The following is a 130,867-nucleotide window of genomic DNA, read 5'->3' on the forward strand; positions in this document are numbered from 1 at the left end:
GCTAAACCTGATCCTCATTCTCCTGCAGTTTACCCAATGCTTAGAAGTTCTGCATCTGAAACTAAATGGTCAGTTCATTTAGCCTTTTATAAGCCCTGTATTTCACACACACTGCAAGAGGAAAGGATTGCACACCAGTGGGGTCAAACTTCCATTAGTTCATTGTGAAGGACAATCAAAACGCATGCAAACATGTACAGTTCATTTCTCAAGAAGTCATTCCACTCCTTTCATGAATTCCAGGAACTCTGAAATATAAAAAGTTTGTATTTAGCATTTGTGCTTGATTAATGAATGATTGGAAACATTTTATTCAGTAACTATTTCAGCTATTTTTATATATATGATCGGCAGTGTATCCGTGATGATTTGAGCAGTGTGTTACCATCGTAATCTATCTTCCCATCATTATTTTTGTCCCCATCTTTCATAAGTTCTTCCACTTCTTCTTCACTTGTGGTCTCTCCAGTAGATTTGAGCATGGCCTGAAGTTCTTCTATGTCGATATATCCATCTCTGTTTCTGTTAACAAGTTTGTTTTAACTGTCATTTAAATAAGTCGCCCTTATGCTATTCTGCCATGAGTTGTTTTGGAACAGTGCGTCTCTCAGTGAACTTGGAGGACAAGTGTTTTTCCACCTTTAATAGTTTAGTCATCTGCCAGAAGCATGTATAAACACAAGATCAGAAGATATGTTCAATGTAAACATAATGTAAAATTCAGTGTAAAAAGTTTGAGCAGAGGGCTAGGTAATACTCCACAGTAGTTTAGCTCTGAGGATTACTGTACTCAGTATAGTTAATGCTGCAGGATGTTTTATTTCAGCACTCACTTGTCAAACATTCTGAAGATGTTGGAAAGCTCTTCCTCAGACTTTGCCTTACTGTCATCCTTCATGCATCTTACCATCATCACCAAGAACTCATTGAAGTCCACTGTACCGCTGCCTGAGGATCAGCCACAAACGAGTTACATAGCTGTTATATATCAGTAGTGTTATTGGGCAAGAATGGAGTTTTAAAATGTAAAGCACTGGTTATGACTTTCAGGTTTATTAATGTTTAATGTTATACTACAACAGCATGTTTGTCATAACCAGGCTGATGAAGTCTATACCGTCCTCGTCGACTTCGTCGATCATCTCCTGTAGTTCTTCTGGTGTGGGGTTCTGACCCAGCATTCTCATCACCTTCCCTAGCTCTTTGGTACTGATGCAACCATCTTCAGCGTCCTGCACAAACACTTCAAATGCAGCTTTAAACTCTGGAACACACAAGATGCCTGAGGTCACTGTTAGAGTTGACAGAGACAAACATTAAATGGTGTACAATGCCTTATTCTCAGATTGCTTTCATTCAAATCTAAATTGTATTACTTTCTAAAGGGACAGCAAAAAATTGTTCCTGTGATTAAATGAATATTAATACACAAAACCTAAAATAAAACGGGCATAGCAATATAGAATGACGCTTCACCCTTGTAGAGGTTTATATTTGCCGTGCATCAGTGTTTAGCTAATGTAGTCATACAGAGTAATATGTTGCATTTGCGAGATCAAGTCAGAAACAGTTATCTAGACATGGGCAGAGGCAATGAATAAATAAATAATTGCCCTGAAATATATTATTCATTTACTAATGAATTCTAATACAGAGTAAAATGAACACTTCAGTAGGATCTGCTCTAAGTCAGCAACCTGCTGATCTATTCTGTGTGCCATGTAAGGAGTTTATATTTATAAATGTGATGCATGGAGCCTGAGTAATGCTGATAGGTTGTTCCAGTTTTCCTTTGGGGAAACTTGGTGAACTTATGATCTGTTGATAAGTCTTGATTCAAATACAGTTATAACAAGCTGTTCTATCTACACATATAAACACTCATATATGAAGAAATTAAAAATGTTCTGGGTTTACCACTTTTTTGTTCATCAGTCAGCTGCTCCACCTGCAGACAAGTATAAAAAATTCAGGAACACGCTTGGCTATTTTTTAGCACATTCACTGCTATCTGAACATATAACTGCAATGTACATAGGTAAATAACAGCATTTTTATAATGTCTTTTTCACTGTGTACATTAGCCACATGTCTCATGAAACAGTTTAGTTTAGTAATGGTTAGCTGACTGATTTCTCTAACTGCTAAATTGGATATGCCACAGAGACTATATTTCTGCAGCTCTTTGTGATACTCTAGAAATTAAAACCTTATACACTCTTTATGTTCTGGGCCTTACCGCTGCCTTGTAGATATCATCCATTGTAGGTCTCTGGGTGTGGAATGGGGTTCACTAACTCGCTGTCTTACTGAGAGATTTGGGAATTCTAGTTATAGCCCATGGTTTTATAGTCCTGGTCCTCCCTCCCAAGACATTAATATGAATAATTCATGAACAGCTGGTTTGGATCAAATATGTGCCCTACAGTAGTGGCTCTTCCCTCTGTGTTCCAGTAGAATAAGATATTTAGATTAACTGTTAAGAAAATACACCAACAAGATAAACCTCATAGATCAGCATTTATTTAGAGCATACTTTAAGAAAGAGGATTTATTGGTGTGACTTCTAAGGCACATAATATTCAGATTTCACCATTATGAAAAATGGCACAGATTTGCAAGATCTTTTGCATTTTTACTTGCCTCTGTTTTTTTTTTTTTTATATACGGTCACTCAGACACAGTCAGATGACAGGCACACTCAGACAGCAGACAGTCAGACGACAGACAGCGTATTGGACAGCATATGTTATTAGTATATAAACAAAAAAAAGGGCATTTTTAGATTTACAGGATATATTGGAGGTGTACAGTTTAATGTTTACAACATTTGGCAGACACTCTTATACAAAGCAACTTAAATATTTATCAGGATGACAGAACATGTGCTCGTCTGAGAATCACAGCCCTGGTCTTGACAGTACATGTGCTCTGGTCTTGCTGTTACTAGTGCCATGCTCTACTTGCTCTAAGGTAAGCTACAACAGTAATGATCTCACCTCCTTATCCATATGCGGCCCAATATAAACATTTTAAATAAACTGAATGCTTGCAGTCTTAACCTGCTGTTGTCTAACTGTATTTAACTGTATTTAACATAACCTTTAATGCTGCTAGGCCCCCAAATTAATTTGGTTTATTGATTTTCAGGTAATTCCAAAGAACACAATTCTCACAAATCCGACTGAATGCGGGACTGCCACATTTATTAGCACTGCTGTTTTCTGTATCTTATGTATTATAATGAGATCAGGTTGTTTTGACACTACTAGTTTATCTGTCTGCGCGTGGAGAGCTGCGTGTGGGATTGCTCGGGGTTCCTCTACCTAGCATGTCCCCCACCACCCCACTGGGAAAGTTTCTTTTTGGTCTGTTCTAATATTTCCTTTTCTCTCCTTTGTGTTTTAAGCACATGAGCCTGCTCTTCTCTGACGGCTTTAGTTCTTTCCATTGTCCTCAGCTGTCTGGTAGCACTGGTAACACACTGGCTCAGTAACCCTGAGAGAGGCTGTTCCAAATCCCATTTTTGGGTTGTTCGAATTTCTCTTTGGAGGAGTCTCTTCAGTAGTATTTCAGGTTCGGGTCATACCAGTGCCTAGCTGGGCTTGGTGTTGGTTCTGTTTATTTTAGCTTAGTTTATCAAGTTCTCTAGCTGCTCTTCTCTTAAGTTCTGTTATGACTTGCACGGTTTGTTCTGGTCCTCTGGTTTGTTTTGGTGTAGTAGTAATAGAACTGTAATAATGCTGTAAAGTTTGGCACAGTTGTTTTAAGCTTTTTTTCTCAAGACTCCTGTAAAGGTAAATCAGTGTGCATAGTCTTGGCTGTCATCTGTCTGTGCATGAGTCCAAACCACTAGTGCAGTTCTATGAAACGGGTCCGGCATTACCAACATAAGAATAGGCTTCTGTTTTTTACCACCATGCTTAAATGGGTACTTCGCAGGGCTCATGACATACTGGGGCTTTTCACTAATCTTTCAATATTCTTGTCTTTTCTTTAACATTTGTTTGGACACTGTGTACTCTGTGAGAACTGCTGTTTAAGCTCTTTAGCGTATATCTGTGAATGTATGGTGGAAAATGCTACTTTTGGAGAAGCACATAGGGATGTTATTTAACACAGTTAGGAGAAGTACACAGGGTTGTCAGGAATTGGATCCTAATACAATTTCACTGTTAAATTATAACCAAAATCTCAAGTTCACGTCCAGCTTCATTGTTAAGTATTAGTAGACAGAGAGAAGAAAATATTTTAGTACACAGTACCTCAGTACTTGAAAAGAGAAAAGGTGCAACTAAAAACTGTAATCTCATTTTAATAAAAGACTAGACCACTCTGAGGGACAAAAAAAACTCAATATTCAAACTAAGACATCTGGATTGAAATGTCTAATTATTTAATGTTTTCAGCAAGTAGCTTGGTCCTGTGCGTCATGCTGTCTGGAGCAGGCTGTTCTCTCCTCAGTATTACAATCATTGAAGTTTTTCCTGTCTTCACATCTGCAGCTTTCTGACAAACCAGGACTCCCCCCTCTGTCTCCTGCATATGTTTCACACATATTTTAGGGTGTCTTATATTCTGCAGGCATTGACCACATACCCCTCCCTGCTTTTCATAACAAGCCTTGTTGCAATCTCTCTTTGTGCAGGTGAGCAAAAGATTTGGTTCTAAGTTGATAAATATCTGCCATCTTTAGAGTGTTTCTTAGGTACTCCTGCTGTTACTTACACATTTATCAGTATAACAGCAGGTGTTCCTGGATAGAATTACCAGCACGTTGACCTGCTCTACCAGATGATCTGCAAGCACTTTCTGTTTGTGATGGAGAGTTCAGTGGAGCTTTTTACCACTGTTTTACCACTGGCTTTTTGCCCCAGAGATCAGGGGGCCCTGCTTGCCACAAGTGGTTGGCTTAAAAAATGAAAGAAACTGACTAAATACATTCATTCTTTTTTATTCTTCGACCTCATAGAGATACCGTAACATGCTAGCTAGCAGTATGCAACCACGAAATGCTCGTATTCTAATGGCACCAAAAAAAAAAGAAAATTAAGGAAAAGAAAGCAGGATGTTTAGTTCTGACTGCAGTAAGAAGATAAGCTATGGATCAGATGTCCCTAATAACATGATCAGTGTGTTTTTTACATTGACCTCATACACCAGGTATTTCACAAAAACATGAAACAAGCCTCATTTCTATAATTTTCCCACATAAAGGTTTTTTTTTTGGTTTTTTTTGCAGATTACAAATTATTCAGGTCACTGAAAGGCTAACAAATCAGTTTATTTGTATTGCAAAAATCTTATTTGTTTGTGCACTGTATTTATTCTCATAGGTACCATAGAATATCATAACACCCTAAAGCTAATAACACTTGTCTAAGCATGTGATTTAACTGGTGATCTGGTCTTTTTTATTAAAAAGTGCCCCAAGCCCCAAAATATTTAATTTTTAATTTTTTCACTCAATACTTTTCCAGGGAGTACTTATTTATACAAGTATTATACAAGTATTTATACAAATCAAAGGACCAAGACATTCAGTGTTTCAAAATGTATCTGTGGTTACAGAAAAGGGTGAAATGCTTTGGAAATTATAATAATAATAATAATAATTATAATAATAATAATTACAGCTAATATACACAGATACAATTATCCAAGCATGTAAGATACAATTTAGACAGATGAATCATGCTCTTTTGGTGTGCATATTGTGATTGGAAATCATTATAAGGACTGCACATCATAGCATGCTTATAAAGCACATCACTTGTGGAGGAAAATCTTTGATATTCAGAGGTAACTTTGTTCTATATTTTGCAGCGAAAATAATATTAGAGGCTAGACTCAATTTGATGACTGTGATATAGTGTATAATAAAATCACTTTACTCATTTGACTCAAAACTAATTTCTGTTTAAAAATTTCCTGCTCGTAAGCAGTGACCTGCAGTCGATTCCTGGCTTGGCTTTTGTCTGTGTGAAGTTTGCATGTTCTCCATGTGCCTGTATGGGTTCCTCTGAGTTCTCTGGTTTTGCGCAACATTGTACCTTTTGGCACTGGATAACATAAAACACACAAAAAACCTTTTGTGTAATTATAGTACTTAGTAAAGACCACACATACATAAATTTTAACCAAGAGAAATTGTTCTTTACAAAGATATTAAATTCAGTATATTTATTTAATTCACATTTGGACCAAAATGTAAGTTTTGTATTATTGTAGGTTAATTTTCTTTTGATTGCATTTGTTAGTGCGCTTGGTTTCAGGTCCTAGTCTGTCCTCCTACATGGCTCCAGAATGCTTTTTACTCCTCTCACACCACTATAGTCTTACTACTGCATATTCTCCTGCTTTGATTCTGGGAGCAGACATGTATAATTATTACAGTATGGAAATGGAAATGTGATATTAATATTTTTACCATTTTCTCAAACAACATTACTATGCAATGTGCATATTTGGTTATAAACATATTTTCATATACTTGAATGGAATTACTTTCATGCTTTTATAAATGGTTACATATATATTTAAAAAAATAAAATAAATTATATATATATATATATATATATATATATATATATATATATATATATATATATATATATAGTAATAAAAAAGTTATAATTATAAATAATATATCATATTTGAAAGATCAGTGGAAGTACTCCTTGTCTACCATAATTGAGACACATTATGAATAAGAAAGTCATGTGTGAACATAAGCGTATGTAAAGCGTGTGTTTTGGCTGGCTGGTGAGGGCTATTGCAAAGTTAAAGCATCTTACTGCTTCTACAGTACCAGTTTCAATATCGAAAAGAAAGAATGAAAACCTCCGTGCCATACTAACACGTAACTAACAGTTATCCTCCCTGTTAAAGGCACGCTAGTGTTATCCCAGTCTCAGCCACTAGGGGATAGTAGTGAGCTAAAATGTACTATATTGAAATAGGAAAAGAATGTGTGTCTAGAGCTAGACATGTGTGCTGTATTCTGCTCGTACCCAAGCCTAGAGCTGCTAACTTTGATTTTGTATGCAGTGTCAGTAGTTTCCCATTTTCTCCTGATGCTGTGGTTGTAAATATGCACCCTGTGTTGTTTACCAGAAATACCGATTTGTACATAGGGTACACTGATAACTCGAAGGCCAGTATTGATATAGGCTCATTATTCTAAGTTTAGTTATTGGTGTGTGTAAATCAGTACTTTTCATTTTATGGAAGTGTGTTTGAGCGTCAACCTGAGGGATTACACACGGGGAAACAATTCATCTTTTATATCATCCATCACATCATTACAGATTAATTCCTGCCATCGTCCCTCCAACCATTATCATGTGGACTGATCTAACTTTGAAAGAATAAACCAGGGATGCTGATCCTGTTGGAACCATCCTTGGATCTGTTTGGATGTGCAAAGACTGTGAACTTATTTCTGAACAGAGTGTTCATGCACTCTTGATAGAGAGTTATTTTATTATGTTAGAGAGAGTCCTGAGAGTTATTTATTATGTTTGTTTTTGTTGCATCCTGAGAATATATACTTGTATACAAGGGTCTGAAACTTTCATTGGCTGAAAGTTGTTACATCTGTTTGGGGTGTAATAGGATAGCTAAGTGCCAGTATTTGTATATATATTTAGCATGTGATAGTGTGGGCAAAATTCCAGCACCATTCCATACTGGTGCCCGAACAGGGTCTTAACTTTTGGTCTTATCTTTTCTTCTGTTGTTTAAATCTGTGACATCTTGGATGAAAACATTCATCCTAAAAGAGAAAATTAAGATAATGCAGCTGTGGAAGCCTCTGCCACCGTCTCCGCACGCAGATGATTTCCGGGTAAGAATGCGGACAGTGGAAAAGCAAATAACATCACTAGAAGAGATGTACAATGTGGAGAAGTGTGAAGACAGGATCAAACATCAAAATCATGCCAGTAAAAAGACTGATCAAGAGGAGACGTGAGTGAGCGTCAAAACTGCTAGAACAACTGATAACATTACTAACCCTCACACTCCTGATAAAGTTGCTAACCCTCACACTCCTGGGCAGCCTTGTGCTTCTTCCACAAACACACAATCACCTATAAAGATTAAATTCCCATCTAAGCACCTCTTTCACACACCTGAAACCACCCATGAAGATTAAATCCCATGTTTTGAGGGTGAGAGATAAAGGAGATCCCATCACACATGTAGAAAGGTTGTAGAGTTTTTACCTGTCCAACAGCTTCCCAAATCGGAAATACTGGCAACTTTGACATCAGTATTAGCAGGAACAGCAAAGCATTGGCAGCTGGCTGAGAGAGTAGCTGTTAACAGTTTAAATGATCACAGTATAACTCAACACAGTTTAAATCAACACAGTATAACTCAACACAGTTTACATCAACACAGTTTAAGTCAACACAGTATAAATCAACACAGTTTAAGTCAACACAGTTTAAATCAACAGTTTAAGTCAACACAGTTTAAATCAACACAGTTTAAATCAACACAGTATAACTCAACACAGTTTACATCAACACAGTTTAAGTCAACACAGTATAAATCAACACAGTTTAAGTCAACACAGTTTAAATCAACAGTTTAAGTCAACACAGTTTAAATCAACACAGTTTAAATCAACACAGTTTAAGTCAACACAGTATAAATCAACGTTCTTGTTTTTTAGTGAGAACATTATGAAGCTGAGGCTGGGAGAAGGAAACATGAACAGAAACAAGGTGTGAAAGAAACATCAGAGACCTTGTGCATCAGTACAGAGTCTGGAGGAAGAGGAAGCCAGAGGGATACTCCGAGAGAAAATGTAACGATTCTGCTGGCCCGAGTGCCAAAGGGCGTGGAGCAGGACTCACAGACGCCCTCGATAAAGTGATACATTTACTAACATAACATACGAATAATGGTGGCACTCACACACGACATTAACGACAGACATAATGCACACATTTAACTAAACACAGACTACGATAACGTTTAACAATGACGACATACGTGTGTTGACATACAGCAGCAAACTAACAATATCCAACACAATACACACACTAACAGAGGTTTAAATAGACAAAGAAACACAAGACGTTAAACCCTGTGCATGTGCGTGCAATTATGAAGGGCATGGTTACACATGGGGTGAAACCCCCTGCACGCGGAAGGCCATACTACGTGACTTGTCGGGGGGAGAACATCCCATGACAGAAACTGCACAATCCATGTCTGTCTAGCCTACTGCACAGAACTGTAAAGGCTGTGGAAGAGCTGTGCAGAGTTTCAGTACTCAGAGAACAAAGATTTCTCTTAAGCGCAATCCTGCTGGGCACAGGGCTAACAGTGATGGAGGAAAGAGAAAGCTGCCTTCAAGTAAACTTCAAGGCCAGTATGCCTCTGTGACAACCGGGCAACTCGTGCCCATATCTGTGCCCTTCTTGGTTCGGTCATGACACTACCATGTCATGACTGATACATCCTACACACTCACTCATTACAGAGTCTTGGTGGTGGATCGAGAAATCTCCTAGAAACTACGCAGGGGTTGTATGTGCATGCTGACCAATGGTCAAATTGCAATGAGTTTCTGGAAGAGCAGAATGGCATTGCACCCTCCATGGAAAACAAATATCTGACTCTGACCTGGCTTTTCCCTGGATTGTAGGTTTGGACTTCAGAGAATTAAGTGATTGACAATTTTTGCAAATTGACACAACTGATTCACACTGGGCGAGTCAAGAATTCCTGATACAGTTGACTGTCCTTTCACAATGTGTATTGCCTAACCCATTCCTTCAGTGTCAGAGGAAACAGAGGAGCAGATTGTGTGCATAAGTGAGATGGAACTCTGATATTATCCAGCAGATCACTACTGATGATATACCTATCGGTAAGAAGGCCTACATTATTCCTGTGACAGAATGTAACGAGACAAACCATCGATAAAATGTTGACCTCTCCATGGTCATCAATGGTTGTGACCTTTGCATTTCTGTGTCTCCCTTTTGGACTCAAAAACTCTGCAGCCACATTTCAGCAACTGATGCAAAACGTGTTAAGAGACATAAAAGGAAAACTTTGTTTTGTCTACATATGTGATGTTGTAGAGTACTTCCACATTCAGGAGCAGCAGACAATGAATCTTGAGGAACTGTTCCAGTGTCTTGAATGAGCAGGTCCAACATTAAAGGCTTAAATACAATCCCATGCAACAAACAAAGTTTTTTTGGCCATGTTATCTCAGATTCTGGAATAAGGACTGATCCTGGAAGGGTGTGAGCTATTGGTGAGTTCTCGATGCCAAAGAATGTGAAACAAGTGCAGAGATTGCTCGGCATAGCAAGCCAGTACCACCATTCTATCCCTAATGTCTCTAGAACAGCAGCACCAGTACCTGTCCTGAGCCGGAAAGACATGAGCTGGAACTCAACACCAGCGTGCCAAAAGGGTTTTAAGATATAAGGAAAGCGGTCCTTTCTTCTCCTGTTCTTAAACCACCAAACCTCCAGGACTCACAATAAAACAGAAATTCCCTTTTAATATAATAATATATACATTTACATTTAATCTATGTCACGTGTGATTAGTAGTAGTTGAGCAACATTAGCTGAGGAAATGAGGAAAAACGGTAGTTAACTAACAGCCCATCTATCCTGATTCCTCAGACACACCAAATAGACTTTATCTGAGTTCAATCACACACTTTATAATACATATATGTTTGTAATGGAGAGGTCAAACTATTTTGCTTGTCTGTTTATAAATGTGTGCTGTCCGACTATAGATTTGATTAAAAAAAGTAACTTGCAAGTATTTTTTTAAAAGCATCAATAATTGTGGTTTCCTTAAGTTGCCAAAGGAGCTAATATGCTTGTGAACAAAACTCAGCTAAACTTTTTAAACATCTTATATGTTTGTTATAACATATAAACATATAATATTATATTGCACCTCCTCAAAACAAATATTACTGTAGCCTATAATAAGCATGGAAACTAAAAGGCTAATTCAGGGTTCTAACTTTTTGATGGCTAAATGCATGACTGGTACAGGCACTGCTGCCACTGACTGATGGATGCATGTCAGTTCAGGAAGACGAGAGTATGTCCACCTGGGATTCAGATGGCATCTCAGTTCTCTGCTGTACTCACTGAGGCTTTGAATCCAATTTAAAAAAAACATTTACTTCCATACATGAAGGATTTAAATATGTTCACTGAAAACACGTTGGATGAGTGAAAAGAGAAACAAAGAATTTAAATACAAGGATGTTTCCCAAAGACCTGAACTGACCTACTGACATTTAAGCACAAAACCGATTCAGAGTCTTTGTGATAGCGGTGAGTCTTGGTAATAGTGATGAGTCTGGGTAATGGTGACGTCTCATTGGAGCCACTAGGGTTAACTTTAGCCCAATATGCATGTCTTCTTGTCAAATTTTTTTTCTTTAAATTTCTGTAGTTGTACATAAGCAAATAATGGAAAATAAATCAAGAAAAATATCGTTTCTTCTAAATATATGGAAACAACGCATCGTGACCTCATTTATGTAGTGTCACCATATTAGCCAGCACGTTTTCATTAAGGTATAAATGGTATATATTTCCATTTAAGGCCAGTCATGAAGATTTATGTTGTAGATAGGTATCCAGCAGTAGACTATTTTGAACTTATTTTACAAGTAACCATTTTTAAAAAGATATTATTCCATTAATAATCAGTGATAGTTGATGTCTGATGTGAGTGTATCGTCTTTATGGAAGCTAATGTGAAACTCTGTACTTATCAGCCGTTGTTTTATGTCAGTAGTGGGAGAAGAGTTTATTCAGATAGTGACGTCCCATTTCCTATTCTATCCTACCGAAGACCGCAGGGATATTCCACCCGTACGATGAGCATGATACGGCATTATAAGAAAACGGCTTTGTTAGGCAGAGCTGTGAACATCTGCGTATTTACGCGCTTGCTGTAGCCTGGGACGCCGCACCGATCAGCCCGCTGCAGCAGGTAAGTGGCTGTTTTAGCTGAGGGAACCACACAGAGACCAGTCTTGCCGTTGCCGGATTAACGACGCTTGGCGTAGCCTGGCTTTTCACCAACATGCCGTGTAGATTCGTCCTTTGACAGCACTGTGACTTTAGGCCTGGGATTAGAGCAAATAGCCTCTATAGCTGTAGCACTGGGCGTTTCGCTATGGAAGCCCGTACTCTACAGTATCCTATCAGAGCCAAGCGAACAAACACGGCGCTCCTCATCTCTCGCTGTGATTTCATCTCTTTCTATGCCCTCGGTTAGCATTTTCTGAATCATTATTCAAAATATACGAACACACCTAACTGTGGTCGCTATAATAAACCAGCATCGTTATTTTGTGCAATAAGGTAAAGCGTCCATAAATCTCTTATGTCGAAAAGCCAAAGCCTATTTTCAGCTGTTATTACTGGGGGAAAACAAATCTTAGTGTTAATTGGGAGAGTCGTTAGGGCTGGTCGCGGTTACCTTTATGTGAGGTAGATTAACATCTGTGATGGACAGATGCTGAGGCACGATATCCTCGCCAACGTGACGCGGCCGGAGCTCGGCCGGACCCTATAATGGCAGATTTACGCGTCTGTTCTGGACACGCTGCGTGAAGGTTTCGTTTCCTTTCACCTGTTATACTGTTCATTCGTTTTCTGAAAGCGTTGGATGAGGCTCCTGGATATGCTCCCCAGAAATCTCAGGTGGTGTCGGCGATCGTTGATTTGTGTATCAACGGATTGGCTATAGTCGAAAATGACCACGTAATCCTGTCGTTATTGGAACAATTTAGAGACAAGTTATGCGAGGGAAGCTTTTGCGTCCTTTGAAAAAAGGAGCCTGGTAACTAGAGTTATAAAACTAGTGTGGCTATTATCACCATGATCTATGATGAGCGGTCAGTGGAGCGTCACCATCCTCTGCCAAAGGTAAAAGACTAGCCGGGGGAAGTAAGAATGTTGGTTCATGCTTACATGCCTAACCCAAAGCTTCGTGGTAATAAGCGCCATCAGTCTGCTGGATGGGACACTTGTAATACACTCCAAAACACTTCAGTTTATTCAGAGGTTTATTTTTAAGAGTCATATAAAGAATAAAGAATTTCCAAATGGTTCCCAGTGTGGAACGTATGCAGTGCAATTTAGAGTTTTCTGAATCATGAGGGCGTGATAATTATCATAGCCTGGAACCAGAGGAAAGCGACACAAGGGCAGTGCATGATGTCCCCATGATGTCTTCATGATGTTCCACACGTCCCCATTATTTCCCCAGCCTTGGCCTTGACAACCACTTATAAGTAGTGCACATTCCTGGTGGTAATGTTGTTTAGTCCAGAACAAATAAACAAAATAAAATAGAAAAGTGATGAATATATACAGTGATTAATTTTTAGTGCACAGAGAAGAGGACACTTTATTCAGACACATACAAGCCATAGTTATTTTAGTTATTAGAAAAGTTAGGTCTGACATTTAGGCAGGCGAACACGTCTTACTAAAGTTTCTGCAAATTAATGCAAGCTCTTTTAGGTTAAAATCACATGAACTACACCACAGATAGAAAAGGAAATCAGACGATCTAGTTTAATCTTTCTGTAATTTCTGTTTCCACACTACCATGCTACCATGCCATGTTAACTTTGCTATTTAATATTTTATTTTTAATTTGATGTTTCTCCCAGAACCTCAATTGTTGTACATTATATTGACATTTCTTCATGAAAATATGGTAGATAATATTCTGACACTGAATATGCTACTGATAGTGAAGCTGTCTAAAAATGGGTGTTTCCATATATTTTAGTTAGAAATCCACTATATTTAAGTTAGAAATCAGTAACACAGTAAGATTCATTTCTCTGCTTAAATGTGAATGGATTTGCTGAGAGCTTTGGGAAAGTTCCTGCTATTCTTTGCTTGTCCTTTCAATCATTCACTGTATTTTCAGTGATCATGTTTAAATAACTTATGCAAGGCCCAACCCAGTGTGCAGCAGTGCAATTCTATTAGATTAACGTCCTCACCGGGCACCAGTACCCTGAGTACAGCAGAGAAATCAGACCCCAAAATGGACAGATTCATGATTTCTTCCACTCAGGGATGCATTTACCACCTTGAACTGATTTTCTTGAGATATTCATACCAGAAGTTGGATGCCTCATAGAAACAGAACTTGCCCTGGACGTAAGTGATGTCCTGTGGCGAGCCTTGTGAGAGTCCACTGCTAATATCAGAGGACATACAGAAGCAAAAATATTTAAATATGAAAACAGATGTCAATGTTTTTCCAGATGATAAGATTACTTTCTCCACAATCTCTTAGGATAAATATCCAACCGCAACGAACTGCTACCTTTTCAGCACCTTTCCCCCCTTTTTTCTTCACCTTCCCATCTTTATTTTTCCAAACGTGTCATTATGTAAGACTGTGAGAATTGTACTGGGGGCAGAGATGAAAGGAGCTGTTTATAGAGATGTTCAGTAAACCTTGAGTCCTTCAAGGCACAGGAAGGCCACACTGCTGAACATGACAGCATTAGTGTCTTTTTTAACATTAAAAAAATGTGTAGAAGTGTTTCAAAGTGTGATAGAATGTCTCCTACTTTCTAATCATCAAACTCAGGGAAGACACCTCTATGTTTTCATGCTTTTACACACAGTGCTATCAGTGCTTGTTCAGTCTAAACGCTCCTTTATTGTTCATTTGCCCATTATAAAAGAGATCTGTCCTTCTTAGGCCTGAGATCGGGATTGTATGAACTACAAAAAGGGAGTAAAAGATGAAAAAACAGATATCTGAATGCCTGTGAAATCAGTGTTTTGACTGAGAGATGTGTGAACCTTAACATTCCTCAGCACCCTTATGATTGTCTGGCTTTGTGATTTCAAATCAGGCTAATCTTTTTTTTTGCAGGCTGCCACAGTTTGTTGAGGGTCTGTTCTCGCATAATTCATTGTGTATTTAGCCTATATGCTGTTGTCACATGTTTAGTACCTTCCTAGTTCCTCTGTTGCTATTACTGTCTTTATATTTAACTTGGTTTGATTTTTAATTCAGTTGGAGCCTATTTAGTTTAATTTGCTTTGGCCATAGAATTAAACTGTTTTGATTGTTTAATTCCAGTCTAGCTTGTATTAGAGCATTATAGAGCTCTTCTAATTTGGGTTTTTAAGATCTCTGAATTGTGTCTTTATCTGAATCTGCCAAATATGCAGTTGAATTGAAAACAGTGTATCCCCCAAATTATGGAAAGGATTCATATGAGAATATGTGGACATTGCAATATTGAAACATGTGAAATGTATCTGCATGTTGGTACACCAATTAATTACTGGATGCTCATTCGAGTCTAACAGCAGGAATACCAAACAATACTCAGTCGAGTCTAACAGCAGGAATACCAAACAACACTCAGTTGAGTCTAACAGCGGGAATACCAAACAATTCTCAGTCAAGTCTAACAGTGGCAGTACCAGACAATGGACAGGTTAAACCTTGAGTCCTACCTCATCCCTGACTGCCATCCACAGGTTTTTAGACTTATCCAAGCTGCTCTGTGTTAGCTAACACAAAATCCCACAAACACACAAGCAGAAACACACAGATAATGTGTTTCCACACACCTGATGTTCAAATAAAGGCATGGAGGCACATCTGGCAGGGTCAGCATTTCCTCATCCTCTGCCCATTTCATTTTTATGTCTGGGGTTTTGTGATTCCCCAGAATGTTGTCACCCACAATTTTAATTCCCTTGGGAGGAGACATTGATGATTTTGATGAATAAACATTTAGGATATTTTCATGTTTGGTTAAATCCTCAATAACAAAAATCTACAACACATTTCAATGCCTAGCTGTTACTTTGAATTTTAATGAAGAGATTTTTGTTCAAAGTAATGAATATCAGCACACTGAAATTAAACCGCATAACTATGTCAGGTGTTATGACATCTGACATCTGTGATTATGCATCTCTGTACTATGACATCTGTGTTTGAACTAAAAAATTAAATTTTCATAGCTTTCCTGTCATAACGGCATTTACAAAAGTGCTTTGTAATTTACTCATAGAATATATCCAAGCACAGTATAGTAGGTTACAATTAAACATACCAATGAACTAGAATACTGTAGAGTACAGGGATGAATGCTGATACCTAGAAGTGCAAAATACATAAGGTCTATCTTAAGCAATGATAAGTGCTATAAATAATAAGTGCTAGAATTTGTTAAAAAACATAAATAATGCCCTACAGAGCACCTTATAGTTTCAGTCATGTTACAGAGATAGGTGAGTGTAGGACTCTTGCCTGAGGACTCTTATTGGTGTAGCACAGAGCATTTACCCAGAGGAGGGTTTGAACCACAGTCCCCCACAGGGGAGACAACAGTTTTCTAATGTGGCTGTGATTTCCAGTCTTTAAACATTTTAAATAATATTAATTCTTTTTTCTCGCTTTGCTTGCTTATTGAATTTTTTGTTATAATTTTAAAAGGCTATGAAATCTTGAAGTGTTCCTGGTAAATCATGCACAGGATGGAGTGTATTTGTGGTCTACTTGGAAATGACATCATGTAGGACTACATCTTATTCAGGGTCAAAAATATCGCTTTCCTTTCTTGCACCCTCTGGGGGAGGCTTCACTGATGTCATGCTTCTCAGTGAGTGACCCCTTGCATGCAGGAGCCGATGTGGAGAAGGGTCATTGTGTTTGCACACATTTCCTCCATACCCTCCAAATATAAATTAGTGTGCAGAGCCTGTACACTCCAGGGACGTTTTGTTTGTCTTATTAAGCAAGGTTTTGAAAGGGCTTTACGGGGACCAGTGGAGATGGCTGTTCTTACAGGAAAATGGGAAACAAGAACCTAAATGTTATAACAAATGTAGTGACGTGTAATCTACATGTTCTCGTATTCTCATAGAGCGATGCCACAGGATCGTTATTATCATGTTGAGGTTCAAATTTTGTGATATTTTGAGCCTACATTTCTCAAAACCTCACAAAAAAAGTAAAGAAAACCACATTCTTGAATTCCAAATAGTGGATTTTACTTTGTTGTGCTTTTTGTTCAGGTCTGAATGAACAGGGGTCATGTCACATAGATGGCTGGTGTTAATCCCAGCCCGAGCCCCTAAGAGCCCTCCAGCACCTGCAGGCATCTCCCAGGGTTATATAGTCCAGAGATTATTGCTTACAGCTGTGTGGTATCCAGAAGAGAGGCAGGAGGAAGACACTACTCACCCTCTCTTTTATTGGTTTATTCCTCTCTCTCACTTTTTCTCATAACACCCTCACATTACCTTTCTGTGAGTGCATTTAAGTTGTATGTAAGAGGCATTATATGCTTTCCTTTTCCTTTGCGAACTGGGTCTGCTGCCCAGTCCAATTACAGTGACTTCATTCAGAACCGCATCGTTCACATAAGGGAAGACATATTTTCACTAGAATGGTGTCTTAGTGTCGTCTGTTACAAGTGACTTTTGAAGATACTGTTATGGGGTAGGGAGGCAAATCTCTTATGGTGCCACCTTGTTCTATATTTTGGAATTTTCTGTTATTGTTTTGGCAGGTGTACAGTGAGCAAAACATTGTAGGCCCTGCTGACCCCCCCTTTACACACACATCTACATTTCGGTCTCACTGGCACACCTGGTGCTATGACTGCTACATTAGTTGTCACCCTCATCTTGCTCATATATATATATATATATATATATATATATATAGCCATTATATATAAGATCATGAATGTAATGTGTGTGTGTGTGTGTGTGTGTGTGTAGGAGACTGCACAGGTTTATTCAGGCATTTATTAAGAGTAATTTACTTATAAGCAAGTGGGTACGCATGCATGTGCTTGTCGCTGATTAATGGCTGCTGGAACAGTGTAAACACACACACACACACACACAACAAACATGCATTTTGCACCTTTTAAAAGTCATTTAACTGATTTTCCCCTTTATTTCTTTCTCTTACATTTCATATCATACATCGCAATTTCCAGTCTCTGCTGAAAAATGCCGTTCTTAAGAGCTTACATACAGGTTGAAAGTAATAAGTATGCAATATTCTGATATAACAGGCTTTCTATCCATTATGATGGTTATTACAGTTCCAAATTATTGTGATATTTGCCTCACAGACACAAAGTTAAATGCTATCCATTACCTGGTGGCCCTTCACTTTTGCCTGTGATATAATGCAGCAGTGTTCACAGAAAGAATCAAAGGTTGTCAAATTTGATTGATGTTCAAGGAGCATATGGCTTTATAGTTTTGCCTGGAGACTCTCACATGAGCTTCGGGAATGTGCACTGGTTTATTAAAATGCCAGATGGCAAAGTCTTGTGTGATGTGTGACAACTTGACACTTGTCCCTAGTGTGGTAGTAGTGTAATATAGGTCAGAGGGGTGCCTTAGCCTGTTCCACTGGGAGAGAGGGAGGGGTATATCATCACCTCGGACTGTTCCACTGGGAGAGAGGGAGGGAGACATACGGTTATGCTAAATCAACAAAAGGGTACAAGTTGTTCAGGAAAATGAAGATTATTCAATTATGTGGGAAGTGATCCTTGGAGCAGAAAGCTTTGTAGTAAGCTGGAAGTCACCAGAGCAGAGTGAAATATACACCCATAGGGCTTTACACACATAGACACACAGCTGGTTTTATTACTGTAAAACAATAAGAGGCTGTATAACCATTACATATGCAGTTAGACCAGATATCTCAAAGGGAAAAAAGCAAACCCTGGAGAGCGTTTTTTTTTTTTTTTCATTCATGTGTTTGTAGGATCTGGTACAGCTGGCACTGTAACCTACCTTATGATGCGTTCCTGTGTGTGTGGTGATGTGGACTCTCCAAGGCCTAATTCTATGCAATGATTTCAGAGAGTTGGAATCAACATCTGGTGTCCAGGCTTGTAGTCTGCAACTCAACACATTACAGGGCTCAACCCACAACAGCCTGAGGTGATCGCGGGCACCTGGAAGGACCCAAGGTTGGTCTGTACTCCACCACACTTTTGCTGACTCACCTGTAGGTTTGTTTACAGTTTATGGCACCAAACCCTCCTCGTTCACTTTGCTGGCCTGAATCATTTGGGGTTTTAGTGGATATCTTTTTAATGGCACATTGCAATAAAGGGCAAATCAATGCAAATTTTGATTCTGAACAGTGGGAATTTTAAATATGCCCAAACACCCTTCAGAAAGCATCTCCTCTTAAGATCTGTTTTATTTCAGAGTGGTAAAGGTGGCAAAAAGGGCCATCCCAGTCTGCAGTACATGTGGTCAAATTACCAGACTTTTCATTTTGCTTTCAGGAATCATGTGTGCACTCTCAGTGTATAAAGACATGAACATCAGCAAATGTGCACAGTGACTGTGCACGTGGGCTTTGCCTCCTATTCTCTCTTTATCAGATCTGTGCCCACATGGTCGCTGCTTCCTGTGCTTTGCACTGCATACAGCACTCATCATCTGTCTGGTCGATTAGACCAACAATTATTTCCTCCTACTTCTTTCTCATATAGTAAATGTATTGAATACATTTATCAGTTTTTTTCCCTGCAGTGTGGGAATGATATTGCAGTTATGGCTGCCATCCGAGTATGGGAGGAAATCAGTCTGAGATCAGAACTGGGTCCTAGATGTCTCCCCTAACCTTCCAAATAAGGAACCTGGAATCCTCAGGTCCTTCTTCACATACTTCAACTTCCAAACAGCCTTGAATATGGAGATGTTTCCACAGGAATGCATGAACTGAAATCCTAGGGGATAGTGGAGTGTCTAATCCTAGGGGCTATCAAAATGTCTAATCCTAGGGGCTAGCAGAGTGTCTAATCCTAGGAGCTAATGCAGTGTCTAATCCTAGGGGCTAGTGGAGTGTCTAATCCTAGGAGCTAATGCAGTGTCTAATCCTAGGGGCTAGCGGAGTGTCTAATCCTAGGGGCTAGCGGAGTGTCTAATCCTAGGGGCTAGCGGAGTGTCTAATCCTAGGGGCTAGAGGAGTGTCTAATCCTATGGGCTAGCGGAGTGTCTAATTCTAGGGGCTAGCGGAGTGTCTAATCCTAGGGGCTAGAGGAGTGTCTAATCCTAGGGGCTAGAGGAGTGCCTAATCCTAGGGGCTAGCGGAGTGTCTAATCCTAGGGGCTTGCGGAGTGTCTAATCCTAGGGGCTAGAGGACTGTCTAATCCTAGGGGCTAGAGGAGTGTCTAATCCTAGGGGCTAGAGGAGTGTCTAATCCTAGGGGCTAGCTGAGTGTCTGCAACCAAATGGGGACTCAACCACAGACCTGCACATCAACATCTGGCTGTATTAGTCCCTTATCTTGCACCATCAAGGCTGCTGCTTGTCCTGTTGTTTGCCCTCTTTTTTTCCGGTATGGGTTTGGCAAATTCCTTCTTTCATTCTTAATACAAGGACCTGCATGTGCTTGTGCTATACTCCCCTAAATTCACTGTTTAAAACTGTTCATAAAGAATTTAAAACTTTAAATGTTTAGTAGGTTTTAAATAAATTCTTACAGTGCCAATATCAAACAATCTGCTAAATATTCACAATCTGATATATCTCTTATACCTTTATGTTTTATGCCACGTTCTGCTTCTTGTTAAACTAGCTTCATAGATTTCACTCACTTTTAACCCTGAGTTGTATCAATTTCACTGATTCTACAGCATCTTTGTTTAAAAAAGTACCAACACAACTATAGCCTATAAGAATTTGTAGTGTGACAGTTTTAGTAATCAGAACATGGATTAATGAACTCATGATACAAGATCATGGCTTTTGCTTATATTTGGATATTGACACAAGCTTTTTTGTTTTGTCTTTGCACTCCAGCGCAGTTACTAAGGGCTTTGCTCTCATTTTAGGGCATTGGGAACCATGCACCAACCACAGACAGCCCTCTTTATACCCACTACCCAGTGTTCAGTACCCCCTGTTACATTAAGGATGTAGGTCCTTTGCACTCGCACTGGTTATAATCCCTAAGGGTTAGGATAATCCCTAACCCTAATCCTTAATGATGCTCCACCATACGTTCAATAAAGCTACATTCAGTTCCTGCTTGTTTTCCACTGGTCTGGACTTCAGTAAGAAAGGCATGCTCAATCACTGACTTTGGCCTACTATGCCACACTATCTTAGGCAGTTGTGCTTGGGTCCACTGATCTCAGTGCAGTCCATTGTGGTATTCAGGCATTTGGATGGATCTGAGTAGAGATGCTCCTGTTCTTCTTTAATCCTGCTACTGCCTTCTGCTTCATGTCATGGTTTAGCGTAAATCAGTCTCTAACAGACCTGCAACTGTACCACCATGTTTCACACTTGATGTGGTGTGCTTTTCAGTTTTGGTTTCGGAGCGTCGGTTGGTCCCCTTTTGCCATTTACTGGATTTAGCAGATGCCATGGACCCTACGTTCTGTTAGTCGATCCCTGGTTATCTGCAATCAGACACCGTCATAAATTATCCTTGATCATTAAATAAACATCTGCTAACTACGCCCTGTGCAGGTCAAATATAAGTTTTGAGGAGGAGCTGCTTGGACATTGAGGAGTGGAGGTTGGCGAGCACACCACAGTGTGGAGGTTGGCGAGCACACCACAGTGTGGAGGTTGGGGAACACCAGTGTGGAGGTTGGCAAACACACCACAGTGTGGAGGTTGGGGAACACCAGTGTGGAGGTTGGCGAGCACACCACAGTGTGGAGGTTGGGGAACACCAGTGTGGAGGTTGGCGAGCACACCACAGTGTGGAGGTTGGGGAACACCAGTGTGGAGGTTGGCGAGCACACCACAGTGTGGAGGTTGGGGAACACCAGTGTGGAGGTTGGCGAGCACACCACAGTGTGGAGGTTGGGGAACACCAGTGTGGAGGTTGGCAAACACACCACAGTGTGGAGGTTGGCAAACACCAGTGTGGAGGTTGGCAAACACACCACAGTGTGGAGGTTGGGGAACACCAGTGTGGAAGTTGGCAAACACACCACAGTGTGGAGGTTGGGGAACACCAGTGTGGAAGTTGGCAAACACACCACAGTGTGGAGGTTGGCGAACCCTGCAGCGTGAAGGTTGGGGAACACCACACCATGAAGGTTGGGGAACACCATAGCATGAATTGATGACTTGATAGTTATCTATCTTACCTAGTACTTGTGTCCTACACATGTGAAATAACTATTATAATATTATAACATTATATCATTATATCATTATAACATACCATTCTAATACTATATCATTATGACATTATACAATTCTAAGATTATATCATTATGACATTATACCATTCTAACATTATACAATTCTAAGATTATATCATTATGACATTATACCATTATACCATTATATCATTAGAACATTATAGCATTATATCATTAGAACATTAAATCGGGGTTAGACTCTTTGGCTGGTTAACAAGGACAAAATGCCAGAACACTGATTATTCAGACAGGGTTCACCTGATGAGTACACAGACCCTCAAATTACTGCTCACAGCATATTCACAATATTGTCTTTATTTAATTTTGAATAAAACCATTTTGCATTTTGTGGCACACAGACACCAGTTATCCTTTGATAATAATCATCTGTCCATTCTATAGCCAGCACATAAACTATAAACCATTGTCCACGTCTCCAAAGGGATTTAGCTTGCCATGCACGTGGTAACATAGATTACCTAGTAACCTTGTAGGACTGAGCTCACTCACCACAACCTGCTTTACGATGTCAAGATAAGAGGGCCAGACAAAACACATGCCTTTTTTAAGTATAATGTGTAAAATGAGACTCTTGTTTGGGGCATTGGGGAGATCTTTCTCCTGACACCAGGCACATAAGCAAAGTTCACTTACTGGCCAGCACATACCAGGGAACAACTGTCAGGACAGGGTCGAGCTTTCCAGAGAGGCAGTTATTGGAGTCTGGCTTATCGTGACTCTAAAAGCTTCTTTTACCCTGTACATTCACCATTAGTCAAGGGGAAACCTTATCGAGATTTTGACACAAGACTGTTCAGGTTATTACCTATTAGTTTATATCACAAAGTTGATCTTCGGTAGTAACTAATGGCAAAAGCTGTCTAAAGTATTTTTCACAGTTCTGATCTCTTGAGCACAATGCATCAGTCATTTCTGCAGTGTTCACATTCAACACACAAACTGATCACAGAAATGTGTGTGTGAGTATATGTATTGTAACTGCATGTATACTGTATGGGTGTGTTCGAGAGGCAACTCACTCTGGAGTGTTTGTGTGTGTGTGTGTGTGTGTGTGTGTGTGTGTGTGTGTGTGCGCATACTGTATGTGTATAAATACTATATGAGTGTGTTCAGCATACTGTGGTGTTGAAAGTTTCTGTACATTCAAGTGGAGGCCACAGGTGGAGGGTGGGGTTGCTGTATTTGAATACACTCGGGGTGTGTGTGTGGGTGTGTGTGTGTGTGTGTGTGTGTGTGTGTGTGTGTGTGTGTGTGTGTGTGTACATGCGTGTGTCCATGCGTGTGCGCATGTGTTTGCGCATGTGTTTGGGGGTGTGCTTATTCAAGGCACACATGAATTTTTATGTGACAGGTGAGTTATGGTCACTAAGCAGTGTGTGTGTATTTGTATGTGTGTCAGCATAGAGAATTAAAATGTGCAGTCCAAAGTCAAATGTTAATTCTCTACTGCTGGCAAAGTCTGGGCTGGCAAAGTCAGTCATGTGATCTGAATCCAGCATTACTTCGCCCATGGCTAGTTTGTCACTGGGATATCTGACTGATGGCAATCAGCTGGAAGGCTTTTACCCTTCAGTAACTCAACATCATCTGGCAACTGCTCTGGATGTGGTGTGCTGTAGTGTAAACATGGGAGCTATGGTGTGGGTTTATACTGGTTTTTTTGGGGGTTTTTTTTTTGTTTTTTTTGGGGGGGGGTTGTTTCTTTCCAGGTTAGGATTACCAAGACCAATAAATAAAGGATTATTTTAAACAATCTTATTACATTTTTTGCAATAGCTTTTCAGATTTAGCTAAATCCATTCATTTATGTAAGTGAGAGAGAAAAGAGAAATGGACAAAAGAAAAATGAACAAGGTTATTGAAAGAATGTCAATATATTCTGTTTAATACAAACTGTCAAGAATACCAGGACACAGGTAGGTTAGGATCCAAATGCGAAAGGCTTTAATGGGTTCATAATATAGATACAACCAGGAGATCACGATGTAGAGAGTCAGTCAAATCCAGGGGCAGAACCAGTCCAGAGTCCAGAGTGAACTGAAGGGCTGGGAGAGAGGCGTAGCCTGGGGAGGAAACAGAGGTCGGCAGCCAGAAAAATCAGCAGGAGAAGAGAACGCTTGGTATGCATACTAGTATGGCAGTGCTTCGCTAAGAGGTCTGGGAGAACAGGAGTCTTTAAAAGGGAACAGATGGAGATAAATAGGTGTCACACATTAGTACTCAGGAGAAGGTGATGTAGGTCTGGGTGTGGCAAAACTAGTGGGCTGGGCTGAAATCATAACAACAAATACAGAGCACACTGCCAATATCTCTCTAAAATAACCTAATCTAGAATCTAACTGCAACAAGTAGTATTAATGCCTTTGATTGCATGTGCATGCATGCAGAAAACTTTCCAGGCAGCTTACCTCTAACACAGTCTAAAATTTATTCATGCATTCATTTATTTATATATATATATTCTCCTAAGGTGCTGATTTAGACTTCCACTCCCTCTCTTCCTCTCTTCTCATTGCCATATTGATTTGTGATAGGAGGCAGTGCCCATAGCCAATATTTCAGCATTTCCTGCTGTTCTGAGTTTTGTTTCTGTGCGTGTTTGTATGTGATTCAAGAGCATTTTTGCACTAAAATATATCTTACTTATTTATTTGACTTTAGCTTAGAGGAGGATTCAATAAGCATGTTCTCAGTGTAGGAAGTGGGGGGTAAACACACAGACTCACAGTTTGGGGGGTAAACACACATAGACTCACAGTTTGGGGGGTAAATACACACAGACTCACAGTTTGGGGGTTAAACACACAGACTCATGGTATGGGGGTAAATACACACAGACTCACAGTTTGGGGGTAAATACACACAGACTCATGGTTTGGGGTAAACACATACAGACTAATGGTTTGGGGGGTAAACACACACAGACTCATGGTATGGGGTAAATACACACAGACTCATGGTTTGGGGGTAAACACACACAGACTAATGGTTTGGGGGTAAACACACACAGACTCATGGTATGGGGGTAGATACACACAGACTCATGGTATGGGGTAAACACAAACAGACTCACGGTATCGGGGTAAACGCACACAGACTCACAGTTTTGGGGTAAATACACACAGACTAATGGTATGGGGTAAATACACAAAGACTCATGGTTTGGGGGGTAAATACACACAGACTCACGGTATGGGATAAATACACAGACTCACGGTATGGGGGGGTAAATACACACAGACTCACGGTTTGGGGGTAAACACACAAAGACTCACGGTATGGGGTAAACACACACAGACTCACGGTATGGGGGGTAAACACACAGACACAGTTTGGGGGTAAACACACACAGACTCACAGTTTGGGGGGTAAATACACACAGACTCACAGTTTGGGGGGTAAATACACACAGACTCACGGTATGGGGGGTAAATGGCTTCCATTATCACCATGATCACTACTCACCATTATCAATACTCACAATTGTCACCACTAACCATTATCAACATTATCACCACTCAACATTATCACCATTATCAACATTATCACCACTCAACATTATCAACATTATCACCACTCAACATTATCAACATCATCACCACTCAACATTATCACCATTATCAACATTATCACCACTCATCATTATTACCATTATCAACATTATCATCACTCAGCATTATCAACATTATCACCACTCAACATTATCACCATTATCAACATTATCACCACTCAATATTATCACCATTATCACCACTCAACATTATCAAGATTATGAACATTATCACCACTCAACATTATCAACATTATCAACATTATGAACATTATCACCACTCAACATTATCAACATTATCAACATTATCACCACTCAACATTATCAACATTATCACCACTCAACATTATCACCATTATCAACATTATCACCACTCAATATTATCACCATTATCACCACTCAATATTATCAACATCATCACCACTCAACATTATCACCATTATCACCATTATCACCACTCAACATTATCACCATTATCACCATTATCACCACTCAACATTATCAACATTATCAACATTATCAACATTCAACATTATCAACATTATCACCACTCAACATTATCAACATTATCAACATTATCACCATTATCACCACTCAACATTATCACCATTATCAACATTATCACCATTATCAACATTATCACCATTATCACCATTATCAACATTATCATCATTATCACCATTATTACCACTCAACATTATTATCATTATCACCATTATTACCACTCAACATTATCACCATTATCACCATTATCACTGCTCACCATTATCACCTACAGTCCAGTCTACTTGTCCTAGCTGTCATTGCAGTGGTAAGGACAAACACACTTGTGGTCTGTTTGAAAGAAGGAAACATTGCATCAGAATGAAAGTTCTGAAAGTTCATGTGTTACACATAAGAGCAATGAAAACAGAAATGAACAGAATTTTAATATTTTTAAAATGTCTGTTTATTCCTTTCAAATATAGCATGGTCTTCTCTATACCAAAGGGTTTAATCCATACTCCAACACTTATTTAAAGACATAACATGGCTTTAAAGACGTTAACTGCAATGACCATAGAGATCAAAAGATCAAGCTTTTAGGTGAATTGTGAAAGACCTCTCAATGTTGACAGGTGGCATCCATTTTATGAGCTGGATGTGCATGTGTTTAGTGTTTTGAGAATATTTCACAGAATTGTCCTTTCAAGACTAGACCAGACTTCTTTCCTGTGGTCAGCATTAGTCATGTCATGTGGGTTTTGTCATTCCAGAGAAATGAATCAGACATTTGACAAAATTCAACAGCATCATTACAATCAACCTCTTAGCTGTACTACTCAGGGGCGAATGTTGCAATAGCTAACAAAAGTCTATTATTACTATATTTATGTGCAGTAAATTTGCATAAATGATCTTTTTAGAACATATAGATGGCAGTATATGTGATAGAACTGTCACTGAATGTTCAAAGTCTCTATTCATGTTTCTGACTCATGCTTGCCTTTAAGGGCTATAGAGAACATTGAATTACATTTGTATTTTTTTAAATTTAACTTCACCTGTATTTTAGAATATGTTATATGCATTAATTGAGTCATTACACGTATCATGATGAGGCAATACTCAGACCTTTCCTTTAAACTGTCTCCAGCATTTATCTTAAAAAGTGCTTAGTAGAAACATCATTATGTAGCTAAGTAACAATGTATTCTCTGTATGTCTGATTAATCAGGCTGAAGTGTCTTCTTCAAGTGTTGCTGTTAGCTCATGTGGGCCATGCAGTGTAAATTCTTAACAAGTATGTCTGCTGGATCACTGTGTGCCTTCATATATTACCAACACTGTGACACTTTGATGTTACATGGCTAGATGACCTGCAGTATTCTAGCAAAGATTATTTTTGCTGAATACATGACTGGAACAAGGGAGATTGATCTGAAGTACAAAATGTACAAAATAATTTAATACATTAATATTACTATAACATAATATAAATATAATATTACTATATAATATTAATATTTATTAGAAAATTTTCATATTACAGTCTCTTGCAATATCAGTATTTATGGAGTTATTTTCCTAGTAGAAGGGATCATATGTAAATGATATAGTGAAACTTATTTTAAGAACTGCAGATCCATAATGAATGAATTGCAGATGAATAATCATAATCTTGCCTTCTCTTTAGAGAACTCCCTGACCCTCCATCCCAGACTGCAACAGACTTTTGTGGATGAGCAGCTGTTGTTCTCAGATCTTGTCACAAACGTGCCTCAGTCATGCAGGTTTTATCCTCTTGCACAGCTAGTTCAGATATCCAGGCTCCCTGCTGGTGGGTCTTCCTGTGTGTGCCTTCAGACCCCTGCATAAAATCCAGAACGCAGCAGCACGGCTGGTCTTCAACACTCCTAATTTTCCCATGTCACTCCAGTACTTCGTTCACTTTACTGGCTTCTTATTGCTTCTTATACTAGATTTGAAACTGATGCTTGCCTACCAGGCCAAAAATGCCTACCAGGCCAAAATGCCTACAAAGTCAAAAACCGACCCTAACCCTGCTACTTGATGGCACTAGTCAAAACCTTGATCCCTTCATGCAGTGGTCAAAATATTGAGCGCTTCATGCTTCAAGTGTCACACAGCTTGTCTCTCTATTCTTAAAGGGTCATGGAAGACAAAAATGAACATTCTTTTCCATTTGGCACTCAGTTTAATTAAAGTGGGGTTAGTTGTTCTTCCTCTCATTCCATGTTTAAAGTGCCGGTCAAGGTGTCGTACAAAGGCCGTGTGCATCCAGCTTATGCCCTACTGGATTCAGGCGCTGCTGGGAACGTCATGGATTGGGGTTTTGCAAAGAGGCTAGGTATCAAGGCCATCGCTCTGCCCTCCTTGCTAAGCATACAGGCCCTGGACAGGGATCCGGTAGGCCCAGGTTACATCACCCATGTGACTCTTGGGGTCCGCCTGGTCACCAGGGAGGGACATTCTGAGCACATCAGTTTTTTCCTCCTGCCCTGCCTGTCTCACTCTCTCAGCCTAGGTTTGCCATGGCTGCATGCGCACAATCCACAGATGATGTGGGCAAAAAACTGGATCCTGCAGTGGGCAACTGTCCTGTTATTGGAGGTGTTTTCCAAACAAGGCAGTACCCCTCCAGGCAACATCAATCGAAAGTCCTGACAAATAGGTTCCTATTCTATTGGAGTACAAGGACCTGGAGCAGGTCTTCAGGCTCAGCCAAGCCACACGGCTTCCGCCACATCGAGATTGGGACTGCGCTGTAACACTCAAGGAGGGAGCAGTGCCCTCCTGGTGCAGAATCTACCCCCTCTCTCAGGAGTAGGAAAGGGCCATGGGACAGTACATCAAGAAGGCACTGCAACAAGGGTATGTCTGACCCGATACCTCTCCGGCCTCAGCTGGAGTCTTCTTCATAAAGAAGAGGGACGGGGGCCTGAGACCGTGTGTGGACTACTGAGGGCTCAACAAGCTGCTGGTGCCATACCCATATCCCCTTCCCCTGGTACCAGCAGCACTTAAACAACTGTGAGGAGTCAGGTGTTTTACAAAACTGAATTTACACAACGCATACAACTTAATCCGGATCAAGGAGGGAGATGAATGGAAAAGAGTCTTCAGCACCTCCGCGGGCCACTATGAATATTTGGTTATGCCGTAGATTCTGGCGGCAGCCCCATCGGTATTTCAGGCCTACATTAACGAGGTTCTGAGGGAGTTCTTAGGAAGATCCGTCGTCGCCTATATCGACGACATTTTGATCTATTCCCCCTCCTGGAACCAACATGTGCACGACGTGCAGGACATACTACAGACCTTACTACAGAACCGTTTGTACTGTAAGGCCGAGAAATGCGAATTCCACTGCAAAGGGGTGGACTTCCTGGGATACGCTATCCAAGAGGGGCAAGTGAGTATGCAAGCAAGCAAGGTGGAGGCAGTGAAGGCTTGGCCAAGGCCACTCAGATGCAAAGCACTACAGCGATTTCTAGGTTTCACTAACTTTGATCAGAGATTCATCAAATCCTTCAGTTCACTGGCCTTTCACCGACCAGCTCCGAGGACCTGTGCGAAAGATCAAGTGGACTCAGGAGGCAGAAAAGGCCTTCGAGGAGCTCAAGAACGCCTTCACCACCACGCTCGTCTTGCAACAACCGGACCTGGAGAGGCCTTTCCTGGTGGAGGTGGATGCCTCCGACGTAGGAGTGGGTGCGGTACTGTTGCAACACACGGGAGAGAGAGGTGGCCTGTGGCCTATCGCATACTTCTCCCGGAAGCTGAGCCCGGCCGAGAGGAACTACGGGGTTGGGGACTGGAAGCTCCTGGCCATAAAGCTTGCTTTTGAGGAGTGGTGGCACTGGCTTGAGGGAGCGAGACACCCATTCACCATGTATACTGACCACAAGAACCTGGAGTACCTCCAGACCACCAAATGATTAAACGCCAGACAGGCCAGGTGGTCGACCTTTTTCTACCGGTTTCAGTTCAGTCACCTACAGACCTGGGGAGAAGAACACCCGATTGGACGCACTCTCTCGGCAACACAAGGCAGAAGCCCGGTCAACGAGCTCAGAGCCTGTTCTGTCGCCCACCTGCTTTTTGGCGTCTCTAGAATGGGAGCTAGATAGACAGATCAAGGTGGCTAACCCACATCCACAATATCCCACCAATCGCCTATATGTCCCCCCGACACATTGAGGAACACTCATCACATGGGCACATACATTCTTGGGGACGGGTCACCCAGGCTCAACCCGTACCACGCAACTGATAGGAGCACGTTACTGGTGGCCTGCTAAGCCCAAAGAGGTGGTGAGGTTCGTGGTTTCATGCCCTGACTGCACACACAGCAAAATGCCCCGGGTACCTCCGGTGGGGAAACTCTTACCCCTGCCTACGCCCCACCGACCATGGTCACATCTGGCAGTGGATTTTGTAACCGACTTACCAGTCTCTGAGGGCAACACCGTGATCCTGAGTGTTGTAGATTGGTTCTCAAAGATGGTTCAATTCATCGTTTTGGTAGCCCTGCCCACCGTGTTAGAGATGGCCGAATTACTGTTCCGCCAGATCTTCAGACAATTCGGTCTACCCGTGGACATCGATTTGGACCGAAGTCCCCAGTTTACATCACGGGTTTGGAGGGAATTACTGGCTGAACATCATGGTTAGTCTGATGTCTGGTTAGCACCCTCAGGCTAATGGGCAGCTAGAATGAGTTAACCAGGAGCTGAGTAAGTTCCTGCGCTTCTATTGTTACCACCACCCAGAGACCTGGAGTGCGTATCTCCCATGGGCAGAGTATGTGCAAAATTCCATGCGACACACGGGAACTGGTCTCATCTGCTTTGAATGCATTCTAGGCTACCAACCACCTCCCTACCCCTGGAACACCCCTACATCAGACCAGCTGGCTGTGGATAGATGGTGCCGGGAAAGCGAACGGACCTGAGAGGAGACACAACAGAACCTTCGTAGGGCGATCGTTGCCTATAAGAGGAAGGCAGACTGAAGAAGGGGAGAGACCCCACAGTATGAGATTGAGCAGAAGGTGTGGGTCTCTACCAAGGACGGCCGTGCTGGCACTACAGGCAAGCTCGAGGCGCGGTATGAGGGTCCCTACTCCATTACTGGCCGAGTCAATGAGGTAACCTACAGGTTAGGCCTAACTGGGAGTAGTCAGGCTTCCTGGGCCTTCCACATTTCCTTGCTGAATCCTGTGAGGGAGGTTCCCCTCGCCGAGGAGGGAGGTTCCTCGGGAACCCCGGAGACGGAGGAAGGCCTGGTGTACCGGGTGCGTACTCTGCTGGACTCCTGTAGGAGGGGTAGGGGTCTACAGTACCTGGTGGACTGGGAGGGGTATGGCCCCGAGGAGCGCTGTTGGGTCCCAGCTTCCCAAATTTTGGACCCTGACCTCATCGCCTCGTTCCATAGGCTGCACCTGCTGAGGCCTGCCCCAAGTCGGTGGGGTCGGCCGTGGGCCAGGGGCCGGTTGGGGTCTTTGGGGGGGAGGGGGGGTTCTGTCACGGTAGACCGGTCCCCTATGGGGGGGGGGACACACTTGCCTTCCCCGCTCGCAATCACCTGTCTTCTAACAGGGAACACCTGCGCTACTCTGGTGCAGAATCTACGCTACTCTGTTCCTGGAGAACCACCAGATTTATAATAATATGGAAAATAAAGGACCTTTTGGTGAAACTTCGCCTCTCGCTTCCTCCCTGGTGCCTTCATCACAGTATTGCATTGTGTCTTTCATTATAGGTTTTAGCACGGACACTTGGTTCTAGCAGTGTCTCGGTTAAGAGTATTTTTGACCTATTTGTGCTACCTAAGGATTCTTTAAATAAACAAACTCTAACTCTGCTTTAAATAAACAAATAACCCTAACCCTAACACTTTTGGAGAATCTCTGGAGAATCTGGGAAATTCTATAAATGTAAATGAAATTTATATTTTATAAATTCAATCAAATATTACAACTACGAATCTTAATTTATATTTTTACAACTTCTATATCTTTACAACTTCCAAAACTCATAATCAGAGCTCCTGGGTTTTGACACAAATATTTCATAACTGTGCCATTTTGAGAGGTGTAATCCAAGTTGACTCATCTATAGAAATTAGCCTAATATGTTTAATTAACCTAATCTGCCTAATTAACCTAATCTACCATTAGCAACAAATTAATTTACAAGTTACATCAGTGTTGCTGCATGCTGTCAAAACTATTTGCACAAAACAATTTGTAAATGTGAGGTGTGAACTTAATGTGTAATTAATGATTCATAAATGTTATATGAAAAGTATACATATATGTTACAAGTTAAACTGCAAATTTATGAAGTTGGTTATGGATATTATGATTTCAGAATTGCATGCCTGATTCTTATTGACAGCAAATTAACTGTTGCTATCTTAACCCTCTCCATTCTCAAAGGTTAATAGTGTAAAATAATGCAATATAATAACATAATGCAAAATAATAAAATTATATAATGCAAAATAATAAGCAGAGTTTGTTACCAGATTGTGTTGTGTGTTCTGCAGATTTCTTTTTCAAGGTTTACTAAATTAGAATGACAACAAATGAGAAGGTAATCTTCTCCACCCTGGACATTTTATTTCAATCTTCATACTTGAGTCTCAAGTACTCAAGTTTTCCTTTTCTTGTTTTCTACAGTGTGTAAGAAGGTTAGATTTTCATGATTGATTTGCTGTTATGATTGCACCAGTTCCCTGTTCATAAAAGGGGGCTCATTGGCTGGGAGTGTTTCATACCATGTCTACCTTTTGCTGAATGGATATCCTCTTAATGGGAATTTGTTCCATTTCATCTCTGGACATGAAAAGAGTCAAGATCTTAGGATCCTTTGTTATGATCTTAGGATCCTTTGTTACGTTGACTTGTGGGATGTTACCACTAAGATCTCTGACCCCTAAATACCTTTGCTCCCTTGCTCCCATGTCCACTGGATATTGGCTCTTAATCTCCCCTGTTGTTTTGGGTGCATGCTGTCCTGTTTTAATACCCTGTTCATTTATCCAGCAGTTCAAGAGTTAATTCCAAGCAGCAGCTGTAAAAGAGGAAGGAGGAGGGGCAAGAGAGGGGGCTCGTCCACAGCTGCCGTAGTGCCCCCCCCGCTCCGTTACTCGCTGTCTCTAGCTTGCCTGCGGAACAATGGCAGACGCTGCAGACAGGCACTTCACTTGGACGCGTTTCATCTTTCACCAAGACTGCTTCTGCCACCACATGGGCTTCTAGGGATACTAATCAGCAAGACGCGCTCACGTACGGCCATGCTCACACGTAGAGTCTCGTGCAGTGCTGTGAGGGTGCACAGAGAGCACACACGCTGAGCTGCTTATGCATCGATGCTGCACACAGCACTGTCTCTGGATTACAGACCTCTCCACTTGTGCGCGCTTTCTGAATGCGTGTTTATCCCTAAAGCCCTGTGACTCGTGCCTCGTGCCAGTGGAAAGACATGAGAGATTATTACAGTGGCCAAAATACAGGACGCACAGACAAACATCTTTATTGGCAACAGATTTTGTGGCTGTGGACAGGACTGTGAGAAGGTATGATGGCGTGTACTGTTTTTTGTTCAGAGATAGAAATCTTAATAATCTTAAATGTACAAAAAGGCACTGTGCACAGAATGCTTTCTCTGCATAGAATGTAAATGTGTTTAATTGATTTAGGATGTTTTGCAAATTTTTGAAAATGCAACCCCCTGGATCCTCCCCATTTCTCAGTGTAATGTTATAAAGTTGCAAAATTTCATGCAGTACTTTCGTCTTTGCAGTTTGGAAAGGCCCCCAGTAACAGCCTAATCACAAAGAAAGCATCAGTTTTCTTGAGCGAGTACATTTGAGGGAGTGGTTAGATGGCAACGTTTTTTGTAAGGTCTTGCAATTTTGCAGAGTCTGGTACTGGATTGTGATCTCGGTCCCATTTCTGAGATCCATTTCCTCACCAAGCTCTGAGCATTAGAATCTGTTTGGTCACAAAGCTCTGAACACTTGAACCCATTTCCTCACAGAGTTCTGAACACTACAACCTGTTCCTCACAGAGCTCTGAACACTAGAACCTGTTTGATCACAGATCTCTGAACACTAGAAGCTGTTCCTCACAGAGCTCTGAGCACTAGAACCTGTTTGGTCACAGAGCTCTGAACACTAGAACCTGTTCCTCACAGAGCTCTGAACACTAGAACCTGTTCCTCACAAAGCTCTGAACACTAATGTGGCAGTTGGCTTCAGGCTCACACTGAGCTCCCAGCCCGAGGCACTGATGGCAGGTGACATGGGAGTTGTGGAATGCACACCATGTGATAAGGGTGTGGTGGGAGAGGTTGTCAGTTCAACATGACTGTGGTTTTGATTAATGTCTTTTTAACATCCAAAAACATTCCAGACATAACACGTAAAAGTTCATCATGATCTGCTATCTTTTGAATAAAGGTATGAAGAGTAATGGTCACCTTCATTTTTTTTCCTTTTATTTGAGATAGATTCATATATATTCCTGACTTGCTTTTTGGAATAAGATACAGGGACCTGAGATCTCACAACTATTCAGCTGGTAAATTTGCTTCCAGATGTCCAGGGTCACAAAGATGCATTATTCTCTTACATTAAACTTAATCACTGACTCACATTCAAGACTTAACCCCAGTGTTGGCTGAGCCTGGTACATAACCTCTAATGTTACGAGCGTCTCTTCGGTCACTTCTGTGTGTTTTATGTTGTGATTGGTGCATGCAGTGTTAAATTCCTGCCACCCCTGACATTGCATATTGGGGTAAAACATTGAAAAAGTTCTTTAGAGCACTTGACAAAGTCACTATAGCAAAATTACATTAAAAACTAAATTAATTAAAAAACTAAACATTTTACTTAACACTCTCCTAAATTTAAAGTTTAGTTAATCTGTCAATTTATAATTATAAAGCATAACATGGTAGGTGTTATAAGACTTCATGGTGTCTCAAAATATTAGCCCCTTTGCAAATATTTATTTTACCCAAATGGTTGCTAGGTAACTAGAGGTAAAAGGAAAACATGTTAGAAGTAGAAAGATTTTGCTTTTACATAACATTTCCAAATGCTTTAGCAGTTTTGCAGTCACTCCAAAATTTGTAACGGGTAGTGTTGAAATATCCTCTCCAGTGACATGACATGGTGCTCTTGAGAAGTCCTTAATGTCTACAGATGTGTTCACACTCAGATTCATGCCACTGTTTTTCATGTTAAGTTAATGTTATCAGCATAAAACAATTGTCAATGGGAAATCATTCACAGTTCTGTAGTCACTGACATATTTAGCTTATTTCACAATGGCTCAAACATGATTTTATCCACTAGATCATGTCAAGGATGATTAAAAACTCAGAACAGGATTGCAGCTGTCACCAGACACAGTAAGAGCCGTAATCATATCAGAATGCTCAGCTGGTTTTGGAATGCAGTGTTGTTGTACACATTTAATAAAGCAATTTTTGTCAAAATTTGACCCATTTTTAATCACATTACAAGGGTTTTAAGGAAGGAATTCTTCTTATTAATTATTTATGCAAGGAAGTCAGGAATACTGATTATCATTCATCTTACTGACTATACTGACTGTCATAAAACATAAAACGTATTCTCTGACTACACTTAAATGACCCAGTGGTCTATAGCAGTAGAAGTTGTTATTCAAAATAAGTTCTTCACATGACCAGATGCTAACCCTAAACCCTAACCCTAACCCTAAACCCTTACCCTATAGTAAATATACCACTTATCCACCTGGAGTATAGTTATCCCTACTAAGGGACCAGGGTCATATTCACACCAGAGCACTAGTGCTTTGTTTATTGTAAGATGCATCAATCACAATAAAACATATCGCATGAAATTCTGAGGCGACCCTACAGAGATCCTTCCACTTCCTCTAATGGAAATAAATATCACATGTAAGAAGGGGGGTGGGTTCCACCTTCGTGTATGAACACAGCTATTCCTGGAACCTGCTGAATTGATTTCTGTTGAACTTGAGTAGTGGTGGTCCATCAGTTGACATGAACAATGCATTAGTTTGCTTATAATTGCTTTATTAATGTGATGCATTAGAACTCAGGAGAGTTCATAAGGCCATTGCTACATGTGTGTGTCTGTTGTTAAACTATAAAGTGCATCAAATTTTACACTCTGCACTCTATGTTTGGTCCTGCTGAGGTTTGTCTGTGGTCAGTGCTAACCTGGATGTTGGATGACATGCAGGGGTGGAGTCATGGCTGGGTGGAGTATGGGCCTTGTGACAGGCCTTGAAAAACCCTGGGGTAGAATACTGTTTGATTACACTGAAAAGAATTACCCCATAACATCCTGATATCAAAATGACTAAAACCATATACATTCATTAACCCAGTCTTAATACACACTTAATACACACAGACACACTCCTAGGTATTGGAAATCTTCCTTTGTGGTTTTGGTCTGTGTTTACATGACGGATTAATTTATTTCCTGCAGCTGTGTCAGTGGTGTAGTCATACTGTGGGTGTCCAGTTCTACCATCCCTCTAGTGTTCTAGTGCATTCAGAGGCCACGGAAGTGCACTGAACTCACTATCATGGTCATGGAACTAGTGTGATATGACTTTGATGTGCTTTGTGATACACTGACATGTTGGCCAATAACCATTATAGCATGTACGCACAGTAGTCATAAAGGCCTGCATATGGTGAGAACTTCCCTAGACTTCACGCATCAAAGAGGTGTTTCTGTCTTCTCCATCTGCAGAACAGCTGCTTATAGGATGTTTTTGGTTTTTTTGCACCATTCTGTGTAAACTCTAGAGACTGTGTAAACCCTAGAGACTGTGTAAACTCTAGAAACTGTATAAACCCTAGAGACAGTGTACATTTTAGAGACTGATGTGTGTGAATTTCCCTAGAGATCAGCAGTTTCTGCCACTGATAACCCTATGAACTGTCACGAATGGTCACCCTCCTGGCATCCCTGTTTCCATGGTTTCCCTGTCATGTCTGAATTCCTTTGGTTCCTGGTTGTTCCGTTCCATGGTTTCGTTTTCTCCGCCCCTCGTTTGGTTTTCCACACCTGTCCTTCATTTCTAGTCTTGTTCAGTTCATGTATTTAAACCCTTTCTTGATCCCTGTGCGTTTGCTGTTCATTGCATGTGAATGTGAATTAGTTATTGTCTTGTATCTGTTATAACCTGTTTCCCATGTTTGCTTCCATGTGTTTAGTTCTAGCCGCTGTTTGTGTAGTTACTCGTGTATCCTAGCCCTTGTCTGGATTAATCATGTATTCTCGAACGCTCCTTATTGGCTCTTTGACCCTGGACTACTCTGACTACGACTCTGGATTTGCCCTTAATAAATCTTGCTCTTTCTGCGCTAGCGTCCGCCTCCTTACCGATCAACATTACAACGAACAAAGTCACATATGTCATTTTTCCCCATTTGTAAAATGTAACTACAGCTTTGGCCCAATAAATATAGTAAATATTTTCACAGTTTAGCAAAAGTCAGTATTTAGTGTGACCTCCCTTGGCACTAAGCATATCTTTTGGGGAGACTGTCCTGAAGTTTTCTGAAGTTGTCTTCTTTCCATTCAGGCTCCATGCAGGTTTAAGAGAGCCAGGATCAAGAAGCTGTTTCTGATTTTATTGTTTTATAGCATTGCTAAAACAACAAATGTGATGGTGGTATAAGACCTTTGCATAGTACTACAGTGTGTGTGTGTGTGTTTATATATATATATATATATATATATATATATATATATATATATATATATATATATATATATATATATATATATAAAGTACAGAGTTTCCGGAGACACATGTTTTGGACAGAGGTCCAAAGCAAAGCAGGAGGTGAAACCAGTTTATTAGTGCAGTCAAGTGCCATGATCATAGCATTGCTGATGAAGGACCTCTGACTTGTTCATATGGAACCGGTGTGCAATGTGCATTATGATCTTAAGTTTATTTTGACTGACTAGATTCAGTCTTGTATTCCTTCCTTTAGATTCTGCTGTGCTGCTCCTAATTCAAACATAGAATTATTATTAGTGATGATTTCCAGAGATATTGGAGAACAGGCCATAATCTAATGGACTTGCAGTTGTATGCTACCAATAATAAAGTTATAATGCTAGATGTTTTACCTGTGAATTTTACCACTGCCCACTACTCCCTTCAGTTAACAACCTTATTCTTTGGCATTCAAGAACATTCCTAATGCATTAACACAGTGTCTTCCAGAGGGCCAACACCTACATGTCTTATTCAGTCTTATTCAGTACATATCCAAACCCATCTCTACCCTGTAATCCAGCCACCCGTGTTAAACACCTCATTAAACCCCACAGCAGTTTGGTTATCTGCTCTGGGCATAGTATCCAATGTGTAAGCAGAGTCATCAGTGCCACTGGCCCATATCAAAGTGTCAATTGTTTGAATTGTGTGATTTTAACTATAATTGATGTTTCTGTTCTCTTGCCCCCCCCCGTCTCTCTCTCTCTCTCTCTCTCTCTCTCTCTCTCTCTCTCTCTCTCTTTCTCTCTCTCTCTCTCTCACTCTGTGTGTGTGTGTGTGTGTGTGTGTGTGTGTGTGTGTGTGTGTGTGTGTTTTAGACACATTCTGCAGGAGGCTGAAGGTGAAGATTAGCATTCCTTAGTCTGGACCTTTTTGTGCTGTGGTGAGTTGGATGCTCAGGCAGGTCAAGTTTACTTCTAAAGCATTAGCAATTAAACTGGCTCAGCAATCAGTAGATACAGATACCTGGACAATTGTGATAATAAATGTATTTTTATTGTAATCAATACAAACTGCTATCTGAGCACAAAGTCAGATAAGTACTGCATTTTAATATAGCATTTTAAATATCAGGTCATTCTAACCTCTTGAGATTTTGCTATTCTGATCTTTGTGATCTTTTTTGCTCTTTCTGATATGAATTATGTATTTTGTGTATTGTTATTCTGTGTGCTCTTATTCTGTGTATTCTGTGTTTGTGTTTGTCTGGTCAGCCAAAGATCTTATAGGCTTCTCATTTAGGTGTACAACAGAATGTCTTTTAAACATCCAGTAAATGTCTAAAACCAATATTACCATTTACTAGTTGATTCAAGAAGGAGAAGTTTTTACGTTGTTGTTCAGTCCATCACATTATCACCTAATAATAAGAGTTTTCATATGCTCTGTGATCTTTTCACAAGCAAATGAGAGCAATGAATTGCAAGGATATTACAACTTACATGGCTTGTTGATGTCGATGACACACCCACACAGTTTTTGGTCCTGTTTTAGGACACACATCAATCTGGGTCTCACTTCCTCCATGGTCGAGGTGACATACGTTTGTCTAATGATTTGTAGAAATAAGATACTAGTTTGTCATGAAATTTGAAGGGAAATTATAACAGGAACATCCTTCAAAAATGCTCCGAATAATTCACATTTCCAACTGAATTAAACTTTTTGTACTCTATTTTAACTTGCATTATAATCCATTTGAAAGGCGATGTAATTTTATAAATTTTAATGGAATTTCAATAATGAAGATGCCAGTATCAAAAAATAAATAAATAAAAATTCTGCAGCCAATCTGCATTTTGCCAAAATAAGAAATGTGTTTGGTGCAGAGTGACAAGTCAAATTTGTTTCATATAGTGTAACAAGTCAAATTGTTAGATTGATTTAGCATTGATTTAACATTGGTTATTATTAATCATAACCAAATTCCTTTTATAATATAATAGGCTCTGCATTATAACCAGTTGAATCATAAGTACTGTAAATATAAACAGATTGATGCAATAGTTGATTTAACTGTTAATAAACACAATTAGAGGTTGAGTGGCAAACAGTCTGTGTTTGTGCCTGAAGATGCAGACACCATTGTGTGAGATCTAAATGAAAATGAGAATCAGGCATTTGACTCATTGAAGCAGATTTTTAAAACATTACATTTAATTAAACTGAATTAAAATGGTAAATTTAATTGAACTTCCTAACACTGTCTAGAAAATTTATTTCAATGCTGTTCCAACAAAGGAGTTTATCACTAGATAACTGCTTGACCACCTGACATAAATATTACATTAGATGACAAACATTATTTGTTACACTTTGTCTTTAATTAGTCTAACACAGGTTAGCAGTACCAGATGCATTTATGTATTCATTATTAATTTATGTATTCATTATTAATTTATTTGGCATATAATATTGTACCACAAATCCCTCCAACTAACTATTGGATGCTTAAAATTTGTAAACACAATGTGTGAAGAAGTTATAGAATAACAGAAGTTAGAGAAACTGAAGTTATGTAGTAACAGAAGTTATAGAGTAACTGAAGTTACAGAGTAACAGAATTTATAGAGTAACTGAAGTTATAGACTAACTGAAGTTAATGTAAAAGAAGCTACAAAGTAATTGAAGTTAAAAGTTACAGAATTCAGTATAAAAGAAATTAGAAAGTAACTGAAGTTACAGAGTAACTGAAGTTATAGTCACTGATGTTACAGAGTAACCGAAGTTTCAAGTAACAGAATATATAAAGTAACTGAAGTTACCGAGTAACAGAGGCTACAGAATAAAAGAAGTTAGAATAGCTGAAGTTATAGAGTAACAGAAGGTACAGAGTAACTGAAGATACAGAGTAACAGAAGTTACAAGTATATGAAATTACAGAGTAACAGAATTTACATGTAACAGAAGTTATACAATAGCAAAACCTATAGAGTAACTGATGTTATAGATTAACTGTAGTAAGAGAGTAAAAAATGTTAGAATAAGTGAAGTTATAGAGTAACAGAAGTTAGAGTACCTGAAGTTGTGGAGTAAAGAAACTTGTAGAGGAACTGAAGTCAGAGTAACAGAAGTTACATACTAATTGAAATTATAGAGTAACTGGAGTTAATGTAAAAGAAGCTACAAAGTAACAAGTTACAGTGACAGAAGTTATAGAGTAACTGATGTTATAGAGTAACAGAAATAATAGAGTAACAAACAGAGTAACTGAAGTTACAGAGTAACTGAAGCTATAGCATAACAGAAGATAGAATAACTGAAGTTAAAGAGAAACAGAAGTTACAGAGTAACTGAAGTTTCAAGAAACAAAATTTATACAGTAACAGAAGTTACAGAGTAAATGAAGATACAGTGTAACTGAAGTGACAAGTATCTGAAATTTTAGAGTAACAGAAGTTACAGAGTAACTGAAGGTACAAGTAAGATAAGTTATAGAGTAACTGAAGTGACAGAATAACAGAGGTTACAGAGTAACTGAAGTTATAGTAGCTGAAGTTATAGAGTAACAGAAGTTAGAGTAACAACTTACAGAGTAACTGACGTTAAAAAGTAAAAGAATTTACAGAGTAACTGAGGTTAGGGTAACAGAAGTTACAAAGTAACTGAAGATACAAGTAACAAAAAATTTAGAGTAACACAACTTATAGAGTAACTGACATTATAGAGTAACTGAAGTAATAGAGTAACAGACGTTGGAGTAACTGAAGTAAGAGTAGCTGAATTTGTGCAGTAACAGACGTTAGGGTAACTGAAATTATAGAGTAACTGAAGTTACAGAATGATAGAGGTTACAGAGTAACTGAAGATACATAGCAATAGACATTACAGGTATCTGAAGTTACAGAGTAACTGAAATTAGAGTAACTGAAGTTATAGATTAACAGAAGTTACAAAGTAAATGAAGTTACAAAGTAACTGGTTATTGAGTAACAAGTTACAGAGTAGTAGAAGTTACAGAGTAACAAGATAGACTAACTGAAGTTAGATTAAAACAAGTTACAGAGTAAATGAAGTTAGAGTAACTAAAGTTGCAGAATAACAGGGTACAGAGTAACCTGTTATGATACACAGTAACAGAATACACAGTAACAGAAGTTAAAAGTATCTGAAGTTGTAGAGTAACAGAAGTTACAGAGTATCTGAAGGTTCAGAGTAATAGAACTTATAGAGTAACTGAAGTTATAGAGTAACTGAATTTAATGTAATAAAAGTAACTGAAGTTACAGAGTAACTGACATTAAAGAGTAAAAGAACTAATAGAGTAACAGACGTTAGAGTAACTGAAGTTACAGAGTAACAGAAGTTATCAAGTAACTGAAGTTACAGAGTAACAGAGGTTACAGAGTAACTGAATTTAGATTAGCTGAAATTATAGAGTAACAGAAGTTACAGAGTAACTGAAGATAGAGTAACTGAAGTAACAATAACTGAACTTAAAAGTAACAGAATTTATAGAGTAACAGAACATGTAGAGTAAATGAAGTTATAGATTAACTGACGTTATAGAGTAACTGAAGTCATAGAGTAACAGAAGTTAGAGTAAAGGAAGTTATAGAATAACAGAAGTTACAAAGTAACAAGTTAGATTAACAGAAGTAACAAAGTAACTGAAGTTAGTGTATCTGAAGTTAGAGTAACAGAAGTTATAGAGTAACTAAATTTAAAGAGTAACAGGAGTTACAGAGTAATTGAAGTTCAAGTAACAGAAGTTATAGAGTAACAAGTTACAAAGTAGCTAGACTAACTGATGTTATAGAATACCAGAAGTTACAGAGTAACTGAAGTTATAGAGTAACTGAAGTGACACTACAAGAATTTACAAAGTAACTGAAGTTACAGAATTGAGGTTATAGAGTAACTGACGTTAAAGGGTAACATAATTTATAGAGTAATTAAAGTTTCAGCGTAACTGAAGTTATAGAGTAACTGATGTTATAGAGTACGAGAAGTTACAGAGTAACTGAGGTTATAGAGTAACTAAAGTGACACTAAAAGAAGTTACAAAGTAACTGAAGTTACAGAGTAATTGACGTTATAGAGTAACTGATGTTAAAGAGTAGCAGAAGTTATAGAGTAACTAAAGTTACAGCATAACTGAAGGTAGAGTAACAGAATTTATAGAGTAACTGAACTTATAGACTAACTGAAGTTAGAGTAACTGAAGTTACAGAGTGACTGAAGTTATACAGTAACAGAAGTTAGACTAACTGAAGTTATAGAGTAACAGATGTTACAGAGTAACTGAAGTCAGAGAAACAGAAGTAACAAAGTAACTGGTTACAGAGTATCTGAAGTTACAAGTAACACAAGTTATAGAGTAACTGAAGTTACACAGTAACATAGGTTACAGAGTAACTGAAGTTAGAGTGTCTTAAGTTATCGAGTAACAGAAGTTACAGAGTAACTGAAGATACAGAGTAACAGAAGTTACAATGTAACTGAAGTAACAAGTTACAAGTAACAAGTTATAGAATAACAGAACTTATATAGTAACTGAAGTTATAGAGTAACTGAAGTTACAGAGTAACAGAAGTTACAAATTAATTGAAGTTACAGAGTAACAGAAGTTATAGAGTAACAGAAGTTAGAGTAACTGAAGTAACAGAAGTTGTACAGTAACTGAAGTTGCAACTAACTGAAGTTACAGAGTAACAGAATTTATATATCACAAGGTATATATCTCAAAGGAACTTTTTATTAAAAAAAATATAGCAGTAGAAAACAAGGTACAAAATCCAGTTCATAAAACTCCTCTTTAGAATGTAACATCAGTAAGTCCAGTTTATGTTGCAACTGAATTCCTTAATTTTATTCATTTTCAAATTATTTGTTTAGCAGTATGAAGGTTCTTAGCCTGCAGTGTAAATAAAGAGGTACTAAATTAATAGGCAGATATTTCATGTGTCTGCCTAAAAGCTGTCAGCTGAATGCAATTATATGCACTTTACAGGCAAACGCACAGGCCTGAATTCCAGGAAGACAGGACAGAATAAAAGAAGATATGGTGAGAAAGGATATAGGTGCTATTTTTAACGGCAAAGTGTTGTCAGCGATTCAAAGCAAGCTGCTGGCAGCCTGTTATTCACTGAAGGACACTGGCTTTCCATCTATTAATGGACCTTAATGGACCTTGTGTTTTAGCTGGGGAGGCAACTACAGTGAGTGCAGTGTGAGGAAGTTTTAATGGTTTGGACAGCGTCTCACACATGATGTTGGTCTTGATTGTATGTGATGCACTCTCAACCTCTCAATCACTTCTTATGTAAAAAGAATTATATGTGTGTTATATGGTATTGCAATGCTAGGAATAACCATCACACACTGCACTGTTCGGCTTATATATGGAAGCCTGCAGTGATCAGTTTTGGACAACATATTATTTAGTTCTGATAGCTGAACTGATAAAAGTAAATTATTTTTGCATCACAGGTGATGATGTCTGAGCCCAGAGAATGCAATGAGACTTTTGAGACAGAAGAGGGTGATGGTGAGCCATTTTTGGAGGAGGAGGAGGAGGAGGAAGATGAAACAGAAAGCAGTAAGGAGCTCTTAGAGAGGATAAGAGAATTAGAGGTGAGACCATGCAGATGCTCCCTACAAACTTCCAATAATCACATAACTGTTCAATGTGCAGTGGTTATTTTTAGAATCATGCACCAAAAGCTTTGAATTAAACCCACAGACATGTATATTTTGCTCTGTGACAAAGCTGCCAGAGTAAACCTTCAGTACCTTTTCTGTGGACTTAGATGAGGAACTTTCACAACTTCTAAAATGAATAATTACTTAGCATTTAAATTAAAATAACCAAAAGAAAGTCCAATTCAATATAGATGCATTTTTACTGATACTAGAACAAACAAATAGAGACTAAATATTTATTTGATCACAACAGACTGGATGCATAGTTTGTAGCTTGACTTTTGGATAAACAAATTTTAAAAAATGGATTTTCCAAAATTTTGAAAATAATGGAAGTAATTCCATTAATTTTCAAGCCGCTGCATGCAAAGTCTGCAATTTTCTTATCTCTAGGCTACATTTCCACATCTGTTCTAAAACATCTGTGTACAAACTGTCCGTAGGCACAAGTAAATTGTCATGTGAGACACGTGTGTGAACAGCTGTTCACACTGCACATTGACAACTCTATAAATTGTTCTTCTCATGCACATTTACATGAAGCCACACCCCAAATCTCTATATATGGTAAACAACTTCCCTTTGAAAGGCACAGTAGGCTGATTGTGCGGCTTGTTATAGACAACATGGAATGTGTCAAAAAGTATAAGAAAAGGAATTGTACCGATACACACAAGAACACACTCACACGCACGTACGCACGCACACGCACACACACACACATATGCACGCACGCACACGCACACACACACATAGGCGCGTGCGCACACACGCACACATACACACGCACGCACACTCACACGCACGTGCACACACACGCACGCACCCCTGCACACACACGTGCACACAGACACACACAAACGCACTCACACACGCACGCACACACACACATACACACACACGTGCGCACACACACGCATGAACGCACGCACTCACACACGCATGCACGCACACACACACAAACACACACAAACACACACACACACAAACACACACACGCACGCGCGCTCACACATGTACGCACGCACACACACGCATGCGCACACACACACACACACACATGCACACACACACACTCACACGTGCACACACACACACACACACACACAAACACACACTCACACATACACAGACACGCACACATGCACACACACGTGCACACACACACGCACGCATACACACGCACACACACGCACACACGTGCACACACACACGCGTGCACACGCATGCACACGCACACACACGTGCACACACACATGCACGTACACACACACATGCACACACACACACACAAACAAACACACGCATGCGCACACACATGCGCACACATACACACACTCACACACACGCATACACACACACAAACAAACACACACACAAACACACGCACACACACACACACACAGACAAACACACACGCATGCGCACACACACACTCACACACACACACACTCACATACACGCATTCACACACACACACACACAAATACACACAAACACACACGCACATACACACGCACGCACGCATGCACACACACACGTGCACACACAGACACTCACACACGCATGCACACACGCACACACACACAAACTCACACACTCACACACACGCATGCATGCACACACACACACACAAACAAACACACACAAACAAACACAAACACACACGCACACACACACAAATACACGCGCGCGCGCACACACACAAACACACACACAAACACGTGCACACACACACACACGCGCGCGCACACACACACGCACACTCACACACACACACACGCACTCACACATGCATGCACACACACACACACGCGCGCGCACACACACACAAACACACACTCACACATACACAGACACGCACGCATGCACACACATACGTGCACACACACACACACGCACACACGTGCACACACACACGCGTGCACACACACACGCGTGCACACGCATGCACACACACAAACACATGCACACACACACGCACGCACACACACACACACACATGCGCACACACATACACACACACATGCATGCACACACACACACACACAAACACACACACACACACACTCACACATACACACACACACACACACACACACACACATGCACACACACACCAACAGTAGAAGAACCAAAGTTTTATCTGGAATGTTTATGAGAAAAAGATAAGAAACAAAATGGTGAAGAGTCATGAAGACAAGTGACTCTCTAGTGCTGTATTGTCTGGAGTTTGACCTGTGGCACAGGTGGAGAAAAAGCAATTTGATTTAAACTGCAGCCCACAAAAAGGTCAGGCATACCACATGTGGGGTGTGTGTGTCACTTCTGTGTCATCATGAGATGACAAAACTGTCTGCTATTATTGGAGAGACTCCCCTGAAAGGATTTATACTTGATGGTGACACAAGAGTGCAACTCTGGCAACCACAGAGGAGGACCATCAAAAGGGAACGAGCAAGTTGTATAATTTTAACAGGTAATTTAACACTTGCAACATAACAGTTTGGCAGAAACATAACTGTATCCAAACATAGGCTTATTTTAAATATGCTGAATCACAGCATGAGACACAATAATTGCAAAAATAATTGTTTGTTTTTTATGTAGATCCACATACCATGTTGGCTTAGAACTTTGGGGCGCTGTGGGTCCTCGCTGACTCTGTGCAGGTAAAGCAACTAGAAGACATCCAAGCAATGAAGACATCGATGAGAAACTACAGCAGATTAAAACTAATTTGAAATAACTAAATTCCAAACTAAAGGAAGTGATTTTGTTGTTTTCAAAGAAATAAATGCTAGAATAACTGCTAACTGTGTGAGTACTTTGTGTTGAAATATCCTAAAAACATGGAATCAGGGCTGCAGGGCATAACCCCCATATAGTGGTGAAGGTACTGGACTTGTAATCAGAAGGCTGCTGGTTCAAGTCCCACCACTGAAAAGTTGCCACTGTTGGGGCCCTGAGCAAGACCTTTAACCCTCAAGTTGTACTCAGTCATAATTGGATAAAAGCATCAGCTAAATGCACATGTAGTGCAATATGGCAATCTACTACATTTCACACTCACCAGTAAGCCAGTCAAAAGGATCAGGGGTCCCATGTGTCCGGTGAAAGGGTAAGTCCTCCCTGGCCAGTTGGTGATGACACTCAAATGTGTCACAAATTGCCTGTATTGATTGACAGACATTCTTTTCTCTTGTGAATTCCTCAAAAGGGTGTAATGTAATGTCTGTGTGTACACTCTATTGCCACAATTACATTTGGAAAATGTATTGACATGGAAATCCCTCATTACAGTTGTCTTTTCTGTCAGTGTACCTGAACGTGAAGCGCTCTGCTGGGTGAGTGATGTGAAGGTAAGATAAGTGGCTTTATTCAGCTCAGAGTGGCTGGGAGATGCCAGCCTTTCTCCAGTTTCTCCAGTGTTCACATGGCTAGAAACCCTTCAGTAAACTCTTGAGTGTGCATAGGGATGCTATTGATGTGTTTTGTTGGTCTTTCCAAGAGTTAAGACAGTTGCTGGCAGAAATAAAATAACTCAGGGAAATGAACCCGACGAATGAGCCTCTCAACACTCTCAGCAAAGAAGTCTGTGCTTAAAAACTCTCTGTGTAAAACTGTGTGCAGTCTTTAAAATCACTCATACTGTGTAAAACTGTGTGCAGTCCTTAAAAACACTCATGCTGTGTAAATCCTTACATACACATTTCCTGTACACAGCTGTGTATGGTCCTTACAAATACACAATCCCTGTACACAGATGTTTATGGTCCTCACACCTACATTCACTGCACACAGATGTGTATGGTCCTTACAAACACACTCCGTGCACACAGCTGTGTATGGTCCTACACAAACACTCCGTGCACACAGCTGTGTATGGTCCTACACAAACACTCCGTGCACACAGCTGCGTGTATGTCACATATTGAAGCAAAGCAAAGTTAGGCATCATTGCATGTAATCTTCAAAAACATCTTTATATAATCTTGCCTTTTGTATTGCACTATAATTTGCCAGATATTTTGACAATTGACAATAAATTAGAATTGGAATTCATCATAATCAGTTTACTCAACTTTACTTTTCGACCACTAGGGGTCCCTGTATACGCGTGGTTAGGAGTAGCTCTAAATACATTCTGACACAGAAGAAGAATTTGATCCCGTTCACATTCTATGCATAGAAATGTATGTGTACAGTTAATGCACAAAACTGGGTGCACTTATGTTAGGTAAATGACACCTGACACCTTGGATATAGCTTTCCTGCAACCCACCAACATCAATCTAACCAAAAAAAACATTAAGTAATTAGAAATTCCTAAACAAATAATAAAAAATCAAGACAATTTCTCATATAACTTTTTTAAATCCTCATATATGTCAAAGACTAAAGACCTTTGCTAAGGACTATGTTTGGTGTGTTTGATTTGTGAAGAACTCACCGGCCATATTCTAACTGATTTAGATAATGAACATTGAAACAACAAATCACCTGCACATCCCTGTAAGTTTACTAACTTTACTTGTTCATGATTAGTTATTTAATTTGAGTCATTCATGTTTTTGGTTTGTTAATGAAGTTACATACCACAAGAGGATGCTTGTCCTATGTACAGTGAGTCCACTATAGCCATACTTAATGTTCACAGCTGCTTATAGCTTTGTGCTATAAAACACTGCATATATGGAGCAAAAAATTAAAAGAAATATGAAAAATGTCTCTCACATACTTACACAGAGTGAGAGATGGAAAGAGAGAGAGAAAGATAGATGGAGAGAGTGAGAAACAAATGGGGAGGGGGAGATAGATGGAGAGAGAGAGAGAGAGAGAGAGAGAGAGAGAGAGAGAGAGAGAGAGAGAGAGAGAGAGAGAGAGAGAGAGAGAGAGTGTGTGTACAAATACCCCTTTACTGGTAAAGTGACTTGGCCATGATTGTTCTTGGAATGTGTGTTTGATTGATTTGGAATAATGAGTTTGATTGATTTGGAATAATGGCGCTTTTGTCTGTAATACACATTTTTAATTAGTGTGAGTGTGTGAGTTCCTGGAAAAATGTAGGCTACTAAATGCTAATATTTATTACATTAGTAATAAATATTACATTAGTACCTAGACAATATTTAGTCTAGGTATTCATGTGTTGGTATCTGCTCAATGAGATTGATTATCCGAACCTTCTAAACAGCACCAGTGTCTGCGTTGCCAGCCACTCTGACATCTTGTTTGTGTTTGTTTTTTTTTTGTCAGTCTCTGCTTCATCAAGTGCTGTGCTTATATTTGGTAAAAAAAAAATGGGACACTGCTGTAGAGAGTAAAATTTTTCCTTTGATTTGTTGCTTAGCATGGTAATAATTTTAGGTCGCTGTCTTGCATAGTTCTCCTTACTCTAAAACTTGTCTGCACTATTTGCATATTACTGTCTGTTTTCTTTTATATGCTGAGACTGGATCAAACCTGTTGACTTAGTATGTCAGAGAGAAAGGTTCACAAGGCAGCGGGTTCCCAGGACTGAGCCTGGAAAGAGTTGATGTACTTCTGAGCTCTTTAGCTGTAAAGATGCCACGCTACAAACTTGACTGTTTCAGTTCTGGATACATATTTTGGAGTTATAAATTAGACAGTACACAGTACACAGTACATAAGACAAGAATATATCAAACAAAACAAACCCATAAAGAAGTAATATTGAATTTGTAATGATAAATATATGTCACACTGCAGCAGCCTGAAACAAAATTGCAAAATACAGTCAAAATGTAGTTCTGCTATATTCATGCTATATCTGTTCAGTTTTATTCATTACAAAGGAGCATATTGCTACTAAACCCAGAACATCTAGCTGGTGTGTGCAGGGTTTGATACATTGGAGTTCTTCCATGCATATGTATAAGTATGCGGTGTTTGCTGCGTTGGGCCTGTGTTTGTGGATGGCACACTCATTAAGATGTTCCTCACGTTGAGCGGAGTTGACTGCAGCCAATTTCAGTCTGTTGTGCTTCCTTCCTTCACACGTTCCTGTGAGTGAATGCCTGCCTCTTCATGCCCTTAAGTGCCTCTGTTAAATCTTTAGAGATGCACGCTGGCCATCTCACATGCTTATAAATACTCTCTACTGCTTCTTTGGCCATTGTCACACCACCCTTCTCTGGCCTGGCGTAGGATTAAGCCAGTGCTTTCAACCACATGGCCGTTTGCTGTCTCTTTATATTCATGCCAGTGTAAATTCACAGTTGCGATATAAATTCTAATTAATGGCACACTCCTGCATTATCTACAAACTCAGGACTGATCTGAAGACGACCAATGCATCACTAACTACTTTTGGACACCTACTTGTCTGTTAAGAGGACATACCAAACTCAGTTTGCAACCTCATTCGTTACCTGGGAGAGTCTTTAAAAGTAGCCAAATAACCAAAAAGGCACTGAATATATCACTCTGATTTCACACTGAATGTATCACTCTGATTTCACACTGACTGTATCACCCTGATATCACACTCAACATATCACTCTGATATCACACTGAATATCACTCTGATATCACACTCAACACAACACTCTAATATCATACTTATCACTCTATCACACTCAACATACCACTCTGATAGCACACTCAAAATATCATTCTCCCAGACACTCCAGATTAAACATGCTGTAACCACAATGCTCATATAGTCATCACAACAACATACACACACGTATGTACATATAATATAAACAACACACATATATATATACATACAATATAAACAACACACACATTTACATTTACATTTACATTTACATTTCCGGCATTCAGCAGACGCTCTTATCCAGAGCGACTTACAAAAGTGCTTTGTCATTTGCTCATAGAATATATTTAAGTACAGTACAGTAGGTTAGAATTAAACATACCAATGAACTAGAATACTGTAGAATACAGGGATGAATGCTGATATCTAGAAGTGCAAAATACATGAGGTCTATCTTAAACAATGATAAGTGCTATAAACAATAAGTGCTAGAGTTTGTTAAACAATATAAACAATGCCCTACAATAAGTACTAAATTAGTCATTCAATAAGGGAGCAGTGTCAGTTGTCCTTTAAATATTCCGCAAATAGATTGTCTTCAGTCTGCGTTTGAAGACTGCAAGGGACTCTGCTGTCTGGACAGCAAGTGGGAGTTCATGCCACCTTGGAGCCAGGACAGAAAATAATCTCTATGCTTGTCGTCCATGAGACCTGAAGCAAGTTATTTCAAGCCAAGCCATACTTGAGGTTCAAAGTACTCGAGGTACAGATCGGGCTTTGACCATTGACCTCATGTATGAAGGGGCTGGTCCATTTTTGGCTTTGTAGGCAAGCATCAAGGTTTTAAATCTGATGCATGCAGCTACAGGGAGCCAATGAAGGGAGCGCAGCAGTGGAGTAACGTGTGAAATTCGGAAGATAGAAGACCAGTCGTGCTGCTGCATTCTGGACAAGTTGTAGAGGTTTGATGGCTCTTAGAGGAAGACCAGCAAGTAGCAAGTTGCAGTAGTCTAGCTTTGAGATCACAAGAGACTGCACAAGCAGCTGGGTAGCTTCCTGCGAAAGAAAGGGTTAAATCCTTCGTATGTTACAAAGGAGGAATCTGAAAGATCGGGTTAGATTAGAAACATGAGTTGAGAACGACAACTGGTTGTCCAAAGTTACGCCCAGGCTACGGGCAGCTTTGGATGGTGATACCAGGGAGTTCTCAAAGGAAACAGTGAGGTCATGGTAAGGTTTGGGAGTACCTGGGATGAACAGAAGCTCGGTTTTACTGGGGTTGAGCTTCAAGTGGTGGGCTGTCATCCATGACGCAATGTCAGTCAAGCATGTCGAAATACATCTGGAGACCTGCATGTCAGAGCGTGGAAAAGAAAGAAATAATTGAGTGTTATCAGCATAGCAGTGGTAGGAGAAACCATGAGAAGATATTACATCACCAACAGAACGAGTATACAAAGAGCAGAGAAAGGGGCCCAATAATGAGCCTTGTGGAACACCAGTGGAGAGTCTACACGGTTTGGATGTGGATCCTCTCCATGTCACCCGATAGGACCGTCCATCCAGATAGGACTGAAACCGTCTCCAAGAGCCAGTCACACCAAGCCTGGAAAGAACAGAGAGAAGAATGTTGTGGTTCACTGTGTCAAAGGCTGCTGAAAGGTCTAGAAGAATCAAAACAGATGACTGTTTGGCAGCTTTAGCGGCATGAAGTTTCTCAGTCACCGCTATGAGGGCCGTCTTTGTAGAATGTGCCAGTTTGTAGCCAGACTGATTTGGATCATGCAGCTGGTTCTGGGTGAGAAAAAGAGACAATTGATTATAAACTGCTCATTCAAGGGCTTTTGAGAGGAAAGAGAGAACTGATACCGGTCTGTAGTTGGTAACACTGGAACTGTCAGATGTGGCCTTCTTGAGGATTGGTACCACCCTGGTGGTTTTGAATGCAGTAGGTACGTATCCAGAAAATAAGGAGTTGTTGATGATGACAGAGATGAAAGGAAACAGATCTCTTGCAATTGTCTGGAACAGAGCAGAAGGAATTGGATCCAGCGGACATGTAGTTGGATTGCTGGAAGTCAGGAGTTGAAGAATTTCATCTGTGGAGAGAGGAGAAAAAGAAGTCAAAAAGTTGGATGTTGGGGAATGAACATTGGTTGGAGGGGTGGGAACAGAGGAAAAGGACTGGTGGATTTCTGCAACCTTCTCCTCAAAGAAGGTGATAAAATCTTCCTGAGTAAGAGATGAGGAAGGAGGGGGAGGATTAAGGAGAGAAGAAAAAATAGTGAAGAGCTTGCATGGATCAGATGATGATGATTTGAATTTCTATCTGTAGTAGGATGACTTTACAGATGTTACTTCCAGTGAGAACTTGGAAAGGAGAGACTTGTATGAGCTGAGGTCTGAATCTACGCGAGATTTCCTCCACCGCCTCTCTGCAGTCCTTCATTCTCTCCTGTGGCAGCGAAGTGTTTCTGTTAGCCAGGGGGCAGGTGGGGAGGACTTAGCAGGTCTAAAGGAGAGAGGGCACTCATTCATTGATGAGGAGAGTGTAGAAATGAAAGTATTTGTAACTGTATCCAGAGAGAGAGAGGATAGAGAGTCAGGGTGAGGAAGGGTGGACAAAATAGTAGAAGTAAAAGAAGAGGGAGATATGTAGTGCAGATTGTGACGGAGGGAGGCACATACATGCACACACGTCTATTCATACAATATAAACAACACATGCAAATGTATGTACATACAATATAAACAGCACATGCACACGTATGTACATACAATATAAACAACACATGCACATGTATGTACATACAATATAAACAGCACATGCACACATGTATGTACATACAACATAAACAACACATGCACACGTATGTATATACAATATAAACAACACATGCACACATGTATGTACATACAATATAAACAGCACATTCACACATGTATGTACATACAATATAAACAACACACATACACATGTATGTACATACAATATAAACAGCACATGCACACATATGTACATACAATATAAACACACATACACATGTATGTACATACAATATAAACAACACACACACACAGGCAGTATTGATGTTATTTAGATTCATTGCAGTAACATGATTGTTCATAGCAAATGTTCGTTGTCATCGGTGGCCAAGTACTGTAACACACACACTATTGGTTAGGCTGAAGTAGAAGACGTTTGCTTCCCTAAAACTAGTGAAAACCTGCATAACTGTTTGGATTCAACACTGATCTGAAGGTGTCATCTGTGGCCACATCTGACCAGCACATGATTTAAAAATTCCATATTCTTTATTCCCTTATTCCACTTTGATTGCCTGTATGGCATTAAAATGCCATAAAGGTAAAGTGAAATGTGGAACTAGGTCTATTGACTCCTCCAGTCTATTAGTATCAATTATTGATTGATTGAGTCAATATTGTCTCATTTTTCAGACTGTGTTAGTGAATGTTTTCTGGCTAGAGCCCATTCTACTTATAATTACAATCAATTCTGCTGCTGTTGAGCCTTAATGATCTGTAGAGGCAGAGAGTAAACAGCCCTCCTTGTTTTTTTATTTGTACCCTTGTTCCTCATAAAATCCACTTGGGCGAGCATGTGTTTCCTTTGCTCAATTAAAAGTCAGGTCGATCACAAGGAAATGCAGCCAACCCTTCTTTTCCTCTATGTAGCAGTGGGTGGAGGATGCAGACTGAATAGGTCTGTTCAGAGGAATAACTAAGGGTTATATATGAGAACGGCTGGCTTACATTTCTCAGGTCTTACACGTGTTTCTCTGCATCAGTTAACGCCAGGCTGATATTTCAATCAGCTGTTATTGTACTTGCAGAACAAGAGTTTTGATTAAATAAATACATTTGGTACAAACCAAAAAGTTGACTGTTTTGTGGTTATTCATCCATTTGTCCACTGTAGTTCTTTTATATGGAAGACACAGTGCGATGCTTGTAATAGCTCTTGGCTCTCTTGAGGCTAGTGGAAGTCTGGGTTTAAAATACTGCCACATCCAAAGAGTGAATTTCTAATTTCAGAACAGGATAAATAAAATGGTGATCTGATTTCAGCGTATGCTGTAGAAAGGCCTAAATCACTCAATAACAGGATTCTGAAATTGCAAGTAATATATCTGAAAAGTGTCAAAACCTCAGCCACCTACAAAGATGTTTTAGGGTGAGTTAGCCATGGGGAGATATTCCATGGGGAGATATTCCTGAAAAATGACCATACAGCTTTAGAACCTTTTAAGACAAATAGGACTGTCTAAAAGGGTGTTGCAAATGTGTCTCTGGAAATTTAATCCAAGGTTAGCATGCTGAAAGAAATTAAGAAATCCCCATTATGTGATGTTTAAAATGAGTCCTTCATGTGTTTGCTGTGCAAGTGGTCCGGCTGGAGTAAGTCATTTAGTGTAAAGAACTTTAATACCTTACATGGGCCAGTATGGCATTTATCAGAGAAAGCACTGCAAGCAGACCGATTGATCAATTGATTGATTGATCGACTGAGCTTGTTGTATGGTTCCTTCAATGTGTTCTTCTCTTTAGTGTCCAGACAAACTTCTTTCTAAAGAATCAGAGCAAAGAAAAGAAAAAGCAAAGAAACAAGGCTTATGAACGTGAGGTAAATATGTGCAGATCGTTCACAGATGCCACAGACACTTCGCAGTAGGCAAGCATGCAGTAGGCAAACAGTGTTAAAATAATGAGGTTTGTATAGATGTGCTCCCACCCTCAGTGGGCTCAGGTCAAAAGGGGTGACTGCTTTGTGATGAAGGATGTTGAAGTTTGACTCTTTTTTTTGTAAATCACAAAATGACACCTTCATGTTCTCTCATTTTTGTTCTCTCTGCTGTAGGCAGAAAACTCAGCTCTTGCACTGGCCAGTGAGCACCAGAGGGAAGCGTATGAGCGATGTCTAGATGAGGTAAGGCCCAGTGCTAATGCTAGATGGACTCTCTATACAGCAGTATGAGCTGGTAAACATGGTCAAATATATTTCCCTCATTTCTGTGGCCTTTTGAGTTCTGATGGAGTGCTTTCCCTCTCTCCCTTTTCATGGCACTTTGCTGAGGTTTTATGTAAATTGGCTCTATGGGAGAAGAAGCGCTGAATATCGTCTTCCTTTCTGTTTGGGTTGTAGGTGGCCAACCATGTAGTGCAGGCGCTGCTGAACCAGAAGGTACAACTCTGCATTAAGACTTAACCACTGCTGGTGGGGTTTCCCCACCACTTCAAATATTTACTCTGGCCATTACTACAAAACTACAGTGTCATTATAGCAGGGAGGGACCATGATTAAGTGTGTGTATGTGTGTGTGTGTGTGTTTGTAATTCTGTGCTACAACACTACAGTGTCATTTTGGCAGGGAGGGACCCTGATTATGTGTGTGTTTGTAATTCTACACTACAACACTACAGTGTCATTATAGCAGGGAGGAACTATGATTATGTGTGTGTGTTTGTAATTCTACACTACAACACTACAGTGTCATTATAGCATGGAGGAACTATGATTATGTGTGTGTGTTTGTAATTCTACACTACAACACTACAGTGTCATTATAGCATGGAGGAACTATGATTATGTGTGTGTGTTTGTAATTCTACACTACAACACTATGGTGTCATTATGGCAGGGAGGGACCGTGATTATGTGTGTGTGTGTGTGTGTGTGTGTGTGTGTGTGTGTGTGTGTGTGTGTGTGTGTGTGTGTGTGTGTGTGTGTGTGTGCAGGACCTTCGGGAGGAGTGTATTAACCTGAAGAAGCGTGTGTTTGACCTGGAGAGACAGAACAGGACCTTGACTGAACTCTTTACGCAGAAACTTCAAGCTTCCCCCAGTACTTCACAACAGGTACAATGGAAATTAGAATGCAAAAGATTCCACATGATCAAAAGGAATCTCACCACAGAACTTTGACTTAACTGCTGGTGATCCTCTCCTGGATACTGGGTTATATGTGTGTGCTGTAAAGTAGCACCTAGCCTGCTGGTCCAGGAGGAATGTTACTGTGCCAGACTGTGTTTAAAGTCATGTAGTCTGCTCATGGGTGTCAGAGATCAGACTCTCTGATCAGACTATGATGTATTCATACTACGATGTGTTCATGTTCTTGAAAGAGGAAGATGTCCAGACTGCATCCTGTAAACATACCGATAATTAGAAACATGCAGAACAAGTTAATGAGTCTAAGATGGGGACAGACGTTAAAGGCACTGTGGGCTCTCTGGGGCTGTCGAGGTAGTGAGCTATTTCACATCATCAGGTGCTTATTTAATATTTGGCACATTAGCTCTTAATGCATCTCACAAGTTTTCTTATGAACTGAGTTTCCACACATAATGAATGTTAAATAATCACAAAGGTGAGATAGATAAAGAAGCTAATCAGGTGTTTTGGGCAGAACTAGTTCTAGTTCAGCACTTGATCAGTACTAGTTCAGAATGTGTTCAGCACTAGTTCAGTACTAGTTCAGCGTGTGTTCAGTACTAGTTCAGCACTAGTTAAGTACTAGTTCAGCACTTGTTCGGTACTAGTTCAGCATGTGTTCAGTACTAGTTCAGCATTTGTTCAGTACTAGTTCAGCACTAGTTAAGTGCTTGTTCAGTACTAGTTGATTTAAGATAATATACATTTTCAAATAACAAAATAACTATAGCGCATGGATATTTAATCAGAACAAGTTGTTATAAATAATGTCTTTATGAAGATTAATTTCTCCATATTTTGTTGTGGACTAAATTTAAAAATGTATAAATTTGTTTATACTTGTTGCCATCATGCTTGCTTTGATAAGTTTATTTGGTCATGCCACATAAATTTTGCATTCATGTAGAAGACGGGACCACTGATAACACCTCCACAGAGTATTCAGGGCTTAATGTGTATTGGAGCCTGGAATGTAATAAACGAAAAAATCAGAGCAGCACATTTTTTTTTGCTCTCTGTGCGCTGACTCACAAACAGCGTTGGAGCGTGGCTCACAGTCCCATCCACACACCACCTACATAACAGCATGCTTCCACCCACATGACAGTATGGAGGTGCTGATAAAGACTGATTCAAACTTCACATTTACAAGAGGGAGCATGCCCATTCCATGCCTGAGATATAAAGATATCATGACTGGGAGAGAATGTGGTGGTGTGAACTTTCTTTTTTTTTTGCATTTTTGGATCACTTCAGCTCACCTTGCTATTCTTTCCATGTCTTTGTGTGTTCAGCCTTCAGGCACGCAGAGGTTTTCACTTGCAGATTCAAGTTTCGCAATCAGCGGAATCTGAAATGCGTGCATATTTTTGAAGAGTCAGTTTCAAATGGGTATTCTGTATTTTTTAAACAAAAATGTGTTTGTTTTTAGTCTTTTCTGGCAGTAATAGTCATTCTCAGTTTGTGCTCAGCAAATACCTTTTTAGATGAAAACACTGATTTTAATGTTTGAATCAGACGTCACATGCAGCTGGCACAAGCAGCACAGTACTGGGTGAACTGTTCAGTGATGTCGAACTCGTTCCCATTTCCCAAAGCTCCGTGATGACGTCTGTCCACTCACCGTCTTTCAGACCGGTAGAAAACACTGGTGTGGAGAATCATTAGGCCACCAGACTGCTTCAGGATACTTTTTTACACCGGGAAACTTGATGGGCAAGTGCCAGTGCCAGTGTCAATGCCAACATCACCATGTCTGTGATACATGATTATAGTACCAGTAACTGTCACTTCAGTCACACACATGTATTCTAGTTCTAGTCTGCACTAGATAAAGGTTATTATATATTATACGTTATCAGAAATGTGCCCTTTATTCACTGTTGTGCTGTGCCATGAGCCATAGGAAATCACTTGCACATGTGCTTGACAAGACATTTTAAAGCGGCCCAATGCAATATTTATCCAGCAGGTGGTGCTGTATCCCAGAGCTATGTTTTAAAATCAGGCGGCAGAAAGTACTGTATGGATATGGGCCATTTTCTGACCTGTATGTGTGCTTGTGAGGGTGACGTAAGGATCATGTTGTATTCAGTTTCTTTTCCTGTGAGAACTAAAGACACTCTGAAGTGTTAAAATGGCCACACAATACTTTGCAAAAGTTGAAGAAACTGAAGACTACAAGCCCCAAATAAATGAACAAATAGTTCATCATTGCAGATCAGCGAACAGAACTGAATATAACACCAGTGTTGATGTCAGGCCATGAAAAACCTTTTTGTTGTTGTTTATTGTTTAAAGAATCCAATGTCACCAACCTTATGACAATAAGTAGGTCTTTTTTACACAGCTATGTGCAATGAGTTGAAATTCATATTTCATATTTCAATTAGGCTGTTGTTGTTTTTCTGGCTAGCTGCTCCTAATCCGTGACTTCTGTAGACTTGTGTAGCAATCCAGAGGGTGTGACATTCAAGAATATCCAGGACATATATCCAGAACTCTTATTTCTGGTTATTCATCTCAGTCAGTGTTTTCGTTGTTTGTTTCCTAGAAGCCCACATTGCATGGTTCACATATTCTTTAATTATATGAAAAGTCTTAAAGTGCCAAAATGTGAATTCACTGCATGGAATTTAAATCTGGGGTTGTTTTATTTGTTTGTTTTTAACCAGATATACAGTTTTACTAATATAGTTTTGCTCCTGGTAAGTCTAAATCTATAGCTACTGAAAAACATCTATAAAAACATCTATAGCTACTGTGCAGGGTTTGACATATTTATCCCTGATAGAAAAAAAATCCTTATAGTATTACAGGATACTTGTTTTGTATATTGTATTTAGAAGTCCATATATTGATCGTATATTAATAATAAGCTGATACCTTGTAAACTGTAAAGCAAAAGAATGGAAATCTTTGGTTAAAAATTCCATGACATTTGTGCCTCTAGATTTTACATTCTGGGGTTGAATGTATGAGTCACCTTTGCAAAACCCACAGAATATTCACTGTTTTATAAAAGATTATTACGGCATGTGTGTCTTTGATATGGAACACAATGAACTGGGTCTTTGTGCCGAGGTCTTTGAAGTGAGTCTCCAGGGCACTGTACCTCGGCCTTTCCTCAGCCTCCATGGTTCACACAATGCTATCTCCCCTCTCTTCCTCTCTCCTCATGCATTTTTATCCTCTTCTCACTGGCTCAGAAATTGACAAGACGAGAAGCCAATGAGAAGCTTGTGATGTTTTTGTATGACTTTTGTATGACTTCCCATATTCCAATGATTTTCCCTCTTTTCCATAATTTTTCCCTGTTGCCATTTTTTGCAATTTTCCTGTGTAAGCCTACTGAGCACAAAGAACGAGAGAGAGAGAGAGAGAGAGAGAGAGAGAGAGAGAGAGAGAGAGAGAGAGAGAGAGAGCGAGAGAGAGAGATGAAGCTGAGGCTGAGAATGAGAGAGGGATGAGACATGAGCAGTTTGGTGGTGAAATCACAGCACAGCTTTTAATGTAAACAACTCTGGGCTGTAATTGCTGCAAGGAGAAAATTCTATTAATGCACATGGAGATTGAATGTGTCCCAAATGCTTCTGTAACCACTCAATCTCTCTGTCACTCACTCACTTCTAAGGGCCCTTTTAAACTCCGGATAAAGGAGCCTTTCTCTCTTGTTGAGGCTGCACCGCTTCCCTCCCTCTACCTCCATCATTATGGGAAATGTAATAAGTGCAGGGAAGTCTCACGCTATCTCCCAACCAGCAATCTAATTACTTTTAGTAGAGTTTGTACTGAAAGAGACTATCATATCTGTCTAATGTGATTTTTTTTTGTTTTGTTTTGCAAGAATTTAAAAGACTGGGTGAACAGAATATGTAATGGCTTGTTTGGATTTGTAAGCATGTGTGAATTGGTTGAATGTACAAATGTTTGTAAACATAATAATCAGTAAAGATTAAATGCTAAAAAATTTTAGATGATTGGCAACATTTTAATTGTATAATTGATTCAATGAAAAAAAAACATTACATTATTAAAGATTAATGCATCAAATTGTCTTTTTGGATATATGTGTGTATTTCTATGGTGTGGATAATTATGTTTACTTTGCTTTGTCCTTCATAGGTGCCACCAGTTACATGTCTGGAGCGAAGCAGTGAGCCAGTGTTTCCTGGCACTGTAAATGTGACAACACTCTGTTCTGAGGTCAAGGTAAGATGCTTTGGGGAATGTTTTTGTTATTTGAACCTCTGGTTAAATCTGTTTTGATTTAAGATTAACAGCAGTTGCAATATTTCACAATAGCATGTGTATGGGTATTCAAGTCCAATATGCAACACTAAAAAACAATGAAATTACAGTTGTGTTTGCAGATGTATGAGGCTAGTCCGTATGTAGTGTGTTAGTCCGTATGTAGTGTGTTAGTCCGTATGTAGGTTGTTAGTCCGTATGTCGGGTGTTAGTCCACATGTAGGATGTTAGTCCATATGTAGGATGTTAGTCCGTATGTAGTGTGTTAGTCCGCATGTAGGGTGTTAGCCCGTATGTAGGTTGTTAGTCCGTATGTCGGGTGTTAGTCCATATGTAGGGTGCTAGCTTGTATATAGGGTGATAGCCCGTATGTAGGGTGATAGCGCATATGTAGGGTGTTAGTCCGTATGTAGGGTGCTAGCTTGTATATAGGGTGATAGCCCGTATGTAGGGTGTTAGTCCGTATGTAGGGTGCTAGCTTGTATATAGGGTGATAGCCCATATGTAGGGTGTTAGTCTGTATGTAGGGTGCTAGCTTGTATATAGGGTGATAGCCCATATGTAGGGTGTTAGTCCGTATGTAGGGTGTTAGCTTGTATATAGGGTGATAGCGCATATGTAGGGTGTTAGTCCGTATGTAGGGTGCTAGCTTGTATATAGGGTGATAGCGCATATGTAGGGTGTTAGTCCGTATGTAGGGTGCTAGCTTGTATATAGGGTGATAGCCCGTATGTAGGGTGATAGCCCATATGTAGGGTGTTAGTCCGTATGTAGGGTGCTAGCTTGTATATAGGGTGATAGCGCATATGTAGGGTGTTAGTCCGTATGTAGGGTGCTAGCTTGTATATAGGGTGATAGCCCATATGTAGGGTGTTAGTCCGTATGTAGGGTGCTAGCTTGTATATAGGGTGATAGCCCATATGTAGGGTGTTAGTCCGTATGTAGGGTGTTAGCTTGTATATAGGGTGATAGCGCATATGTAGGGTGTTAGTCCGTATGTAGGGTGCTAGCTTGTATATAGGGTGATAGCCCGTATGTAGGGTGATAGCGCATATGTAGGGTGTTAGTCCGTATGTAGGGTGCTAGCTTGTATATAGGGTGATAGCGCATATGTAGGGTGTTAGTCCGTATGTAGGGTGCTAGCTTGTATATAGGGTGATAGCGCATATGTAGGGTGTTAGTCCGTATGTAGGGTGCTAGCTTGTATATAGGGTGATAGCGCATATGTAGGGTGTTAGTCCGTATGTAGGGTGCTAGCTTGTATATAGGGTGCTAGCTTGTATATAGGGTGATAGCCCATATGTAGGGTGTTAGTCCGTATGTAGGGTGCTAGCTTGTATATAGGGTGATAGCCCGTATGTAGGGTGATAGCGCATATGTAGGGTGTTAGTCCGTATGTAGGGTGCTAGCTTGTATATAGGGTGATAGCCCGTATGTAGGGTGTTAGTCCGTATGTAGGGTGTTAGTCCGTATGTAGGGTGTTAGTCCGTATGTAGGGTGCTAGCTTGTATATAGGGTGATAGCCCGTATGTAGGGTGTTAGTCCGTATGTAGGGTGTTAGTCCGTATGTAGGGTGCTAGACTGTATGCTCGCTCTAGCTCTAGCCCGTATGATCCTCAAAATTAAATCATTTCTGTTTTTTCCGCACTTACTTTTGCATTTCACATTGTGAGGCCATCTTGGTTTCCATAGAAAAGAAAATTAACTGCAACCTTTTTGATTTATGTAACGCTAGCATTGTTCATGTTATTTCAAGTGCTTTGTATAAGACAGATTTAGTTTTGAGTCAATTGTAAACCATAATAAAAAATAAACTAATATATGCCATTGTAAGACAGACTAAATAATATGGTTTTAATCTTGAAATACTGTTTCTTAACCTTTAACAGTTTGAAACTGTTTATTTCAGAGTCCAAGTGATTCGGACCATTATTGTTAGTGTTACAGTTCAAACTATGACATTTAGTTAGTCTCTGGATATATTGTGTAATCTTTATGTATTGTCTGCTTGCCCAGTAAATACACAAAATAAGTAGGCAACATAAATAACCATGCACCACAATCAGTGGCTGTAAAAACATAACGGAAATCAAATGAAAATGATGCATTTTCATAAAATAATTTCATAAAATTATGCATTTTTACACATCTGCTGCTCATATATGGAAATTGATCAAGCAGTAAAAGTATTAAAAAGGTCATGACCAGATGTGTATGAGTATGAGATATAATATGAGTTTTCAGTAATCTGTTGTGTAAACCAATATATTAAAATATATATATATATATATATATATATATATATAGGCTCAGTTAGCAGTGTTCAAAACCTACAGGATGCACTTCCACTAATGTTTGCTGAGTCTGGTGTTGTTTTGAATGTGACATGCGGGGAAGGTTTCTAAAAAGATATGGAAAAATGTATGGATTAGTTTGATTTGTGGCTAGTGTTTGGTGTGGTCAGTGTTTGGTGTGGTTTAGTGCTTGGTGTGGTTAGTGCTTGTTATGGTTTGGTACTTGATGTGGCTAGTGCTCAGTTTTGCTGGAGGTCTGGTTTATACTACTGGTTTATACTGCTGACTGATTCTCCATTACAAGTTCTATAAAGGCATTATGTCTCATGAAGTGTGGATGTATGGTGCTTCTGAATATGACTGAAATTATGTTCTAATAACCACGTGTGCAGTAAGCTCAGACATTAAGCATAACTAAAGCTGTAGTGAGTTTACTATGATTGAGGTTGATCAATGTCCCCTGAAAACAAACCTTGGCCTTCTTAATAGAATTCTCCAGGAGTGGAGCCATAGATCTCCTCTGCTGAAGGATAACTCTGATTGAAGATTGAACTGTTGGTAGTCAACAGACACTTATTTCTTAATCACTTACCTTTTACGTTTTTTTCTGAGTTGAAATTGCACTGCTCTCCACTACCTTAAGTATCCCCTTTGGCCCTTTGTATCTCTCTTTCTCTCTCTCCCTCCCGCCCTCCCTCACTCTCCCTCTATCTCATTCTCTCTCTCCCTCCATCCCTCTCTCTCTCTCCCTCTATCTCTCTTTCTCTCTCTCCCTCCCTCCCTCACTCTCCCTCTATCTCTCCCTCCCTCCCTCCCTCCCTCCCTCACTCACTCTATCTCTCTCTCCCTCTATCTCTCCCTCCGTCTCTCCTTCCCTCCCTCCATATCTTTCTCTCTGCTTGCTCTCTCTTTTCTTTTTTCCTCACTGTCTTCTTCTCTGTAAATGACTGTGCTGTGGGCAGCCCTCAGGAGGAACCGTGGTGTCCTGCTGACAAATGTCCTTTAAGAAAATGAGGGACACACTCACCCAATCATTCCAGCCCTTAAGTCCACTGACTGCTTTTCTCTGGGAGGAGTAGGGAACAGAGGTGTCAAATTGAATATAGATTTTTTTGGGTTCCTTCTAAACACAGACACATTGCCTTACTTTTTCCCTTATTCGTTCTTTTACCTCCAGCTCCAGCTCTTTAGAGCTTCTTCGGTTATTTTCCATACACACTCTCTCCTTTGTGTCTAGACCCTTTGGCGTAACATCACCCAGGTGGTTGGAAGCATTGTCTGTCAGGGACTGGACTATTTAATGACACTTTTGTCTCCACATGTCCTGCCAGTCTGTCCGTCTGTGTTTGCAGCATGCATTTGCCATGCAGTTGCCACCAAGAAGAAAATTTTGTTAGTAATTCATGTAATTCAAGTTACTGTAATCTTATATTTACATTCATTTACTGTATTAATGCTACTACTAAATACAGCGATAATGTGTACTGGGTTTCAGTTGTCTTCTGTTCAGTCTTCAGTTCAGTCTTCTGTTCAGTCTTCTGTTCAGTCTTCAGTTCAGTTTTCAGTTCAGTCTTCAGTTCTGTCTTCTGTTCAGTCTTCTCTTGCTCTTTTTTCATATGACAGAGTAGCAGCGTTCCATCCCACTTCCTCAACGCTGTCATTATTATTCATCAGAGCGAATGTATGAAATGAGCCTCATTTCACATGTATGCTTTCCCCCACCGCCTTAAATGGGTGAATCTATCTAGCACCTACACTCCTTGGTCTGTCCCTGGTCTATCACGGGTTGCATAAACATGATGCATATATATGGGCTCATCAGCTGCCTCAGGTGGAGGAAAGTCTGACTGCATCAGGAGGTCAAATTGGATCTTCAGTAAGTACTAAATCATCCAGAACGGAATCTGCAGCACAACTTGAATCACCACACACTGACCTCAGAGAAGGTTTCAGCCTAGTGGATCAGAAAGGAGCTGCAGGTTTCATTCAAGCCCAGGTACATAATACTGGAAAGGAAAAAGGAGCTTTTCAGGTTGTCAAAGTCTGCTGTCCAAGCTGAATACTAGTCACTAAACTATCATGTTTTTATTTGTTTTTCTTTCTTTCATTGTCTCACTTTCTTTTTTTTTTAACTTACTGTCTTTCTTATGTTTCTCTCCAACGCCTCAGCATCTGTCCTAATGTAATAATGCCCCAGAGGTCTCACTGCTAGGGGCTGAATGTATTTCCAATGGGCTCCTTCAGTCTGGAGGAGCAGAGACATGAAGGAAGCCGAGTGCGGGCACACTTTCTCCAACCGATTACAAAATTAATTGCTTCTTTAATTAAAGATAAAGCTGGTTGCTCAGGGTAGGCCAGTCGTGTGAAACTAAAGTAGTTCCCCTCGTATTCCACCTTATCCTCTCTCTCTTTACTTAGTCATACATTTATTCTTTCTTAAGTAGAAACACTGCACTCTTCTAATCTCTGACATCACTGGTGACTGTGCCTGAGTGTAGAACAGTTGATTAGTTATCCAAAAGGGCTTTGGAACAGTTTTATCAGCCTGAGACTCATTTGAAATGCTCAGTCAGCTCTGGCTTTGCTTACCCCACTGGTTCGTTTCTAGAGCTGCGCTAAGGCAATAATGCATATTTAATTCTTTGCTGAAGCTTCATTTCTGAAGCAAATGATTGGATGCTTTAAGCTAATGTGACCTCTCCTTTGCTCACTTGATTTTATTTTATTATTTCTAAATTAAAAAGTAACAGTGTTTATTATAGTAAACCTCCAACATGCATGAAGACAATAGGGAATCAGCAAGACTCTGAAACTGAAACGTCTACTTTAAGGTCATAAAACAAAAGAAGATCTCATAATTTTAACCAAACTGCTGTAAATCACTGTCACCCATTTACTCTTATTTTCTTATTTTTAATGACTTAAAAATACTTTTGTTTAAATTGTAATTTTATATATACACATACACAACTTAGTGCTTGAGCCATATTGTAGGCCCCTCCGTTATAAACCAGTGACCAGTGCCAGGCTTGATGAGATGACTGTATGGTAATGCAGGTCTTGCTTTAGTTTCCTAACAGTCAGGTCACCTGGCTTGGACACTGATTTCTGACAGCTGTTTGTAGTGGGATTCTGTACATGCACAACATGTGTTTTCCTGTGGTTTTGTCATTTGAGCTTCTGCTGGGATTTATAATCAGAATCAGAATCAAGAGATTCTGATTCTGAGTAGTCCCTACGCTGCACAAAATACTATTAAACTGACAAGAGATGTTGCCTTCATAAAACAATAGGACAATAGACTTAATTTACATAAAATAATACTAATATCAATAATTTTACTACAAGTGATTTTTATACTAATTTGTTAATACAGTTCCAATATATAACATGGGTGCAACAGTACCCGAGGGAAGTGATCAAGGTGCTGAGATGAATAATTAATAGTGAAAAAATAAAAAAATACTGAACGGAGAGCAAAAATATTGCAATGGATTTATCCTAGTGTTGCATGAAATCTAAAAAGAGTGTGCAGTTAAAATATTACACTGTAGAGTGTGTGGTGTTGGTGTTCATTGCTGAATGCCAATTAAACATGTCGTATCTAACATCATGTGTTACATTAGCACTGTTTACTCATCCTCTGGATAATCTCTGAGTGCTAGTACACTGCAGTTCAAAAAATGCAATATCAAAATATCAATATCAAAGTTTGACTTCCAGTCCAGCTCCTCTAAAAAGGTTTTGCTTACACCATATTGGGGAGCTTTTGCATGCCAATGATGCCTCTGGCCTGTAATTAGAGAACTTCTGTAAAGTTGTTTTTTTTTATGACAATGTCTGTAAATAGAATACTAGGGCAGTAGTAACTCAATGGTTAATGCCTGGTTCAAGTCCCACCACTGCCAGGTTACCATTGTTGGGCCCCTGAGCAAGACCCTTAACCCTCAATTACTCAAGTTGTACTCAGTCATAATTGTAAGTCGCTTTGGATAAAAAAGCGTCAGCTAAATGCTGTAAAATGAATCATGTGATTCATGTAAACTTAATGCTTGTGAAATAAGATAAAAATAATCACAATAGACACTTTGTTCCAGTATAGTGCTTAGTTGCTGAGATTTCTTTTCTCTTTTAGAACAACGATGAATGCACACAGATTGGCACAGGAAACTCAACACAAGTCTCCACCTCCTCTGTGGCATCCATGTCTCCGTTCCTCCAGAAAAAAGCACATATCCTGGAGGTTCTGCGCAAACTGGAGGAGACTGACCCACTTAAGTTTCATCCATCTACTTGCTACTACTATCATGGACAGGCATTGTTAGCTGGAGAGATGACTACCATTGTAACTCCATCCCCACGTCAGCTGCATTGCCGGCACTCCAGTTCAGACACTGACATTCACGAATATGCTAACGAGGAGGGAGACAGTCGTGCATCCTTGAGATATGGTGGCTGTCCATCCTGTCGTGTTCTGTTGCAAAGAAACAGCTTGGACAGTCTGCTTAAGTGTAATCCGGGACTTAGCATCACATCACATTCTGGCAGAGAAGATGATACCTACAGCCAAATGTTTTCAGAAGAACATAGGGCTTCAGCACAAAATACAGATGCACAGGCAAAGTTGCTGTGTGTAGTCAAAACAAGCAGTCCTGACATACACAGCACAAGTTCTCAGTGTAGAGTGAATGTTACTCATCTTTCTCAACAAGTAACAAAGGCCACAGTTTCACACCTTTCTTCTGTGGGTGTTAGTTGCTCTGAACCAAATGTAAAGTTAGGTGAGCAGAACTTTGACTTAAAAGAAAGAGACTCTGAAGAAATATCTACAAAGTTAAAAGGTGTTAAAGATGTTAATAAAGGCAGGAGGGAATCTGAGGGTGTGCAGGCATCAGGAGAGAATGCAGGTTGTGTAGCCATATCACCTGAGTATCAGAACTTAGTCCAAGTTTGCAGCAGAGTCTTTTCCTCCAATCAGACTTCTGTTCCCAGGAAAGTAGTAGAGTCGTATGGCCCAGTCTCGCTGTCTGAGACAGCTGCCTCAGCATTTACACAGCAACAGGCTGCACAAAGTTCAACTTGGTCTCCCTCCTTGTGTGGTGAATCCAAACCTTCTCCAGTCTCATCTCCTTCCAAGCTACTCAAAATGCCTTTAATAGCAGAGAATACGCCAACATCCAATGCTTTCCACTTAAGTCCTCAACTTACACGCAGCTCAAAAATCCCTTGTAGGAATAACTATGAGGTTTACCACTCGCCTGTCATGTCCTGTAAATCTACCACCACAGAGAGGGGTAAACCATTCACTACCTTAAAAACTGGCACTTACCCTGGCACACACTCTGCGCCCACCTCTCCACCAAAGCCTGAGGGCCCTTGTTCATCCGTTTCTTTAAAGGAATCGGGTTACAGTAGCCACTCAGCCCCTAAGACAAGCAAGGTTTCAGCAAACCAGTCCTCCTCACAGCCACTGGAAGCTGGTACAGTAGCTCACTATGAAAACATTATAGATCCTTCCCATTCCAAAACCCCCAAGATAACCTCAGAGGAGGTTGACTCTAAAGAGAAGCAGAAAATTAGCTTAAGGGATGAAAGGGTCCTAAGTCCCCTCTCCGATAAGAGCTCAGATTCTTCAGAAACCACAGATGAATCTCCTTCTGATGCTTCAGACCAGGACACTGACACAGAGAGTCCTGCTTGGCAAAGGTCCCAAAATCACTTCAGCCTACCAACCTCATCTTCTGCTGCAAGCAAAGCACCGCAGAACAGTTTCTCCAGTATGAAAGAGAAATACCATGAAAGGAGACCTCCAGATCCCATGTCTGCTCAACAGCACGGCACTTCTATTCCATCTCAAACTGTGGCTAAAAGAAGTGACAAGCAGCTGTCACTACTAAAAAGAACAATCTCCAGCAAGCCTCAAACTGATTCAAGTTATCACCCATTCAAAGAACGTTTGGCAGCTCTTGGCAAACTCAAGAGCACTGAGGATCTGCAGCAAAATGCCAGAAAAAAGGAAGCAGAAAGTGCTCGAGGTAAAACCCCAGCATCCACAGGAAATAGTGCCAGATCCAAAACAGCAGAGCGACAAAGTGAAAGAATCGCAATTGAACACCAACATTCAAAATATACAGATTCACTTGATGGGAAACCATACCCTAAGAATACTTTTGGCAATTATGTTAAGGGACCTGGTTCAATGAATATAAACACTTCAACAGAAAAACATTATGTAGCAAAACCAGACAGTCAAAAGATGAAAATTGGAATGTCCACCACAACCCCACATGAAACTCCTGTAGTGATGCGGAGCTATGGAAAGTGTCCCAATCCTCTCATACACCACAGCAAAACAGTGCCAAGTCCTCAAAGTAGCCCTATTAGAGTACAGTCCAAGTCCCCCTCAAAGGCCAGCACTGCCCCTTCTTATCCTCGAGGAATGAAGGTGATTCAGGATCAGCGCTCCCACCTCCAGAGACAGCCATCACGCACTGATGACAAACCAAAGCTCACAGCTGGGAAAAGAAAGACTGTTGCTCATGTAGACAATGTCCCACCTCTGCCATGCCCAAGATCTGGAGCTGGATCGTCTAATTCTCCTGCTTTTGAGCAAAAAAGATTCTCGTCTGCTGCACCTGTGCTTCAGTCAGCCATCGAGCAAAAGGTGATGCGGGGAATAGAGGAGAATATGATGAAGCAGCAGGGCCAAGATCGAGGCCAAACTGCAGAAACTAAACACAAAACATCGAATGGGATTGCCAGTTGGTTTGGCCTGAAGAAAAGCAAGCTTCCAGCTCTTAATCGCAAATCTGAAATGTCCAAACTTAAGCTTAATATGTCATCATCATCATCCTCAGGAGCCAAGGATGCCTCAGGAAGTAAAGGGGGGCCCAGGAAGGTGGTGGAAAGTTTAAACATCTCTAAGCTTATGGAGAAGGCAGAAGACTTGAGGAAGGCTTTGGAGGAAGAAAGGGTCTATGTGAATGGAGTAGGGATTGCGCTTGACTGTCCTGGGAGAGGACACTCGTGTGAAGTTGTTATGGACCAAGCGCAGGGTCAGCTATCACTTATGTACAGAGGAGTAACAGCTGACAACTTCATGCAACAGCTGTTGAACAGGTAAAGGTTATTTACAGGAAAATGTACAAATATGTAGCATAATTCTGTGGTATTGCTAAAAGATCAGGGTCATCTGACCAATTTTTTTCCAAAGCCACATCTATGGAAAAGCATTTTTTTGCCTGTCAGTGTGCACTAACCTTTTACACAGAACTGCCTATTGTTTATGAATTTGGTTATGAATTTGATAGAAGTTGCAAAGTATTCCAGTAAGTCACTCTGGGCAAAGACATCTGCCATATACAGTAAACATAAATATACATACATTCAATTATCAGGAGTCTCTGAAGATGAAATTCTATGAAAGAGAAAGATTACTATACATTAGCATAACTAAATGGGAGAACCTCTGGAAAAATTCTGTACATTTTTTATATTATAAAAAGTAGTGAGTGGATATTTAATGTAATGCTCTGACATTTATGAATCTTGGCACTATCAATTTTGCTTTCAGCATTGCAAACACACCAGCACAGAAGATAAAAAATGTGAATATGATAATAAAATGAATTGTTGTTATGATGTTTTATTTTTTTCCAGGGTGGATGAGAGGGGAGCTGCTGGTTTTAGCATGGTGCACAGGAGACTGTCCTTTGACTCCAAGAGATCACGTCCTGTTTTCAGCCACCAGAGAAACATCTGTCATACTAGGACCAGGGAGGACATAGACAAAGTAAATACTCACTGGGCGTATTTTAAGATGATCATTCACTGATACAGTGTGCAGACTGACAGTGTAACCCACCATTCTCTCCTCTCCCTGTTTCAGGGTCCAGACACGGTGAGCCGTGATGAGATCACATCTGATGAGAGTCTGGCAGAGTCTATCAGCTCACAACACTTCACAGGTGAAATCCAAATGAGGTCTTTTTTGATACCAAACCTCGTTCTTTCCTTTTTCTGCCATGGTAGCATCACGGGACTAGAAGCTTTGCCTGAGAACTTATCACACATGGCATTCTTCGTTAGTTTCTGACATGAATTGTAATTGAGTCTTCATCTGATTGATCTGGTCCCAGAGGGTGTAAGCTTCTCTGGAGTGGCACAGTATACAACACAGCAGAGCATCTGACTCTGGCAGTGGTGGGGAGTTTGCCATTTAATTGGCACCTCAGGAGGTCTTGAAGCCAATATGTGCACAAACCTTCTGAAGCAAATGAGCAAGTCATTTATTACACTGAACAACATATCACTGCTATGATGATTGCAGTGTCAGGTCAGTTGTACTGGAGTTTGTAATGCTTTGAAATTTATATTGTATAAAATATGCAATAAAAAGTTAGTTTAAAATGTTCTGCTACAGCGTACATAATTATTATATATATATAAAATTATACATATATATATATATATATATATATATATATATATATATATATATATATATATATATATATATATATATATATCAATGATGGTCACAGATTACTGTGGCCATCACTGTGACCAACCATCTAATAAACTCCATCAGCTCAACCATAGGGCTGCATTCACTGAGACCAACCAGCTGATATGCATGCCCTACTACATTCATCTATGTCCACTGAGTACATGACTACGTGGCACCTTACAGGAATTACCTTCACACGTTATCAGAAATTACTCTTATGCTGTTTCCTCCTTCTGCACATCTCCAGGCTCTGGCTCTTCCATGCGCACCCTTGACAGTGGTATAGGCACATTCCCGCTGCCAGACTATGGCAGTGGTGGCACAGGGAAAGGACTTCCCAAGCCTCAGGAAGAGGAAGGTTCCTTCACTTCTCAGGGAAAACATGGAGCCGTGATGAAAGCCCCACGCAAAGCGCACACCCTGGAGAGAGAGCTGTCATCTTTAGAGGAAGTGAAGGCCTGTGTTCTCTACAGTTCACCTCTGGAGGCCAAGGGAGCAAATGTGCATCTCTCTGGCACTATTCATGAAGGTGCAAAACCTTTTATACATATTAATACTTTATTTATTTATATTACCTTTGAGTTAAATTCCTAACTTGTATATTTTAACCCATTTTAAACATAACAATTGCTAAGGTAACTTTTTTTTACAACAGTATTGTGTAATTTACTTAAATTATTTATTTTAAATGGATTTCTAAAGAATAAGGCGGGGTATTGTTAAGCCTCAAAAACCCATGATCACCTCACAATCCAATCACCCCCTCACAATCCCATTATCCTCTCACAATCCCATCATCCTCTCACAATCCCCTCATTCCCTTCACAATTTCATCATCCACTCACAATCCCATCATCCTCTCACAATCCTCTCATTCCCCTCACAATCCAATCATCCCCTCACAATCCCATCATCCTCTCACAATCCAATCATCCCCTCACAAACCCATTATCACCTCAAAATCCCATCATCACATCACAATCCCATCATTCCCCTCACAATCCCATCATCTTCTCACAGTCCAATCATCCCCTCACAATCCCCTCATTCCCCTCACAAACCCATCATCCCCGCAAAATCCAATCATCCCCACACAATCCTTATTCCCCTCACAATCTCATCATCCCCTCACAAACCCATCACCTCACAAACCCATCATTCCCTCACAATGCAATCATCCCCTCACAAACCCATCATCACTTCACAATCCCATCATTCCCCTCACAATCCAATCATCCGCTCACAATCTCATCATCCACTCACAATCCCATCGTCACCTCACAATTCTATCATCCCCTCACAATCCCCTAATTCCACTCACAATCCCATTATCCCTGCACAAACCAATCATCCCCTCACAATCCCATCATCACCTCACAATCCTATCATGCTCTTACAATCCCATCATTCCCCACACAATCCCATCATCCCCTCACAAACCCATCATCCTAACAATCCCACCATCCCCTCGAAATTCCACCATCCCTCCTTGTTATTTTGGTCTCTTCCCATAACCTGGCAGTTCATTTCCCATCAAGAGTTTCAACAATTAATAGGCTGAAAATGTTCAATAGTGAATTATCTAATTTAAATTGAAAGGGAATAACGTAACCCACATCATGCAGTTGGGTCTGCAATGACCCAGGCTTTTAACTGCTAATACAACACTTCTATGTATATCTTTTGTGTATCTTTCATTTGAAAAAATTAAATAATCACACATTATTAATTCAATACAACCATTTACCCATTCACAAGAGTATTATGAGACCTTTGATATCACTATGACAGGATAAACAATAGATCATTAAAAACTCCAGACCACTGTTCTTTATGTCATTGGCACTAGGGTCATATAGTGCAAATACAGCATATTGGTGTTGCTGCTTTCCTTCTACTTCAACTAAAAGAACTGATGAGAACCACGTGATTCATTCTGGTCATGCTGGCTCACACTCATCTTACAAACTCTTTCTTGCTTTGCAGACATCAGTGCCTTTGGAGCCCATTTGCAAGTACCACCTACCAAGAACTGGACCTTCCCTAATGTGAGAGGGTCAGCAGGACCTACAAACGTGTACCAACAGGACATGGAGGCAGCACACCAAGGGACGCCTTCCAGACTGGTGAGTCCACTCTTCCTCCTACGTCTGGGACATAAACACAACAATCAACAAGTGCTTCATACAGACACTGTTAATGAAGCTTCATTGTGATTTGGAGTATGGTCAGCTCAAGTTATCATCTTAAATTGAACTTTCTATTCAGTAGTGATGGGTCAATTCATATTCAAAACATTTGGGTAGACTTACTAAAGCACTCATTATGGCAGCCTTAGCCAGGACCGATGAAGGTCACTTCAGAGAAAGTGTGCTCAGCAGTTCTTGACACTTGTGCGTCTCCCTCATGCTGGAGCAGATAGGAGCTCTGGTTTATGCACACTGAGTCTGCTGAAAGCCCTGCTCAGCATACATTATTTAAAGATCCATACAGAAAAAGGGCATGAGGACACTTGTCATAGAGAAAAGTGTCCCATACCGCTGTATTCTGCTGGTTGTCCACTGGCGGTGCATAAACAGAGTCTGTGAACAGTTTTGAACTGATGTTTGAACTGATATCACCTTCACACATATAAATTATTTACACACAGTGCTGTCTTGTGTCATTTATTATATTTTTTTCATGGTAGAGTTTCCTTAATGTGAAACTGGATCTTTGGATCTGTGAAAAACATTTGAAAGTGATGTCAGCATGTGATTGGTTGAAGCACCTACAGTGGCTTGTAGACAGCTGATAAAACACTGGCAACATTATGGACACATTTGTGAAAAATCTAGACTCTGCTCCACATATCCATCTGTGAGAGAAAGCCCAGTTAACCATGTGCTGAAAACTGCCTCTCTGACTTCACTTCGTCTTCTCTGAAACATCCCTTCAGAGAGAGAGAGAGGGAGAGAAAGATAAAGACATAAAATGCACTGCTGTGAGCCACCTAAGCCTAAATACTCATGATTAACCTGTGCTGTTTGACGCTGCTTCTTGAGCTGGTCAGTGGTTGCCATGGAAACTGTTAGAAAGAGGGTAGATATACCTGATGGATCATCTATAGCATCAGATAGTACCAAGCAAATGGACTCTCTTACTTGCACACGAGGTGAAAATTTTCAACCTCCCCTCCTTTCAGAACACAATGTGACAGCTTTTAAGCTTTCTATAAATACCCTGCCTTTGAATAGAAAAGCCAGGATTTTTTCGTTAGCAATGGCATGTTTTTATGGGGGAAAGACGCGTTTTAATATAATGATAGAAGGCAGAGGTGCTCGTTTGCATCCAGGAGCACAGAGTCTACAGGTGTTTGCAGGAATTGACCATTAATGTTTATGCTGTTCTTCTGATTCAGTACCATAACAAATGCATTAAAATAGATGTTAAATTAATTTATCAGTCAATCATTTAATCCATTAATTAATGACAAACAAAACCCAACAACAAGAAGACCAGTTGTTTATGTTCAGATGTTGTACTGTTCTTTATGGAATTATCCACACTATTTTCCACTGTCCTGTGTTTTTCTGCTATTTAGAGCAAACGTCTCCCCCAGGGTCCCCTTGAGGCTGACCCCAGAAGCCTTCCCCTCCCACCCCAGACAGGTGTCAGCCGACGAGGCAAGGCCCGGTCTCACGGTGGCCCAGACACGCCCAGGACAGGTGACCTGGAGCTGGTGAAGGAGCGCCCCGATGAAGTTCTGTCCCCAAGTCGTTCCCAAGCCTTAGAGACCCCAGAGTCTCTGAGTGACTCTCTCTACGACAGTCTCTCTTCCTGTGGGAGCCAGGGATGAGGAAAAAGCCTCACCAACTTCAACCAGCACACTGCTGATTTGAAAGGTTTCTCTTTCGTTTGTAAACGTTGAATATTCAAATGCAGGAAATGATCCTTGACCAGTGTGCCAAAATCACACCCTGTTAACCTGCTGATGTGATGTGATAGTATGATGTGAGGTTTTTTTTGTACTTTGGGACTATGAACTCAAACATGGTTTGAAGCAGAACATATAGAACAGAAAAATATAATTTAAGTGCACAGAGGTAGTATTACATTCTGAGAAGAGAGAAGCTGCCTAGATTCTTGGTCCTCAATTAGCAGTATGTTTAACAAATCTGGATGATATGTCCTCTAGGAAAGAGATTCCATCATTATTTACCTTAAAACCTTAATCCCTGAATACCTCTCGTGAGTTTATTCATTGCTCCTGGTCTTAATGAAACTGAATTTTCTAATGAAAGGACCCCCTTTCATTGGTTCCTCAGGATTACCAATGTTCAATGACCAACACACACACGCGCACACACACCCCTCATGACAAGTCATTCTCCCACATATGTTTGTGTGATCTGCTGGTAACCCTCCTGTCTTCTTTTACATCACACTTGTGGTTGTTGTGAAGACATCCTTGTTCATTTAGTTTGCCAAACTGTTTCAAATCTCCATCCTAATTAAACTTGCAGATTCGTTAATAGATATATTTGAAAATTGTGTAGACAGAGATATCATTTTTGTCATTGCCACCATTTTCTGTCTAAGGTTGTCTCCAAAGGACCAGTTGAGGTCTGCAGTACCTTCTGGATTTGGTACAATTTCACTCATTGAGAAAACTCATTGAGAAAATAAGGCAGTAATCTCATAACTATTAATCTCATCAAACTAGTATTGGAAACACACTTTTATTCCCCACATGTTGGCGCTATATTTTTTTTTTTATTAAGTGGAAATTGAGGCACATTGTGAAAGGGGAAAATGTCAATAGGATATGACACCTTTTATGAAACTTTCGTTTTTCATTTTCTTTCATCTTTTTCTTTTAGTTCTAGACCAGTTACAAATCAGTTTGGTGAAAAGAACTCTTCTAGAAACTGGCCGAGTGCTGTTTTTGTATCCACACAGAAGCTTCTAGAAAAGCCTGTAGCTATCGATAACAGTACAGCGCAAACATTTCTATGGAAGGCTAAACAGGAAGATGAGATTTTGGGAGTATAAGACTACAGGAAGACTTTCTAGAGAGGGAAGAACAAAGCTAAATATTTGTGGTTGAAGAGGAAGATTACAGGCTAGAGAGAGGGTCTTTAACCTCCTCAGAAAAGCTCATCTTCTGTATTACCTCTGAGGTATGTACAATTATATGTTTAAGCATAACACTAAATCTCAGGCTTTAAGAAACTAAAATGCAATGATGACTAATCCAAATTTTAAAATGCATTTAGATAGAAGCTGCCTCTAGAAAACCGGTCCTGCCCACCCTGAAAAAAAAATTGTTAAAATGTTGTTATGAGCTGTTTGATTAGTTTTGTAGCTTTAATCTTACTCTGCTGTCTCAGAATCACATAAAAGAAACTCTTCCAATTCCCCAGAAAGTATCAGGATTGCATTAGTGTTGAAAACGGCACAGTCTGCCTCCTTAATGGCAGCAGTGATGTTTTCATATCTGATGTACAAACACCCAAGCACAAGAAACACTGCAGAGGTATTCACACAGAAATATATAAACACTTGCAGGTAGTATTTTATGACTGTCATAACGCCGACGCTAATAAGTGTGAAATTGTCATAGGTCATCAATATTGTTCAGAATTTACACTGTGACTGATTAGGGCAAATTAAAACTGTGACACACTATATACCAAATGCCACAATTTATTAGTTAGCTAGTAACTGACCACTGACAATAACTGGTGTTGGTTTAAACAGTGATTGGGATCCTGTCATTCTTATGGTGGATCATCAAGTTACGTCGTTTTTTCCACGTCATTCGTTTTCAGGATTACCTGTATTTAATGGATTTACTGAGATATTAATCTTGTTGAATTCATTTCAATATGAATTCAACACCTAGAGCACTGCTAAGCAGTACTCAACTTGTATGAATGAATAACATGTTTGTTGTACAGTGTAATTAGAGCACAAAGTTGATTTCTCCCTAAATGAAGGCTAAAGCTACAGAGCCTCTGAGCTGGGCTGAACTGGACATAAGCTAAACTCATTCAGAAGCTAAAGTCACACTTCTACTGTTAAGGAGATTGCTATGAGTAGGTAAAACCACAGGAAAGTAAGATACCACTTCCTGGAGGTTTCAGTTTTTTCTCAACTGCTTGGGCTCATTCACATGGAATCTTGTACCACATATTGGTTTTACACAGACATGGGAGATATTTCATAACACAACAGGAAATAGAGTATCCACCTCCTTTACAGAACTTTGGAGTAAAAGACAATGAAAAGTCTTCCAGTAGACTCTCCCTTAGTCACTAACCATTACAAACCCAGTGTTAATGGAATGAGATTCCCAGTATATACGAGGTCCATATACACAAAGTTCATGCCTTGTCCGACCTCTTGGTTTCAGGTCTGGTTCAATAGAAATGGAAGCGTTTATTACTCGCTGGGGTTTTTACCTACAGGTCCAAGCACATGTTCTTCTTATTTGTTTATCTATAGCCTTCCTAACTTATATCAGCCTTTGTGGGTTTTTTCTTGTTGTGATTAAAAAAAAAAGCCCCAAGGCAGACATCCTCATCGAGCTTCTTTGCAGTTCTCTTTCCACAAGTGCCATGTTCCCTTAAAAAGTGCTTGAGTCCAGGGTCCTGTGGAAAAGGAGCTACCGCCAATAGAGCGAAATGTCCAGCTAAACGAAGACCTTCTGTGTTCATTCAAGTCCAGCTAGGCAGGCAAGGACACTGCAAGAGTTAAATAAATACCGGAGGTTTTGCACTGTGTGTTGACTTGTGTCAATAGCTCTTCTCCAAACAGCTGTTGGCACACATGGTTTAACTGTATTTCACAAAATGTTCATTTAAAGACAAAATAATATCAATTACCTTAATTAGTGCACTTTATCTGGATGCTGAGAAACCTTTTATCTCTCATTCCACGCATGGTGTACTTATGACTTCAGTTATCATTCCTACATATTTTGCCTGAAACCTAACATGAATTACAAGGATCTAGTCATAAAACATAATGCACCTATTTGTGTGTGGGGGGGTGGGGGTGGTACTGAGTTCCATTATTTTAAACTGTTTGTGGTTGGTCATTTTTCTGTCGCTTTGTGGAGGATTTCGACCAGGTACATTTAATTTGCCCTGTAAATAATACTTCAAGGTGCTGTGTATATAGCATTTCCACCAGAACTCAAATGAAGCCATAGAAATGTACCTTATCAAGTAATTCAGTGATGGATATTTTAATTTATGTTTGAAGGGAAAACAAGTAATAAATCCTTCTGTCCAGTTTTCTTTTTGAAGACGTTCTGTTAATGGCCACCATTATGTGTGTGATCAATAATGGTCTTGCGCTCGCACACACTCACATACTCGCAGAAATATAAGCAGACCCGCAGGTATAGCAGAGTATGCTATGATCTGATGCCTAAACCTGTTAGAAACGCACCAACCTTACTGGCGAGACTCCACCCCGCACCAAAAGCGCGTACGCGAAGAAACGTTCGCGCCGCTCCACTCCGCGCGAAGCTCGCGGTCTGGGACAGTACCCTCTCGCGCCTCGCTCCTCTCAGGCACGCGACCAACACGCTGTTGATGGAGGTCAAGGACCATGCAAGCGTTCCTCCTCCTCGCTTCTCTGGGTGGATGCGTCTTTGGCTCAGGTAAAGCAGCTTTAATGGAACATTGGCTTAGGGTTAAGGTGATGGACGTCACTTTCCTTGTGTTTAAATGATAGCAAAATAAACATAACAAACTTCGCAAACTTCAAAATACAGCCTGTACAAACCGGCCTAGATGTGATTAGATTCTCCATTCACTTGAACTCGTTATAAAGAAACCGTCTTTCAAGTGCTTTCTGTGTTTTTGGTTTTCGTTGCGCATGGTGGTTGCACTCCGCAGGAAACGCCAGATATTTGTCCCTACTTTTGGCATTGCTCCCGACGAAGCATGACGGGATTATGGATTTATGTCTCGGAACTTCACATACTTGTCTCATGTACACAAGTGGGTCACAACTGAAAATGCAAATATTACTGTACCGAGAAAAGTTCATATAGTCCAGGTTTTCTGACAGATTCTAATTAAATATACAGAACCAAATTAATGGTATCAGCCTATTTGTCCAATAAACCCGATTCTGATATCGTTTTTCAAGACAACAGGCCCCCTGCCTGAGGTATATAGGAGTAAAATCTGAGACTGAAGTAAAGGAGTAAGACTGACCCTGACACCACAGCGGGAAACAGACACGTTCTGCAGTGAACTTATGCTGTAGCTACAGTCAGTCTGGGTCCGCTGCACCTTCGTCTGGAATAACAGTAATTACCATTAGGATTTATATGGCTCACATAAATTTTAATGTATATTTCAGAAATTCCGATTTTCCCGTTTATAGCAGCCACTAAGAAGTTAGTATACGGTGTGTGAATGTGTTACCTGACTAACCGGTGTAAAAGGCAAAGGGATGTAAAGAGTAAAGTCAATATTATTGGTTAACATGTTGAGGCTTAGACATGTTTTTTGTGGAAGTGGCTCCCTCTTGTGGACAACGTCTGTTTCTGAATTTCAATGTATCTCAGATGTTGGTAATTTAACACACTAGCCTTTACTGACCTTTAATTTCTTAATCAACAATATAACTAAGGCCCATACAGTATGTATCAAGCTCTCCATATAATTGGATTCATTACAGAAAGTTAACAGTTAAACAGAAAATGTAGTTTCAACACTTTCTAAAGTCTATTTATTATATGGCACATGAGACATCAAGTACGGTGTTTTTGCACATTGTTTACACTTCTAACTATATCAATGTGCAAAACAGCCTTGCTGAACATTAAAGAAATAAACAAAAAACCTGCTGAATTAGGAATCATTTGGTACTTGGCTAAGCAGGAATGTGAGGGCTAGTTGATGAGGTTTGTAGAACCAGTAGAAATCCACCCTGATATTGTTGATTCTCATGTGGTTGATGTCTCATCAGAAACATGACCAAGTGCTCTGCTCGTATGGACATGTGGCATGTTGTGCCATGGAAATGAACAGCTGCACTTGAGCTTTATTCTCTGCATCACAGTTTGTGTGTGTGTGTGTGTGTGTGTGTGTGTGTGTGTGTGTGTGTGTGTGTGTGTGTGTGTGTGTGTGTGTGTGTGTGTGTGTGTGTGTGTGTGTGTGTGTGTTTAGTCTGGCCCTTACAGATGCAGTGCTATCACTGTGAGGAAACTCTTCTCAACAATGACTGCTCAGCCGCAATGTTCATTGTCAACTGCACAGCTAATATCCAGGATGCCTGTCAGAAGGAGGTGATGGTGGGGACGCACGGTAACTCCTTTTTATTATTATTTCCACTCATTCTCAGATGACAATAACTCAGTCAGTCTCTTAACTACGGATACTTATTTAAAAACCCTCAGAATGACTGAGGTCAGAATATAAATCACTCATGAATATTATTTCTCAGAATCTGTCTAAAGATCTCTACTGCATTTTTTAAAATATATCAAATGACAGTGGGGATGTTTCTGACAGTTACTGTCAGTTAGTCTTTAAAATCAGAAATTGGACCAGTAACAATCAGTAAAAATCAGAAATTGGACCAGTAACAATCAGTAAAAATCAGAAATTGCTCCAAAATGTACATTTTTAGTTTTGAAAATAGGCCAAATTCATAAAACATATTGAGCTAAATTTAATGTGCAGACTTGCTCCTCGTTTCAAAATGTGGATTTCCAGTGTATATTGCTGCTTGAGTGACACAATTTTGTTGCTTTGCGATGATTTAGAAAAAGAACTGAATTTATCAACTCAGTGCAACCATGCAGTTCCTGTCTTGGTAAAATTACAAATGCATCACATGTTTAAGCAATTGACGTTTTTCAGCATACCACTGGTCTCACAACTGGGGTTAGTCAGTCATCTGTCTCTTGGTGTGGGTCTTTAATACATCTGGCCTCATTTACATGTCCATTTTGATTAGCTTTTACCTTGGGCGCAGGTATACCACCGTGGTAAATTGACACTGGTGCACTAATTATCACCACGGTGACTTTTTACTTTGCGACGTGCTGTTACCGTAAGGTTTTATGAATCTGGTCCAGTTTGTCCTTGTACCACGTGGTCAGTAATTCAGAGTTGGTTATGGGCATCGATTGTGCTGTTTCAGAGAAAGCTTTAGAGGGTTTAACTTGGGAATACATGCAAGAGCTTCGTGATTTGCTTTCAGTGTAGCTGCATTGTGATTTGAAATGGGATTTTTTCCCTGTGCAGGTGTGTCGTACCGCAAGGCCTGCGCGTCGTACACCACCTGCCTGATAGCTGCAGCTGGTTATCAGCGCTTCTGCTCACCTGGCCGAGTGGGCTCAGTGTGCATCAGCTGCTGTAACACTCCCCTGTGCAATGGGCCGCGTCCTCCCCGTATCTCCAAGGCCCACACACTCAGCCTAGTCAGCCACACACACCTCCTAGCCCTTGTTGTTAATATGGGAACCTTACTATCCATCTTGCTGTGAGCAACACATGGAGGATGCGGATGATGAATGAAAGACAACTCAGTCTATTTACAGAGCGTGAGGATGCACTATCTTAGAGTGATTAGTGGTAATGGACCACTTACCTAACAGAAGATCGGTCAATATAACCCATGGATGTGTTAAAGGAAGTGCTCTTTCAAAACGTGTGAGACTTGAAATACTTCAATAATGCCTTTCCTTTAAAAGAAAAAGGCTGATGTAAGACAGGTACTGGAATGGAATTTCTCCCCTTAAAGTAAACATTTTTAAAGCAGTTCAGATAATACTACAGTTTCAAAGAAAATAGTATTTAACCTATTCAGACCAGTAATTATTTTTTAAAATTAATTTAATGTGAATATTTGATGTTTTTTAAGCATTATCTGTGAACAAATATTCACCGTTTCTGGGTTTATTTACAACTTCATGATTTTTTTGTTGTCAGAGAACTGATGTGCTGAATAAAAGTGTTTTGATTGAACTATGCTTTATGACTGAAATGCATTATGAAGGTTTCCTGTAATTATTATGGAAAAAGCACTTTGGTGGGCGCACTAAAGCCTGTGACTTAAATACAGTAACAGAGTGCACCTATCAGTAATTTGTGGAAAGGTTTGTAAATATTTTTATTATAGAGAATAGGATTTAACAATATTCAAGGTGGATGAAATAAAGACTTTAATCATGCTTCAGATTTACTGTTCCAGCTTCAACTCTGCAGTCTCAGTTAGGAAAACAGCGATTTGAGGGATGTCGTATGTTTCGTTTAAGGAACCTTCACCATTACAGTCTGGTGGAGATTGATTTAACACGGGTCACTACTTTTTTCAGTTCTCTTACTTTAATTTTGCATTTGACACTACAGATCACAGAACTCCACATAACTGTGTGACTTCTGCAAAGGCAGTGCATTATATTAGGGGAACCAAACATTTATTTTTACTATCCTTTTCTATCCATTTTTTTTTTTCGATCATTTGACTAAATTATCAGTGAACATCAAGTCAAAACAAGTCTAATATACAGAGCTATGCCTGCATATTGTTGTAGGCAATACCTTTATTTATTTATATATTGGTTGGTTCCTTGTTTATCCAGATTGTTTCAGAAATTCTAACCTTTCTGCATTAAATGACTTTTCTATTCTGTAATTTTATATTTATCATTTTAATACTCCAATTTATTTTTATTATTTTTATCTTATTTATTATATTATTTGTTAACTGTTCAAAGTTCAAAGTGGTTTTATTGTCATTTCAGCTATATACAAGTACACAACAAAAACGAGACAATGTTCCTCCAGGAATGTGGTGATGGTCTTGGAGACAGTAACATCATCAATGCACTTGCTGATGTAGCCAGTCACTGATGCTGTATATATACTCTTCCAGGTTAACAGTGCCACCGTCAGTAGCAGCCTCCTTGAACGTGATCCAAGTCGTCTGCTCAAAACAGTCCTGAAGAGCAGAGATGGCTCCTGCTAGCCAGGTTCTCACCTGCTTCAGAAGCGGTTTCGAGCGTCTGACGATCGGTCTATATGCAGGAATCAACATTACAGATATGTGCTCAGAGTATACGAGGTGGGGGCGGGGCTCCGCCCGGTACGCACCGGAACTGTTTGTGTAAACGCGATCCAGCGCTTTCGCTCCTCTCGTTGAAAAATTCACATGTTGATGGAATTTAGGCAGTACTGACTTGAGATTTGCGTGGTTGAAGTCTCCGGCGACGATAAACAGTCCGTCTGGATGAACGTTCTGCAGTTCACTAATCGCTTCATACAGCTTCTGGAGAGCCTCTCGTGTGTTCGCGCTGGGTGGAATGTACAGCGCGATTATAAACACGGAGGTCAATTCCCGCGGTAAATAAAAAAAGGTCTGCATCTGATAATAGCAAACTCCACCAGCGGTGAGCAGTATTTAACGACAAACTGTTATTTAAATGTGGATGTTTTGTAATTATTTTTTTTCCCATCTTGCTAGGAAGCATGTTGATCTGTAATCAGTGTATGAAAGATACTATACAAATAAACTGTATCAGTACTAAACACTTTCCACATGACTGGCATGTATTCCAAAACTGCATATCTTCAGCGCTGAATACAATCATTTTATTTTCAGATTTTCTGAAGCAGGTGAACCATGCTTCTGACATTGTAACTATATTTCTGTATGGTATAATTATGCTTGTATATCCCTATATATAAATTATTTGTAGTTTCTTTCAACGTGTTAAGAAAACGTGTTAAGTATCATCAGTATCACGTCGCTATGAATCGTAGCTATGAATCCTTTTTTTATGCTCTTTGCTCTAGCAAACAGTCTGTCCATGTTCCAGGCCTTCTTCCAAACAATCTACATCGATGACCTCCTGATCTTCTCCCAGTATTTACCTGAACCCATCAAACATGTTACTAACATCCAGGCTCGTTTGTGTCCACGCCACTTCTACCCCAGAGTGTGGAGTTCATCACACTACAGTTTCATTCCTGGGGTGCATGATTACTCCTGGCCATACGCACCCAGACAAGGTCTCAGCCAGGACGAATATGTCTGTACCTCCCACAGTGAAGGACCTGCAATGATTTCTGAGGTTCACCTACTTCTACAGGAGATACATCCCTGATTTCCCTACAGGAGATGCATCCCTGACGTCAATATGCTGGTCACCCCTCACCACCTCTGGAAGAATCCAGACACAAGGGAGCTGTTCAGCGACTAAGACTGCTTTCACATTCCTTAAGACTGCTTTCACATTCCTTAAGCCTGCTTTCACATTCCTTAAGGTTGCCTTCATATTCATTAAGACTGCTGTAACATTCCTTAAGACTACTGTACTGTAACATTCCTTGACTACTCCCACATTCCTTAAGACTTCTGTAACATTCCTTAAGACTGCTTTCATATTTCTTAAGACTGCTGTAACATTCCTTAAGACTGCTCCCACATTCCTTAAGACTGATACCATATTCCTTAAGACTGCCTTCATATTCATTAAGACTGTTGTAACATTCCTTAAGACTACTGTAACATTCCTTGACTGCTCCCACATTCCTTAAGACTTCTGTAACTTTCCTTAAGACTGCTTTCATATTTCTTAAGACTTCTGTAACATTCCTTAAGACTGCTTTCAGCTCTGCTCCCATCCCCCTCAAACTCACCTCCTATGGAGGTGAGAGTGAGGACTATTCTGTCCCAACAAGGCTTTGACCTCTGCTCCTCAGATGTTCTTGTAGCTCTCTAGTAGCGTCACAGCCTACCGACACTGACCCTGGATCTGCTCGGCCATGGCTTATTCCCGCCAATGAGTGTGTTAAGTCATACTGCGCTGCGCGCTCTATTTAAACATGTAAAAATAAACCTGTCTCTGCTGGATCTCTTCAGTCCCGAGCATTTGTCCACATGTATGCTTGTATGTTTTTACGATGTACATTACATTACATTTGTACCATTTTACAGTGCTGAACAAATCTTTGGGACATTTGCTGAAAAATGTGATGTTGGCCAATTCATTCACCTTTTAAGAAAATTTGATATACCATCTTCAGTTTAATTACTCTAGCCAGTGTGTCTGATGAAAGTAAAAGACTGGGATACTCCTGACCTTTAGCTTTCTATCTGGAAGCATCAGGTTGCTAGGTAACCAAGAGTGGTTAAGAGCTGTAATTAGACAGGTACTGCCAAGTTTGGTTTCTCTAAAATTAGGCCCAACTCAGTGCACAGTTCAAAAGAATGACTCTTACAACTGTTAACTGTCTTATTATCCAGTCATCATCATTGACAAAGAAATCGTCATTGTACTTTTTTTTTTTTTTGAGGTCATCTTATAATGCAAAAAAAAAGCCAAAATAGACAATACATCATGCACTGTAGACTATTTATAGACCTGTGAACATGTGCAATAGTGTCACACTGTCACACTTCCTAGCCCAGACTCCATTTCCCAGCATTCACCCACTAACAGCTCCTCTGTCGCGCCACACAGTTCCACCAATCACCACACTCTCATCAGAAGCGCCTTTCCTGATTATGAATTGCTGTCACCTGTTTCTTATTAACAGTCTGTCTATTTCAACCTGCTTGTAAGTCTTGTTCTTTATAAGTATTGCCATGGTTGTTTCATGCTGATTGAGTGGTAGCTCTGTCTGGGTAGTTTGCTCTGGTTTTGGGAGTCTGGACTGTTCTATATACTTGTGACTACCCCACATATTCTGTTTGCATCCTGGCCTTTGCATGTTATCTGACTTTGGCTCTGGTTTATTCCTTTAATAATAAAACCAATCCTACTGGTTATCTCAGAGTCTGGCTCTAGCCTGTATTGTAAATACCTGCAATTAATATGAACCCATAATTACTATTTCATTACTTTTTTGATGGTTTAAATACATTCTAGGCTGCAAATTATGTCAATAAATACAAACTGACTACCTGGCCAGTTTCCACAAATAAAGAAATAAACTCAGGAAAAACAATATAATGACATCTCCAGCTCAGGCTACTTCTAAAATGACCCTACATATAGGACAATTGAGAAAAAAGTACGCCATCTGCCAATCTCAAAAACCTTTTACCGATATGGACTTTGGGAGCTGTGCACCAGCTGAACTCAAAAGATGTCACTGCATTGTCAAAAGGTTTGGAGATGTTTTGTCTGTAGTGTGATGAGTGGTGAAACAACTTTATGCATTGTTTCATGTGTTTCTGAGGTCAAATGTCTCGTTTGAGATCTGACAATAGAATGAACTTTAGTGAGTCGCAAAGCTACAGGAAGCTTGGAAGGCCTTGGAGTATAAGGGATCCAGGGTTCCCCAGCACAGCTTCTGTTGGGTTCCTTTTGCATCAGAGTACTTGTCAGACCTCCTCTAGAAAAGGTGGGCAAAAGAGTATTTCCTGGCTGCTTCAAGAAAGGCAGAAATGTGTGAAACCATAAAGATTTTGCTTGTTTACTTAGTGATGGCGGTTTCTACAGCCAGTGGTTCCTGGTTAATTGTAAAAGTAACTCGGACCTAGCCTTGTTCGTTCGCTTTAGCTGAGAAACGAGAGAAGATATCTGGACATATAGGAAATGTCGCCCCCTGTAGGACAGTGGGAGAGCAGCAGCGGAGCAAAGCCACAGCAAACAGTCGCCATAATCCTTTCTGCAGTAATCTGCTCAAAAGCATTAGAATAAAACTGAGGGAAATTATCTTTGAAGTACTTTATTATTTTTATTACAGGTTTTTCACCTGATAAAATCTGGAGGAGAGAGCAGAACAAGCCTTTCTTATTGTTTATTTATGCAAAGCACTTGGAAATTTGTGGTAAAGCAGGAAATTCAGTGCAACTACAGCCAAGTGCATGCAAACATCCAATGTAATGTAGCACTAAACCTGAATCATGCAAATTCCCCACAGTCCTGTCACACCTTTGACTAACAAGCCATTTAAGAGGCTTCTGTACAGGTACTGAACAATAGAGCTTTCACGGTCCTAAATAACTACGATGAAACGCAAAATCCACAAGTTAGGTTTTTTTTTTACTTTATATTATTGATGTATGTGACTGAGATATGACAAACAACCTTGAGATACCCAGCAGTATGTCTGTATCAATGCTCAGCTGTTAGCATTGCATCTACTCTAACATTGCTGACATTTCTGATCAATGACACGTGACAGGAAGTGTTTTGTAATCTTTTGTAATCTTTCTCAAGTATCATTTACAAACAGGAATACACCTGCTATCATCATGCTTTGAACCAAAATGGTTCTCTAAAGATCTTCAAGTCAAACCCACAAGCAAATACAACGGAAGCAGACCAACTGAGACATGCAGATTACATTTTCGTTTCTCTCTTATGTAACAGATTTACAGTATTAATACTTCAAGTCAAGAAGTGAATATGAATAAAATGAACACATTATTTGGTCAAATGTGAGATGAAGCTAAGGTTTAAGGTCAAGTAGTCTGCAATTTGAGATCAACACGGATGTTAAACTACCACATATGCCTTATACCACAATCATCCTTACCTCAGGATCCATTTAGAGATATTTCAAAGGTAATATTTCTCCCTAACTTAGTAAATCAGCCTCAATAAAGGAATATCTGGTGTGAGCAGAAATCAAATTCTAAAGCCAAGACATTTTCATACATGTGTGAGGGGCAGCTGGAGATAAACCACTGATTTACATATATATCTAACCCTAGCTGGGGATAAAGGAAGGCAGTGAGTCTGCAGAGCAGAATTAGGAATCACATCATCAGTGTCTGCAGACTTTCAGGGTCAGACCTGCAGGACTGTCAAAGCCCCACAAAGGTAAGGTTGCTTGCCCATCGTGCTAGGACATGACTAACCTTTCACTTTGTTTCTTTAATTTGAATGACATGTTTTACTAATCAAATGCTATCTGGCCTTGGTGCAGAATGACAGGCCAGTGGATGCTGTTGGCTCTGTGCTGCTTGCTCAGGTCTGGCCATGGTGAGAATCCAGCATGGTTTCAGAACATCACGACAAGTCTCTTTAAGTCTCAAGGAGATTTATTACTGGGGGGGCTGTTCCCTATCAATGAGCTGACCAGCAACCTGAGTGAGCAGCTGGAACCAGGTGATATTCACTGCAACAGGTAGATTATCGTTCACATTTATTGTTTCACATTTTTATACTAAACCCTTTCTAGATCTTCTGAGAACAGATTTTTGTTTATCTGCTTTCTTTGCTGAAAGAATCAATCAGTATGGCCTTGCGCTGGCGTTAGTGATGAAGTTCACTGTAGACGAGATCAACGCCATTCCTGAACTCCTTCCTGAGATCACGGTGGGCTTTGAGAACTACGACTGCTGCAACCAGCCAGGTGTGGTCATACAGCCCACCCTGCGTTTTCTTTCAGCTGCTGCCTCAGAGGACGTGGAGGTGAAGTGTAACTACACCGAGTACGCGACCCGTGTCATGGCTGTCATTGGCCCCTGCAGCTCGGAACTGGCAACCATCACTGGCAAGCTGCTGGGATTCTTCCTGATGCCACAGGTAAGACCATTCTGGATCAGATACTGGAAAAAAAATATCTAAAAACCTAAAAACACAGCAAACAATGCACAAATACTGCTTTTTATTTATTAATTTATTTCCTTTTATTTTATTTGATTGGCGGTCGGTCGGTCGGTCTTTCTTTCTCTCTTTCTTTCTTTCTTTCTTTAAAACACACTGTGGCTTACGTCCCACCTGCCTCCCAGGTCAGCTATGGTGCCACTAGCGAAGACCTCAGTGATAAGATTCAGTACCCGTCGTTCATGCGCACGACGCCCAGTGACCACTGGCAGGCCAAAGCTGTGGTGCAGCTGTTGCAAGAGTTCAGCTGGAACTGGGTGGCTGTGGTGGGCAGTGATGATGGGTATGGCAAACAGGGCAAGCAGCAGCTCTCCAGCATGGCGGCCGATGGGAACATATGTGTGGCGTACGAGGGGCTCATCCCAGTCTATGACAACCCAGTGCCAGTAATATTAGATATCCTGGATCACATTGTGGAGGCCAACGTAGGGGTGGTGGTGGTGTTTGCCACCTATCAAGTTACCACTGCCTTCTTCAGAGAGGTTTGGGAAAATCTCTTGTAAAACTTTTTCTCTTGTAAAACATTGTTCAATGCTCTGGCTATACAGAAATACAGCTTTTGTGTAACTGCTAAAGACTGAAACATTCTGTGTCTTTTCACATGCGTACATAGATGACAAGTATAATTTAAAGATGATTCAATGGTTCCTACACAAGAAAGATAAGGGCGAAGGTATCCACACAGTGCCACTGAATCTCTCTTCCTATACAGGTAATTATGCGGAATTTGACTGCAGTGTGGGTGGCCACTACAAGTTGGGCCCTCTACAGTGACCTCAACCAGCTGCCTGGCATGGGCAGCGTGGGCACCGTGCTGGCCTTCTCTGACATCACCCAACCCCTCAGTCTGTTGAGCCCATATGTCCGAGAGCTTTTCTCTAGGATGCAGGAAGAGAGGCTTCAGCAAAGCCAGCGGCAGACAGACCCCAACATTTCTCCTCTAGACAACCCCTGCCTGGGTTGCTGGGATCTCTCCCCTGAGAATGCAAGCATAGTGGACACAGTGCTGGTTCAGCGCACGGCGTTCAGCGTCTATGCTGCCATCTACACCTTGGCATACGCACTGCACCACACACTCGGCTGTAATGAGACCCGCTGTTCCAGACACCCCAAACGTGACAAAATCTACCCATGGCAGGTGGGATATACTTTCAGACACTTATTGAATCCACCTACAACAAACCATTAAAGGGTAGCAGTTTGAAATGGCAGTAACTAAACATGGCTCTTCTTAATCTTGTGCACAGTTGCTGGAGAAGCTTCAAAATATTTCTCTGAATCTGAACGGAACAAAATTAGACTTTGATCAAATGGGAAACCCAGACATTGGCTATGATATATTGGTCTGGGTCTTTGGAAACCACACCATTACCTTCCAAAACATTGGGAACTTCAACCAGATCATCACAATAAACAAAGATCTCATAAAATGGCACACAGCAAATTTTACGGTACTAAGAAAAGCTTTGAGGGTTTTTTTTAAGATATGGGGTTTTTTTTCTTTATTAGAATAAAGAATCATTTTTACCTTCTGGGATCTATAGTCATTCTTTGTTGTTGTAATTAATATACAGTACACTTCTCTGGTGATATTATGTTCAGAAAGTAATTCTCAAGAGTCTGAAATATTACTGTGATGAAATATGACTGTTATAACAGGTCCCTACGTCTACATGCTCTTCTGAGTGTCAAACAGGACAAGTACACATAGTCAAAGGCTTTCATTCCTGCTGCTTTGACTGCATTGACTGCCAAGAGGGAACCTTCCAGAACAACACAGGTGTCAGTCTGTACACTAATGTATATTACGATTTGTCAGTACTTTAAGGTCAATCTAAGATTTTACCACAGTCCAGGTATGTTGCTCCAGACACCCCCAGCACAACAAAATCTAGTCATGCTACATGGACTTTTAGTTCAGACACTGAATGAATCCATCTAGAGTCACTGTATTTAGATCTGTATACTAACAAAAACCATAGATTTTAGCCACAGTCCAAGTAACACACATGTTGATGCCTAAACTGTATCAAAATGTCTTAAATGTGTCAAAACCACATGACTCATGTTCTAAAAATTACATAACATACCAATCTGCCTTCCTTAACAGATGACATCCAGTGCACTGTGTGTCCAGACGGTCAGTGGTCCACCCTGCGCAGCACCTACTGTGTCCTTCCCACCTTCACGTATCTGTCCTGGATCTCCTACGAAGCCATAGGCCTGGTTCTGGCCGGAGTTCTGATACTGTGCTGCCAGGCGTGGGTCGGCGTCCTGTTTTTTAGGCACAGGTCGACACCGCTGGTGCGGGCAGCAGGAGGAAAACTCGCAGGTCTCTGCCTGGCCAGTCTGATGGGAGGGTGCGCCAGTGTTGTGCTCTTCCTGGGAGAACCAGGCAATGTGGTGTGCAGCTTACAGCAACCTCTGAACGCCTTCTTCCCCACTGTGGCCCTGTCCGCCATTCTGGCTGTCTCACTACAGGTGAAGGACCTCACCATAAAACAAACAATCACAAAGCTAATGTCGTATGGCAGGGGTAGGCAGGTTGCAGTAGGTCTCAGCTGCCAAGGGCTGGTGTGGGTTTCTGCCATGACCAAACACCACATCTGTTATTTGAAAACTGAAAACAAGTGATTAAACAAGAGGAACTGAGTGTGTTGTAGCTAGAACCTGCAGCCACACCAGCCCATCACAGGTAAGATACGGTCTACCAGGGGTGGGTGATATAGCCCTAAAATATTACTATTACACCGATATTATGGTGAATGATATATGACACACCCCTATTGTCAACCTCTGCCTTATGACGCGGTGATGCCATTCTGATTAGTGCTGGGTTTAGTCGGGGCTTCATTTCTTGACACACAGCTTCTGTTCATGCATCACCTTTTGTTTCAGCAGATTGTGTGTGTAATAGAATTCCCTGAAAGAGCTCCTGCTCACCTGGAGAACCTGCGGACCTCAGGCAGCTGGATGGTGGTGTTGGCCTGCTGTGGCATTCAGGCAGGACTCACTGGCTGGTTTGTACAGCAAGGGCCCTCACTAACAGACTATGTGGCCAGTCTGCAGGTGAACTTTGTGACGCGTTTTCTGCGCTGCCCAGTGGAGCCTGTCCTGAACTTTGGCCTGATGATGGCCTTCAATGGCCTGCTAGCCCTGGTCTCATTCATGTGCACTTTCATGGCTGTGAAACCTGCCCGACAGTATAACCTTTCTAGAGATGTCACCATTTCCGGATTAGCCTATTGTGTGACATGGGTCTTATTCATACCCATCTATGCTGGTCTTAGTGACAAAAACAAGTCTATTGGTCAAGTAACTGTTACGTTTCTTAGTAATATGGCACTGATGGGAAGTTATTACCTTCCAAAGTGCCATCTTCTGGTTAAGCACCCGGAGCTCAACACAGATGATTACTTCCGCACCTACCTGGAGGGGGCGCCACCAATCGCGCCTGAGGGAGATTAAACTAAATAACCAGATGACACTCTGTTCCGTTGCTTTATATAAAAATACAGCAAAACGTTGAAATTAATATAAACTGTGTAGCTCAGTCAATGAAACCATATAACGATTTTGTGACGTTTAAATAAAATGGATGTGGAGGCTTTGTGTTGCAGTCTGCGTTTATATCGATGGTTAACAAATGCTCGCGCGTTGGCGCTTCCTCGCGAGTGTAGCTTTGTCACCATGGATACGGTTGCTAACAACGTGTGTCTGGAGCGTGTGGAGGCGGCAGGGCAGTGCGTTTGATCAGCGTTGTTAAGGTAAGGAGGCTTTCGCCGCAGTTTGGAGGTTTTTGTTCCCGACACGATTAAAACTAAACACCAGGGCAAAACCGCTTTGGACGACCATGCAAAACAATGTAAAAGCCCACCATAAATCACCCGACACATGCAGGTAGTTTCAGTAGGACAGTGTCCAGGGTGTTGTCAGAAGTGGCAACCCTAGTAACGCGTGATATTCCTGTACACAAAAGCTTGATGAAACATACACAGTAAATAACTCTGACTTGGCAATATTCAAAACTGTGGCTTTGGCACATAACTGCTTACTTTTACACCTGTGTTTCTTCCTTGGCGCTCTCACTCTTACTCTCTCTCTCTCACACACACACACACTGTGATTTTCCAGGTGGCTTTAAAATTATTCGATATCTTCACAGTGGTTTTATCTACAGTGTTTTTTCCTGTCGACATGCCGCGTGGACGATCAGCAACAAGTGTTCACTCTGACAGCAGTGAAATGGATTTTGATGGAATTGGTATGAACTGACAAATACGTGACTATGAGACATCAATTTAAAAGTGTGACTACTGCGCTACCATTCAAACCCGGGTTTAGTTAAAGAAGCTTTGTATGTCTGTGTGTGTGTGTGTGTGTGTGTGTGTGTGTGTGTGTGCACCACAGCGGAGACAGAGATAGGGAAACTCCAGAGGCAGTTTCGCATCATGGAAGGAGATCGTCAGGCGTACAGCATCCAGTCCCAGGAGATCCTCCGCAAACAACGGTCAGAGATCCCACTACACGCCCAACACTGCACCTCCCACACACAATCATGGGAGCTCACTGTGTGTGTCTGTGTGTGTGTGTTTGCAGTCTGGAGATGGAGAAGCTACGCAAGGAGCAGGAGGAGTTGCAGAAGAGACTGTGTGTGTCGGACAGTGACGCTCACAGGCTGAGTGATGACCAGAATGGCCAGCGACTGCGTTCACTCCTGACCCAGGGCAATGAGCTGCAGGAGGAACTGGAGCAGGAGCGCCGCAGTCAGACAGAGCTGGAGAAAGAGGTGGACACACACACGCACACAAATACAAAAGACTGAACACTCACAAACACACACAAACACAAAACCATTCAGTCATTTTCTGCAGCGTGAGTCATTTAAAACATAAAACACAGACTGGAAGTGCCGTGGACATCTCATAGCTACTAAACATCTTTAACTCTTAAGGTTATGAAACATAAACCGAGGCAACACAACATTTATTTTTCTGTGTCCTTCTGCAACACTGTTTTGTTGTTATTTTGAAATGATGTGTCACAAAGTCTGGGCAATATTCAGTCTTACCTGCTCTCATATTTCTGGACTCTAGAACTACAGTGTCTGGGTTTGTGTGTGTGTTTTGTTGCTAGATACTGAATGTTGAAAAGAAACTGGCCGAGCTGAGAAAAGGAGAGGTCAGTGCCTCGAGTACCCAGCAGTCTCTAGTGCGACACACCCGGAAGGCCACTTGCACACTGGAGAACAAACTGGACCGGGTGAGATGCAGCATGGCAGCTTCTGTTGCTGCAAACAGTTATAGTCAGTGTGCTGTTCTAGGATCAGTTTCACTGTTTAAATTCTAAACATAGATTTTTATAGGAGAAATTAATGCTGGCCTGAAATCAGCAACTAAGGGCTGATTGTGCATACTCCTGTGCCATACTGGCTGGTTTAGGTAACTTATATTTAATGTAAAGTTGAATTGTCCTGTCACTTAAAAACCATACTGTAATGGGCCGCCTGCAGTGTGGGCCACTGGCCACTAGAGGGAGGCCACACACTGTTAATCAGTAATCAGGGCGATCATCTGCAAGTGATCTCGTTTATTTAACGGCCTTGCAAAGGTCACTCTTTGGCAAGCCTTGGTATCAGTTACATCCTGCTACTAGCACTGCCGGTAATTGTATTTCCTGTGGCATATTTCCTATGAGAGCTCTCTATCTGTTCTGTTGAGAGCTATGAGAGCTGTTCTATCTGTTGGGTTCTCTGATGGCGGAGAGGTTCAGACCAATGACCTCTGCCCTCTGCCCTCTTCCTCTCTTGTGCAGTGGTTTGAGTGAACCTCTCTCATACACTCAGTGTTTGCTTTGATTCCAACATCTTCTGGGCTGAGTGATTCTTCACGTCTGTAATACCATTTCATCTTCTTAGGTGTAGCACTTTCTCTCTATTGTCTGAGATCAACGTTTTATCTACTTTTCTCTACTCTACTCGAACACCTCACAAGTGCAGAGTACCTCACAGTCACAGTAGTGTAGTGGGTGGTGTTATGCACTGTGGTCCCCCCTACTCTACTCTCTTGTTCCTCCACGCTACTCTACTGTACCTGTTTCTCTTTTTTTATTGTTCATTTTTTCTCCTTCTATTTATGATTGGGTCCAGTTCTGGTGGCCTTTACTCTCATTAAAGTGGCAACACAACACAAGGGGACTAGCCCTCTCAACTACCCCAGGGAGACCCCTTACTATCCGTTTCTGGGGTTGTTCCCATTTTACCTATACGTGATGGACATTTCTAAGACAGATTCAATCTCAGCATAAAAAGCACTACGAGGTCCACCTATTTTAGTTTGCAAAAACAAAAAACAAGTTTATTTCGTTGCCCAGTGTAATTAGCATTATGCCTATGAGGCCACTCACTCATGTGCTAATAAAGACATAAGAGTGTTTGTCTTGGTTTGTCTCGCTGAGGTTTTTCCTTGTTTGGTTGTGCCTCGTACAGGCTCTTGTTCGCTTTAACCAGCAGCTGACCCGGAACAGGCACCTGCGGGAGGAGTTGGAGACCCTGCGGGTGGAGAGACTGCGCTTCCAGCAGCTCTACCACAAGCTGGACAAGGTCAGGGCACTGGGACAGTGTCAGAGTTGGGGAAGTGGAGGAGGAGGGTGTGGGTGGATGAAGGTTCATGTATAATCTTTTATATGCATAAGGAGCTGCAGGAGGTTCGGAGGGAAGCAGGCGATGTCATCAGCACATCGACAGCAGCTTATGATGCCAGGTGAAAGAAATTCACTCAGTTCTGTTTGGAGGAAAAGATTATGAAAGCACCCCTGTGTGGATATGTCAAGATGTGACACTAAACCATCGCAAAGAATTTTGAGAATAATCCACAAGTTTATGCAAGGTTATGCAACTTGCAGACTCTAATTCTGTGGGTGTTTGTATGTGTGTGTGTGTGTGTGTGTGTGTGTGTGTGTGTGAGTGCGTGTGTGTGTTCCACTCTTCAGATTGGAGGCCCAGTCGAAGATGATGATGATGAAGGAGAAGGCCGTGAAAGACCTGGCACAGTACAGCTCAGAAGTAAAGGAGCTTGAGAGGGTGATCACCCATGAGCGGCACCTCAGAGAGTTCATGACCACCAAGTCCAAAGAAAGAAGTAACCGTGGCAACACGCAGGAGCTCATTCGTAGACAAGGTGAGAAGCAAAGAGGAGCCTCTGAGCCCTTGAGCTATTTAGATACTGGACATGGCGGCAATGATGATGATGATGATGATGACAGAACTGAAGGCGCAGCAGAGGGCAGACTCTGGGGAGGAAAGCATGGAAACACTCGAGGACGTTTTCCAGCGTATTCAGAAGGTGACAGAAGAGGAGGATCTGGAAAAACTGGTGAACCGATTCCTTCAGGGTGAGCATTCCTGCACACCTGCCTACCAGCTGAGAATGGTGTCCACGGATCAGATTTAGCATGGACATGGACTTGGAGAACAATATATGCTTGTAATTGTTTTAACGGATAATAATAATTATTTGTTGTTGCTGCTGTTGTCATGATGTTGTTGTTACACACATTAAATCAAAACAGTAAATTCAAATGTGGTAAATTAATACATTTAAGAAGTTTTTTTTAAATATAGCTGGATGAATTCCACAGTCTTGCTGTGCAAAACCAAAATTTCCCCAAATGGAGCTAAAGACCACAGTGTGGTCTATCAGACATTTTCAAATACTCATAAACACCAGAGTGGGGTCTATCAGAGACTTTCAAATACTCATAAAGACCAGAGTGGGATCTATCAGAGTATTTGATCATCTATCAAATACTCAGTCTTGAGTACTAATTTAAAAAGCTTTAAGTTATTGTAAAGAAAAGCTTGTGACGTGTTGTAATATGTTTACTCTCCCCGCAGTTGAGGATAAGAACTTTGCTCTCTTCAATTATGTAAATGAGCAGAACACACAAGCTGAAACTTTGCGGGATGAAATCAGCCAGGTCAGTAGCTCTGCTGAGCACACCTGAAACAACCTGTTTCCCAGTGTCCACCACTGTCGGCGTGCTGAGCCCCGAGCAGCACTCACCCATGTGCCTGTCCGTCCACACCGAGCCAGATCAAAGAGGAGATGGAGAGGTTTCGGGTGGAGGGTGTGAGGCAGGTGGAGGAGCATCACATGGCCCTGAAGCAGGTGGAGGAGCAGCAGAGGGAGGCAGAGTCTCACGCCCTGGAGTACGAAGCCCAGGCCAACATCATCGGCAAAGTTCTCGATCAGATCAAAACAGGTGGGAGGAAACACAAAAGTGACAGAACCTCGGATCTGTCTTGAGGATCAGTACACCACACACATGTTCTTAAAGGTGTACTTCCCCAAGAATGCAAAAAATGCTAGTAATTAATGAAAGCTGATATGACCTAATATGATCTCATTTTCATGATCCTTCTACGCTCTTTTAGCTGGCATTCATTACTGCGCTATCATTTTCTGGTGATGTGTTCCTTTATCCAAATATACTGGAAGAATATTCTGTAATACAGACGTTCTATCTAGTCTTTGAAGATTTCCAACCAGTCCACCAAAACACACATCTGATCTGATCAGACATTCCTGGTGACTGAAATAAGAACCTCCGGCATTGTGTTGTAGGAGTGAACAGCATCTTCATTAAGATCAACTGCGACCACGCGATGGTGGACCACTGGCTGGACTCTTCGTCCAGGATCAGAGACAGCAGTATCATGAGCTACCTGAGTCTGGTGGAACAGAGGACCAGCCAGCTGCTTACACTGCAGGCCTTTCTCAACTCCAAGGTCCCACAGCGATGGAACAAGACCCACACGCTCCACAACTGCTTTGTTCACTGGCCACTTCATTAGAAACACCACCCCCTAACTGTACTCACTCAGCCTTTAGAAACACCTTTTACTCGGTTCACCTTCCTAGCTTTATAGGTATATAGATGGCAGTCCATCTGATACCTGCCATAACCTCTAAGCCACCCTCTAATCTGGACCACTGGACCAGTGGCACTGACATGGCGGTGACACAGTAGTGAGTGTTGCTGGTACAACTGTACTGCGGGAGATTTAATTCATCAGTTTTTCTGTACCTAGAGGCTGGTGGCACTCTACTGTTTCCCAAGGGTGGGGAATTTACTTGTGGTGGTGTGGTAATGCATCCAGAGTCTCATATGGTTTAGACAGGGAGAGTGTAACCCAGGTAATTTACTGTAGCAACAGTTTGCCTAAACACTTGTTGGTGGACACTAGCTAGGTGGATAGAGGTCTCTACTCCCCGTTCAGTTCCTGCCACACACACCACTCACACTAGGGTCTGGACAAAAATTAGCTAGTTTGAAAACAGTTAACTAAGGCTTTCTAATGTAAGATTTACCAGAGTTGAAGCATAGTGACTTTGTCTGTTCTGAGGAATACAGGCCTCTATTAATTCAGGTTAACAGTAGCCATAGATATTTACATTTCAAGACCATGAAGAAGAGTGTCTGTATCTTGTTTAAGTAGATTACATTTGCTAGAAGATAAATTGTCCAGATCTGTGTGATAAAACAGGACCTGGAGAAGGATTATGACCCAAAGATGGTGGCTCAGTGCCTGCTGGGACAGAATCCAGAGCTGCAGAAAGAGACAGCTGTCATTCGGCCTGCTGGTACTGGGTAAGAGCTCGCTTGCACCATCATAGCATGGGATGATGTGAGCAAGGAGTATGCTTTCTAAATGCCAAATTATTGATGCTGTAAATGAAACCTTTGGGGGAAAACTCTGTGTTGTGTTGCATGTGCATGCAATGTTCCAGGGAAGACAATGACTCTGAAGAGTCACTGTTCACAGATGAGGATGACCGGCCTTTGACCCAGGAAGAACTTCGGCAGCGTATCATGAATATCGTAAGAAACACATACTGGAAAAAACAAAAGTGCTTCATTTGATGTAGCTTGTGATTTTAAGTCTAAGTCTGTCTTTCTGCAGGTTCTTCGTAAAGAAGGAGGATTCTCTGCTGAGAGAGGCAAAGAGGAAAAATTTTCCAAACTCGGCACTCTCACCAGCCAAAGACACCACTCTCTAGAGCTTTGAGCTCTGTACAAAGTGGCAATTCAAAGTGCTTACAGATGGATAATTGCAGTTCACCAACGGAACTGAAGGGGGCAGTATATACCTTTGCTGTCATATATAACATTTAGTTATAAGCTTATCATGTATTGAAATCAGTTTATTTAATGAGTCAGTTCATTCAGTTTATTATTTATTTTAAACTCCATGCCACGAGTTAAATAACCAGTTAAAGAAGCAATAATTTCGCTTGTCAGTAGGCTATTTCTGTAAAGCCCATTATTATATGCTATTGTTCTGGTAAATGCATTCAATTATTCCAAACAATAAGCTATTTTCAGTGTATATTTCAGTATCACTTACAAAATAACCGCTGATTTACAAAAGTCCCAACTGGTTATTTTAAGCAGTCCATTCGAATAACATAATGTGGCGAATGACTAAATAGGGCCTGTATCTTCCCCCTGAGCTCACTGAAGTTTACTAGCGCTCCAGGCGATGCTTACTGACAGCCCGAAGTCTCGATCAACTAAACTTTTACAATCTAACCAGCACTCTTTATGTGAGGGCATGTGAGTGTGTGTGTGGAAGAGTGAAGCCTGACCTCTAAAAACTCCATGTATAGTAATAATCTGTTCACAGAGAAACGAGGAAGCTGAATTCTGAAGGTAGTAATGAACAGTGCAGTACAGGCTATAGTAAATATGGAGTTCATTTAAAAGACGCTTTCCTTCCTTGCTTTGTGCCTACGAAAACAGATCAGCAGATAAGGCAGAATGGATGTTTGCTTTGAAATGTGACCCGTCTGTTACCCCCCCGCTTCTACAGAAACGGTCTGTGCACACGGCACGGTGCGTTGCCACGACAACCCTTCCCCCTTTATCACGACAGGCTCATTTCCTCATCCTGACAATGCCGCCAGGTCGCCCACTCAGTGAGCCCGCCCACACTGCGACAGCTCGGCCAATCAAAGAACACACCCACACAGTGGGCCCGCCCACACTGCGACAGCTCGGCCAATCAGAGAACACACGAACCCAGCGCAACAACTGACTCTGCCCACTGACACACTCTCCCTATGCCGTGATTTTCTCTCTCGGCGCCTCCATCTTTTATCCTGCGGTGTTTTCTCTCTGTTAGCCTGCCTTGCCGTGCATCAGTCTACTTTATCTCCAGTTAACCCGACTAACCCTCCCAACCAGTGCTGCCACAAGCACACACTCGCACGAGCAAACGCGCAGGCTCCGCGCGCAAAGCCCTCACCCACGCGCCCTTATCTCTGCACTATATCCTGTTGGTTTGTGTCTCGCCCTCTCCACTGCTCGGGTGCCTTATCCTCACTCACACAGATCCGGGGGGCTTTTATCCGGTGCTTTATGTGCTTTAATTCTGCCTCAGTCAGGTCCTCCACATGTAAACTTCTTAATTAAAGAATTCGCGCACGCATAGTTCGCATGTCACTGGTTTAGCGAAGTGAGGTTATCAGTCATTAAGCTTTAAATTAAATTACTTTAAGCCATTACATTTTTTCGCTTTTGTTGTTGTTCTCGCTGACCAAACACGGCATTTCTCTTAAATGTTTAAGAGGTAATTTGTGTGAAAGATTCAAAAGGTAAACACCTAACTACGTTCTTTCTCTGTACGATCATCGCGGTTCTGGAGGCCTGGGCAGAGAAGCGCAGCCTCTGGACATCTTCAAGTCTCTGAACAGCTCTATAAGCCCTCGCTCGCTGCATCCGTCCACCGCGCGTTTCTTTTCGTTGGGAGAAGGCCAACTATTTTTTATTTCTCTAAGCTGCGCTACGATAGCTTCCCTCGGGACGGTTCCTTGCAATTCTCAGGTTTAATATGTTCTGTTTTCTTTTAAAACGTGAGGCTAAATCAGTCAGGATTTTTTTTGTCTTATTATTTAACTTATCTGAGTTAAACATTCATTTGCATAGATTTCACCACGCATGAATGCGCCTTCGTTACCGTCCTCTGCATGCTCTATCTGCCTTCACGTTTTCTGATATCACCCAGCGCGTTTTTCGCAGTCTAACATATCGTTCTCAGGACACTCGAACCTTTTCTGAAGGTTATGAGGTGCAGCTGCCGCCTCTGCTCCCTCCACTAGATGGCAGTAATAGTAATTCAGCAAACCATTAAACCCTAGTAAGAGACCTTCTGTTGCTAGGCAATCATTCGCAGGCTCCTGGTGTTGCAGAATGATCTTTTCAGTCTGTTCATTATACACGTGCTAATTGGCATCATAAAGGTTGGCATCATTAACTGTATTTCAGATATTTTTGATAAAGGTTTATCCTATGAGCAGTTTGACTATACAGTTTTCCAGTTCTGATGGTCATAACTCATTTGCTGAAAAGTAGCAAGGTTAATCGCATAGACTAAATTAACTCTAGCTTGTATAGAACTTATAGACAGAAAGTGTGACAATAAACATGCATAACCTTAGACGATTTTAATGCATTTTCTCTAACATTTTGGAAAGACCTGGTTTGCCTCATATTCAAATCGCTGATCGCGCATTTACCCTTAAGATGACTCTTGAGATGTCATATTACTAGGCTACCTTATCTTGAGTATGTGACCGATTTCTTGATTCTGTCAAATATATCCATAGACAAAAGTTTAACAACTCCATTCCTAAGCTTCAGCGTTTTCTTTCAGAAGTATTTCGCCGGTAACAGATGCAAAAAGTGCTATTTGTTATTAAAAGGCATGAAATATTTCCGGATATTCAATCGATGCAAACCTCTTTTTTCTTATTTCTTCTGGTTGGTATAGTGGAGTAGGTAACAATGTTGTCTCGACTGTGGTTCAAACCCCTTCTGGGTAAATACTGTGTACTACAATAAAAGTCCTTGGGCAAGAGTCCTATACTCACATATCTCTGTAACATGACTGAAACTGTAAGGTGCTCTGGATAAGAGCAGCTTCCAGATGAGTAAAATGTTACTGCTCTTAAAGCTTCAGACAAACTATTGAAATAATGCAGAATTCGTTTTATAATTGTTTAAATGCATTGTATTCAGTTTTACATATTTTTTGTTTCTAAATTGCTCACAAACGTACATGACTTTCAGAAGCAAACAATATTTTCAAAACCTTTATCTATAATTTCAAAGGTCAAAATGTGACTTTACAAAAATGTATTAAAAAAAAGATGGCATATTATTTATTAAATTGAACAGGTAGTGAATGTTGGATGTTGCTTGAAAAAAATCACTTTAAGTATCCAAGTAACTTAATAATCAGCATTACAAGAATATTTTTTGCTATGAAAGGCCCTCTTTTACAAGCTTGATTAAAACATATTCAAATTCTGATAGACTATCAATACAACAAAAAATCTCTTGATACTATTGATATTTAAATACAGCTCGTCAGCTTATGACTTCAAACTTTCAATGCTAAAACTGTTAATGTTAGTCATGAAAAGTGGAATTTAAAGAACTAATTACAAGTTAATAGGAGAGAGGGTACTCAGGCAGTAGAATACATGCATGTACATATATTGTGTGAAACAAACTGGTCGGCACTGGTAAAACAATTCAAATGAAATTGTCCCTCTGAGTTTTAAAGATTTTTATTGAACCATATGCTGGAAATGCACACTTAAAAGATGTTCGGCAGTACTCCATTTTACTAACCATGCATAGGCCTTCACTTTGAGGACTTCACTGGTTTGCCCTTAACCACATACAGTTACCTCATCACACACCCAGAGACCTCTTAACAGACTGTAGTGTTCACTGAAAGTCCCTCCCCTGAGCAAGTCCCTTGTCTCTCTCTCTCTCTCTCTCTCTCTCTCTCTCTCTCTCTCTCTCTCTCTCTCTCTCTCTCTCTCTCTCTCTCTCTCTCTCTCTCTCTCTCTCTCTCTCTCTCTCTTCTTAGTGCTGTTTGCTGGGCAGATGGTTCTTTGTTGAAGCTCTACAATGGAACTACGGTCGGTGCAGCCGGCTGTTGGCACTCATACTTCATGTCAACTCTCTTTGTTTTCTGTAATGCTTCAATATCCCCCCATCAAGATGTTGATCTCTCATGCTGTGTACAGTGGCTGCCACAAACAGTTGCATACATAGTGATACACACATTACATATAAAGACACAAACACACACACATCTTATTTGGGGATGTGAAAGAGGGTTTATAACCTAATACAATATAACACCTGCCCCTTTATAATATAAGATTACTGCAAAAATGGAAACATCTAAGTAGTGAAGCTGAAAAACTGTTTTGAGTTTTTGTTTGAGGTTTTTTTTGGTGGGGTCTAGAAGCTTCAGATGCAAAGGGAAAAGTCATCTGGAGCTCAGAGGAAAAAAAATGCTAATTTGCCATCTGGATTATTAGGCAATCCATCTGGATTATTAGGCAATCCAGTGATTCCCTTGTGCAGGGCCTGCTGTAAACCTTCTGACAGACTGCGAACAACCAAGACTCAGGAACTCATAAACCTCTCGTTCCTGCATGTTGACTGAGCCTTCAAAGGGACATAGCTCCACTGCAGGCTATGAATTCCAAAGTACAGTATACTAATGCCATGTTTTAGCACCCAAGGCCTGAAACTGTAAATGCAAACAGCTACATGTTCAAACAGGGCCACTGGAATTGAAAGAACCCTAATCAGTTCTGTGCACAAGCTATGGCCTGCAGAGAGAAGAGTTGTAGCTGACATTGTTTGGACACTTAGACCAATGGCCCATCTGCTGTGTCTCTGATGAAGAAGAAAAAATAGTAAGACATGGTGTGGGTGTGGAGTGCAGGTAAAAGGAGAGGGCCCTCCTCACTCCAAATCAATGGAAATTTCCACCAGCAGGGTGAGGTGAGTGGGGGGAGACCGAGGGTACAGTTCTCTAGGACACTCAGACTAGATTAAACATCTGTTCTTTTACAACTGTACATACCAGTGACTTTAAAAAGACAATATGTTGTATTTAGCTTCTTACAGTTTGGTAGCTACTTTCTAAAGTGATGCATTCTAATTCTAATCTCAATCCCTGTCCTGTTATGATCATTTCCAGTGCAGAGAACATCCCTCAAGCATTACGCAGTGTCTTCCAGTGGGCGTGACTGCTGAGGATGGGGGTTAAGTGACCACATACCATATCATCTTTGGTTAAGATGTCCGTCTCTGCTTAGGAAACGAGGCTGAGCTGAAGATGACTACTGTGTTCACACATTAAACTCAGTGGAATGCAAAGAAATAACACCAAAGAAATGACATGACATGGTAACACTATGTATAATTGGAGGATGTGATGCAGCACTGTCTGGTGCAGACCGCAGGGCCATGATGAATGAATGGTTCTCCTTGAGACTCAGTTTGCACTTAATGCACTATGGTTTTTCCAGTTATCCTGACCCCTTTCCTTCTAAATCCTGACCTCTGACTTCCGAATGCCCCTCCCCTTGACACTGAAGCATTCCATGGGTCAGGTTTCAGCCCTTTGTCTCCAAACCAGGGTGTAATTGTTAAATGCTCTCTCGTATTGCCTAAGGGGACATTACAGACTTAATGTCTGATTAGAAAATTCCAAGGTTGTCCAGGAAATATAAGGCCAAGCTCAGGTTTAGGTTGTTTTGCAGCCAGGGTGTCATTTGGTTGCCTAGACTACAGAATATACGTACTCTTTGACCCTGAAAGATACAGCCAATAAATTCCCAACAACACTAGGTAAACTAGCATAGTCATAACTAGGACCAATTTTAGACCGGGCAGGATGTCTCAGAGCAATGCACAAGGCCTACAATATTTGCTATTACGAGTCGCACACATTCTTTCATGATCTGTGGTACACAGCCAATGTGACTTTCTGTGGTACAACCCTGTCTAATTTCCAGAGAAATCTTTAATCCAGCATTTGATGTTTCAATGAAAACATGTCACACACACTTATAAATTAACTAATTGTTGCTGTAACTGAATGAACATGAGCCACCTTTTTGATGAGATTTAAAAAACTTTAAAAGCTTGCTCTATTGAGTTTTTGGTGTGGGCCCAGTTTTATGTGTGTGGTGTCTTTAAATTGGTAACATTTCATCTTATGCATGGAGCAACGTAAATATGACCACTGTGTCAACTTTTAATTTGAGGGTTGAATCATGTAATATTTGTTAGTATAAATAATTGGTAACCTCCAAGCCAAATTCAAAGTGGACTATTTGGTAGTAGGAACAATAGAGAAGCTGTAAGTGCTGTAAACTTCTAATAGTAGATTACCTAAGAAGGGAATTCTTTTTTTCCCTCTTATCCCTGCCTCAGCAAACACACTTATTCTCAACTCCTCCCTCATCAACATCATCAACATCAAAAAAACAAAAACTCACCAGCACTAAAGACCAGCAGGCGATTTTTTGGATGTGATCCAGTATCCATGGAAACTAATCGAGCCAGTAGACAGGCTGTGGATATACTGGGGGAAAAGCACTACAGGAAATGACCTAACAAAGCCTCCATCCTCTCCCATTGCTCTCATTTTTCCACTGGCAGCAAATGAGTAATGTTGGAGCTGAGCTCTGCTTTTTCTTCTCCAAACTGACGGCTACTTGTCTGGATCTGTGCAGCAAACAGAGCACGGCCCTCGTCCTGCAGACGGCTGCTTCAGTGTGCCACACTCCACATATGTTCTTCATTTCCTAAATGAAAGAGCCTCTCTGTATACAGAACATGTTCCACTCCGTTTATGTCTGAGAACAAACAAGAGGCTTTATGTGATTTAATTCATCTCTTGCTGAAGCCCTAAATGCCGCCATCTCCACATGTAGACCTGTGTCCAGGCACAACACACAAGCTTGTGCTTCCATACATGTTCACAATACATCTAGTCCATTAAAGGCTTTCATACCTGTTTGTCATTACAACCAACCTTCAGCAGGAGTAATTATATTCATTTCTTTGTAAAACCTATGGTCGTCTTTGGAAAGATGGTTAGGAGATATAATTTGAGCAGTTGTAGTTACAAGTTTGAAATGCCAAAGAGTACAAGATTTACATTTTTAGTTCCTAACACTATAAATGCTAATCACCAAGGTGGTGGGTGATGCTATTGCTCCTATATCTGCTAACATAGAGGGTTGGGGGTTAGGGTCCATTTTCCTTTGTAGCACATTTCCATACTTCCAAGTATACTAGAACAATATTTATATATATTGAAGCACTTTTCTTGCACAGCTGATGAAGAACCTCTATCTGAAATATTCTGTTTCTTGGGAACAGAAGGGTGTTGAGGTGTGGTATCTTAACTGTTCCCAGGACTGCACTCTTCTGGGCTGAAATCTCTGATGTTGTTCCTGGGGTCTGCTGTAGCCGATCTCCCAGTCCGGGGTTCACCTAGTGCTCCGATTACCACGGGAACAACCGTTGCCTCCACTCTCCACATCTTTTCCAGCTGTTCTTTTAGCCGTTGGTATTTGTTAAGCTTTTCATGTTCCTTTTTCCTGATGTTGATATCACTTGGGATTGCCACATCTATCACTATGACCCTCTTCTGCTGTTTATCCATCACTACTATGGCTGGATGGATAGCAATTACCATCTTTTCTGTCTGTATCTGAAAGTCCCACAGGATCTTAGCACGGTCATTTTCCACCCCCTTTGGTGGTGTATCACATTTAGACCTTGGAATTTCCATCCTATACTCAGCACAGATGTTTCTGTGTGTATTTGTTTATATATATATATATATATATATATATATATATATATATATATATATATATATATATGCAAAAATACAGGTAATACAGTACATTAGCCTTTATGCACATGCTAATGAAATATTTTTCCATGGGACAAAATCTTTGTTAACCAATGGAATCTAAAGCAAAGATTCTATATTTTGAAAAAGATCAAGACTGTTGAAATAAAGGCTGTACCTTGACCTCCCAGAGATTACCATAACTACTACGACTTGACACTATCTGTGAACACCAGAGAGGAAGTGGGGTCAAATGACATGAAGCCCAACGAACTCCTTGTGCAACAAGTAAGTTGCATTTGCCCTGGCACAGAACCAGATGAAAGAACGGTGATATTTCTGCCTCTAATAATATTCTAGAGGGGGGCCCTTTGGTGTGGACTGCGAGGGAGAGATAGCATGGACGTGTGGATCTGATTGGGAACAGAGCAGCTGCCTGGTGCATCCCCATTTGTGTCACAATAGCCTTTACACACAACATGCTAATGAAACAGTGGCTGTAAACAAAGAAACCACAGTTGTTGGGTCTGTGCATGTAGACTCAATGACAACTCACCACAAGCATGGTTATACAAAGACTAAGCAACTGATTTGCAACAGATCTTTTTATATATATATAAAACGAAACTGCATTTCGTTGCCTTGTACTTGTATTGAGCAATGACAAGATAGATAGATAGATAGATAGATAGATAGATAGATAGATAGATAGATAGATAGATAGATAGATAGATAGATAGATAGATAGATAGATAGATAGATAGATATTTAAAATTGTAGTAAAGTGCACAGGGTTTCCAGAGAAACAGGACGTTTCGGACGGAGGTCCTTCATCAGCTGTGCAGGCTGATACAAGTTAGTAGGAAAGAGCGAAAGTTATTTTTTTGTTTAATGTTAGGCTAGGTATAAGCTGTAACCATAATATTGTTTATATGATTATGCGAGACATTGGTTTAAACACACAACGTAAAACTGAAATGATGACAAGATGTTAAAATAAGATACATTATAAGCGACTAACTCATATTTACTTGACCCGTCTCTGAAGGACACAAACATACACTGACGCCAGCGCGTTTTGTAAAAGACCGGGTAAACGCCCACATGTAATATTCCACCAATCAGAAGACGAGAGCCAATTTTCAAGGGGGAGGGGCGTTAAGGCGGGCTTTAAAGCGAGGTAACATTACCTCCTCCAATAATAGTGACCGAAATATTGTGATGCATTCTCCTATCCAATCAGATATCACAGCGGTTAGCTTCGTCACAGAGACGGCGTTCAGTCCTCAGGTTGAGGCGTTTTTGATTCACTCGCCTTCCTCACGGCTCTCTGCGTCCTACCTCATTCTCTAAACACGCTAGTCATTTTCACAACTTTTTAATTATTTTCACTCTTATTCTCCACACATAAGCAACCATGGCCGATACTGCTGTAGATACGACCACTGCCCCAGAGATTACTGCAAAGGTAAGTTTAGGAAGAAATCAGCAAATTGTCAGAAAATAGAAGTAAGGTTATGGTGAGTTAACGAGGCGTTAGGCTGTCGTGAAAGTAGGTTTTCCGTGTAGTCAAACAATACGGATACAGAGTCGAAGGATGTGCGGTCAGCGTTAGCCTCGCTGTCTGTTATCTGCTAGCTAACGTTATCTAGCTAGCGAAACCATTTTATTATCCAGGTAGCAGTCTTCGGAAATCCTGTCAGCGGAACAGAAATGTGCCTGGCTAGCATAGCTAAGCTAACGCTCACGAGCGCGGTACGTTAACCAGTTCAGTATCGCTCATTTAGACGTGGTTATTAGGCGTTATGCCTAACATTTATATGTACCGAGGGAATAATGAAGCGAAACATTGTGTGTTGTAATCTTAGCCATACACTTTAAAGTGTTTGAGAAGAGCTTTGCTCCGGCCTCAGTGCCTGCAACGCTAACCTCGGTGGTTTGACCAAAAGCCTTCAGCGGATTCTTTTGTGAGCTCGCGCGCTGATCCCTGCTGAATGGGCGGGAATCCGTCTGTTTTAGAGCGCGCGCTATGGCCACGCGTCTTTTGTCTCCATCTCGGGCACGCGCCGCGTGTGTGGAAGAAGATGCGTCTCGAGCTGTCGGTTCGCGAAGGGTATTTGATTAAATGATGGAAAACAGCGAACTGTTCATCATATACGACGAATGATATCCGAAATATTATCTATATTACCAACCATACTTACTGAATATAAAAATAGACAGTTACACCTATTTATACCAGAGCACAAATTTCAAAGAGGACACGAAAATTAGCCGTTCAGAAATTTTTAAATGGACGGTCGACAGTTCTCACGGTCGGCGCTGTTTGGTTAATTCTGTGCTGTGTTTTTAAAGAAGCTAGTGCAGGCTCACCCGCTAGTTATCCCGGCTAGGGGAGCTAGGTTAGCTAAGCTATGCGCCAGCGGTTGTGCTCTGTGGTTATGACGTTGATGCTCCTTGTGGGCGGAGAGAGGAAATAAACTTCCACTCAGAAACAGTTTGCTAATTCATAGCTATAAATAATTGACAGGGAAATCGCAACAAACACCCTTATGAACGTTTAATAAACATGTACCTACGATGTTTGCAAGACTGTTTTTTTTTCCAGTGACCGTTGTAACTATTTTAGGAGCTGAAGGAAAAAAAAGACGCGGTAGAAGAGGTCGAGGAGGTCGCGAAAGAGAACGGCAGTGGGGATGCACCTGCCAATGGCAGTGGAACAACAGTGAGTAATGCACAGGGGGGTTTTCCCCATCGCTGGAGCTTTTGTTACCCACTTGCCACTCATCTTGCAGGTGTTGGAGAGCCCATCCCCCCTCTGCTGCTATACGCTCTTTGTTTAGGTTTGAGAAGTGCCACAGATGTAGCTAAGGCAGAGATGGTGTTAGTTTCTGCTGTTTGCCTGTTACTGTAAGCAGTGTGATATCTTGGGTAATGTGGAATTTCATTAGTGAGCCTCCCACAACATATGACAGTCACAGTTAGTCATGTACATTATCACTTCAGAGAAAGTGACTCAGAATGAAGGTACTTGTTGGGGAAAAACAACTTGGGTCATTTAATTGTTGTGTTTTGTTTTCTTTAATACATGGCAAATAATTATGGCAAAACATTCTCTCTCAGACCAACGGTGCTTCTCATGAAGAAACCAACAAAGAGGAAAAGGAAGCTGAGGAGCGTAAGTCATTAACCCTTTATGAGTTATTAATATAGTGTTATGTTGGTTGAAATCAGAAATAAATAACCGAAACCTCTGTTGGGCAGCAGCCTCAGAGCAGGAGAGTGCCGTGGAGAAGGCTGCGGAAGATGAGGCAGATAGTCAGGCGGTGAAACGTCCAGCGGATGAAGAGGTCTGTTTGTAAACGCTGTTTGCCTGCTTCAGTGTGTTTCCTGAGAGCTGTATCACCAACGGATCTGGCTGTCTCTCGTCAAATCTCATCTCTTCTGTCCTCAGGAGTCAGTTGAAACAAAGAAACAGAAGACAGATGAGAATGGAGAGTCCACGGAAGCTGAAGTGAAAGCCTAACGCCTCTGCTGGCCAAAGTAGCTCCATCTGTGTGGTCAGTCTGACCTAGTAGAGTGTGTGCTTCTGCGTGTGTTTTACAGACATTCTGGTTCCACTCACACACCCCTTCCAAGATATTCCAGTGCACTGAAGCATATAACATGACCCCTTCCCTTTTTGTAAAATGTTATTTATTGGTATAAAAGCAACATTTTAGGACCCTTTTATAAAATGACGGTAAAATAACTTTCATATTTTGTCCATAAGTTTGCAAGCACATATTCTACTTTTTTGTGTTTTGTTTTTTGGTTTGTTTTTTCTTTTTGACAGCAGATACTCTCAAAAGCCGCTGTGCCCTTTCTCTTCATGTTCAAACGTTTTCATGAGTGATAGCTGATTCACTAAAGACCAAAGATAAAGTTTTAAGCAGGGGCTAATGGACAGTGTTTAATCCTGACTGTTTGTGCTGCTAGTAGTTAATCCCTGGTTTAGCTGATCTGTCAGAACAGCAGATGGCTTACACAATTGAAAGGGTCTTGTTACTGCGCCTAGTTGAAAAAGATGCCTTGTCCCTTTGACTGGCTTCTGTCATGTTAATTAACCCCTCTTAAATCTTAATGTTTTTGGTCTTTTGTTTCATATGCATTCCAAGAAGATTATACCTTTTCATATCCTTATGTACAGTTTGATTTATTTGGTCTGGACGGTTTGTTTTGTACAGGGATGGCAGGATCATAACAGCCTAAAGCTGAACATGCTGGCAACTGATGTTCTCAGTCCTCGAAGCAATTATTTCTTTTTTTAATGATTGTGTTTTGGTTGCTTTTTTGACCACTGCTTTGTATATTCTGGTTCAGGAGTATAAATAAAATCAGTCTTGTCTTTTTAAACTGGTAATCTTTTTCATTTATTTCTCAAAAAACGTAACATTTTTCGGTTGGTTTGCTTGTCAGTAATTTTAGTTCTCTGGTGTTCAGGAATCTGATTCAGATGCTGATGTAAATAAGTCAGTTGGGTCTTGGCAGCTGTGGCATACTTACACCTGCTCTCAGATTGTTGTACTGTGCTGCTATTGGTTAAATGTACTGTACTGTATTTTACATTTAGGCAAGAAAATCTTACCTTTGCACTGCATTGCCTAGTGTAAATATTAATTTGTACTTGATGAAACCATATGTCAGGGTGGCTTTATCTAGTAAAATATGTGGGCTTTTTAAATACAAAGTCAAATGAGTCCCACAGAGCAGTAGTCCAATTCTGTGAAAAATATTTAATTTGTATTTAACCGATTTACTATCCCTGGATCATCTGTAACTAGTTATGTGCATTATTGTCCAGTGGAATACTTGTAGATATGTTGTAACATGCTCATACAGACTGAACAATCAGAAGGGAAAAAATATTACTGCATTCATGTTTTATTAATTTAGCTTAGACTGACTGTTTCCTGGGGCGAGTCATTCAAAAATTACTGATTGGTTATTTTTTAAGATTGTCTTAAATTCCTGAAGTATCCCACAAAACAACTAAACATAAAGACTGAATCCAGTGCAGAAACCCAGGCTTATCCAGCTAACTTCTGAAAAACTGGCCCCTGATCAGCATGGAGTATGAACGGTTCGACATTTTGTGCCATTTTCAGAAAACCCACAACACTACACCCCCTAGTGGTGACCAACAAAACATCCCTTACTCCTCATCACAAGCTTGCACACGCTTTCCATGTCAGCGCGATCTGGAGAATCCACATTAGTCGCGGTTCATAATGCATCCTGACCTCTTGCACGCCGCCGAACCAAAACAAGCACAAAGGTTTGGTTCTTTTCTTCTGTACTGGGCGCCTGTTCCATAAAGCTGAGCTGTAGTCACTCACAGCCGAGTCCCAACGTCTGCTCTGCCTGACAATGACAAGAACGACAACCATCATGCCAGACCACTGCGCATCAGGCAAGAAAGCGTGCGTCTGCTTGGGACTGTGTAGGGGGTGGGGTCTACCACGTATATAGTGTGACCATTGCACAATGAATACAGGTTCAGAGGATGAGTTTTGTTTTGGGCAGAGGAGCGTGTCTTAACAGGCACATGCAGTTCAATCAGTCACTGCTCAGATCTTTTGAGATTCTTTCAGATGAAAAGCGTGATGTCAGTGGAAGAGCCAACCCATCATAAAGACAAAGTTTATGATTCTTACTCTTTGTTCTCCAAGAGTGTCCATCAATGTGAGACGCATTTCAGAGTGTTAAACATGCACGTGGGTATGTGTGAGTGTGTAGTCGTGTGTGAGTGTGGGTACATAAGCCCTTTGCGAATAATTACTTCTTGAAAATGCTACACATTGGTTCCAATTCATAGTCTAAGGCATAACTGGCCTTATGTCTGTGTACATGAACTAAGAAGTTGGTAGACACATACACGTTCTCTGTTTTACTGTTGTACAGTCAGAAACAGAGGCCCAGTTAGGCATCATTGCTAGTTCACATGCAGATTTGCAACTGACATCTTCACACAGTCCTCTGACATATTCACCAAAACAACAATCGTTGCATCTAGATATGAGAGAGTGAGTTCACATTTGTTCATTTTTTTTTAGCATTCATCAATTTACCAATCAAACTCATCAGATAAACAGGGTCTAGGAACATCTTTGGGTTCAGAATGGTTTTTTTTCTTGCTGTTCATAAAAAACAAACAAACCAAACAAAAAACAGCCATATTGTACAAAATCAAAGTCCAGTAGGCCACGCAATCACACTCTAGTGTTTCTATAACCGAGTGAGATGCAGAGATTTGACACACACTCTCACATATCCCCAACACTGCATGATGATGGCTGAACAGAAGACAGAAAGGAAACGCAGACTGATGAAGTGTGTGTGTGTGTGTGTGTGTGTGTGTGTGTAAGCTTTAATAAACTTTAATGTTTAATATGAGACCATGAAAAGTACATTGTAGAAAGTGAATGAAACATGCCTGAGTTTCATCTAGATAAGTCACTGAGTGACCAAGGTTTACAAAATCTTATCAAGTGCAGGTAAGGCATGACGCCAGTGGTTAGGACTACCAAACAATCAAAGTATATATAAGCCTGTATATCTGTGAAATTGTGTGTGTGCGCGTGTGTGCAACATAAGACAAGGGATTTACATTTAAACGTGCACCAGTAGTGGCTGATTAAATGTGCACCAGTAGTGGCTGACTCTCACTCTGGGGGTGCTCACCCTCTGGAGGTGGCAGCTGGTACACCACACACAGCGAGGAATACAGGCAGCCTACAAACGACATCAGGCTGGCAAAGTACATCACGCCCTGGGCCCCGCCCACCAGTGAGGTCAGAGGCCCCATCGCCACAGAGACCAAAATCTGGGCCAGGAAGTACTGGCAGCTTAGTAGAGAGATGTCTACTCCCATCCCTCGTCTAGTCCCATCCACTGACGAGCCACAGAACTAGAGGAGAGAGCAAACACACACACACACACACACACAAATACACAAACATGCATACACACACACACACACACGTGCACACACACCCACACACACAAACACACACAGACACACACATAAACACGCATACACACACATGCACACACACACACACACACACACAAACACGCATATACACACACATGCACGCACACACACACACATACACGCATACACACACACACGCATACACACACATACACACACACACACACACATACATACAAATACACAAACATGCATACACACACACACACACACGTGCACACACCCACACACACAAACACACACAGACACACACATAAACACGCATACACACACATGCACACACACACACACACACACACACACAAACACGCATACACACACACATGCACGCGCACACACACACACATACACGCATACACACACACACACACGCATAGACACACATACACACACACACAAACACGCATACACACACACACACACACACACACACACACACACACAAACACGACCAGTGGAGAAGTTATGGGATGATTATGCAAGTGATATATATGCTAATTCTATACAAATACCATACATGGTACAACAGAACAAATCACATATCATTTCAGTGTTCAAACAGTTGTAATATACTGTAATGCTCCACATTGTTTTAAACATTTGGAGAACGTAGTGTGGGGTACGTTAAGAATATTAAGTAAATAATATTACTGTACTTCACAGAGATGATTAACAAATCATCTCCTTACTTTGTATTTTTGTCTATTCATTTTAAGGTTTAAGGTGTCAGTAATCCATTACACGAATCCATTAGACGTTCTCTGGGGCACACAGAATTATCTCTGCCCAACACAACACAGAAGAGCATATTACAACTAGTATCAGTGGAAGCAATGAGAGAACGGTAGAGTCCTGTAGAATAATGTTCATTCCAGATACAGCAGTGTATGAGTGTGGCATCCAGAGGTGCCCCCTGAGGCTGACCTGGGTACAGCGCTCTACTCTTACCCTGCACCACCCCAGAGAAGTGAGGCATATTTTTCCAAGAGAGTGTGACCTAGAATCTCTGCTTTTACTTTTTTTTTCACTGACCGGCACTTCTATTTTTGGAAATCATATTAAAGCGCAGATGCATGTCGGGCAGTGGGGCGCCCCCTACCTGTGGGCTTTGGTAGTACTCACAGAGCAGTGAGTAAGGCAGGGTGCAGAGGGAAGAGAAGAGCACTCCATAGGTGACACAGAGGGAGAGCACCACGTACACGTTGGTGGAGAGCGTGGTGAGGCCGGTGCCCAGGCCGAATGCCAGGTAGGCGAAGACGTACAGCGTGCGCAGCGAGAAGTGCTCCTCCAGCTTCTCCAGGATAGCTGCGAGGACACACACGGGCAATTTGACTGGCTGTGTAAATAAAGCAATGGTGGCTGCATTGTGTGCTTGGTGGTGGTCAGCGGGCATGTTGGGAGCACTGGGAGTGCTGACCTGAATAAAAAGCAGCACTGAATGCATATATGCACATGCCCCAGCAACCCATGGTGACGCCGGCATTGTAGCGCTGGTACGCTTCGGAGTCGTGGGCCGCTTTGGGGTCACCCCCAAACACCACCTCCCCCATGAAGTCTGTATAGAAAAGCAGCATCCCCTCGAAGGATAACCAGCCTGAGAAGATAATCAGCACACCCACAACTCAGGTCCTGCACTGAGAGAAGTGACGTGTAATCTATTGATTACAGGCACTGTGTAGGACTACTTATGTAGCTTTCAGTGGCCTTACCCAGGAAGTGGTTGGTGCACAGGCTGCGTAGTGATGGGGGCATCCTGTAGATGGCGATGCAGAGTAGCTTCATAGACATCTGAGTGTCTATAGTGTCAGTGCTGTCACATAGGTTACTGTCATAGCGCATCCCATTCAGGAGGATGTTTGCTACCTGGGGAGTAAAAAACAAAACAAGAGAACAAAAAGATACTCAATTACTTCACTAGACTGATAGAGCTGTGCGATAAGGGTAAGTCACTGATATAGTTGTGTATAAGAAATGAGGCACTAGTGTACAGAGAAAAACTGGGACAGACTGAACTGTGGAAGCTCCTCTTTCAATAAAGGAAAATGTTCTGAAAATCCTAACATACCTGTGAATTGTTTGGTTCCAGTTCAGGTCCTGTACTCATATAATGCTGTGAGTCTCCTTACCACTTTAAGAAAGCAGATAAGACTCACCTGTTGACTGAACGTGACCGTCCGCCTGCGTCCGTTCTCCAGGCCGCTGCTGGGCCCAGGTAACGGCTCGTCCATTAAGGCCAGACTCTGAGGGCGTTTCAGGATGCCGGAGGCTCCTCCCCTCTGTAGCCCTCCAAAGGCTGGCAGAGCTGCAGTGGCGTCGAACGTCTCACTCTGCCCCAAACATTCGGCAGCTTGTGCCTCTTCATTCACCTGTAACCAACGGGTTCCCTGCATGCTGCCGGTCTTTTGCAATGATTCTCTTTGCTGCAAATCACATGTCAGAGTGGGCGTATCCATCGGCTCAGACTCATGAGCAATGGGGGTGTCTCCGGGGGGAACGGGTGGGGCTACTGATTCGGGCTCCAGTAGTTGGGGCGTCTGCTGCCCAGTGTAGCAGTCAATCAGAACACTGTCGATGTACGACGTTCCCAGAGATGAGGCAAACTCATTGAGGCCCATGAGCGTGTTTTCTCGGCTGATAAAGCTTCCGTATTTTGGTGTTAACGGGCTGAGAGGGGAGATGGGACTGGTGAGCCCGGCACATAGCCTCGCGTTGGCACTGCTTGAGTGCCCCAAGGAGTCCGGATACCTGCGGCCAGAGAACTGGTAACTGTACAGGTCTTCGTACTCCTCTTCTTCCTCCTCTTCTGGGTGGGTGGCAGCTCCGGTGGGGGCAGGAGGAGATGGGGGCAGGGGAAGGCTCGGGCTCTTCAAGTTCCTGGGGCTTTTGTTCAGGGTGTGGTTTTGTGGAAGAGGTCGCTCAGGTATACTCGTGAGGGTCAAAGCTGTGGTGGCCATCAGGGTTATGCTAGTGAACAGGTAAATGACCCGAAGCTGACCTCCCATCCAAACCCCAAACTCAGTGTGGTCCCAGTTTACTCCGCCCACGATGTATCCAAATCCACCACCCAGACCTGCAGGGGGACTATCTGATTAGACAACACTTCTTAATATGTTAATAAATATGAGATGACCTTGTATTCTGTGCTTCTGAAATGTACTTGTGTTATTGGAACACTTAATGTTGTACAATAGCATAATGAAATCTGACCTGCGAGTAAAGCATGGATGTTGAGGCCCCTGTCCTGGTCTTCTGGACTGCACACATCCATCATGTAGGCGTGGCTAGGGTTATCAGCAGAGTCTGCACTGAAGTCCATTAGAACCACGCCACAAATTGTCAGCACAATGCCCCACTTGTGATTGACAGCAGTGTCTGCCAATGCTGATCCAATGTCCCGCCCATTCAACACCAAGGTTAGACCAAGCAGAGCGCCTGAAGAAAGCAAAACAAACAGGGTTGTAGATTTTTCTGTGTCGAGATTAACAGGCACGATCAACAGCCCTTTTAAACAAGACCGTCTTAAAGCAGCATAGACAGTAGCACTTCAGTCACACTACATGAGGGTAGAAAACTCTTACATGGGCATACTGAGAGACCGCAAACCTCCATTACAGCCAGAATGCTTTATGGCCAAAATCTTTTTATGCTTAAAAGTTGAACAATACTGGCCAATAATGGAGGAAATGAATGGGTCCAGTCAGGAGGTAATGTGAGTGCATATGTATGGCCATGTCTTTTTTAATGCTGGGGAGAATCGCACTTAATGTTCGGCTACATTTGACAGAGATTTTGAGTAGCAGCTAAACTGCTGATTTCAAGTGCAAAAACCTGCTCACATGTGCCAGTGTCTCCTTCTGCCTTCTGTAAGAATAAAGAACCACACTCCTTACAGCAATGCTAAGCATTCTTATGGAGGGAAACAGAAATCCCAGAAACTGTGACTTACCCACAAGCCAAGCCCGCGCCTTTCTGTTTAAATATATGCCTCATATTATGATTATAAACAAAGTGAGTGACATGTCAAGCTTTCACCATCTTATGTTGATCACACTGGACAACCAGACATGTTTCAGCAGGCATTTTATGTAATCATGGTTTAAGGGGAGCTACTTTGCCTGTGTGTGCTATTATAACAGAACTCCTACCTGTTCAGGGCATTACCTGGTCCCGCATGCTGTGGTGTGGCTCCACCCACCTGCGGTCAGTCATGTGACCAGCTGCAAGGTGCCATTATGTAGCAACATGGAGAACGATTCCTCAGTACAGCTTTGGATGATGTCACAGTGCTTACCGATGGCTAAGGCCAAGATAAAAGGTCTCCGCCGGCCAAAGCGTGATGTGCACCGATCGCTCCACGCCCCAAGGATGGGCTGAAGTAAGAACCCTTAAGATAGCAGACAAAAGAGAGCGCCTAAAGGTGATTTAATGGATAGAGTAGCATTACGTCTAAGGGAAGATGAAGGGTAGGCACATTTTTGACATAACGTGGCATGTTTTGGCAGTTAAATGCTAAATGACAGTACTATTCTGAACGTACAGTTTATGGTACATATACACCTAAGATGTGGCAGTACCTAATATGGGACTGATGAACCACACAAGGCTGTAGAATTGATCTGGAAGGCCCATCTGGAGGAGCACAGGGGTGACGTATGCTGTCTCCATGGCGTAGCTGAACTCGATGCCGAACAGGATGCAGCCGTTGAAGAGCAGCTCTGGGAAGGTGCGTCGGGGCGGCAGTCCGCTGAGGTCCAGCTGGTCCAGGGGGCATGGCGTGTTGGGGGGCGGAGGTGGAGACGGTCGGATCAGCTTCCGACACTTTGGCTGTCTCTGGAAGCTGTTAGCTCTGTGGCTGAGGTGCCGTGTGGTGGACGTCGGGAAGCTCGAGGTCTTGGATATGGTTGGTCTCCAGGCGCCATCTTGGGCCGCCCCAAACCGGTCCCCCCCGGGACTGGTTAAAAGGGGGTCACTGGGGGTACCCATTCCAGGAGACGACATCATACTCTGGCGAGTGTGTACTGTACACAAAAACACACACAAGGTGTTTTAATTTATGGGCCAAAACAACAACCACCACTGTACAATGTGTCTGCATTATGCATGCACTGATCACAGTAGCAGGGTGACATTGAGCTAGGACAACTGTCGTCCAATTTAACGAACAAGTTTAACAACTTCAAAAGGAAGGAAACCGCATAAGGAAGTCGAGGGAAATACAGCCACATCAGCACAAAAATAAACGTGAGCAGTAACGAAGAGCGCCATTTCTACATGGAGATAAGTGATACGACACTTCTTCGCGTGCTCGTGTCCCCGGAGCACTGCAGCCAACGCGATGGCACCGGGGACGCGCACTGCACATGTGCTTGCTCTATAGTTGATACCAGAGGACACAGCAAACAAATACACCAACCTCTCACTTAGTGGGACCTTGTGTTCAATGCTAAGGGTTCGCTACATTCAGTCGCACATGCATGAACGTCGAGCACATTCATCACGTTCTATCGTTTTTACATTTATGTGGAAACTGCCCTTGAAAAATATCTTGAAGACGAAAATATGTTTGGCGCAGCCAAATTTTCATTTGCACAAATAAGCTTCAATGTCCAGTTTTCTATAGCGTTGGGATATGACACTTTCTACGGCGAGTATTATACAATCGCATTAACTCCTCTGTCACTAACTGGATGAATGTAAAGCACGAAAACGTTACCTTCGCGGGGTCTCTGCTCATTTGTGACAGCGCGCTCTCAGTGCAGACTGATGCACCGTGTTGAAGTGCGTATCATGTTGGAGTTCATCTTTTCATCCTTTGTATCTGTGCTGCAGTCATTTCCCTGATCTTCCTTTAGCCGGCTCTCCCTGTCTCACAGCCACGTCACGGCATCGCCCCTCCCCACCAAACCTGCAACATCAGCACCGCCGCGATGTCTGTACTTCGCCAAACCATGGACATAACAGATTACACAGTCCACATATACACTCCAGGCGAACTTTAAAACAAATGATAAACAAGAAACAGAAGTCATGCTTACACGTGGCAAACGTTCTGAAAACACAAAATAATGAGATTACAAAAACACACCTCCTCTTAAGTAATAAATATGAAATAACAGTGCCATTATAAGACTAAAGTAGAAATACAAAAATAGGTTCAAACACAGAGGTGAAACACAAATCAATAATGAAGATTAAGAATATAGATCTGTAAACTCAGTCTGTAGATTATATTATGCCTGTTGTAGATTTTCAAAGCACTGGCATAATCTGTGATAGGATCGAAACTCTTAAAACCATGACTAAAATAAACATAAACATGCCCTCTGAAGAGATAAAGTGTTAGTATGTTTAGAATGAGCCTAAGGTAAGACTCAGAATGTCAGGTTTTATTTCTCAGTATTAACACAGTATCCTGGTCATTCTTGAATAATGCCATGTTTTATGGTTATGCGTTATGCGTATAATCAGGAATCATATTAACAGGTTATGCATTTACAGGTTATACAGGCATGAGCTTTCCTTGACACTAAATCACACCAATGCAACGCTACAATTTTCCATCTGATTTCAGACCTGTACACTGATGAAAAGGAAAGCACCACAAGGACTTAGGATTCAAAAGGAATGAAAATGTAAATATATAGCCCATAGCTTAAGCCACAGAAGACATGAACCTAGAGTACTGAGTCTATCTGTATTGATATTTTTCCAATAAATCATTGTTCCGCCATTCATTAGTACAGGAGAGTGGAGAAGCCTGTTCGCTCATGTTGAGCTGCAGGGAGCGATGCGATATGTGCCCTTACACATGCCGGGTCTGTCACACTTTTGACCTTTGACCTTTGCTTGGTCAAGCAGAACGTTCCATTTCCCCTCCAGCCACCACTGCACTTCCTGCTGCCATGGCGACAAACGTGCACTGCCTCATGGGGAGGACACATTCGTGCTTTTCTTCATCTTTGGAAAGATACTAAAGAAATAAAAATGTCATAAATGTGTCTCACTGATTTTGTTTTTATACAGTCAAGACTTCCATGAATTTAGGGAAAATTATGTGGTGGCATGCTGACTAGCCAAATGTTCTTAAAAATCGTAATATTTTAGTTGAAGTTGTCTTCTTTTAATCGTAAGCGCCACTAGAAGGCAGTGTAGCTTCATAAGTATGTACTGTACTTGAGACCAGGCTGGAAAAGACTTCGATATCTAACAGTAACAAAGAATGTCTCCCACCAAACACTTGTGCTAATGTCTGCTGCCTATGTTTATAGCAGCTGATATAACAGGCAGACACTGTGGTAGTGAGAAGATCCTTCAGCACTGAATACCAGATGCACCTGGTGTGCAGGATAAAACTGACTTTGTAAAGATCTTTGAAGTCTTGAGTTACTTGAATCCACAGATCTGTAAAGTTATGATTAAGTTTGAATAGTACATGTTATGAGTATTCATGCACTGAAGCATTTAAAGGAGTTATTATTGTCCATATTAACATTTATTGTAAAAAAAAACAACAACAAAAAAACCAACAACAAAAAAAAACATTATTTTATTTTAAAGGATCAGTTGGAATGCACAAAGAATTCACAAATCTTACATTTGTAAGATGTAACTGGTGTTTTAACTTGTTACCATTTGCCCACCTTATCAATGTTCATAATAGTTGGACCAGTTTAAACAGAAACTCAACTCTCTGGTTTGTTCCATTTCTAATTCAGGCTTTGTTTGTATAAGTAGACGTTGCTTATTAATATCTGTGGAACAAGAGGGAACACATTTATTGTCCAACTGAGCAATATTCTTAATGAAAATGTTACATTTTTCTTCTCATGTTGCTTCTCATAGTTTAAGTAAATTAACAGTTCTCTAGTTTAAACATTTTTCTCCCAAAGGAAAGATACTGAAATTTCATCAGTATTATTTGTACTAAGACAAAGGTTAACTTGGGTATTAATGTACTTAATAAAGCACATATGATTTTACAAAGAGAAGAATCCTGCTGTCCAGAAAGAAAAGCTCTGCTGGTAGTGTTGAGAACATGCCAGAAATGCAAAAAGTAAAATGCAAAAAATGTCAATTTGAAGGCCTATTGTCTCTTTTAAAAGAATTAGATCAAGACTGCTGTTAAAACCCCTCTTAAAATGAGTGCATATAAGGATTTAGAAAAACAAATATTAGAAAAACACTGACTAAAAATCCTTGTTTATTCTGATGGATTAGAGCATATATTTGTAATGGGTCGTACACAATGCCAGTGGGCTACCAACAGAGGGAGACCACGAGCCACGGGCCAATCAGTGCTCATTTGCCTGATCACCTGCAGGTGGTCCCACCATATATAATAGCTTCACAAAGACTATTCAGTGTGAAGTCTTAGTGTGTACCAAGTTGGCTGCGTGCAAGCTTTTCATGGCCTATGAGGGGTTGTTTCCTTCTTGTGCAGTTTTTTGTCCTATCTTACCTATAGACTGTATTTAGAGTCTGGCTCCCTGACTTGGGTTGACCCTGGTTTGATTCCCAGACCAGAGAAGTCTAGCATGGCTTTGCTTGGTTCATTTTGGTTCATGGTTCATTTTGGTTCATCTATAAAGCCCTTTTTTTCTGCCAGTAATCTCAGAGAAGGAAAGAGTTTTTCACAGAGGCTTCAATGAGTTTAGACTTCAAAGTGGTGAATATTTCAAAACTGGAGGCAGAAATAGAAGCAAATATGACGAATGATTGTTTTTCAATTGTTAACTTACTCAAGTAGTTCTGTGGATGGATTACATACAAGAATGATTGTGAGGGTGTGGAAACAAGGCATTTTTCTCAGGAGTGAAATGCTAGCTAAATTCTGCCTTCACATCAGATTTCCTTAATGAGCAAGAGCACCTCAGGTCATAAATTACTTTTAAAATGCAGCACAGTTGATTGTGTTTGCAAAATTATGCTGACCTGGTCTAGTTTAAAGAAGTTAAATTATATTTTGAATTAAGTGATCATATGTTTCTCTTGGATCTATTATTGGAAAATGAATCTTATTGAATAAAGATTTCATTTCATGTTTCATTTTTAAAATGTCCTCATATATTTGATATGACAGATATAGAAATGTATTGTTATTTAACACAGTCTGTTTCATCTTACAGATAGCCAGACTCATTTATGGTGCACACTGTTCAATTAAATGTAAATGTGAGGCAGTGGTAGCTCAGTGGTTAAGGTACTTGACATGTTATCAGAAGGTTGTTGGCAGTAGTGGAGCTTGAACCAAGTTCCAACTGTTAGCCCCTGAGCAAGGCCCTTAACCCTTGAGTTGTACTCACTCATAAATGTAAATTGCTTTGGATAAAAGTTTCAGGTAAATGTTACTACAACTCATAGCAATCAAAACTGATACAGGGGATGTTCAGTGTAGTTTTCATTGCAGTGAGTAATATTAAACATTTAGGTTAAAACCTTTATTTTAATGATCCATATGAGTTCATAAAACCAAATTATAGTCCCTGAGACTCACTCGTGTTACAGATCAGATTGTTTTTGCTAAGACTACTAAAAATGTGTTCTCTGTCAGAAGAAGACAAGTGTTCTCTTTCTTAACTACAGACCCTTTGCCTCTGAGAGCAGCACTTTGAGCACATAGACTCAGAAGAGCTGCTCAGATGTGGTTCTGGCAGCCTCCAAATTCTTGGAATATGCAGTTAAGGGACTGGTTGACTGTCAAAATGACTTGTGTTAGTATTATCAGCCAAATCGATGCTAGTTGGCTGGAATGACAGTTTTGCAGGAATGACAGTTAGGAAACATCTTTTTTGATAGTGGTAGATGTGGCTCTGTGTCAGAAATCGGAAGTGCTTCAGAATCGTTTATCTCGAACGATGGCTGCTTTTCCCATAACCCCTCTGCCCGTGTGTTAGGGACTGAAGTCTTGTGTTGCTGACCTACAGTTCATCACTTCATATTGCTTTTGATGTCATTAGTCATGAGCAGTGATCTAAACAACTCTCCCTTCCCCCACACACATTTTCTTATCTCTGCCACTCAGCCTGAGGTGTCTTAATGTGAGGACATTAGTCAAACTACATATGTTTACTTATTTTGGATAGAAATTAAGTGTTTTTGCTTCCTCTCATTGATTTAGTCCACATTAATCGTGTTGGTTTAAGCTTTTATCTGAATGGGTTATGGTATTTCTGAGAACTTGAAGTAAATACCCCAAACTCACTCTTCAGAGCTTAAATGTTCTATTATTGTTTCCAAAATAATAATAGAGTATAAAGTTCTCGTAAATTTTTCTGTAGATTGAGTCAAATATTCAGCAGGGACTTCATATATATACTTATATATATTTACAATCTGTAAGAAACTCACTGGCTGTTCTGGTTTTTTATCCTTAGATGTTATTCCAGTATGAGTAGTTCATCTTCGTTCTCTTGAAATGGTTAACGACGAACTGCCAAAATCTGATAAGTGCTACATTAGAAAGTGGAGTCATTATAGTGATTTTGCATAAATAATAACAGAGCAGCAATGTCTCCATACCAGTGATGACTACGTTCATGTGGACACTGCAAAGTCATGGAAGACTAATTTTTAGCTAGAATTAACAGAGATTAAAAAAAAAAAAAGTTCTTGCTGGGGGAACACCTTTCACATCAGAGCTGTGTGCTTTCAACCATACCATTCTGTGTGAGTGATTACAAAGAATACAGAGGTACATCGCTGTCTGGTCCACGCGTTCCCACAGCCCGCCTGCTGCCGGACACACGGCGTCCTTTAGTGTAAACATGCGCTGGTCAGCCCGCCCTCGCTGGAACCACATCAGCACTAACGGGCACCCCCTGCTCCTTCTGGGGTTTTTCTAGTGCCCACCTGACAGAAGCCAGAACCTGCCCCAGGGCTATAATTGATCTAGGCCTGTAACTGCCCCAGGCCTCTAGATGCCCCTAATTACACAAAGCATGTTTGGATATGAAGAAATACTTTTCAAGGTATTTTAAATTATCACAATGTCATGGGTCTAGAACTGTAGAGACATGTTTGTCAGAGGTGCGACATACACAATAAACACATACATACACACTGCACTGGTGTGGTTTCAATCAACTGTGCTGTTTCATATGCAACCAGTGAAAACCAGGATATGACTTTATCTTTACTTACTTCTGAAAGCCCCCCAGCCACTGGTTGACTGTCAAAATGACTTGTGTTAGTATTATCAGCCAAATCGATGCTAGTTGGCTGGAATGACAGTTTTGCAAGAATGACAGTTAGCTCCTGAGCAAGGCCCTTAACCCTTGAGTTGTAATCACTCATAAATGTAAATTGCTTTGGATAAAAGTGTCAGGTAAATGTTACTACAACTCATAGCAATCAAAACTGATACAGGGGATGTTCAGTGTAGTTTTCATTGCAGTGAGTAATATTAAACATTTAGGTTAAAACCTTTATTTTAATGATCCATATGAGTTCATAAAACCAAATTATAGTCCCTGAGACTCACTCGTGTTACAGATCAGATTGTTTTTGCTAAGACTACTAAAAATGTGTTCTCTGTCAGAAGAAGACGTGTGTTCTCTTTCTTAACTACAGACCCTTTGCCTCTGAGAGCAGCACTTTGAGCACATAGACTCAGAAGAGCTGCTCAGATGTGGTTCTGGCAGCCTCCAAATTCTTGGAATATGCAGTTAAGGGACTGGTTGACTGTCAAAATGACTTGTGTTAGTATTATCAGCCAAATCGATGCTAGTTGGCTGGAATGACAGTTTTGCAGGAATGACAGTTAGGAAACATCTTTTTTGATAGTGGTAGATGTGGCTCTGTGTCAGAAATCGGAAGTGCTTCAGAATCGTTTATCTCGAACGATGGCTGCTTTTCCCATAACCCCTCTGCCCGTGTGTTAGGGACTGAAGTCTTGTGTTGCTGACCTACAGTTCATCACTTCATATTGCTTTTGATGTCATTAGTTTACCATCATGAGCAGTGATCTAAACAACAACTGTAGAGACAAGTTTGTCAGAGGTGCGACATACACAATAAACACATACATACACACTGCACTGGTCTGGTTTCAGTCAGCTGTGCTGTTTCATATGCAGCCAGTGAAAAGCAGGATATGAGTTTCTCTTTACTTACTTCTGAAAGCCCCCCAGCCACTGGTTGGCTGCACCTGACACTGAGCTACCATTACAATTTCCTGCTGTGTGATTGGACCTGCAGGGATGTGCAGAGATTACCCTAACACAGCTAGGAAACCTTAACACAGTTGTGGAACAGGACCCCTAACACAGCTAGCAAACCTTAACACAGTTGTGGAACAGGACCCCTAACACAGCTAGGGAAACATTAACACAACTGTGGAATAGGAACCCTAACACAGCTGTGGAATAGGAACCTTAACACAATTGTGGACGTGAGCCTTAACACAGCTAGGGAAACCTTAACACAGCTGTGGACGAGAACCCCAACACAGCTGTGAACAGGACCCCTAACACAGCTAGGGAAACATTAACACAACTGTGGAATAGGAACCCTAACACAGCTGTGGAATAGGAACCTTAACACAATCGTGGACGTGAGCCTTAGCACAGCTAGGGAAACCTTAACACAGCTGTGGACGAGAACCCCAACACAGCTGTGAACAGGACCCCTAACACAGCTGTGGATGTAAACCCTCACACATGGGAGCAGGTGCACACTGACCTTACAGCTCACAGACAGCCCAGTGATACCTGAGCTTCCTTATGGGGCAAATGCAGCACATTTTCAGGGCTTTTTAAATGTTTAATTTCTCTGGTCATATCTGGGATATGAAACCGCTCATTATAAGACTTCTTTGGACAGCCCTCTAAGAAACATACCTGTTTTGATTTTATTTTATATTTTTTCCTGCATGTCTTTTTAGTGGTGATGTCTGTATAATATGACACACTGCTATTCAAAGAAGGACCATCTACATTTTATTTGGATAACACACCACTTATAAAAGTGGTTCTCTTCACCTGTAACACGTGTATTCCCTTCTATACATCGGTTAAGTCTGTTATTTTCTGATTTTGATAGATCAATGTAAATTATGATATATATATATATATATATATATATATATATATATATATATATATATATAGATAGATAGATAGATAGATAGATAGATAGATAGATAGAGAGAGAGAGAGAGAGAGAGAGAGAGTATAAAATTTGTCACCAAGATTTCCCCAACACTAAAGACCTGTCTCTAATAAGAACCATTGACTTAAACTGTTGCAAATGTTATGGTTTTCACATTTATTCACATCTCATACCAACTCTGCGTGTTTAAAAGGAGGTGCAATATTTTCTGTGAATTAAATCATTGCATAAAAATGTCAAATTTGATTTGTTTTATGATTTATGCAAAATTATACGATTTATGTTTATTTTTGGGCATATACATATCTTAAAATAACAGTTTTATGTTTGCCATATATTTTTCATACAAATAGCAGAACATTATATGCACACATTCAAAGTCAACAATATATATATTTCTCAGTAAATCCACAGAAGAGACATATTAAAATGTCAAAAGTACTGCCCCCCCCCCCCCCCCCCAGCCTCCACAGTGTTGACAAAAAGAGATTTAAAAGCAGAAGCATAAACAAACTGGAATTAACCATTCAGACTGAACTACTGAGTCATGAATCTCATTTAACCAAACTGCACATCTTTATTAAATACTTAGCATTTCAAAATGGCTCTTAATACACTTAACAAGTACGCATGACTGACCCAACACACGATGCTACTGGGTAATTTAGTTCATTATTAACAAGTTTTCTGCAATGAAACAGCTCCATCTTAGAATACACAGAATTCACAGAAATGTCACATACCAGCACACATACAATTGGCTTAAGCAAGTAGCAAGAAGCAAATACGTGATCTTTAATATTTAAAACAACTTTTGCAGAGTGTCTATGTATAGAAACATTAAAAACTGACAGAGGTTCACAAAGTACAATATGGCTTTTCCAAGCTCCATCCATACTATGTTAGCAGTCCAGGACACAGCAACGCTCATGAATGGTTTCTAGATGATTTGCCTTACATATCATCTTCGTAAGAACCTAAAGTATAATTTTGATCCGAGTGCATTCACTGAAAATGTATGTAGTTCACAGTTCGCGAAAAAAGTGTTTGTACTTTCTTTTAATGTAATGGACATTGAGATGCCAGTTAACACATTTATATAGATAGTGTGTCATAGCCCAAAACTGTACTATATGACAAATACTTCAAGCTATAATATATAAACACACACACCCCCACACCCACCCACTTTATAGATTATATATACAAGTTTCCCTCACCAAAGTTACAAGAATTACACATCAGCAAGCATCTTTCTGAATTCCCAATACAAAAGTGCAAGTACATTTCCCTGGAGTATTCATCCCATACACAGAGAAAGGAGGCCAGTTTTTAGCAAACATTTCTTCAGCAGTGTTTCTGGACCTCCTACCAATCACAGTCACAACCAACCTAAAGACTCTGAGGTTCAGGGTTTGCTTCAGACAACTCAACTCTGCAGCTGTGCATTCTGGGCTATGAATGTAGGTCACAAAATTCTGCCAGTCAACTTTTAAATGCAACATTTTAAAAGTAAATCTACAGTTGTTGTAGCTTTAATAGAACACCAAGCTCTTCTGTTCAGTCTGTCCAAACACTTGGAAACTAGCTTGCTTTCCCTGTACAAGGAATCTCCTACAAACAGTACATGCCATTATGGTCCTGTACAGAATGGCTAGCAAATCTGTCAAATGCATATTTGATTTTTCCATTAACCAGAGTCTCTGTGATAACAGTCATAATCAATGTCAAAGGCAACCAGATTTTTTATGGTTACTGACTAAGCTTTCAGCGCATGCCAGTCCTGCACTGCCACTCTAAAGTTTGCTTGATATTCCAGTGAATTCCAGTGCTGCTTAATCGAGGTTGAAGAGATGGTCCGCGCTCAGGGCTGCTTCTGTAATGAGAAGGCCTTCTCGCTCCAGAGTGTCCGTCTGAGCGGCAAGATGCCACGCTCCATCACACTGTCACACAGCTGATCAACTCAGATCAGGAGGCGTCACTCCACCCTCCTTCCCGCAATCAGACATGTCCATGGGCAATGCTTTTTTTAAACCTTCTCCTAATATGCTCCGACACACTAAATTATTAATATTATCAAGTCTGTCTCTTACTTTTAGTGCATTCACAAAACCCTGAAGGCAACCAGGCTACTAGACTGCTGCCTCCATATTACATTAACATCTAAAATTAACATCTAAAGGAACAGCTTCAGTCAATCTAGCAACTGGGAAAATAATGCAAGTGCCTTACATGCTAAGATTGAAATGTTTTGTACCAAAATACTATGGGTGTAAATATATCACTATACTGCCTTAGATGTAGCTGTGAAAACATTTCAATTATGGATGTTATTAGTGGGAAAACAGCTATCAATAGGGAACAATATCCAATAACTTTTAGTGAGTGTAGGAAAACATTCCTGGATTAACAAAACTGCCTTCGTAACATTGTTAAAGTTAACTTGGTGTATCAGAGAGTGCCGCTTCTCCCTGAAGAATGTGCGTGTTGTATGATGGACAGCCTTAGCTGTCCTTTAGTGACTGCAGTGTCCAAACAGCTACAAAAGAGAAACCTCTGGACTCTACCTTGTCTGCATACAAGTAAACATCGCATGTTCAGTGATGGATCGCTCATGGGGCCAGAGACCGTCCCCCAAAGCAACATTACACCAGCTTACCCTTCACCCGTCACCAAACCAGCACAGAGCTGCACTGCTGGATGGCTAGAAGACCACAGAGCATTCGCTGTTCTCACACGGTCCACGCCGAGGGAGATCCCTGTCCGTTACACATTACATCATCATGAACAAATGCCACAAATATAAGAACGCCATTTCTTTAACTACCCCTTGTACAGCACGTATGTAAAATCTACAAAGTTAAGAGAGTGATTTAACAGTCTTGAAGTCTTTAGGTGACCATTACAGTAGATGGAGGTAACACCTTATATTTACAGGTTACATTTTACTAAACCCTGATTTTTTTAACAGTACGTTTGCAACTCTGAGAATGTATATTAATCTCAAAATAAAGGTGCCTCCACTGTCATAAACCTTTTTCCTCATCACAACATGCTTCAAAAAA

General features: G+C 40.9%; 8 protein-coding genes across 21 annotated transcripts in view; 5 read left to right on the forward strand and 3 right to left on the reverse strand.

Moving 5' to 3' along the window:
* Window positions 1-144: 144 nt before the first annotated feature.
* LOC113582010 (troponin C, slow skeletal and cardiac muscles-like) lies at window positions 145-2,304 on the reverse strand. The gene is made up of 6 exons (XM_027017537.3): window positions 2,240-2,304; window positions 1,918-1,948; window positions 1,118-1,264; window positions 834-948; window positions 386-522; window positions 145-248 (listed from the first exon to the last, which is right to left on the reverse strand). The coding sequence occupies exons 1-6, from the start codon at window positions 2,261-2,263 to the stop codon at window positions 217-219; spliced, it is 486 nt and encodes a 161-aa protein (XP_026873338.2). The 5' UTR covers window positions 2,264-2,304; the 3' UTR covers window positions 145-216.
* A 9,275-nt stretch (window positions 2,305-11,579) lies between these two features.
* On the forward strand, window positions 11,580-79,620 carry LOC113582019 (nck-associated protein 5-like). 5 transcript variants are annotated; one of them, XM_035520655.2, is made up of 13 exons: window positions 11,580-12,006; window positions 38,968-39,049; window positions 44,582-44,725; window positions 56,200-56,268; window positions 56,485-56,523; window positions 57,078-57,197; window positions 61,398-61,484; window positions 67,953-70,936; window positions 71,477-71,609; window positions 71,706-71,784; window positions 72,574-72,855; window positions 74,313-74,452; window positions 75,910-79,620. In XM_035520655.2, the coding sequence occupies exons 3-13, from the start codon at window positions 44,585-44,587 to the stop codon at window positions 76,162-76,164; spliced, it is 4,329 nt and encodes a 1,442-aa protein (XP_035376548.1). In that variant the 5' UTR covers window positions 11,580-12,006; window positions 38,968-39,049; window positions 44,582-44,584; the 3' UTR covers window positions 76,165-79,620. The 5 variants fall into 5 exon arrangements, with proteins under 5 accessions (XP_035376548.1, XP_035376550.1, XP_035376549.1 ...); XM_035520657.2 differs by having other exon boundaries at window positions 38,968-39,032; XM_035520656.2 differs by lacking the exon at window positions 11,580-12,006 and adding an exon at window positions 18,671-19,024.
* Window positions 79,621-89,228: 9,608 nt separating this feature from the next.
* On the forward strand, window positions 89,229-90,413 carry LOC113581993 (taste receptor type 1 member 3). Its single transcript, XM_027017506.3, has 3 exons — window positions 89,229-89,428; window positions 89,529-89,829; window positions 90,036-90,413. Exons 1-3 carry the CDS (start codon window positions 89,229-89,231, stop codon window positions 90,411-90,413), a joined length of 879 nt encoding a protein of 292 aa, XP_026873307.3.
* A 215-nt stretch (window positions 90,414-90,628) lies between these two features.
* On the forward strand, window positions 90,629-91,805 carry LOC145653113 (taste receptor type 1 member 3-like). The gene is made up of 3 exons (XM_081705782.1): window positions 90,629-91,048; window positions 91,158-91,361; window positions 91,570-91,805. The coding sequence occupies exons 1-3, from the start codon at window positions 90,629-90,631 to the stop codon at window positions 91,735-91,737; spliced, it is 792 nt and encodes a 263-aa protein (XP_081561908.1). The 3' UTR covers window positions 91,738-91,805.
* A 1,789-nt stretch (window positions 91,806-93,594) lies between these two features.
* odad1 (outer dynein arm docking complex subunit 1) lies at window positions 93,595-105,956 on the forward strand. Of its 5 annotated transcripts, XM_081705741.1 has the most exons (17): window positions 93,608-93,677; window positions 94,091-94,174; window positions 94,321-94,420; window positions 94,510-94,699; window positions 95,047-95,172; window positions 96,398-96,511; window positions 96,604-96,671; window positions 96,901-97,088; window positions 97,174-97,302; window positions 97,805-97,887; window positions 98,004-98,172; window positions 98,535-98,698; window positions 99,458-99,561; window positions 99,702-99,792; window positions 99,875-103,904; window positions 104,313-104,784; window positions 104,984-105,954. In XM_081705741.1, exons 2-15 carry the CDS (start codon window positions 94,108-94,110, stop codon window positions 99,977-99,979), a joined length of 1,698 nt encoding a protein of 565 aa, XP_081561867.1. In that variant the 5' UTR covers window positions 93,608-93,677; window positions 94,091-94,107; the 3' UTR covers window positions 99,980-103,904; window positions 104,313-104,784; window positions 104,984-105,954. The 5 variants fall into 5 exon arrangements, with proteins under 5 accessions (XP_081561868.1, XP_081561867.1, XP_026873333.2 ...); XM_081705742.1 differs by having other exon boundaries at window positions 93,595-93,677; window positions 94,127-94,174; window positions 99,875-104,784; window positions 104,984-105,956; XM_027017532.3 differs by having other exon boundaries at window positions 99,875-104,784; window positions 104,984-105,955.
* A 2,992-nt stretch (window positions 105,957-108,948) lies between these two features.
* Window positions 108,949-112,054, forward strand: si:ch211-222l21.1 (uncharacterized). 3 transcript variants are annotated; one of them, XM_027017530.3, is made up of 6 exons: window positions 108,949-109,127; window positions 110,289-110,384; window positions 110,783-110,837; window positions 110,924-111,009; window positions 111,114-111,219; window positions 111,886-112,054. In XM_027017530.3, exons 1-5 carry the CDS (start codon window positions 109,077-109,079, stop codon window positions 111,183-111,185), a joined length of 360 nt encoding a protein of 119 aa, XP_026873331.1. In that variant the 5' UTR covers window positions 108,949-109,076; the 3' UTR covers window positions 111,186-111,219; window positions 111,886-112,054. The 3 variants fall into 3 exon arrangements, with proteins under 3 accessions (XP_026873331.1, XP_026873329.1, XP_026873332.1); XM_027017528.3 differs by having other exon boundaries at window positions 108,950-109,127; window positions 111,114-112,054; XM_027017531.3 differs by having other exon boundaries at window positions 108,950-109,127; window positions 110,927-111,009; window positions 111,114-112,054.
* On the reverse strand, window positions 110,968-120,566 carry slc45a1 (solute carrier family 45 member 1). Of its 4 annotated transcripts, none has more exons than XM_081705661.1 (10): window positions 120,409-120,566; window positions 119,270-119,713; window positions 118,987-119,079; window positions 117,903-118,127; window positions 116,849-117,765; window positions 116,405-116,558; window positions 116,113-116,289; window positions 115,795-116,000; window positions 114,383-114,608; window positions 110,968-111,103 (listed from the first exon to the last, which is right to left on the reverse strand). In XM_081705661.1, exons 2-10 carry the CDS (start codon window positions 119,694-119,696, stop codon window positions 110,979-110,981), a joined length of 2,550 nt encoding a protein of 849 aa, XP_081561787.1. In that variant the 5' UTR covers window positions 119,697-119,713; window positions 120,409-120,566; the 3' UTR covers window positions 110,968-110,978. The 4 variants fall into 4 exon arrangements, with proteins under 4 accessions (XP_081561787.1, XP_026873328.3, XP_026873327.3 ...); XM_027017527.3 differs by lacking the exon at window positions 110,968-111,103 and adding an exon at window positions 112,562-113,062; XM_027017526.3 differs by lacking the exon at window positions 110,968-111,103 and adding an exon at window positions 112,562-113,062 and having other exon boundaries at window positions 114,309-114,608.
* Window positions 120,567-130,075: 9,509 nt separating this feature from the next.
* Window positions 130,076-130,867, reverse strand: part of mmel1 (membrane metalloendopeptidase like 1) — a 14,379-nt gene continuing 13,587 nt past the window's right edge. Inside the window, exon 24 of the mRNA XM_081705792.1 lies at window positions 130,076-130,867. This exon is cut by the window's right edge and continues 691 nt beyond it. The gene's annotated coding sequence lies outside the window, so the exon portion shown is untranslated.

The sequence above is a fragment of the Electrophorus electricus genome, chromosome 22, assembly GCF_041902795.1.
Source record: "Electrophorus electricus isolate QZ-2024a chromosome 22, ASM4190279v1, whole genome shotgun sequence".
NCBI lineage: Eukaryota > Metazoa > Chordata > Actinopteri > Gymnotiformes > Gymnotidae > Electrophorus > Electrophorus electricus.

Excerpts from the sequence above, each read along its gene's own strand:
- LOC113582010 (XM_027017537.3), bottom strand. The coding sequence starts at position 2,263 with ATGGATGATATCTACAAGGCAGCG. Across the intron at positions 523-833 it reads ATCTTCAGAATGTTTGACAA|AAACAGAGATGGATATATCG; the intron begins GTGAGTGCTGAA and ends ACTTGTTAACAG. Across the intron at positions 249-385 it reads TGGGAAGATAGATTACGATG|AGTTCCTGGAATTCATGAAA; the intron begins GTAACACACTGC and ends TTTATATTTCAG.
- LOC113582019 (XM_035520655.2), top strand. The coding sequence starts at position 44,585 with ATGATGTCTGAGCCCAGAGAATGCAATGAGACTTTTGAGACAGAAGAG. Across the intron at positions 57,198-61,397 it reads CCCCCAGTACTTCACAACAG|GTGCCACCAGTTACATGTCT; the intron begins GTACAATGGAAA and ends TGTCCTTCATAG. Across the intron at positions 61,485-67,952 it reads CACTCTGTTCTGAGGTCAAG|AACAACGATGAATGCACACA; the intron begins GTAAGATGCTTT and ends TTTCTCTTTTAG.
- LOC113581993 (XM_027017506.3), top strand. The coding sequence starts at position 89,229 with ATGACAGGCCAGTGGATGCTGTTGGCTCTGTGCTGCTTGCTCAGGTCT. Across the intron at positions 89,429-89,528 it reads GGTGATATTCACTGCAACAG|AATCAATCAGTATGGCCTTG; the intron begins GTAGATTATCGT and ends CTTTGCTGAAAG. Across the intron at positions 89,830-90,035 it reads GATTCTTCCTGATGCCACAG|GTCAGCTATGGTGCCACTAG; the intron begins GTAAGACCATTC and ends CCTGCCTCCCAG.
- LOC145653113 (XM_081705782.1), top strand. The coding sequence starts at position 90,629 with ATGCGGAATTTGACTGCAGTGTGGGTGGCCACTACAAGTTGGGCCCTC. Across the intron at positions 91,049-91,157 it reads ACAAAATCTACCCATGGCAG|TTGCTGGAGAAGCTTCAAAA; the intron begins GTGGGATATACT and ends TCTTGTGCACAG. Across the intron at positions 91,362-91,569 it reads GGCACACAGCAAATTTTACG|GTCCCTACGTCTACATGCTC; the intron begins GTACTAAGAAAA and ends CTGTTATAACAG.
- odad1 (XM_027017532.3), top strand. The coding sequence starts at position 94,108 with ATGCCGCGTGGACGATCAGCAACAAGTGTTCACTCTGACAGCAGTGAA. Across the intron at positions 96,672-96,900 it reads ACAGCAGCTTATGATGCCAG|ATTGGAGGCCCAGTCGAAGA; the intron begins GTGAAAGAAATT and ends TCCACTCTTCAG. Across the intron at positions 99,793-99,874 it reads GGCAGCGTATCATGAATATC|GTTCTTCGTAAAGAAGGAGG; the intron begins GTAAGAAACACA and ends GTCTTTCTGCAG.
- si:ch211-222l21.1 (XM_027017530.3), top strand. The coding sequence starts at position 109,077 with ATGGCCGATACTGCTGTAGATACGACCACTGCCCCAGAGATTACTGCA. Across the intron at positions 110,385-110,782 it reads CCAATGGCAGTGGAACAACA|ACCAACGGTGCTTCTCATGA; the intron begins GTGAGTAATGCA and ends ATTCTCTCTCAG. Across the intron at positions 110,838-110,923 it reads GGAAAAGGAAGCTGAGGAGC|CAGCCTCAGAGCAGGAGAGT; the intron begins GTAAGTCATTAA and ends TCTGTTGGGCAG.
- slc45a1 (XM_081705661.1), bottom strand. The coding sequence starts at position 119,696 with ATGATGTCGTCTCCTGGAATGGGTACCCCCAGTGACCCCCTTTTAACC. Across the intron at positions 117,766-117,902 it reads CATCCATGCTTTACTCGCAG|GTCTGGGTGGTGGATTTGGA; the intron begins GTCAGATTTCAT and ends GTCCCCCTGCAG. Across the intron at positions 116,559-116,848 it reads CGGTCACGTTCAGTCAACAG|GTAGCAAACATCCTCCTGAA; the intron begins GTGAGTCTTATC and ends TTTACTCCCCAG.